The sequence below is a fragment of the Peromyscus leucopus genome, chromosome 4 (assembly GCF_004664715.2).
Source record: "Peromyscus leucopus breed LL Stock chromosome 4, UCI_PerLeu_2.1, whole genome shotgun sequence".
In the NCBI taxonomy this organism is placed as follows: domain Eukaryota; kingdom Metazoa; phylum Chordata; class Mammalia; order Rodentia; family Cricetidae; genus Peromyscus; species Peromyscus leucopus.
The window spans coordinates 12,360,225-12,485,655 of record NC_051066.1 but is presented as its reverse complement, the minus strand read 5'-3'; the positions used below and the strand labels follow the sequence as shown (position 1 = coordinate 12,485,655).

The 125,431-nt window shown below is 52.8% G+C and overlaps 4 protein-coding genes and 1 long non-coding RNA gene across 9 annotated transcripts in view; 2 read left to right on the top strand and 3 right to left on the bottom strand.

The window, feature by feature from the left end:
* Window positions 1–11,119: 11,119 nt before the first annotated feature.
* On the bottom strand, window positions 11,120–22,553 carry Mymk (myomaker, myoblast fusion factor). The gene is made up of 5 exons (XM_028858707.2): window positions 22,232–22,553; window positions 17,603–17,717; window positions 16,033–16,181; window positions 13,235–13,351; window positions 11,120–12,828 (listed from the first exon to the last, which is right to left on the bottom strand). Exons 1-5 carry the CDS (start codon window positions 22,364–22,366, stop codon window positions 12,679–12,681), a joined length of 666 nt encoding a protein of 221 aa, XP_028714540.1. The 5' UTR covers window positions 22,367–22,553; the 3' UTR covers window positions 11,120–12,678.
* A 7,328-nt stretch (window positions 22,554–29,881) lies between these two features.
* Adamtsl2 (ADAMTS like 2) lies at window positions 29,882–62,724 on the top strand. 3 transcript variants are annotated; one of them, XM_037204651.1, is made up of 19 exons: window positions 29,882–30,084; window positions 31,920–32,010; window positions 32,639–32,781; window positions 33,455–33,530; window positions 34,641–34,743; window positions 35,433–35,578; window positions 35,702–35,825; window positions 38,440–38,520; window positions 40,823–40,998; window positions 44,951–45,308; window positions 47,082–47,454; window positions 51,837–51,934; window positions 55,108–55,234; window positions 56,355–56,466; window positions 56,550–56,705; window positions 57,294–57,464; window positions 58,170–58,346; window positions 61,136–61,280; window positions 62,046–62,724. In XM_037204651.1, exons 2-19 carry the CDS (start codon window positions 31,921–31,923, stop codon window positions 62,162–62,164), a joined length of 2,775 nt encoding a protein of 924 aa, XP_037060546.1. In that variant the 5' UTR covers window positions 29,882–30,084; window position 31,920; the 3' UTR covers window positions 62,165–62,724. The 3 variants fall into 3 exon arrangements, with proteins under 3 accessions (XP_037060546.1, XP_037060547.1, XP_028714547.1); XM_028858714.2 differs by having other exon boundaries at window positions 29,883–30,084; window positions 56,253–56,466; XM_037204652.1 differs by lacking the exon at window positions 61,136–61,280 and having other exon boundaries at window positions 56,253–56,466.
* LOC119087833 lies at window positions 56,705–57,309 on the bottom strand. The gene is made up of 3 exons (XR_005091314.1): window positions 57,219–57,309; window positions 57,019–57,132; window positions 56,705–56,791 (listed from the first exon to the last, which is right to left on the bottom strand). It is a non-coding gene; the product is annotated as an uncharacterized LOC119087833 (long non-coding RNA).
* A 1,475-nt stretch (window positions 62,725–64,199) lies between the features above and the next one.
* Fam163b (family with sequence similarity 163 member B) lies at window positions 64,200–98,532 on the bottom strand. Of its 3 annotated transcripts, none has more exons than XM_028858715.2 (3): window positions 98,215–98,532; window positions 67,077–67,192; window positions 64,200–66,417 (listed from the first exon to the last, which is right to left on the bottom strand). In XM_028858715.2, the coding sequence occupies exons 2-3, from the start codon at window positions 67,167–67,169 to the stop codon at window positions 66,007–66,009; spliced, it is 504 nt and encodes a 167-aa protein (XP_028714548.1). In that variant the 5' UTR covers window positions 67,170–67,192; window positions 98,215–98,532; the 3' UTR covers window positions 64,200–66,006. The 3 variants fall into 3 exon arrangements, with proteins under 3 accessions (XP_028714548.1, XP_037060545.1, XP_028714549.1); XM_037204650.1 differs by lacking the exon at window positions 98,215–98,532 and adding an exon at window positions 88,442–88,648; XM_028858716.2 differs by lacking the exon at window positions 98,215–98,532 and adding an exon at window positions 70,417–71,220.
* Window positions 98,533–121,495: 22,963 nt separating this feature from the next.
* The window catches only part of Dbh (dopamine beta-hydroxylase), a 17,835-nt gene continuing 13,899 nt past the window's right edge, over window positions 121,496–125,431 (top strand). Inside the window, exons 1-2 of the mRNA XM_028858728.2 lie at window positions 121,496–122,028; window positions 124,278–124,424. Coding sequence (XP_028714561.1) covers window positions 121,678–122,028; window positions 124,278–124,424 — 498 coding nt within the window. The 5' untranslated portion in view covers window positions 121,496–121,677. The remainder of the gene's footprint in view (window positions 122,029–124,277; window positions 124,425–125,431) is intronic.

The following is a 125,431-nucleotide window of genomic DNA, read 5'->3' as shown; positions in this document are numbered from 1 at the left end:
CTAGCCCTGATTGATTGATTGATTGATTGATTGATTGAAATATTAATTATACACACACATGCCATAACACACATGTGGAGGTCAGAAGACAGCTTGTGGGAAGTGGTTACTGCCTTTCATCATGAGATCCTGAGGTTTGAACTCAGGTCTTCAGGTTGGCATCAAGCACCTTTATCCACTGAGTCCTCTCTCTCTCCTGCTCTACTGCAGACTCTGATGAGCGGCAGTTATGAAAATGGAAACAGTACTTCCAACTAAGAGCATGGGAGAGAGAAAACTCAACCATTGAGTGGAAAGGGAAGAAAAAGAAACAAGGCAGAATACAAAGACAAGGCAGAAGCTGGAGAGATGGCCCCAAGGGTAAGAGCATACACTGCTCTTGCAGAGGACCTGATTCACTTCCCAGCTGCCATGTTGGGCAGCTTGTGACCACCTGTAACTCCAGCTCTGGGTGATGGCCTCATTGGGCACTTGTACACACACACACACACACACACACACACACACGCACGCACGCACGCACGCACACATGTGAATGCAGTCATTTTTTAAATTGACATAATCCAAGAAGAAATTCTAAGTTCATTGTGAGAGTAGGAGATTCATTTACAAGGCAGGTTTATGGAAATACACACTACAAGCTCATCACTTTAAGATCTGTATGTTTTTATGACAATGGCTGCAATCCAGTCTCCAGACACCTCTGTCACCTCCAGGAGTCCTCTTGCATCCACGTGTAGCCCTGACACCCATTTCTCTGCTTTGGTCTCTGGAGTTCTCCTTTCATGAGAACATGGTCTTTCTGATTTTAGCTCTGCTGGGTGTGAAGCTGCATCTCTGTGCCATCCTCCAAGACTAAGGGAGCTAGAACTGAGATGTAGCTCAGGGGCAACGTGTTTACCTGGTACGTGAGAGGCTCTGGGTTCCATTCCAGTACCATAAGAACAAAATAAAAGCTCCCCACTATGTATGTACAACATCGGGCCACTTGCTAGCCTTTGGCAAAATGTCTGTTCAAACCTTTTGTCCACTTTAAAATTGAGTTTTGTATCTTTCATCATTGATTTTGAGAACTCACTTACATGTTCTGCATAGAACTCCTTTGTCCAATATGTTGTTTTTCTCTGGTGCTTATCTTTTCAAAAAGTCTTAAGTAAAAGACAGTAAGATGACTGGCTTGTGGGTAAAAGCATCTAAGGTCAATTCTGTCGACTGGAAATCTATCCCTGGGACTTTCATGGTGGAAGAAGAGAACCAGCGCTTGGAGGCTGACCTCTGACCTCCACACACCTCCTGAGGCATGTGCAAACCCAGTGCTCTCCAGCAGCTAGTTTCATGTGAACTTGACACAAGCTGGAGTCTCAGTTGAGAAAATGTTCTCACTAGATTAGTGTGAAGATGAGCCAGCCTGTGGACCATTTTCTTGATTAATGACTGATGTGGGAGAGCTCAGCCCATTGTGGATGGTGCCACCTCTGGGCAGGTAGTCCTGGGGTATGTAAGAAAACAGACTAAGCAAGTCATGAGGAGCAAGCCAGTTAACAGCATTCCTCCATGGCTTTTGCTTTAGTTCCTGTCTCCAGGTTCCTGCCTTGAGTTCCTGCCCTGACTTCCCTTCATGATGGACTACAAGTTGTAAGCTGAAATAAACTCTTTCCTTTCCATGCTTGTGGTCATGATGTTTTATCACATCATAGAAACTCTAACTAAGACACATCCCCATACCTATGCACACAAAATAAAATTTTTAAATGTTTAATAGGTTTAAAAAAATCTTGTTACAATGTATTTTGAAGGACAAACATTTTAAATCATGATACCTCAGTTTAACAGTTTTTTTTCTAGTTCACACTTGGTATCCTATCTAGGATGCTTAGCGTAACCTAAGGTCACAAAGCTCTTCGCTATGTTTTCATGTAGCGATTCTAGTTTTTAAAGTTAATTTTAGAGTTTGGTGTGAAGTAAAAGGTGAGGATTCTTTGCTTCTTTAAAATGTTTTTTAGTGTATGTGCAAAGGTGTGTATATGTGTGAGGGTGTGCACAGGTGTGTGGGTGGCTGTGGGTGTGCACAGGTGCGTGTGTGTGAGTGTTCCTGCCACAGTGCACGTGTGGGGGCCAAAAAACAAATCTGTGGATCAATTCTTTCCCTTCCACCTTTATGTCGTCTCTGGGGACTGAACTCAGGTCGTCAGGCTCGCACGGCAAGAGCCTTTCTGCACTGAGCCTCCTCACAGTCCTCTCCACCTTTCTTTCTTGTTTGTTTGTTCATTTTTTGAGACAGGGTCTCACTGTGTAGCTCTGGCTGTCTTGGAACTCACTACATAGACCAGGATGGCCTCAAACTCACTGAGATCTTCTTGACTCTGATTTCCAAGGGCTGTGTTTAAAGACACCCCTTCTTTTTGCAAAAGGACACCCACTGGTTTTGGCATCCTTTGTTTTATTTTGTTTTGTTTTGTTATTTTATTTTATTTTATTTTATTTTGAGATAGGGTCTCTCTTTGTCTAAGCTGTCCTGGAACTCTCTGTGTAGACCAGGCTGGCCTCAAACTCACAGAGATCCACCCACCTCTGCCTCCCAAGTGCTGGGATTAAAGGTGTGTGCCACCCCACCCAGCATGATATATCTTTTGTTTTAAAGCTTTTCCAGATCGGGGAGTCTTACACCCTCACCCAGTCACTGACAGAATGCTGTGGATATCACTCCGTATAAATAAAATGCTGATTGGCCAGTAGCCAGGCAGGAAGTATAGGCAAGATAAGCAGAGAAAAGAATTCTGGGAACAGGAAGGCTGAGTCAGGAGACACTGCCAGCCACCGCCATGAGTACCAACATGTAAGATACTGGTAAGCACAAGCCACGTGGCAACTTATAGACTAATAGATATGGGTTAATTTAAGATAGAAGAACTAGATCACAAGAAGCCTGCCACAGCCATACAGTTTGTAAGCAATATAAGTCTCTGTGTGTTTACTCAGTTGGGTCTGAGCAGCTGTGGGACTGGCGGATGAGAGAGATTTGTCCTGACCATGGGCCAGGCAGGACTGGAGAAAACTTCAACAACAACAGAAAGCAAGCATTTCCATGGAGGGGATACAGAAGATCTATTCTACACAAGCAAAAAGCTCAATAGGAGAGTCTCATGCAGAGTGTGGAGAACTAGAGAGAAGGTTTAGCAGCTAAAGTAGGGTGGGAAGGATGGCTCAGTGGTCAAGGGCATGTACTGCTTTTGCAGGGGACCTGAATTTAGTTCCCAGCACCCATGTTAGTCAGCCCACAGCTGATGTAACTATAGCTCTATGGGAATTGACACCCTTTTCTGGTTCTGTAGGGAACATAAATCTTCAGAGGGACTGGAGAGATGGCTCAGGGTTAAGAGCTATCACTACTTCTCCAAAGGACCTGAGTTCAATCCCCAGCATCCATATATGGGACTCATAACTGCTTGTAATTCCAACTTCAGGGGATGGATCCAACACTCACAAGGTATGCACATGCATGCATTCACACACACACACACACACACACACACACACACACACACACACCACGAAATCATCAGGGTGAAGAACAAGCCCTTCTTTTGGAATCACATTGGCAGTTAAGAGTGATGAGCTGTAGTGATGTAGCAAGGTGGCCTGTTTTGAAGGACTAGCTTCTAGGAGATGCTTCCCAGACCTCAGTCCTGGTTAGAAGTGAGTAATAACTGACATTGGTAAAATAGTTCAGGAACTGCCTTTTCTGGAAGTGAAGCAAGAAGACATTGCAGTGATATTTAAACAAGGGCCACCAGTCCCTCGAGGAGCTGGGTGACATGAGAGGCACCATTCACACAGCTCACACACCCTCAAAGGCCTGGTGAGAGCCCATGCTGGCTCGAGTTGGAGGCGCCTGTGGTCACTTCTGCTCTGCTGCTCACTGTCTAGTTTGCGCACTTTGGTTTCTGCAGAGCATTGCCCGACGTGAACAAGGCCAGAGCGGGCTATTGCAGTTCCTGTCCAGTGAGGAGAAGCTACTGCCCAGACGACGCATAGACCTCACAGCACTTCTCTGAGTGCTCACCATCCAGTAAGCAATGCTCACAGCTTAGATGATCACAACAATGCCTTCCATCTGTTACCAGAACAGGATACCAGAGGCTGGGGACAGGACCAGGACTAGAAATGTCCTCCAACTAGGGCCAATGTGGCTCTGTCAGGTTACAGTCTCAGGTACACCAAAATGGGGCAACCAAGATGGCTGAGACACCCAATGAGGTTACAAGTGTGAGTCACCTCAGGGATGTAGTCCACTGTGGACTGACCATGATGATGGGCAGGATGTGGTTCCTGGGGGCCCACTGTAGTAGAGCAGGTGTCTGTAGGAGTGATGAGCTGTAGTCGGATGATTTCTCCAGTCTTGCCTGGCCCCAAGGTCCCACAGCTGCTTACAAAATAATCATTCAGAGGCTTAATATTAATTACCAATTGCACGACCTATGGCAGGGCTCTTGTTAGCTAGCTCTTATAACTTGACCCATTTCTGTTAATTTATAAGTTGTCATGTAGCCGTGGCTTCCCCGTAGTTTTACAACTTGCTTCTCCTGGCGGTACTGGTGTCTCTCCCCCTCTGCCTTTCTTCTTCCTGTCTCTCCCTCCAGTTAGAATGCACTGCCTAACCTTATTCTGCCTCACCGTTGGCCAAACAGCTTTATTTACCCACCAATGAGAGCAACACATATTCACAGCATACAGAAAGACATCCCACAGCCATGAGCCAGACCTCCAGGGCCTCCGAGTTACCCTGGGGTGTGGGTGTCTTCTGTTCCTTCTAGCCTGTGATTTCTGGAGTCGGTTGGCTGCTTGGAGGCAGGGTGATGCTCCACAGCCTGCTTCCCTCCTCTTTTCCTCTCAATGGCTCCAGTAGCTTGGTCTGAGGCCACTGCTTTCTGGGAGTCTGGAGCTGGCGGCTGTGCTTATCAGCTGCTATTCTGTGGCTGACTGCTGCTGTGGTGTGTGTGTGTGTGTGTGACTGCTGGAACATCTTCCAGATGTAGCCACAGCCACCCGATAGCCTGGCTCCAGCTGTGGCCTGGGGTCATCAGACTCCGGTTGGCCAAGCTGTTAGGAAAACAAAACCCAGTGAAGGTGAGGGAGACTCAGCTTCTGGAAGGGAAGGGAAGAGAAAGAAAGGCCCAACCAGGCCAGCCAGCGCCGTGCTCTTTTCTCTTTCCCTAGCCACTTCCTGCCTCTGCCAGGCTGCATACTCGACTCCGAATGTGGGGTGCTCAGCTGTCTTCCAGCCGCTCCTACCAAAGGGTCTATTTTGTGGGCAGACCTGAGCTCCCATCCTTTCTATGGCCCACAATGCATGCTGACTGGGGAGGTGGAGTTCACACAAAACACAGCTGGACAGTTTGGTGCCAGCAAGATGATGTTCCACGTGTCCCTGGCCCAGAGTTGGGATGAACTCTCTGGGTGTACCGGGGTTGGGAGGGCAGGTGGCCCCTCTATCTCCACTGTCTCTTTGGGAGGCTCTGGCAAAAATAACAGGTGCTACTGATGGGGTGCTGGGGGTTGTGGAGTGGCCCCTTCAGAGCTGGGAGGAGCACACGGGTCAAGACGGGCCAAAGGCAAGGCCTCTGCGGCCAGTGACTCTTTTGCTGAGAGTGGACTCAGCACACAGGCAGAAGCCCACCCTGAGCAAGGCAGAGCGAGACGCTCTCTCTCCATCACCCTATCGTCTATGTCTGACATGTCACTCCAGAGCCTGGGACCATACTGCAAGAGGTGACGTCCTCACAGCAGCCAAGCTTCCAGATATCCCCAGGTCTCAAATGTCCTCTGGCCTGGTGGTGGGCTGAGTGCGTCATTCATGCTCTGTGTTGGACTGTCCCTTCCCTCTCCCTCCCATTCCATAATGGTGCGGGGAAGCAAGATGCTAAAGAGACAGAGCAGCCACTGTGCTTTGTAAAACAAGTCGGCCTCAAAATTGTGCCTCAAAAACTCGGGGCACAATTGGCTTCAACAATACTCTCAGTAGCGGACAGCCCTGGAAGGTTGGGGCCAAGGCTGGGAGACACGGTGTGGATGCATCCCTTAGTGGGTCACCCCCAACAAGGACCGACTGGGCTTTGCAGCACACGCAGGTCAGAGGGCAACCAGGAAGCCTTCTTATCCCTCCTCCTCTCTGCCCTCGTGGGCTTCCTTTTGCTTGGAGGCTTCCGACCACACCCTTTTCTGGCCACCCTTTGCCCATATCTCCACTCAGGCCAGAGCCCTCCTGAAACTTCAGACTCTGGGACCGAGTTCATTCACTATCTCCGGCTGCCATTTTGTTTTTCCAGCTTTAGTCTCAAATCTGCCCCTTCCTAGCAGGCTTCCAGAGTTGTTCAGTCTACAATTCTTAATTTAGAGCATGTTGAGTCTGTGGGAACGGGGCATTTCGTATCTCCACTGGGGTGATATCTCCCAGTGGGAAGAATCCTCTATTTTAAATTCTAAAAAAACCTCCAAAACCCCTGTTTTGTCTTTGACGATTTTACCAGTTATTTTTCTGTCGGTGTGATAACAACACCCTGACCACAGGCAACCTGAAGAAGAGGGAGTTTATTTTGGCTTATGGTTCCAGAGGGGCGAGAGTCCACCATGGTGAGGCAGAGACACAGCAGCACATGGGAAGGCATGGTGTCAGGAGTAGGGAGCTGAGAGGTCGTGTCCTTAGCAGGGAACACAAAGTAGAGGGAGTGAACTGAAAACAGGGTGACATTACTCTCAATCCCTGCCTCCAGTGATGTGCTTCCTCCAGCGAGGCCACACCCCCTAAACCTCTCCAAACAGTGCCACCAACTGGAGGCCAAGCATTCAAATGCCTGAACCTACAGGGGATGGATTTCTCATTCAAACCACCACCACGATGGTGAAAAGGGCAATGGTCACCACTGAAAAGTGTCCTCAAAGGACTACGGAAATGATGTAGTGGGCGAAATGTCGGCCGCATCTGAATTCAGATCCCTGGAACTCACTGTAAAGCTGGACGTGGTGGTGCCTGTGAGACTCTGTGAAGTGGGGATTGAGAAACCCTGCAAGTTCATAGGCCAGAGAGCCTGGTAGAAGGAGCAACCAACAAAGACGCCCTGTCTCAAGCGAGGCGGAAGCTGAGGGTTGACGCCTGAGGTCGTCCTCTGACCTCCAAATGGCCTCCAGTGATATACTTCCTTCGGCAAGGACACGGACACACACACACACACACACACACACACACACACACACACAGAGAGAGAGAGAGAGAGAGAGAGAGAGAGAGAGAGAGAGACTTAAAACAATTTGCAAAGTGTCATTAAAAACATTGTGCTGGGACCGCATGGATCAGTGGGTAAAGTGTTCGTCCTGCAAGTCCTAATGGCCTAAGATTAATCCCTGAAATCCCTGGAACACACGTCCTCTGACCTCTGTACCTGTGCCATGACATGTGTGCTCCTACACTTTCACCTCTCTCTCTCTCTCTCTCTCTCTCTCTCTCTCTCTCACACACACACACACACACACACACACACACACACACAAAATTAAAAAAAAAAATCTAAAAAATGGAAAAAAATACTGCACCTGAGCCCACTGAACTATTTTCCAGCCTTGAGATCTTGAGAAGATTTGAAAGGTGTCAGGTTCTGTTAAAATGGGGAAACTGAGGCTAAGAGGACCTATGAAGTTTGCCTGAGGTTGTAGAGAGAGGGCTGGAGCCTGACCTGCCTGGATCAGTCCACATCCTATGCCCATCTGCCTAGCCTTCTCCGCTCTGATTCTTTTTAATTTCCTAACACTTTTCCAAGTGGGCTTGTTTCTCACTTAACTCTCTCCAAGGGACGGCAGGCCGAGGCTGCTGATCCTGTTTTTATAGGTAGACAAACGGTTTGCGGAGGTAGCCAAGGGGGCTGAGGTCAGCTAAGGTGTTAGGGTATGTGGTCCTGGGTCCCCATGCTTGTGCCTGACCAGCTCACCAGCCAGCAGGATAGACACATGGAGGAGCAGTTAGCCCGGTCCAGCTATCCTGAGCCACTCTAGCTCCCCAGCCCCCCCCCCCTTTCCTTCTGGTCCTCCGCAGCCAAGACCCTGTGGTTGGCCTGCCCACAGAGACCCAGTGCCCAGCATGCTGCCCCTAACTACAATCCCAGCTCTTCGAGCAGGACAAGTCTGGGAAGCGGGTGGGGAGCTGTAAAGCCCTTTTAAAGGAGCAATAAAAGTTTTGGGTTTCAGATCTCTTCCTGAAGAAGAGAATAACAGAGACAGGAAATTTCAGTAGCAGACTGACAGAGGCAGGCGGCTGTATGCAGACGCCTCAGACAAAAACACCTCTGCGCGCAGGTCCTGGCGGCTGCCCAGGCGCTCTCCTGCTCCCCAACAGCCTCTCCCCTGCTGGGGGAAGCCAGGCTGCTGCCACAATGGACTGTTGTGTCTACCTTGCTGTAAATGTTTATACTATCCCTCTCCGTTTGCCTTGCTGTCCAAGGTAGGGCACTCTCTCCCCCTGAGTGGGGCCCCAAGGGGGTGTGCCAGGAGGGTATGTGTGCGCATTGACGGTGGGACCAAGGCCAAGGTGCATTTGCGCTGGACACTTAAGATGAATGTGGCCATGCCCAGGCCCAGGATGGCTGTCATGGGTCTGCGCCTACTCATCTTCCCAGATTTGGATGTGATAGATTGGGAGGAGGGACCCACCCTCCCAACCATATCCTGTCAGGGAAGCCCCAGCCAGATCTGGGGCTCCCAGCCTCTTTGCTTCTGCCTCTTGTCTTAACTTGGGATTTCCCAAACCTGAACATCCAGAGAACTTAGAAACAGGACTGGGGGGTGGGGGGAAGAGGACACTAGATTCAAGCTGAGTTTCCAAAGCACAGTGTTTGATTTTGAATTTAAGCGTGTCTTCTGTAAGTGTGCTGGAGACAGGGACATGCACAGGGACCAAGGGCAAGTGCAGGGCTGAGGCATTAACTCAGGGAAGGCTACCCAGTGAGGGCACAGGGTGTTCACGCTACACTGTCCTTAGCAGCCACAGCAGCCCTTTCTTATTACATGCCAAGTGTTCACTGTGGAGCCAGTGCTTCTGCTGCCCAGTTAAGCTGGATGCCCTTCCTCATGCCATGCCCAGGATCCACCCCTTGTCCACATTAGCCCACCCTCGCACATAAATAAGAATCTTTGTCAGGGGCCGGCTTGATGTCTCTCAGAGCTGGCTGCCCAACTCCTCCATCTGAATGTCCCCCTTAGAACTTGGCCTGTTCAGTCTGTGCTTTCGCCTCCATTATCACTGAGACAGAGGGTCCCATATCATGTCCTTGACCCTCTCTCTCTCTCTCCGTGTGTGCGTGTGCGTGCGTGCGTGCGTGTGTGTGTGTGTGTGTGTGTGTGTGTGTGTGTGTGGTCTAATTCTCTACCATCTCTACCATGTACCTGGAGTTCAGATGCACCCTGGGGTCTACAGTGCTACTCATGGCTAATTCAACTTGAAATTGCTACTCACAGTTCTGACTCAGCTTACCAACAACCACCGTGCCCACGATCAGCTGCCCCAAGAGGGGACCCTACATCCATACAGCAGGTTCCCTCAGGCAGTGTGGCTCTTCAACTCCTAGGAGCACCTAATGGAGCTTTCCTAAGCACTCTACAGATGGGGGTATCAGGTTGAATGCTTTTGGGTCTCCCCATCATGCAAGATAGGAGAAGAAGTTCTGTCTAGCATCTTAAGTGGCTGGATGACCTTGGAAGCCCTCTTTGGCTCCACATGCCATGATTCCCAAATTCCAGGGACACAAGACCCTGGGCTGGACAGCAGCAGGGTTCAGAGTCATTGACATCTAAGGTCTGGTCCTTTCTTGCTAGTTTTTTTTTTTTTTTTTTTTTTTTTTTTTTTTTTGGTTTTTCGAGACAGGGTTTCTCTGTGTAGCTTTGCGCCTTTCCTGGAACTCGCTTTGGAGACCAGGCTGGCCTTGAACTCACAGAGATCCGCCTGCCTCTGCCTCCCGAGTGCTGGGATTAAAGGCGTGCGCCACCACCGCCTGGCTTTTCTTGCTAGTTTTGAAGTGCCAGTGGCCACTGGGGAGCACGGTGGCTCATCTCTTCCTGTCTTCCCCTCCTGGCCACAGGGGGAGTGACTGAGGAAAGCCCTAAGTGTCAATGCCAGGTCTTTAGTCACTGTCCTGTGTTACTAGTATCCATGGTCCTCAGTGTTCTCATCTGCAAACTGGGCTCAGGATTGTGCCCAGGGCCCCTACAAGCAGCCGTGGGAGCTGAGATGCTTGGAGAGTAAGGCTACATCGGGAGTCCTATAGGCCAGGCACGGGCTGCAGAGGCCGGGCTGAGGGCTTGAGTGCGCCTCCTAATCTTCCGTGACTTACAGACTTGGCCTGGTGCCCAGAAGACTCTCATAAATCAGCAGCGCCACCAGGGAGAGCCTGTCGGTATGGCCCTTTGGCTAGGCTGTCTGTGGTCCTCCCTGCTCAAGGACATCTTGTTGCCTCCAGTTTTCCAAAAGTGGCTGCCGAGCTGGAGGCAGGCAGGGTTGCTTGCTCGGGGTTGGGGTAAGACAGAGACATGATGCGCTGGGGACACCCTGCAGACACCTGCTTGCAGAGGGGCCCTGGCACCTTTCACCTCCGCCCCTCACTTGGGGTGAGCAGCTCTGACTCAGCAGTTATTGCTATGGAAATAAGAGGGGACCCAAAGGAAGACTGGGCTCCAGGACACCCTGTGTCTCCCTGGTGTGTGAGCTCATGTGATATGTGCTTAAGGTACATATGTGTATGTCACGTGCAGGCGTGTGTTTACAGCGGCCTGTGTGGTGTGTGACTGTACGTGACTGGAGGCCAGAGGAGGGCACAACAGCGAGGCGAGTGAGGCCTCCATACCTCAGGGCCCTTGTCCTACTCTGTTCCTGTTCTTCCCCTTCTGAGTTTTTTCCTTGATTTGTTATCTAGATTTATTTATTTTTACATTTTGTGCTTGGGTGTTTCCTTCCAAGTACGTGTGTGCACCACATGTGTGCCTTGTCCCTTCGAGGCCAGAAGAGGGATCTTATGGTGATCATATCCTCTAGAACTGGAGTTACAGACGGCCGTGATCTGCTGGGTGGGTTCTGGGAATTGAACCTGGGTCCTCTGGAAGAGCAGCTAGTGCTCTCAGCCACTGAGCCATCTCTCCAGCCCTCTGCTCCTTTTCTAAGGAGCCTCAGAGCCCAGACTATGTGTCTTGGCTTCCTTACCTGATAAATGAGGCCTAGTCCCTAGGTGCCAGATTTGAACATTCTGAGGTGCCCTGTGGCATCCTGGGCTGCTCTATCATTAAGAATCTCTGGGGCCAGAGATGGGACAAGACCCATGGGTAACCTTTGTCTACGACCAGGACCTGGGGATATGAGGGCAGGCAAGGGGCAGGTAGAGATGGCCGAGATACAGAGTTGTGGGTGTTCACGGGGGTAGGCACCCAGAAGGCTAGGCTGAGGGGGTAAGCTGGGAAGAGAGGGACATTCAAGCCAAGCGGTGGAGCTGGCTTCCTTAGGAGGTACAGGAGATGACTTAGGAGAGATTGCCAGCTGCCTAGTGGGTGGGGACCGGATGTGGGTAGCTGCTGCCTTGAAGTGGCACCATCTGGAGACATTAATAAGTCCCAGACAGGTGTAGGTAACTTCCTGCTGACAGCTGGGCCTTGGGTCACTAGGAAAGGGGATGGCTTGGGGTGCTGGGGAGATGCAGGCTTGTGAGGTGATGTCTGAAGGCTGCTGTGATGGCTGCCATGCCCTGCCACGCCCTGACCCCCAGTCTGTTACAGACAGGACTGCTCACAGTATGGCGCAATCCCAGCAAGGCCTGGCCCAGGGGTGTCTCCTGCACTTGCCTTTTCTTCAGGGCCCCAGAGTGAGCTTCAGGCCAGTGTAGAGTAAACTGAAGATCAACAGTCTACCCCGCCTCCAGCCCAGGTACCCAGGCTAGCAGCAGATTTAGCTCTGTGTCTACCAGCACCTGGACTTAGGCTGAAGTCCTAAGGCTGATCCTTAGGCCAGTTGCCGATCCTGAACTCAGGCACTCCCTCAAGACCAGAACTGTAACACTCAGCGCAGAGACTTTTTCTAGGAACCGGATGTATATAAGGTGTTCTTGGAGGCTAATGACTAGTGGCCGATCAGGAGTTTACTCTGCATGGCTTGATCTAAGACCTGGCTAAAGGGATGGGGCCCAGACAGGGGCATGCAAGCTTGGGTCCAGGCCAAAGCTGGTTTCACTGGCTCCAGCTTCCTAAGTGGGGGAGGGGGACTTTCAGAGCCTGGGCAGGGGGCAGAAGTGGCAATACCAGTTTTCTAGAGAAAGCAGACAATCCAGGCAGGCAGGACTTAGGAACCCTGTTGTGCACACTGCCGGGCTGGGACTTGTGGCCAGTATCTTCTGGTCTAGAGCTCTGCCAGGCACACCTATGGTTATGAAGTCTTAGAGGAGAAAATTCTTTTTTTTTTCCCTTCTGCAACTGGTGAACGTGAAGCTAGTGGGTCCCTAAGCATCGTTTAGCAGAGTGTAGCAGGTCTGCTGGTCTCTTGGGGTGCAGAAGAGACCATTTCTCATTGACACACCACTTGGGAAGCAGAGAAGGTATCTTGGGAGAGATGGTGGGACTGCCAGACAGGAGGGCAGGGGCCTAGGACAGGGGCTGTGGTCAGACGCAAGCGCAGCAGAGGGTGGAGAAGGTCAGCTTGGCGGGGGGCCCTGTGTTCCCAGCCTTCTTGTTGACCTTGGGCAGCAGCAGGACGAAGGACATGGCCAGGGCACAGTGGTAGAAGCTGTGGACATAGGTGTAATCCCATTCCTGTGGAGGAGAGCGAGTCAGTCCCGAGCCTCAGCCCCTTCCCTGGACTAAGTCCTTCTAGCCATCTGGTGCCTCTGCAGGCCATCCCACTCTGAGAATATGGCAGAAAGGCTTTCTGCCTTCCTCTGTCCCCTGTCCTCTGGGTTCTGTCCATCAGCCCCTGGCCTCTTCCAGGACATGCATCAAGCTTCCTGAAGTCAGCCTGGTTGACTCCCTGTGACCCTCAGGTCCACGCAGGCTGTGGTGCGGGCACACTGGGGATGGAGAGTACCGACTTCAAGTCCCACCACAACAGAATGCATGACTTGGAGCCTCCCTGTGAAAACAGCCTGCTACCCTGTCTGTTAAGTCAAGCCATTTCCAGAGGGCTCTGGAGGGCTCAATCCCCTCCCCACAGGCCTGATACCTCAAAGAAGAAGCGAAGCATCAGGGCCAGTGCCCCAAAGCAGAGGCCGGGGCCTATCTGCTGAGTGTAGATGCTCTTGTCAGGGTACAGGCCCTTCTTCTCCTTCATCTTCTTGAGCTGCGGGGGCAAGGTGGGAACATTAAGGATTTTGGGATGCAGTACAGGGAAGGGCCCTTTCCTGAGTTGTCTGGGCATGATCCCACTGCCATCCCCTACCCCCCTACCATCTTCAGGTAGGAGAAGCGCCCCACCCCCATTCCTCTGCATGCCCGAGCACCTCTGTCAGTTCTGCAAGCACTGCCCCCCCCCCCAAGCAAAACTGGCAGAGATCTTTGCCTGAGTGGTAGGGTTGAGAATCTCTGGGTCAGTTTTCCCTGGGTCCCCACTGCCCTTGTTGCCTCTCTGGGAAGGAGCAAGGCCACGGATGCACTCCTATCCCCCAACTAGAGAGAGGGCATGCCCCCGGAGATCGTGAACAGTGAAAGGAGGCCAGCTTATCTGGGACCTATGAGCCCTGCACTCCCTCCCTCTCCAGGCGGTTTGTGTGGTGGTCTGTGGGACTTCAGTGGCACACAGACTAATATGATCAGCTTTACCAGCCAAGTCTTGGTCCTTTTCCATTAACCTTGATTTCTCAGGCCCTGATGGGTTACAAGCTTGGTAAGATGAGGTATGACATAGAAGAGATGAGATACCTGTGGTTCCTCAGTGGAATGCAGACCCTTGGGTCCCAGAGGTATTTTAGACTCAGGGTGGTTCAGGCTTCAGTGGGGTAGACCATTACACACACCACTGTCAGATGCACACTGTGGGCATGGGACAGCAGCCCTGACCGCGCACATCACTGAATACATTGGAAACACAAAGGCCATCAACAGCTGGTCAGAGCTGGCTTTACCACCAAATGAGTGGTGATAAGGTGCTGTTTCCAGTCTTCTGGAACTTCTAAAACTTGCCATTATTAGCAGGAGTTGAGGACCTGGTGAATGGTGTCAGTGCTGTGGGTGCAGGTTCTGGCGGCCTGGGAAGCCCTCGTGTGGTCAATTTCACAATTGTAACACTGGGGTCCCAGAGAGGGGAAGAATATCCAAGGTCACCCAGGGGTCTTCTTTGTCCTAGGAACCCTATTTTCCATTTAACTCAGTTTCTGCTCCCCAAGTGTTGTTTCCATACGTCTTCCCCCAAAGGGTGAGACATGGGAAAGAACGCTATGCCCATTCTAAGAAGCAAGTCCAAACCACCTGCTTATTTAGTGGTCCAGGAGATGGGATCTGTGCCCCAGACGTGGACGGCTGCAGCCTTTCTCACTCCCATTTCCTCCAGAGACCTGGGAAGCCTGGCATTTACTGAGGGATACTAATACATGTATGCTGTCCTGGTTAATTAAAATCCTGTCAGTATGGGAGTGCTGGACTTTAATCCCAGCATGCAGGAGGCAGAGGCAGGAGGAGCTCTGTGAGTTGGAGGTCAGCCAAGGATATAAAGTGAGGCCCTGTCTTAAAAAAAAAAAAAGATTCAGTCAGATCCAGATCCAGCCAAAGGCAGCAAGGGGGCCATGATGGACAGGATGAGGAAGCAACATCAGAAGGAGCCTTCATGTTTATGCATTCCAGCTTGCTAATTAACCGTGCAGAACCCTAGCGCCTCTGCCACAAAAGAGGCTCTGGTCTTCAGGGTCAGCCAGGGCCAGCTTCACCCCAGTTAGAGTGAGACAGAATCTCGTTCTTGCCCCCTGAACAGCCAAGTCCAGCAGCTACTGCCTACTGAGGCTGTAGGTTTGCCTGCTGACCCCTGGGCACCCCAGCTTCACCCTTAATTAAAAAGCAGAATAAGTTTGGGTTCCTTGGAGCCCACAGGAGTAGCAGGTGCTTGGAAGCTTCCTGCCTGCTTTTACCTGTCCTCCCTGCCCGGTGGATGGATCAGAGCCTCCATCACCTCCGCCCCCGCTCCCTCCCCCACAAAGCACTGCCTGGCCTGCTCTGCACTGCTGAGGTTCTACTCAGGGGAACCCCAAGATCCAAAGTGGTGCTGCATGCAAAATGCAGAGGAGCGGTGTGAACTTGGGGCCTGGGCTGCCACCTGCTTGGCATGAAGCCTGCTGGCCTTCCAGGTCTGTGTTTGGGCCTGACTGCTCGGAGAGGGGTCCAGGAGACACCCCTGGGTCTAGTCTGCTATTGGCACCCTTGTTCATGTTGGCTAGCTTAGGTGGGCTCTAGACCTTGCAGCCAGGAGGGCCTTGGGACTGTAGAGGACAGAGTAAGTGTCAGGTACCAGGCCCTCCTCTGCTTCAGCCACACCTCAAACCTTCCTTCCTCACGAGAACTATATCCAAAGCTTGCTTCCTTCAGGCAGGCTCTCCAGATTAACCTAGCTGCTCTCCAACTGGTGCTGTAAGCAGCCATTGTCTCTCAGAATGGTAAAGATGGGGATAATGACGTTGATGGAAATAATGACAGTGATGGTCATGATGATGAGTGGCCTCCTCATCTCTGGGTACATTAAAAGCCATGTATGTGCCCGTGCTTAGAAGCCTTCTTTATGAGTATTTGGACACATAGCAGGGGAAAAAAGGAGTTTTGGCTTTACACAGGACCAGTAATTACTGATGAGCCAGCAGCGAATAGGGTTCAAGCATGAGTCACCATTTCTAAGGATTCTAGGAGTTTGGGCTCAATTCTTAGGTTAGTTTGCCTGCATATAAGGGTAGGAGGTATAGGACCCCCATATAGGAGAACCAAGGTCAGGGGAGAGCTGCAGAGTCCCTGGGCCCTGCCAGCTGAGATACCCACAGTACTCACCCACTTCATAGCAATGATGAGGATGGCTGTGCCTATGGGGCCCGAGTACACCCCATAGCCCCAGCGGTCATGGAAAGTCCGAACCGCGATGGTAAGCACACCGAGCATCGTGAAGGTTGACCTCTGGGGTTCATCAAAATCGGCCAGTGCTGGAGAGAGGCGCGGCAATGGTGAGTTGCTTCCCTCCCCTTGGCTGTCCCCCACCCTCGGGAACCCTTTGGGATGTCCTCCCAGTCTGTAGGATCCAAAGGCCCAACTTGGTCCCCACAGGGTCTGAATTTCGGTTATTTGGAAGAAACAGGGGATGCTGCTTCCCGGGATCAGTGTGGCTGTAATTAAATGGTAGACTGAGTGATCAGTATTTCCTGGGAATCCTCGGATGAAAGTATTAAGACTAGAGATATGTGAGCGGGTGAGTGGTGCATAGGGCGGGGTCTCAGGAGGGACCCTCAGGTAACATGGCCCACCTGTGACAACATCCCTGAGAAACAAGGTTAAGTTGATTTGGCTTCTCCCTTTCCTTTATTTTCTTTCCCCCTCCCTCCCTCCCTCCCTCCCTCCCTCCCTCCCTCCCTCCCTCCCTCCCTTCCTTCCTTCTTTCCTTCCTTCCTTTTCTTCTTTCCTTCATCCTTCCTGCTTTCTTACTATCTCCATCCCTTCTGTGGTGCTTTGAAAGAAAATGTTCCCCACAGTCTCACAGGGAGTGGCACTATTAGGAGGTGTGGCCTTGTTGGTGTGGGTGTGGTCTTGTTGGAGGAAGTGTGTCACTCTGGGTGGGCTTTGAGGTCTCAGATGCTCAAGCCAGGCCTAGTGTGTCTCATTCTCTTCCTGCTGCCTGTGGATCCAGATGTAGGACTCTTAGCTCCTTCTGCAGCACCATGTCTGCCTGCATGCCGACATGCTTCCCACCATGACAATAATGAAACCTCTGAAGCTGTAAGCCACCCCAATTAAATGTTTTCCTTTATAAGAGTTGCTGTGATCACAGTGTCTCTTCAATAGCCATAGAAACTCTAACTAAGACACCTTCCTTCCTTCTTTCTTTCTCTTTCAAATTTTCACAGTGCTGGAGATGGAACCAATGGATGGAACCTATTGCTCACCAGGCCAGTGATGGACTACTGAGCTGTACTCCAGGCCCAAAGCGAGGATTTTTGAATGGCCTACCTTCTTAAAACCCAGAGCTGAAGATGACCCATAAGAGCAAATATTCCCTTGAGCCTGGAGTATGTTCTGGGAGGCTAAGTCCTTGACCTGAGGGCAATGGCGGTGTCTGTAGGGCTGAGTACGGGAACACTTTTGTCCTCTCCTTTGTGTGCCTTTTTTTGCTCTTTAAATGTCACAAGTGCTTATTACAGGAATCACTTAAGGATGTGAAAAGTCAGAGTGCAGGCATCTAAGAAATGTGTGTGTTTCTTTTAGTAGATTAAGCCGCTGGCTCTGCAAAGCAGAGAGGGAGAGGATCTCAGAGATGGGCTGGGTGCTGGCTGGTGTTGGGGAATGGCTCCCCGCCCCTCCCCTCCCCCCGCGCCCCCTCGCCCCCCCCCGACTGGCAGAGATAGCCACTCACCCATTAGTGAGACCCACATGCTCAGGGCCGTCCCATAGATGCTGAAGTACTCCAGGATGTCACGGCGCATGAAACACAGCATGGACAAGCCAGGCCCATCGCAGGCATGGGAGAACTGGGGGAAAACACAAGAGGTCAGCGGGCCGTGGGCATCGGCGATGGGTGAGAACTGGTCCCAAGCCACAGGCCCCTCACTAGCGTGAGGCCTTGATGGCTTCCTGCAGCAGTTTCCCCATGTTATCAGGGCACACAATTGGACACTCCCTCTGACGAGGTCTTGTGGAGATTAAACAGGTGAGTCCATCAGGACTGGAAGTAAATATCACTTTCAGACCCTCTTACCACTGGCCCAAGGCTGGTCGTCACTCAGATGAAGCCTGTTGAGAAGGGGACCCTAAAATACCACTCATACACACCCTTTGCCCTGGGCTGATTGCAAGGGCACACATGTTCTCACGTCAATCTTTGGATGTGAGTCTTTTATCCTGGACCCCCTGCTCTTCACAAAGGAGGAAGACTTCAGACTCCTCCATGCAGGGGCTCATCCTGCCACCCTCTTTTCTACACCTCTCCCCCATACTCCAGCAGGCGTGTTCTTGACGTGTAGCTGAACAGATTTACGTTTAAGCAAAAAGCCCTATATGAAATATTTCCAAGCAGTCAACTTATTTCTTACGGAAAACAACTCTCTCTCCTTTTGCTCCACATTTCATCATTTTAAGTAATATTTAATTACATGACATAATTATTTTGACAAGTAAGACTGGCACAAACAAGCCCGGGAGCCAGCACAATCGGCTCTTGGTAAACCCAGCTCAGCAGGAGGGAGCAGGCAAGCTGGAAAACAGCCCTGTCTGGAGGCAGCAGGGGCACCATAGGGGGCCAGGACCCTGCCTGATGGATGTGTCAGTCAAGCACGTGGGGCCTGACTTAGAAGCTTAGAGACCTCCTGCTGATCACAGTTGCATGTGGACTGTCAGTCAACTGAGAGCATCCAGGGGAAGGGAGGGGGTGGTCCAGCTTCTGTGTTGGACCTGCCCCACCCAGAGCTTTGATGCTGCCCTGAGCTTTGGGTACTGCCCCTTTTAAAGGGACATTGGCGAGGAGGAGGTTCCCCAGCTAGGTGTGAGCTCTAACTGTTTAGCTTCGGGGAGGACAAGCTTCAGGTGGGGCCAGATCAAGGCTCTCAAGCCGAGAAGGAAAGAGACTCAGCTCTGGGAGGGGCCCCTGCTCTTCCAGTCCTTATAATAAAGCCACATCATTCAACCCCACCTGGGCCCACTGTCTGTAACATCTGTGCTCCCTTTGTTGTATAGGCCCGAATGGATGAGTAAAACTCACCCACTGTGAGATTCTGAAACATCAGTACCTTCCCCAAGAGGAGCGGAAGAGCCTCGTTAGGCTGGATCCCAGCATAGAATACTTGCCTGTGTGTGAGGGCCAGAGGAGGAGGCTTTACAGCGGGAGAGGGGACTGTCCCCAGGCCCTGAGGTTCTTTTGGGATCTGTGTGACTGTGAACTTCCCTGGGGCACCTCCCTACCCAAGGAGGCAAGGGCAAGGCAGTGATGAGTACACTTCCTCCCCAGAGGCAGGTGGATTTGGCCCAACTGGGGCTGGGCTAGGACATAGCTGGGTGTGGCAGGAGCTCCAACCCTGCTGTTAGCCCAGCAGATCTGGCAGAGGGGTCCAAGAAAGAGGCCGGTCTCTCAGGGCCTCCTCTGTCCACTGGAGTGAGAGCACCTCTTCTATGTGGCTTGCAAGGGGACCCTTCATGATAACTCCATAGCATGGTGCTCCACACGGTGGGAATGATTTTTCTGGGAAATGCTGTTTAAAGTTTGCCTTTACAAATGAAACTTTCACCCAATCTGAAACCAAGTTAATATTGTCCTTTGAGATCATCTAGAACGCTGTACTCACCCTGGTCATAATTAACTCAACCTCTGAGAAAAACAGTGCAATCAGTCTTTGAATTTCTAGTGTAACCGAGTCCTACAGGCTCAGATGCATGCATAAACTTTTGATTGTTATGTAGTCTCTATTTCTCCTTTGTGACTTTTTTATGCCCCTGACTCAGAACAGTATATGTTTGTGTGAGATGTGGTGACCAGGGCTAAGACCATGTGTTAAAATCAGCAAGGCACTGAAAACATGTGCCCCCCACCACCTGCCCCCCCCAAAAAAAACACATGTTGAAAGCAACATGTGGGTATAGGCTGAGAATATCTGCATGTGGCTTTGTATGCTGTTGAGTCAACAGGGCCAGAGAAACAACTGTCTTGTGAGACTCCTGCAGAAGATTAAGACTCATATTACCCACTCTTTTTAGCCTGTTTGCTGTGCTGTTCAGCATGTGGAGAGGATGAGGTTGTCCAAGATTCTTAGATTAAAATCTGCTGTTAGATTACATGGCTATAAGATTAGCTAGACCAAGGGAGAGCAGAACTCTTTGGGATAAATCAGGCCCACTCTTGGGTAACTGACACCAAGAGTCATTCTTGTATTCGGCATCAGCACACCATACAACGGGTGGTTGCCATGGAGGGTCCTAGAGGAGCCACATGGAAGGCAGAAGAGGCACAGACTGTGGCTTTGAGGCCAGGGGACATTTGTCATAGGAGACAGCTGGCCCTGCCACTCTGGGTGGGGTGGGGCAGGGTGGGTCTCTGAGGCTGGTGCAGAGGCAGCTGTAGGCCAGCCCAGGCCCAGGGCAGGCAGGGGTGACCTAACTGGGGCCTGTGAGTTGCTGGGCTATGTCTAACACGGGCCTTGGGCACAAGAACCTGGCTTTTGTCCCTGACCTTGGGGTCTCATCCTGGCTCTGACCTTGGCTAGGTTTCACGAGGAATGAATGACAGTGTGGGAAAGCACTGTAGGTAGACCAGGATCTCAGAGTGCTGTGCATGGTGACATCGGTGGCCCAGCTTCTCTGAGACTCCCGTTCCTCTTCTATCAAATGCAAATCACTACCCTAGGCTCATGGGTGATGCTGAGCCCCTCCCGACCCTGGTTGCTGCCTGTGGCTGTCAGTGGTCTAATGTCCTCCTCTCCTAACGTCAACTCAGAGCCCTAAAGCTTCCAGTTCCTTGGAGAAACTCACTGTTACCCACGGGACCTCCACAACCAGGAGGGAGACATGTGCCAACCCCTCCCCGACTGTTGTCAGCCCACGAGCGCTGGTGGCTTCTCCCACCGCTAGAAATCACTCTGGCTTGAGCACACACACACACACACACACACACACACACACACACACACACACGCATGCTCGTGGCCTCACTCACTCAGAGCAGCTGAGAACCCTCGCATACTCCATGCTCTTGTCCACTGCTGCTGGGAGAGGCGGGCCTAGGGACAGGATACTGTTTTCCAAAGGTTTGGCTCTGCCTTAAGAAGGAGACTAAGAGGCTGCTTGCCAACCCCGAGCATGCATCCTGCCAGTGTGTGGGTCACACACCATACAAACTGTTGAGGGACAGGTGTGATGAGAGAGAATAGAAGGTTATAGAGCGAGCAATGAGGGAGATGGTGTGACCCCTGGTTAGAGGACAGCAGTGAGGACCAGTGTGAGGGGGACTCAGGAGGACTCAGGGGCACAGTGATCCCCCTTAAGACAGAAGGAAGAGAAATGAGCAGGTGCATGGACAGGGTGAGATGGTTGGCTAGACAGATGATAGATAGATGATGAATAGATACACTAGAACAAGACAAGTGGTAAGTGAATAGATGGTAGATAAACATATAATTAGATAGACGATAGATTAGATAGACAGACAGACAGAAGCAAGTTGGATGGACAGGTAGACAAAACCAGAGAGACACAGAGGGTCAGGAGAAGAAACGAGAGACAGACAGAGCAGGGAGAAGAGGAGGGCGAACTCCGTGGGGGTGTAATTCTAGAAATCAAAAGAGCTGGATACAGACAGAAAGAAAGGAGGGACAGGCAGAGAAGAAACTAGATGCAGGACTAGTGAGAGAAGGGGAGGGAGGGACACACAGAGCGGGTGAGGAGGAGCAGAGGCCCTGACAGAGGCTTCAGCAAAGCCAGCCGTGCCAGACAGGCCCTGAAAGACAGAAGACTCACTCCAGGACACTACCTGGGAACAGAGCGGCAGAGGGAACTCAGAGGCAGCCAGCCTGCCAGACACACAATGGAAGAGAAAGAAAGCTCAGAGAGAGGCTGGTCCTTCTCAATGAGGGTAGTTCTGAATTCTGGAGCCAGATCCACCTAGGCCCTCTTCCTTCCCTGAACCTAGTAGGTCCATTAGGCTTGCTCACTCACCCCCTGTCCTCCCCGGCTCGGCAACTCCCAGGACAAAGTTGGTAGAGAGGAGGGTGTGGGGAGCACAAGAAGAAGCAACCTGCAAAGGCTGTCCTTAGCTAACTGACATGGGGCCGTCCCAGGCTTGGCTTTAGTCACATGCGTCAGCCACTGCCCCCTCCCAAATCCTGGCACAGATGGAGAAACTGAGGTCCATAGAGGAAGACAGACTCCAAACCCTCTCTTTCCAGTCACCAGGACACCCTCACACACACCTTTCTCTTCCAAATCATGTCTCTCCGTCACCTGGCACAGGACAGGGGTGGTGGCCCTCCCCAGGAGGTCTTCCTCCTAGGTCCCCACTTACCGCCACAAAGAACATGGTGAAGAGGTAGACCATGGCCTCCATGTAAAACTGCCTCTTGGCAGCGATGCTCACTGTGGGCAGGAAGGCCAGGCTGCTGAGGGTAGGCAGGAGCAATTTGGCCACAACTGCCCCCATGGACCAGGAGGAAGGCACTGCCTGGGGAGAAGGTAGTGAAGGCCTTCTTGGTCTCCAGGGCAGGAAGAAGAAGAGCCCCCTTCTTTACTTCATCGGCAGCCCTGACAGCAGCTGCGGCAGCGCCCACAAGGAGGCCTTAAGTGCTTCAAGCCAGCTGCATGTGTCCAGTGACACATGGGGAAGGTCCGACAGCTGATGCGCCATGCCATGTGGTATGCACTTGCCTGCCTCTCCCTCCCTCTCTCTCTCTCTCTCTCTCTCTCTCTCTCTCTCTCTCTCTCTCTCTCTCTCTGTGTGTGTGTGTGTGTGTGTATGTCTTTCTGTCTCTGTCTCTCTGAGGAATTCTTTCAATGAAGTCGTATTTCTTCCCTTGGAGGTAATGCTTTGGAGGGGGAACAAGTTCCTATAAATGAGATCCTCCACCTTCTTGTTATTTTCCATCCAGGTCTTTGTCCCACAATGAACATGTCAAGGGTGCTGCTATTTGGGTCACAAGGGGTGCAGGAGGTGAGAAAACTTAAAATTTAGCCAACTGTCTTCAAAGGACCAGCAGACAAGTTTCACGGTTCACGGCCTACTGGCCCTTGTTACTCACAGGTTTACGCCGCCTTCTCTGCTTAGTTACATTGTTTCTTTCCTTAAGTTAGCAGACAGAACCCTCTCCACTCTCAAGCTGTTGTCTGGCCTTTAAGCTCTCATTCCCTCTTTTACCAACAGCTCCTTGGCCTGACTTCAGGAAATCACCTTCTCCTGTTGCAAAATGTCTTAGGGGAACTGTCTGGCAGGGACCCCTCAGCCCCCAGCCAAGGAACAACGGGTGTGTGGTCTGAGCTTCTCAGGCCAGCTCTTTCTCGGTTTATTTGCGATCAGCTTCTACTGCCAGTTGTCACTGAGCACGGGGTTTAATCCCATAGGCTAAAGGGTTCTGGCAGGTGCACACACCTGTGTGACCCTCAGTGTTCACTCCCAGGGCTCCGGGAGAGGACAATCCTTTATGCCCTTTCTGGTAAGCTGCTCCCTGCTCCCTGCTCGTCAGGGGCAGCCACTGTTACTGATTTCTGCCTGGGCCTGACTTCATTAGAACTTAATAGTGGATCGCACAGTGTGTGTTCTTCAGGGTTTGGTTCCTTTTGTTTCACCTGCACAATGACCCTGAGCTCTGTCCATGCTGTTCCACTCCAGTTCCTTAGGTGGCTAAATGGGCCAGAAAGTTATCCCCTGCTTCCCTTTCCCCTGGTACCTAGACCTTGGGGTATAGCAGGCTCAAGGACCCATACACTCACGGGGCAGTGGTGGTGCACGCCTTTAATCCCAGCACTTGGGAGGCAGAGCCAGGTGGATCTCTGTGAGTTCGAGGCCAGCCTGGTCTCTAGTACGAGTTCCAGGACAGGCACCAAAGCTGCATAGAGAAACCCCGTCTCAGAAAAACCAAACCAAACCAAACCAACCAAACAAACAAACAAAAAGATCAATGCACCCTCAGTGGCCTTCTCTAGGAGAGGTTGTGGGCTTCCCGTCTCTGTGAGGCCCGGCTGCTCCACCCCTACTCAACTGCCAGCTCCCACATCCCTTTCTGGAAGCCCCTTGTCTGATGTCTGAGGTCCATTTCTCCTGCTCACAATGAAATAGCTAACTTGAGGCACCTGGTTCTGTTATTCTCCTGCTTAAGACTTTTCCAAGGTTCTCTCAGTCCCTGGAGGAAGCTTAACTACTCAAAGAGATCCCAAGCTGTCCATATCCATACCTAGATGCACACCCCAGCCCTTGCACATGCTCGACTCGCCTGTCTCAGATACACTTCTCCCCCAGCTTCCGCTGCAGGACAGCACTTCCTGTCCCCTGTTCCAGCTAAGGCCAGGTTTACTCCCAGCCTGGACAGTGCGTCTGAGATGAAGGCTTCTGTGATTGACAGACAGTGAGACAAGAGGCTCCTTCACTCTTCCTCTGCCCCTCCCCCAACCCCACATCCTTCCTATCCTGGCACTCACCACTCTGATAGAGATGCCGGTGTTGAACTGCTTGGGTCTCGAGCATGGGATCTGTCTGCCTGGCTCTCTGCCATAACCCCTTCAGGCCCAACCTAGTATTTTGTGGGTCTTCAACAAATACCAGAGGAATGAATGGCTGTTAAAAGAATGAATGAAAATCCAGGGAGGCGGGGCTGGTTTCAGTCTGGCTTTCTAGGGGCCAGTTCCCTTTCCAAATGGGAAAACCAGTCCCTGCTATAGGAACGTTGGCGATGGGGGCTGGGGAGGGTCCTGGTTGCCCCTGAGCAACTCAGGTGGGGTCTTTCACGACTCTCTCTTCTCCCCTCACTGGTCCACCGTTCCAACTCAGCCTCGGCTCCCCACAAGAGTTCCAAGGGAGGGAAGGAATAGACTAGATGTCAGGTACTTGGGGAGGTGGCAAGGAGCGCATGCCCCAGAGCCATAAACCCCAGAAGCAGGAAAACATTCCACAGCTGTGTGTGTGCGCGCGCGCATGTGTGGGTATGTGCATGAGTGTGTGTGTGTTGCAGCTATGAACTCCAAGCCAGGCTGTAAGCTTCAGGAAGAGAGAGAGAGAGAGAGAGGGGTGGGGGTGGGGCGAAGGGAGTGGAGCCGTACATATGTTATAGCCATTAAAGAGGAAGGGGCTGAGGAGAAGATGTCCCAAAGCAGGGAGACAGGTGGCTGGGCCTGGGCAGCAGGAGAGCCCCCACATAAAGGCTGGACTGCAAGCTGCCCTCCGAGGGGGTGGACGTGTGTGGCTCCCGTCCCAGCCTGGCTGCCTGGCCGCAGACCAGCTGACTCTGGAGAAGGCATCCAGTCTTGAACAGGACTGAAATGACCCTTGGGTCTCTCTGTAGCAAGGGAAGTTATTTGCCTGGGGGCTGGGGTTGAGGTAAGTAGAGTGGAACAGACAGGACGCTGCTCTGGGAGTAGGTGCTCCCCTGGAGACACAGGGAAAGGGTCAAGGGTCCTCCGCCTGGGCAGGTTCAAGGCCAACAGATAGAGGAGCTAGTTACCCTGGTCCTTCTCACCTTTGAAGCCCCCACCTGCCAGCCCCTTACCTGCTCTGTGCTTCCGCCCAGCAGACCCCAACAGCTGTGCCTCCAAACCATGAGTGTCCTTCAAGACACAGCCTGGTTCAGAGTGTGGCTGTTTCCCCATGGCACTGCATGTGCACATAGGTCTTGAAAAATCACACATACATGCAGGGTTTGTCCAGAGCTAGCCATATGCAGACAGGTCTTCATGCTGTGCCTCATGGGTCTTCTGGCACCTAGCAAGTGCAAACCTCTGCTTTCTCCATTTTTACAAGGAGAAGACTGAGGCCCAGGAAAGAACAAGGTCTGACTCAATGTTACCCAGCCATACCAGGCTGCCTGGTCTTGCCACTTCTTTTCCTTTGTCCTGTCAGGACTGAGGGGCCAGGGCTGTTGCCTTCATGTCTTGGTTCATGAGTGGGCTCAGTGGACTCTTGGCATGCCCTGGCTTCAGTGCCCAAGGGTCCCAGGTGGCATCCCCTCTCTGCCCAGCAGGTGGCATGGTCCCAGTGGGACCATGTAAGGGTCAGCCTCTAGGCCATAAAGGCTGGAGTGAGGGCTGACCAGTTGGTCCCCCCTTCCCTAGCCCCTCAGCTGAGGGAGTGGCTGGGTTTTATAGAGGTGCTGACATGCATGGAATGCTGAGCTCTCAGCCTTCAGGACAGCTGTCTGTCTGCCCAGCCCAGGAGTGCTGTGCCAGCTGCTATACTGGGCCTCCTCCAAACTTTGAACACCCAGCCCACAAGAGTGGGTCACCCCAGAGCACAGAGGCCTTGTTCCTGTCTGGGGTCTACTGTAGTTACCTGGAGGAAAGGAACAAGCTTCAAGTCTCTCTAATTCTGTCTTTGAGCTCTGTGCCTAGGCAGCCATTTGGGGCTCGGTCTGTGGGCAGCGCAGGGATTGTGATTGGCAGCTGTCACCAGTACAAGTACCTCAGGACATTGTGGCCCCTTAACGTGCCAGAAGGTCATGCAAAGGTCTGGCATGGAAACCTCAGCTGCTTTATGTCCCCATGAACTTCTGCTGGCAACTGCGTAAGACCGAGGGGCTCAGGGCAGGCCAGCCCCCTAGTAAGAATTGTGTGGTCTGCTCCATACATTGGTGGGTTCTCACCCTGGGAAGACCCTGGCTACCTTCTGGAGCTGGGTGCTAGAGCAGAGCTGGGGTTCAACTCTGGATTCCCTGCTGTTACCTAACCCCCAGACTATCTGGCAAATGGCATTCACTGTATGTGGCCAGAGGAGACAGCCACATGCCAGGTTTTTCTGTGGACCCAGGAACTTGCCCATAGCTCTGTAAATCTTCCCTACCCCCCAAAAAAAATCTAACTCTAGGTCTTAATATAGCACTCCAGCTTCTAGATGTAATCTGGCTTGAAAAAGCTATTCCCAAAACACTTTCAACCATTCAGGTTTCAACCTCAAAGCCCTAACTACCCAAGAAGGCCTAATCAAACTTTTTATCATTCTTTAGTATGCTTCTCTTAATCCCTGGATAAGAAGATACAGGCCAGTGGTAGAGAAGTTGGTTGGGATGCCCATGGGTCCCTTGGGCAGGAGACCTTCTCCTGGATTTGCTGGTCCCCTGGGATGTCCCTGGCTTTTGCTGCTGTGTACAGACCAACCGCGGGCAAGCTGTGATGTCCCAGGAGCAGTGAAGGTGCAGTACCAGCATTCCCTGGCTAGCATTGGCCTGGGTGTCCAGCTCCTCAGCAGCAGCTCACTTCCAGCCACCTTAGGACTTCTAACCCTGTCCTTGCTTAGATCTGGAGAGAAAGGAACCCCTCTTCTTGTGGAATCTCAGACCACAAGGAAGGACCTTGGAGTCTTCCCTAGCCACAGGCCTGGGTTCCTCAACTTGAACTTCCTGTGTAGACTTAGCAGAAAAGCCAGTATTCCTGGGTGAGATAGGCGGGGAACCCAGAAGTCGTGTGGTGGTCCAGCCCAGGACATTCTCACCTTCTTGTCACCCCGGAGTCTGCAGCCCCCTTCTTGGGCAGCCTGCAGTGGGTGGAGGGGCAGTGACTCAAGACTGTCCTTCCTTCAGCTTCGAGCTAGCTGTACCTCAGAGGGAGTCCCAGCCTCCAGTCAGAGAAGCCATTCCAGCCAAATAAAGTTGTGGGTTCTTGGGGGGAGCTCCCCAGAACAAGAAGCCTTAGAGGAGCACGTTGAGGGTCTCAGCATGTGGGGAAGAGTGATGAGGCAGGGTCTTGAGGTAGTCGGACAGGAGCCAGACCAGTGGTCTGGAGCTGCTGGCTCCTTTGGCGACCCTGGGCTACCTCGGGCCCCAGAAACTTGGTAAGTGGAATCGAGAACATGGATACAGTGGCTCCCTGGACTACATGGACAGATTATTTATGGGACTCAGAGCAAAATGTCCTCATTCAGAAAGCTGGACAAGACTTTCTCCTCCTCAGTGCACCTCTCCTGGAACATCATGACATTTTTATCACTTGTTTAACGCTGTACTTCTTTGGCTCAGGGCATTTGACAGTTAAGTAGCTACCCTCACAGGTGTGAGGGAACCCACTGAGGATAGAGAGTAGCAGCCATCTTTGTGTGGAGGAAGAACTTGGGGGCGGGGGTGGCACTTTGAATCTGTTTCTGTCTCTGAAATCCTCAGCCCAATGTGGACCAGGTAGTTATGTTATGGCTGCCACAGAGTCTTGAATCTAGAAGCTCCAAAGAGTCAGGTGCAGGGAAATGAAAGCACAGCTAATGCAGGGAGCCAGGGTCTGGAGGGTCACACCCTGGTGGAGGTCACAATGCCAGCCGGATACTGGCCCCATGGGTCTGTCTTCCAGGTGGCCAAGCTATGGCCTGTGCATTGATTACCAGGCCAAGGGAAGATGCTGGATGGTTGTGTCAGTTGGCTGTGGGGTCCCTCCCAAGGGAAACTGTTAGTCACCCTGGCACTGGGGCATGTGGAGCCAGAAGTGCCAGAAGAGCTTGGTTCTGTTCCAGGCTGTGCAGGGCCTGATAGTCAGCCAGAATGGAGGAGAATAGTGGTAGAGGCTTCCAGAATAAGAGAGATCTGATCTGTGTCTGTGAGATCCTGTGCACACGTGCATTCACATGTATGTGCTTTATGACAGGTAATAGAATGCCTGTGCTTCAACTCGCTGGCCCCAGGGGGCAGTGTGGGCCTGGGTAAGGGTCAGGGGAGGTCAGGTAACCAAAGAGCAGAAACTGAATACCCTTAGGTCAGCTGCCACAGAACATGCAGAGAGTAAGACCCGATTGCTTGGCCCCCATTAGGGTCTAAGTTGGAAGAGCCAGCCAGCAACTTTGAAGAACCAGGCAGAAAGAGAGGGTGTGTGACAGAGAAGAACAGCAACCTATACTTGTCCCAACTTTGATGTGTGGCCTCAGGCAGGTCACTCCACTTCTCAGCCTCAGTTTCTCATCTGTAAAGTACAGATAACGAAGATGCTTGTTACCTAACACAAGCCTTACAAGGCTGGGTGTTTGTTGTTACCATTGATTGCTTTGTTTCTGGACTCTGTCTGGTGGTCAAACACAGTATGTCCACAGGGTACAATGCTTAGCAGCCCAAAGAGGCAGCTGAAGAAGTTCACCATCCAGCACAGAGGGAGGGAGAGAGAAGGGACAGGGGGAGGAAGAGGACGTCCGGTCCCTACATTGTAGAGGCAGGAGCATGGATGAAATGGCTCAGGCATCTTATGAGATATTTTAGTATCATTTGCCCTTTGAAGGTGCCTGTTTTCCAGGATGGAGTGCTCTGGAGGGCCAGATATGTCAGAGCAGACATGTCATCATTCGAAGTCTGCTAGAATCCACAGGTAGGACGGAAGCTGTACACCCTTCAGCTCCAGCTCAGCAGGACCAGAACCCTGGAGTCCAGCTTGCTTGCCAGTAGCTGACCAGCTGGTGTGGGATCCAGCCAGACTGATACCAAGCATCTGCAGAATACCCCATGCCCACCCTCAACCTGATCCTCCTCGGCATCTGGTCAGCAGGCTGTAGCTGCCTCTTCTTCTCCCTGGAGCCATTGGTTGGTTTATCTCTGATGCCCCCCAACTCTTCAGTTGTTCAGATCTCTTTTCCAAGGATGGGGGGGGTGGCCTGGTCACACACAACCTCCAGACCTCTGAGCCTCCGGGGGAACAGGAGCTGGCAGCCTGGACAGCACACGGTTCCCAGCCTCCTATGGACGCTGAAGTTAGATGGGGGGGCCGGGGACTCTGCTCCACTCCTGCCAGTGTCCCTCCCCGTGACCTCAGGCTAGTTTCTCCACGAGGGTCAGTCACTCCGGACCCAGGGAAGCCAGTCTCAGGCTCACTCCCTGCTTCTGGACTGTGGCGGCAGCAGCCAGCAGGCAGCTGGACAGCCTGGCCGTGCTCCAGAGGCGCAGAGCGGGTTAAAGTGTGCGCCCGGCCAGCCGCCAGCAGGCTGGGCGGGGGAGCAGCGGTGGGAAGTGTGAGTTCCTCCCCGTCTGCCTGACAGCTATAAAGGCAGCTGCGGCCACAGAGCAGCCACTGGGCTGAGCGCCCCTCCTGGGAACCCCCTCCCTTGAATGCTCTTTGAAGTGGGAGAGGGAGGCAGCTGGGGAAGCAGGACGAGAGACAGGCAGAGCCCGCACATCTCTGCCCTCATCTGCCTGCACGGTGCACCTGGCAGCTAACTCTCACCCCTTTCTCTGGGAGGACAACCTGCTGACCCTGGGTGAGGTAGGCCACCACATACTTGTCCCAGCTCATGCTGTGCTCTCTGGGAGGTGTGAGATGCAGCCCACTCCAGGCCAGACAGCTATTCAGAATGGGGCTGGGGGAGATCCTAGCCCCTGGGGAGGGTATTCAACCCTAGGGGAAGGGGGAGCAACCTGCACCACACTGTGGCTGGGTGGCCCCCAAGGCTGGCTACAGCCTTGGTACTAGCAGTTGCTGTCTGTGATGCAAACCCCTGCTGCGGGCCTATTGAAGGTTTTGGACCCTAGGGAGAGATGGATTCTGTTTGAGCTGGACTTGGCTGGAATCCAGCAGTGTCTAGGATCCTTAATGAAAACCAAGTGTGAGGCTGACTGGGCACCTGTCTTTGGCGGGCAGGCGGCAGGGACTGGGGAACCATGGAGGCCAGTGGGACTATGTGGGATGGGGGCTCTGAGCTGGAGTAAAAATGGTGATGTAGATAGAGACCTGCAGGGGAGGAGCAGGCAGATGGGAGAGGGGAGGTGGTGGACCGCTGGTGGGATGCAGGGGTCTCAAGGATGAAGCTCCACATTTCAGGATTTTCAGTACCATTGCATAGTCTGTCTGGGTGTAAGGGTGTTGCTGGCTTAGCTCCCACACACCTGCAGGTGCTTTGGGAGGGAGGGATGAGGAGAAAGGGAGGAAAGAGGGAGAGAGAAAAGGAGAAAAGGAGGGAGGGAGGAAGGGAGAGGGAGAGAGAGAGAGAGAGAGAGAGAGAGAGAGAGAGAGAGAGAGAGAGAGAGAGAAGTTGGTGTCAGTGTTTCTAGGGTGCAGACAATCTCTAGACTTTCTTCCCCTGGAATTATCGGGTGCTGGACTGGGCCCCTAAGTTTGCTGTGAGGTGTGGGGACAGTAAGCTGCCTTGCTGTGTGGCTTTGGGCAAGTTGACTTTTCTCTCTGGGCTTGGTATTTCCTGAAGCCCATTGTCTAACTCCCGGGCCAGCCGATGACACCCACCTGAGACAAACTCTAGCTAGAGGCCATTAGCTCCCTTTCTAAGACAAGGTTTATGCTGAGACTCAGGGGAGCGGTTCTGGGAGTTGAAGCAGCAGAACTGGAAGCTCTCTCTCATTTACTTCACCTTAACCCTTGGTGGGTGTTTGGGCTTCAGGTGCCCCGGGCCGGCCGTTTACACACAGGCACAAGCTGTACCTCCTACTGCACCTCCTGCAATTCCATGTTCTCTCTGGAGAGCAGGGCCCAGACTCCCGATTTGTGCCCCCACCTGAGGACCAGATTGCTGAATACTCAGCTATGAGGATGTTCCTCTGATAAGGGGAGGCTGCCATTTCCTGAGGACCACTGGGCGGGGCAACAAGTGAAGGCAGGGAGCAAAGGGAGGACACTCCTTCTACAGCTCGCTCATGAACTCTACGGGGTGGCCATTCGCTCAAGCTGGCCTGCCAGTGTTAAGCAGGTAAAACTCCCAAGGTGCTCTGGACAAGACAGTGGGCTGAGCCCGGTTGCTATCCCTCTTCATAATGAGCTCTCTACCAGGCTGGGCCTCCAACCTCCTAGGCCATCCGTCTCTGTTCTTCACAGCCGTTCTCCAGGGGCAAAGCTTGGCAGAAGATCTCAGATGAAGGGTGGCTCAGACTTGGCGCTCATACCATCCCTTTGTGCCTAAGCCGGGCAGACATCTGTAATCACTTACCAAGCCTCTTGCTGAGCCCAGATGGATGGCTCAGTCTCTCTCAGATGGCAGCCACTAACATAGGATCCCAGATAACCTTACCACCTGGGGCACTGGGAGGACCCTGAGAGTTTTTCTCCACAGCAGGGCCTGATCTGGTAGTGACGGTGGTCTTGCTTCATAGGATGGACGGCAGATGGCAAAATTCACACTGGGCTTGGTCTTTGCTGGCCATGGCAGTTGTGGCTGGGGGTACGGCATCTACTGAGGCCTCGGTGAGTAGCACTGTCCGGTGGCCCCCCCCCCAAACCCCAGCTTCTCAGCCAGGTGTTGGGCTCACTCTCAAGTAGGCTGAGTTTGGAGGATTGTGTAGTAAGAGTGGGCATATGCCATGCATGCCCAGGGGTCTCGGTGTTCCCTTAGGCTCCAGAAACTTGCTCAGAGAGCCATTTAGACTAGTCCCCGATCTGGGAATCTGACCATCCTGTAGTCCCTGACCAGCTAGCCAGAGAGTGAGGTATGTCTGGTATTTCTCTTTCCAGCAAGGGGCTAGAGTCAAACATATAGATGGGAGTTATGTGTGGGGTGAGCCTGCAGATGCTGGGGTAGTGTGAGGTGTGAGGGAGAAAGCACAGTAGGGTAAGACACGTTTCAGGCCCTCGCCAAATCTCAAGATGCTCAGCCCTTAAGACGTGGGGCACATGTGGTCACCAATGGAATTCTCTTCAGGCCATCTGAGAGACTTGAACACAGGTTTCTGAGAGACCCAGCCAGCAGCCCTTTAGGAGGATGCATCATCCTTTTCCCCCTCAGCTGCCAGTGATGCCCGGTGGTGTTTGGGGTGCAGGTTCGCCTGTGTTGTGATTGAGCCTTCTGCTCACTGTTGGGGGGCTTTTCACCCAGGACAACAGCCCCACATCCAACAGCCTGGAGGGGGGTGCTGATGCCACTGCCTACTGGTGGGGGGAGTGGACCAAGTGGACGGCCTGCTCCCGAAGCTGCGGGGGCGGGGTGACATCCCAGGAGCGCCACTGCCTGCAACAGAGGTGAGTTTGTTGAAACCTCCAAGGGTGGGTGGGCAGGGGCAGCCTGGTCCATGGCTTGGCGGCTTTTCTTCCGGGCTTGCATTTGATATATGCAGTCTCCTCTTCCCATTGACTTCCACTGGGCATGGGGCTTCTGAGAGATCCTTGGCAACAGTGTTCTGGGGTGCCAGAGAGGGAATGTCAGAAAGCAAAGTCTGTTGTTTTAGGGCTCTGTCACTGAGATCCCCCCTGTCTTCTGAAGCATGAGCTACAGAAGCAGGGAAGAGCACAGGCAAGTTATTAAGAGCCTTTGCTCTCAGAGGTACCTGGGTTTGAGTCTTATCTCTGCTACTTCTAAGCTTTGTGACCTTGGACAGGGCACTTAATCTCTGAGCATCAATTTCCTCATCTGTGGCATCATTGGGGTAAACATGATAAAGCCAGCTCATGTTTCTGGGCATACATGATACCACATGTGTTTGCATGTTTGCACAGGCCTCAGCAAACTTGGTTGTTACTCAGCACAGTTCTGTACAGTACAGCTCTGTTGCTGGTGCTGGGAATATAGAGGAGAATCAGATGTTGTCCTAGGAGTCTGGGAAGCTACTGGAAGCTAATACATGCATGACAGAACAGGTGTCAGGACCCATAGCTATCACTCCAATCCTGGCTTGGTACCACGTTTTCCCACCAGGAGGAAGTCTGTTCCAGGAGCAGGGAACAGGACCTGTGTGGGCACATCCAAACGGTACCAGCTCTGCAGAGTGCAGGTGAGGACAGATGCCCAAAGCTCCGAGGTCTTGGTCTTGCCCCTAGACCACGGACATCCTGTTGCTGACACTATCCTCTCAGGGAGAGTCCCACGTAGGCTGGTTGATGCCCAGGCTCACACCGAGCCCTTCCTGCCTCAGATGCTGCATGTTCTGTTCCCTGCATGTTGGATGTGGTAGGATGGCTTGGGTTCCCACCTGATCCTGGAAATCTAAGTGCAGCTCCAGAAGCTGGGGTTTCCCACCACAGTCCAATCTGCCTTGCACATTTGCACACCAGGAAAGCCACAACAGCCATCCCATCTTCCCACCTATGAAGCAGTCTTGCCGGGCAGCCACCCCGGGCTTCTCACCTCAGCTCTTAGGTGCGCCTGTGTGCACTGTTTCGTTAGCCTTGGCTGGACACCAAGGTGGCAGAGGCTTGGGAGGAGGCATTGATTCTGCTCCGGGGCTCTGAGGAGCACTCTCTGTGGGACCAGGGTGTGGTGGTGGAGGTGCCAGCTCTGCCAGTCTTACTTGGCTTGTTCATCTGAGCTGTTGGAAGTCTGTCTTTGTGAGTGCCCATGTGGGGTGTGAGAGCTGAAGGAAAGTTAGCAGCCACAGCCAGTCATGGAGTCAGGATTTGGTGGACATTCGGGAGCTCCTGAAGGAGGCAGACACTAACCTAGCTTGGACTCCAGCTCCACCATGGGCAATTGCCTCCTGTACCCCCAAGGTTCTTCTTATAGAGTCCCCTCCTTCTGATTCAGTCCCTATGCGTAGCTATCAAGTGCACTGGATTAGTTGCAGGCACTTTGTGCACATGTGTGTACACGTGTGCAGATATACACATGCTGCCAGAGTCTGCCAGAGGATGGGGGTGTGGGCAGAGCCGCCAGTGTCCCATCTATTCCACAGTATGGCTGAAAAGTTCAGGGTGATATCCAGAGTATTAGGAAGGCTGATACCCAGCGGTATTGGAAGGATCGTCACTGGCCCTTCTGAGTAGTTGGAAGTGAAGGGAATGGAGGCTGGAGCAGGGGCGACATGGACTATGGCCCCCAAGGGTCATCTGCCTGTAGCCCCTTCCTGCTCAGCTCCTCCTGGAGCTTCTGTGCCTTCTTCTTCCAGGAGTGTCCACCGGATGGGAGGAGCTTCCGTGAAGAGCAGTGTGTCTCCTTCAACTCCCGTGTGTATGATGGCCGGGCATACCAATGGAAGCCTCTCTACCCGGGTGGGTACCTGAGCCTCAGGAATAAGCTCTATGGGTGGGCATATGGGGAAACTAAGGCCTAGAGCCAGGTCTTGCTGAAGGCTGTGGTGGTCATCTACAGAGCTTGGAGCAGATCCCACTTCTCGAGAAGGGGGCCTGGAGGTCTGTTCCCTCCCTCCCCCATGACATCACCGGTAACAGATTATAGAGCTCAGTTTCCTGCAGGGCTGCCCTCTGAGATCAGGACTCTCCCACTGTCCCCAGGGCTTAGACAGGAACCAGCCCAGACAACCCCAAATGGGGACCGGCCAAGGTCTCATGGGACTGTGGACATGCCTGCTGTTCCGTGCCCACTGTTCTCACCCCCTCTCCCCATGGGAGAAGAAACAGATTGTTTGGGCACGGTGTAAATGAGCTATATTCTTCTTCCTCCCCCCTGTGGAAGTGCTGAGGTGTCCAGTCCCCCTGCCCCGGGAAACCCTTCTGTGGATCTCAGGTGTGACACCCTCTCACAAGGAGGCAGAATTTGGAGCTCAGAGCTTGGACTGGGCTCACTTCATTTCTGCTACCCACACTTTGTCAGGTCCCTTCTTTTCAAGCCTCAGTTTCCCCATTTTTTGTAATGGGAAGGGTGCTATGTCAGTAGGAGGAGGGTGTGTGTGTGTGAATCCAGCACCCTCTCCCCTGAGACTCTCTGCCTCATCCCCCAGATGACTACGTCCACATCTCCAGTAAGCCCTGCGATCTGCACTGCACCACTGTGGATGGCCAGAGGCAGCTCATGGTGCCCGCCCGCGATGGCACTTCCTGCAAGCTCACTGACCTGAGAGGGGTTTGCGTGTCTGGAAAATGTGAGGTTGTTAAACATTGTACCAAAAGTATGGCCGTCCTCACTGTGCTGGCCACCTGCCTGCCAGAGGCGGTGGCGCCCCAGTGCCAGCCACAGCGCCTCAGCAGCCTCTCTCCTTGCTTCTTGCAGCCCATTGGCTGTGACGGAGTGCTCTTCTCCACCCACACACTGGACAAGTGCGGCGTCTGCCAGGGGGACGGGAGCAGCTGCACCCACGTGACAGGAAACTACCGAAAGGGCAACAATCATCTTGGTAAGGGCGGGTGTGGCTGGGTGGGCGTGTCCATCTGTCTCACCTGCCAGGTAGGTGTCCAGGATCAGCTGCTTCCTATCATAGGCCCTCTCCTTCTCCACCCAGGCCCAGGCAGAGGTGTAAGACTCCTTCCGACAGGCAATAAAAAGGGGCCCTTCACATCATCTGAACACCAGAGGACACAGCATGGGGATCACATTTGGCCTGTGAGGCAGTCTTCAGGGAGGGCTGAATGGGGAAACTGAGACATTAGTCTTAGAGTGTGTGAGACTTGACTCTGGACACGCTGGATTCTGGGCTCATCCTGAGACTCCCCTCTCTCGTGCTGTGTTTAATGACCTTGTGTTTGCGTCTGGCACTGGCCTGACCCGACTCGTGTTTGGGATCCGTGCATGAGACAGACCTTCATCCATCACTTGTGACAGCCAATGCTCAACCAAATGCATTGCTGTGTCCCAAGAACTGTGTGTGGAGTCAAACTAAGTTATTATAGAGGGAGGAGGGCGACTTGAAATCCACTTAGCAGATGGGGAAACCGAGGCCCAGTGTGGGATTTGAAGGCTCCAGTTCTCCTAGGGAGGCAAGGGAGTCGTAGTGAGACCACCGGAGGGCCCAGAAAGCCAAGAAATCTTGCTTGCCCTCACAGGAGAGGCGATCACAGAATCAGTGTGGGCTCCAAGAGTCCCCATAGGAAGTCACCGAGAATGAAGCACTGCTGTGTCTTTCTCGTGTGGTGGGCAGAGGCTCTTTCTTTGGAGGCCTGCCAAAGGTGGGGTGAGGCAAAGCTGGTCTGTTTGCTTGTCCCTCCCTTCTTCCACGCACCTGCCTGCACAACTTTCCGCTGGATTCAAGGTGGAGCTAGAGTCAGGGGTCAGAGGTCAGAGGTCAGGCAGTGCCTCTCCTTTAGAGCACTCAGCTTCGTGTCAGATACCACACGCTATAGCAAGGCCCACCAGACAGGGCCTGAGCTCTTGGTGATGCCCCCTCTGGGCAGGCTGGGGCTGAAGTGAGACGATCCCTCTGATTCCGCCGAGTGTTTCCCAACCAGGCACAGAGCCAGGTCTGGCCAGCACTAACTCATCCACATCTGGGGACGTTGCTGTTACGGCAGTGGCTGCTACTGTTGCTGAAGGCTGCAGTGAGAGCAGAGGGTTAAGGTGACCTGAGCTTCTAAGGCCTTGGGTCTCACCCTGGGCAGCAGGCCCTGGGTCCTAGCTGCAGAGCGACATATCTGCCCGGAAAGATCTGTGCTCCCTAACCATGCTCAAGACCAGACCATGTCCTGAAGCTCATGGGAGTCGAGCTCAAGGAGTTTTGTGAACCACTTGCTAGTTTGAAAATTAAAGCCAGCTGTGGTGATGCACGCCTTTAATCCCAGCGCTTGGGAGGCAGAGGCAGGAGGATCTCTGTGAGTTTGAAGCCACCTTGGTCTACATAGCAAATTCTAGACCAGCCAGGGTTTCACACAGAGAGAGCATGTCTTAGCAAAGGGACCATTTCCTGGTCTTGAAGCCTCAATCAGTATTTCGTCTTATGGCCATGCTATCAGAATCTCTTCCCTGCTTTCTGCCCAGAGACACCAACCACATGGACAGTTTGCCCTCCGTCAGATGCAATGGGGCAGTGGGCACCACACAAATAGCTCAGCGCTACAGATCAGAGCCTCTCACCCCTGCTTCTCAAGGAGCTCAATGCGAGACACAGTCAGGGCAGGCTCTTCAGGGACCTGTAAGGTGAGGGTGGGGTCAGGGACGAGGCAGGAACATCTGGCCATCGATGGCTTGAGTGTGGACCCTGCTGCCTTCTACAGAGAATTCAGGACAGAAACACCAACTCTACCAAACCCTCCCCCGAGACCCCTCTCTTTTCCTAGGAGATGACTCTGTTATTATTAACTCTTCCTGCCAGAGCCCTCTCCACTAGCAGCTAGTGGCTCTTTTTTTTCCCTGCCCCAGTTCCTGCTCCCTGTTGTGTTTGGAATTGTCTGTGGCTATCTCCTCACTATACCAAGGCCTGGGTGGTGGGGTCTGAAATGACAGGCAGTACCTCTCACAGTCCAGGCATGTAGACAGTAGCCCTTGTAGGGTGGTCAGTTTCGATTTGAAGAGTCGACATCCACTCTCTTTGTGTGGAGGCGTCAAGCCTTGGCCATCAGCAAGATGTTCTGATAAGATGGAAATTGAGAATACCATGTGTCAACATAGTGCTGGTGTTGATGTTTCTGGACTAGATGAGAAAACTGAGACCAGGGTCTCTCAAGTGATAAAGCAGGGCATGACCTGAATCTGTGGGCTTCAGCATGTTTAAAGTCCCTGAAGTCCACTGTGTCCCTTGTGGGGGGCTGGGGCAGGCCAATGTTCTTGATGGGAAAGGGTGTGTGTACTTGGGCAAGGGCCCTGGAAGAGGGTCAGCTTCCTGGACAACATGAACCGTTCAACAGGACTAGGTGAAATCACACACGGACATCTGGGACAACCTCTAGGCAGGTGCCCCTTTCCTATCTGGAGCTCAGAGATGGCATTGACACCCAGGAGTGGCTTTTCAGGGGACAAATGGCAGTCCCTTCTGTGTCCTGCCTTCCCTGGCTTTTCTCACAGATGCTCCTATTCTCCAGGTTACTCTTTGGTGACCCATATCCCAGCTGGTGCCCGAGACATCCAGATTGTGGAGAGGAAGAAGTCAGCAGACGTGCTGGGTACGTGTGGAACTGGGGTGTGTGTGTGTATGGATGGAGAAGGGCACCTGAACTTGGATCTATATTTTGAGAAGTGGGATAAGCCAGGTAACAGGGCACAGTTGTGGAAGCCAGAGATGTACCTAACTGTTGGGGAGGAGGATGCTGACTTCACCCCCTGTCCTTAGAGGTGCTGAACAAGAGACAGGTAGTGAGCTCCCCATCACTAGAGAACCTGGCCCAGGTAGAATCCAGGGAGCCAGAAGTAGGGTCTATTCAAGGATGAGTCACAGAGCTGAGAGGTAGGTGGCAAGTCCAAGGTCATGAGCTGCTGAGGAAGGATTTGGTCACAGGTCTATCTGTGATGCCATGCTGACCATGTCCAGTTTCCTGCAGGAGGTGGCCCTCTAGAGTAGAAATGGCTACCTTGGACATCCTGGAGATATTACCCAGTGATGAGGCCCCATCTTGACGACAGTCTTTGGATGGGTAGAAGCTGGAGAGCTGACAAGGTGGAAGCTCCATATGGGCAGGTACCAATGCCTATGAGTCATTCTGCCCTTGGCTCTGTGCTGTGTGGGACAGACCCAGGGCCTAGGCTAGATTAAGGAGCAGCTCTCCAAAATGAACTCAGTCTTGACACCATGTCCCATCACCCACCTGACTTCCCATCCCACACCTCAGGTTGTTGAGCGTGGCAGAGCTCTACTCTAGGGATGTAGAAAAGAGGAGGGTGTGTACTGAAGATTGTCAGTTTGAGCCCAGCACCAGACTCTCCTGTCCCCTGCCAGGCTCCCAGAGCATTTGAAGGCCCAACCCCAGCAAGTTTGCACATGGCTGGCCCCAGGCCTACACTGCTGGGGACATCTGTGGATTGAGCATGGAGAGCCGGGCCTCCAGCCAGGCCGGTGGCTCTGCTGTCTGCTAGCTTACTAGGGCTGCAGGGAGGCCCGGAGACGTTGTGTTCTCCGAGCTGGCTGCAAAGCTCTCATTCTTGAAGCAGACACTGGAAATACCAAGGGCTGGGAAAGCCGCAGGAAGGAAGGTCCTCGCTGTCAGGAAACAGGTTTTGGATGTGGGCCTTGAGCTGAGCCCTGGGCGCAGAGCTGGAAGCTGAGCCGGGACAACCAGGCCCCAGCCGGACTTGGACTTGACGCTATGTTCTGACGTTATTACGTTAAGGGTATTTTTCAGACACGTCCTGCTTGTTGCGTCTGTCTGATAATAAATTAATTGCCCCGGCTCCTCTGCTTGGATTGCATCAGGGCCTTTGGAAACGGCACTCGCTCCTCTGGCGGGCCAGTTCCTGGAACCGGCTTTAAGGACACCCTCTGGAAGACAAAATGTCCCCCAGTGCTGAGACTGCCTCCTCCCTTTCTTCCCCAGCCCTGGAGGCTCAGAGGACCTTTGCTTAGTCCCCATAGCTTCCGGAAAGGCCAGCTTCCAGGCTGGTGTTTGGCCCTTGGCAGCTGGGAGATGGGCTGTTGGGGTGCCATGGGCATATTCCTTTCTGATCCTGGCTTTCAATTGCCTCCAGCCAAGTCCTCAAAGTATCCAGTCATACCTGCCCAAAGGAAATGGTGATAGCTGTGTCCAAACTCTGCTCTTGCCTGATTGGGTCCCCAGTAGGTGTTAAGCCCAGCAGGATGGACAGATTAATTGGGTAACAGTGAAGTCAGACGACTCTTTGCCATTGTTTCTAATAAGAAGGGCAGAGCTGGTCATCTTAGGGTGGTCCCAGGAAAACCCTTCTGGACAGCACTCCACACCAGCCAGGCCAGGCTACAGTGTCACTCACTGTGGGCCCTGGATGAGGCACTGAGGCCCCTTCCTCAGCTGGGGGAGCTGGAGCTGGTACCACAACCAGGGTCACGTCAGGTTGTTCTGTCTAGTCTAGTATCTGGCTGGTACCTGTTGTTCACGGCTACAGACCCTCCTGGTCCAGACTGGCTGCTTGGCTATGGTGCTAGCTCATTACCTTGCAATCCCTTTGGCCCATGTGAGGCAGCCAGAAGGGCAGGGCCAGCCTTCCCTGTTGGCTCTTCCAACCACCCAGACTGGCCTGTGGTTGTTTGTTTTAGACTGATAGGAAAGTGTGTTTGTGTCTCTTAGGCCCTCACTGGCCAGGGCCACATGCTGGCCCCAGGCACAGTGTCTGTCTGATTCCCTGTGACATTGAATTTCCTGTCTTTGGGTCATTTTGGAGAGGGAAGGCAAGGCTGGCCACCATTCTTGGAACCTGTACGCTGGCTCCGCCCTGTGTCTCTCTCCTTTCTGCTCAGCCGGTCTGGCCCATGTGACTCAGTGATTTTTACTCTTTCAGCTCTCGCAGATGAAGCTGGCTTCTACTTCTTCAATGGCAACTACAAGGTGGACAGCCCCAAGAACTTCAACATTGCTGGTACAGTGGTCAAGTACCGCCGGCCCATGGATGTCTATGAGACTGGCATTGAGTACATTGTGGCACAGGGACCCACCAACCAGGGCCTGAATGTCATGGTGCGTGTGCCACAGGCTTTGGGGACAGTAAGGGTTGTGGGCACTGGCTCTCCAGAATCCAGCTATAGGTTGGGGCTTGAGTGCCCTGAACACACACAGCAGTATTGTTGCAATCTAGGGTGGTGGTAGTGTGCCTCGGGGGTGGGGAGGGCTTGTTCATTCATCTATTCACTGGTCACTTTCTCATTTATTTATTCACTCAGGTTTTAGTTCATTAACTTCATTTCCCATTGATTCATTAATTCATCTATCCATTCACTTGCTTCCTCTCTCTCATTCATCTTTTCATTCATTCATTCAATCAGTACCACCTGTTCTGTGTCAGCCCATTCTGTGACCATTGGGAACCTCATGGGAAGCTAAGGAGAGGTGGCGGACCCACTGCCCATGTTTCAGATGGGTCTTTATGTCCCTCAGGTCCATACTGCCTCCAATGGTACTGCAATGTTTTCGTAGCTTGTGGCCCCTGCCTCCCCTGGATTCTCAGTGCTGTGAGCAGCTGGCAGGGCAGGCTTGGGACCTGTTCTGTGGCTAGTGTTTTTTTTCACAGCTAGCATCAGGAAATGAAAGCTACTGTAGCTTCTCACCCCAGATCCATGGATACACAGAATGATTGTCCCTGAAATCAGGGCCATCACCATGAGCAGTTCTGGCATTCTCTGAGACCTGCCAGTTGTCTTCTGGCCTTCTAGATCCCACCACAGTGAGCTCTATAGCCTCACATTGTAGGCGCAGAACCTGGAGGGGGTTGTGTAGTTACTCACCTGTAAGTTGCAGGATATTGAAGGCAGGTCTGCCTGGGCAGGGTCCATTTGTCTGCCTCCTTGTTGTCCTGGAGACAGCTCTGGAACATGCAGAAATTCCACGACTTCTTTCACAGCCCACCCACACAGGCATCCCCGCTGCTGCTACTGCCCAGGGGCAGGCTGTTTGTACCCCAGCTGGGTCTGCCCAGAACCTTCTCTGCTGTGTTCCACAAAGCATAGGCAACATTTTAAGTTGCCTGCTGTGTAGACGAGACTGATGTTACTGGATATGGAATGAGTCATTCCAAGACTTCCTGCTCATGGTAGAGGCCTCAAGCTGTAGTACCAGCACAGCGTCCTGCTGTTTTATTCCTCGGTGACCGGATCACAGCTGTGTACATTTGCTATGATTCACCCAGGTAGATGGAACCTGCTCTTGGAGGAATAGAAGGAGACTATTTACCACATCTGGGCCAAATATGCTCAACCTAAGGCCATGTTAATTTGCTCTAGAAAAGTCACCACACCTGTCACAAGGCTCAGTAAGGGTAACTGCCTGGTTGAGCTTACAGCACTCAGTTCTACTCTGATGGCAGATCACTGAAGTCATTTTAGTACTGTCAGGGCACCATGAGCGATGGGGCTGAATGTGGGCGATGTTTCCTACTCCTTTGTCCTTGAGGTCATGATGCATGGCACTGACATTTGTGGTACCCAGGAAGCAATGGTATCTCAGATTTGCTCGCTTGGATATGTCAGGTGTGTGCACTTAGCACCGTCAATAGAGGGCTGTGACCATCACTTACACACTTGAGGATGAGGGGCCCAATAGACACACTACTAGCCAGACCTAGGCCACCCCTCTGGTCATTACTCATCCAAATGTTTGCAATGAGGACATCAATCAATGGTGGTCAGGGTCCACAGCCAACAGTGATAACTCAGACCTGCCTCCAGAATGTCCAGCCTTCTCTCCAGGCAACAGTTGAGTGAGTAGACAGCGGTCGGCTTTTTAGAGGAGAACTGTGGGTCCCTCCCTTGTTCAGTGGATTCTGAGTCTAGAAACTGGTTCAAGAAATGGAGGCAAGGGTCATCACCTTGCCCGGACAGCTACTTCTGCCTCCTCCTCTAGCTTGGCCGGTGCCAATTCAGAAGGGTCTTTTTGGCCCATTTGTCCATTCCCAAGGTGTGAGTTCGGTGTTCTGTCTTCTGTTAGCGATGTCTCTGAGTCTTGTCACTCTTACTGCCTGCCACTGAGATGGTGACTCTGCCTTGTGATTGGTGTGTGTGTGTGTGTGTGTGTGTGTGTGAGAGAGAGAGAGAGAGAGAGAGAGACAGAGACAGAGACAGAGACAGAGAGACAGAGACAGAGAGACAGAGACAGAGAGACAGAGAGACAGAGAAGGGGGCATGAATGCACTGGAAGGTCACAGGAAGACTTCAGGTGGCCTCTTCATCCGTCGCATTCTCTTGAGACAGGTTCTCACTGAACCTGAAGCTCATTCCTTCCACTAGGCTGGGTGGTGAGCGAGCTCCAGGGGTCTGCCTCTCTCCGTTCTTCAGCGGTGGTACGGAAGTGCTCGGCTCTCACATGGGTGTTGAGGGTTTTAACTCATGTCCTCATGTCCACAGCGAGTACACTTACCTACCGAGCCATCCTGCCAGCCTCTGCCACTCTTTTTTGCTGCTCACCTTTATTAATTCAGGGCCTTCTCATATCTACAGCTGCTGGGGGAGTCCAGAGCCTGCCACCACATCTTGCCACCAGCCCTGTCATGTGAGAGTGTCCCACACTGTCCCTCTAAATGACATTGGCGTCACTTGGCCACCCCTGAGTGAGCAGAATGTTCTGGGCTTTCCAGGAGAAGTGGTCACCCAGGGAATTGCCTGCCCTCAAATCTCTCCTCTTGCATCTGCACTGTGTGGGCCTCACCCACTCTACCCTCCCTGTTAGCAGGCCAGCATGTTATTCCAGAGAGTAAGAATACTCCTAGAGGGCTGTGCTGGTCCCGAAGGCCCAGGAGGAACAGTCTATTCTCTAGGACTTCCCTAGTGGGTGAAGGAGATGACTTTACCAGACCCTTTGGTCTGGTGCCCGGGAGAGACCAGGCAAGGCCCAGAGGAAAGACAAGGTTAGGAAGGGAAGCTTTTCACACCATCTCTCCTAAGACAGCATTAACTGCTGAGGGAAGAACAGTCCCTTCCCAGTCCCAGAGCATTCAGGACAATTGAGATTTCACCATTTAAAGCATCTTGATCCAGATCTCTCTTTGTGGTGGGGTCCTACTGACCCAGCCTGACTCGTCGGGTGCAGCAGACCCAGCAGGGTGATAAGTTGACCTGGATTCCCCCTCTTCACCCTTTCTGCCCGAAGCTTTACGCATCAGAGTTTCTTGACCACACCTGCAGCCATCTGGTTAGCCTGAAACGATGCTGGCTCTCTCTGTCGTCTTGCTCCAATGGCGTGCCTTCCACAGTCCCTGCTCCTGTCCCCAGGCACCCTTGAGATGTCATCCCAGTGGTGGCCATTCTCCCCATGGCGTCCTGCAATGGCTTATCTTGGCACTGCTTAGCTTTCCGTGCTTTGCTCGGTGCCACCCTCCCAGGGCCCTGGTGTGCAGTGTGCTTTAGCCAGGCAGCGCTTGAGCTCCAGCGCTCACTAGTGATTCGGAGCTGTGGCCCCGGGAGCAGCCAGTCCCACTGCCAAATCCACTCCTGCCGGCCTCCAGATCCAAGGCTTTGAAGTCTGCCTCGGGGAGAGGTCCCACTGGCTTGTGGTCTCTGCAAAGGCCTTGACTATCCCCCCAAAAGCTCCACGACCAGCTGATCCTTCAATGTTGTCCTGAATGGACGCATGGTCTGGATTTTAGTACCTCATCAGCTACCCTAGGAGTCCTGAGTAGATGCAGGGACACCAGTGCTTTTCGGATTTCTGGTTTGTGATGGCAGTAACATGCGGTATGTCCCAGCATGTCCCTTATTCCCTGTTCTCGAGGGGACCTGCCCTCTGCCCCTTTTGGTGTGCCTCATTCACAATCTCTGGGCACAGCTGCCCTAGGACATTTGAATGAGGCCGCATTCTTGGATCAAATGTGATTCCCTGGGAAAGACTCGGCTGTAACCAGGGCTGCTTTTGTCTCAAGAGGCTTTTGGTGCTAGGCAGGGGCTAGGAAAGGAGCCAGGTCTCACTTCTTCTCCTTCCCCAGGTGTGGAACCAGAACGGCAAAAGCCCTTCCATCACCTTTGAGTACACGTTGCTCCAGCCACCACACATGCACCACCTGCAGCCTGTCTATTACAGCTTCTCCGAGCCCGCCTCCGAGAGCACAGAGAGCACTGAGGGCCAGGAGCTAGACGGTGCCAGGCTGCTGGGCTTCATGCAGCATAATGGCTCCCTCTACCACCAAGCCTCCTCAGAGAGGCTGGGCCTGAACAACCAGCTCTTCCAGCCTCCAGCCCCTGAAGTCGAGCGGGGTCCCAGCAGAGGCCAGGAGACCAACGAGGTGTGCGAGAGAGCCAGCGGTGGGGTCTGTGAGGGACCTCCTAGGGGCAAGGGCTTCCAAGGTGAGAAAGAGGAATAGTGGGTACGGGAAAGGCCAGGGTTCCCCAGGCACAGAGGCCTCAAGTGAGGAGTGTTGGTCCCCTTTGAAGTCTACAGAAGAGGCTAAAGAGAATTGCCAGATGCTTGCACATTCTCTCTGGGCAGGCACAGTGTGAAGTCTGACGTATACAGTCATAGCTCAGGATCTGCAGATTGATGATAGACTCCTTCCGGACGCTGAAATTCTCAGCTTCTCAAATCCTTGCATACAGTGGTGTGTTTGCATAGAACCCAAGCTCTTCTCCATGTACCAGTGATCACCGCAGCTGACCCACAGTACTAGATGCAGTGTGCGTGTGTGCTGTGGGTAGTGATGACACTAAGTCATGGCAAGGTGACACATGACAGGACCTATCCATCAGTGGATTAGTCATTTGTCTTGTGGCTGTGACAAAATGGCTGATGAAAGCAACTTCAGGAAGGAAGGTTTTATTCCAGCCCACAATTCCAGGAGATACAGTCCATCATGGCGACAGGAGCATGAGACAGCTGCTCACATTGCATCCGCAGTCAGGAAGCAGAGAGAGAGATGGAAGCTGGTGTTCACTGTCTCCTTTTACATGGGATGGTGCTGCCCACAGTTCTGGTGGGTCTCCCTTCCTCAGTCAGCCTAATCTAGATAATTCCTCATAGACAAGTACAGAAGCCTATCTCCTCGGTGTCTCTAGATCCGTCAATTGACAACAACATTAACTGTCAAAATTGGCTTAACATAGATGTAATTCTTTTTCCTCTTCCTCCCTGCTCCTCCCCTTCCTTCTCCTTGAGACAGGATCTCGATGGAATGTGCTATGTAGACCAGGTTGGTCTCAATTCACAGAGATCTGCCTGCCTCTGCCTCCCCAGTGCTGGGATTAAAGGTGTTCGCCACCAGATCCAGCCAGTATGCAATTCTTTTTTTCAAAATATTTTGATCCTTCATGGTCTGATTCTTAGGATGTAGACCCAACATCTGCAGAGGGCAAATCACATATAGTTGTCTGAGTCTGACAGAAGAGATGGACTTAGAGAGGAGATAACTTGTCAACTCTTCCATCCAGTGGAACTGGAAGTCAAGGGCAGCTCGTCTGCCCCATGGCTCACTTGGATAGCCCTGGGCCCCAGACATGGATGTTGCTGGTGGCCTCAGGTGTGCAGGCTCATAGATGCCTCTCTCCTGTGCTGGGCTTCTTGAGGTTTATGTGTCTGTGTTCTCTCTTCCTAGGCAGACACTAGTCATACATTTAGGGCTCACACTAAATTCAGGTTATATTATTTCATGAACCTATAAATATCCTGTTTCCAAACTAGATCTTAGGCTGAACTTCCAGCTGAGCCTGGGCCCTGGGGACACTGCCCAGCTGTCTGCCGTGGCCACTGGGTTTCCTATCGCTTGACGATGCTGGCCTGCTGTGTCTGATGGAGTAGAACCTGGGAGTACCTATTCTTTCCCTGCCCCCAAAAGTCATCCCCAAGCCGGGCGGTGGTGGCGCACGCCTTTAATCCCAGCACTCGGGAGGCAGAGCCAGGTGGATCTCTGTGAGTTTGAGGCCAGCCTGGGCTACCAAGTGAGTTCCAGGAAAGGCGAAAAGCTACACAGAGAAACCCTGTCTCGAAAAACCAAAAAAAAAAAAAAAAAAAAAAAAAAGTCATCCCCATTATGTAACTCACCTGTCACACACAGGAATAGAGGAGGAGGGGCAACAAAGATCAACACAGTAGCAGCCATGGATGTTGAAACACCTGTCTCTCTGCAGACCGCAATGCCACTGGGATAGCTCTCTCAGGGGACAAGGATGACCGGGAGGTCGATGCGCGTTTCACCTCCCAGGAGCTTCTGTCAGCCAACGCCATCTCCGATCAGCTCTTGGGCACGGGCTCAGACTCCGAAGAGTTCTCTCTCAACGAGACCATGAACAGCATCTTTGCCCAGGGTGCCTCAAGAAGCTCCCCAGCTGAGAGCCTCTATGTTGATTATGAGGAGAACGAGGGGCCTGCTGCCTACTTGGTCAACGGGTCTTTCCTGGAGCTGAGCAGTGACAGGATCAACACCACCTCCTCTGAAGCCCCATTCCCCAACACCAGCGCCAGCCTCCCCACCTTGGCTGGGAACAGGACTCACAAGGCTAGGTAAGCGACACTTCTCCTTGCCCTGTCTTAGTTCCCTATGGAGTAGGGGTCATTACAGGGGTCTGCCAGAAGGTCCAGGGACCTGGAGGTAAGTGGGAGAGAGCCATACTTTTCAACCACCCTGTGAATCTGGCATGAGTTTTTGGGCCTGGACTGTAACATGTCTTTTTGAAAGGTAGTTTCATGGGTCTAAGTGTCCCAGCTATGACTGCTTCAACTCGTGGTGCTGACCATGAGTTGAAGAATGCTGGAGGTATGCTGCTAACAACCCCCCTATGCTAGGATGGACTCACTCTTTGATATGCATAGATCAGGGAGTGACCACAACTACCTTTAGTGTTAGGGAAGCCAAGCTGAGTGCACAGAGCCTAAGGATTTGGGGTCCTGGGTTCTATGTCTGGACAGCCATTGAAACATGGCTAGTAAGCACAAGATGGGCTCTGTCTGTAGCCCCTCAGGTGAATGTGGAGCCTCAACAGCAGGCTTCACCCCGACCAAACAGAAGATGACAGCAGAACCTGGGTGTTCACGGGCCCCCCCCCCGCGCCTCCCCCCCCAGACAAGGAGACCCTGAATCAAAGTTAGGAATAGGCTGCTAGCATAGTGGGCCTATGCAGGAAGCCAGCACCACAGGCAACAGCAGCTATGGCTAGGGAGGCCTATAGAATCAGGACTGGGGACACCTGCTTGGAGAGTGAAGCTAGAGATCCACAAAGAGGCGAGCCTAGGGATGCCTGGACAGCCAGAGCTGGGGTAGAGGGCCCTGAGGTCTCATCCTCCTGGGCTAGTGCTGTTTGGGAGCAAGTGACCCTTTCATGCCAGTGCTAGAGAACCTCTCTAGCTACTGTTTCTCAGGTGCCTGGGCATGCAGCAAGGCTCGTGTAAGCAGTTGGGATTAGAACTGTTAGCCACTGGTGGGGGATGAAGACTGAAGATGGGAATCAGCCCACTGGCTTTTGTTTTGTTTTCTGGGAACCCACTCAAAATCTTGAGATGAACTCTATCCGGATCAAGGGAGGCTGAGGTTGGGGTTTGGTGGGAGATTTGACAGTCACTCTTAAGGTGATAGGGTTTGGGTCACCTCCTCCACTCTTCTAGGGTTGGAGAGTGGTAAAGCTGGAAGCTATGGTGGTGCCTCTTCTCTCACACTGCCTTCTGAAGCCTTATTTCCAAAGGCTGGTGCACACCAGAGACCCTGCTGATGAGCTCTGGGCCGGCCACTTACCCTGACCTTGGCACCATCAAAGCTTCTAGGGCCCTCTGCTTAGTTTTGGGGAGCCAGTGGCTGGCAATGAATGACAGGCTTTACCCTGGGGGCACAGGATCAGAGCCTGAGAGAAGTCACGGGCAGTGGTGATGGGCAGGGCGGTTCTGATTCAGAAAGCACCTGCTTTGTGACCCAGCCAGTCTCTCTGGGCCAGCTCTTCCTTTGGGACAACAGGGATTTATATATATGATTCATATATGATGCACAACAAAGGCCCTAGGTATGGATGCTCCTAGTTAGTCACTGAGCCTCCAAGGCTTGGAGAGAGACCACCCAGGAAACCCACAGCCCAAGTGGTGACAGCAAACCAGTGCTCTATGTAGGTTTATCAGGTAGCTCGAAGTCCCTGTGCTTTATTCGGCTGTGGTATGGGCTGTGTGGGTGGTGGTTGTGTGGAATAGTGAAAGAGCAGGTTACTCCATGGGAGCTGGATACATCTCCATTCTTTTCCAGGCCTCAGCTTCTCTGTCAGAGACCTGGAGGCTCAGCAATGCAATGCCTCACAGGCCAAAGTCACACACAAGCTGTTGAGGGCAGGGTTGGGCCCAATCAGGAGTCTCAATGTTGTCTGGGTCAAGCCTTAGGGACTGTTTTCCCCCCTGAGAGGTTTGGATTATTCTGAGTAGGTGCTCTAAGCGGGGCCCACTGGAGTGCCCACGGTCCAGAATCCCTAAGCCACATTTGAAAGTGCCTGTCTCTTCTTATTCTGTCCCCTTAGCCCCGTGGGACATGCTGGATTCCCAGAGCCAGTCATTAAAACAGGTTGTCAGCACTCGGAAAAGCGCAGCTCAGTGAGATGCCCAACCAGCTGCCATCAAAGGATGCTGCTGGTGGGGACCAAAGATGGTCTGGGGAGATAATGGGCTGAGAGAGGCCGTGGGGGAAACTACCAAGCCGAAATAGCCACGTCTCGGCGTGTTGTCCAAACACAGGAAGTCGAGTCTGCTCTGGGAGCGGGTGAAATCAAAGGGGCAGCCCAGAAAGGAAGGGCTATTTTCATCTTCTAGAAAGGCTTCAAACAATCCCGGGAGGGGCTGTCACCAGACTCTTTGGGAACAGGCGTCTGGGATGCAGAGGCACACACCCCTCTCCGAAGCCTGGAGCGGGGTAGGAAGAGAATTTCTGGTTCACTTATAAACAAACAGTCATTTCAGAGCTTCTGCTCTCCGGGGATTTCAGGAGCCTGTGTCCCGCCAGGCACTGGGCAAAAACCCAAAAGCGGTGGCCACCGGTATCTTGGAAACCATCACTGCCGAGGGCAGGGCCCTTCCAGATTGGGGTGGTGGTGGTTTCCAGGGTGTGGTGCTTCTTGGTGCACAGTCCAGGTGCTGCACTGCGATTCAGGCGGCACCCAGCAGCACCCCACACGTGCTAGAGAGTGGGTGTAGACAGTCCCTCCAGAAATACCTTTAGGGCTTAAAATCCAAAGGGTTATTTTGAACCTGGCGGCTAGCTCTTGACTCAGGGATGAGTCATGCGGGCTGCGGCTGGGAAGTGTGTAATTATATAAAGATGGAGGGGCTTCTACACCAAGTGCATCTTCTCCTCTCTTTTTGTTCTTGGAAGGAATTTAAGGCTGCTGAAAGCAGTGTGGGGGGCCCAGACAGCTCCGGTGTTGTCTGGGTCAAGCCTTAGGGACTGTTTCTTCTCCCTAGTTCTTCCTCGCTGAGAGGTTTGACCCACCCTCGGTTGGTGCTTTAATTGGGTCCCACTGGGAACTCAGGTCCAGGATCTCTTGCTTTGAGATGAAGGGTCTTGGATGCCCTCCCTCCATGTTAAAGGTTTTTTTTTTTTTTTTGTAACCAGAGAGGAGGACAGAGCTTCCCCTGCATAGAGCCTGACTCAAGGGTTGGTCTGAGCCCCAGAAGAGGTGGCCCAGGCCCCTGCCCCCCTCCTTTCTGCAGGCACTCTCTCCTTCTGAGAATTCACAGAATCACAACAGTGAGGCTCCCGTTGGCAGATCATTTCCTGGGTTCTCAGAGCATGACGTGCTATCAGGGCAGCGCTCATCCCCAAAACACCCTCTTGGGAAACATGAGCCAATCGGAGCAAGACAGGCGCAATTCTCACCCACTTGACTAGCAGTCCCGACAGATGTCTCCAACACAGAATGGCTTTTAGAATGTAATGGCCTATAACACCCACAATCCTCCAGTGACTATAGTCCCCAGGAAAGAGACTGGTCCATTTCAGTCCCGTGGAAGGCGTCAGTGCACAGCCCTTAGCTAGCTCCTCTTAGTTCCAAGGAAGGTGGAGTTGGACTATGTGGCCCGAGGGAGCTGCTGTCGATGGGTCTGGTCCTTCAACTGCTCTTCTTGCTTTGGGGGTCATGAGACTCAGGGGCTGTGTTCTTACGTGAGTGGCTAGGTCTTGGAGCAGACACCCTGGGTGGAGGTAATGCTGCAGCAGCCGCTTCCTCCCCCCGCAGAGTCCCACATAGCCTGCACAGGGGGTGTTGAGGCTAGTTCAAAGAAGCTAACAGTCCTAACAATACTTGGCTGTGGCCACCAGAGTTCTGGCCAAGAATCATAGCTGTTGGCTGGCCGGCCCCCAGCGTGCCTCTTCCCGTCAGCTGGCTTGTGCCGCCATCGCCGACCTGAGCTGCAGTGAGGGCCTAGGCCACTCTGCCTCCTGCAGCTAGCCTTTGTGAGTTTGAAAATTGGAAGCTGAATGGCTGGTGTCCCCATTCATCAGAACCCCAGCTGAGGGAGGCAGCTGGGGAAAATTCTGGAACATCTCAGTCCCTACGGGGTGGGAAGAAGGACTCTGCTGACCGATGAGAGATGTAGTGAGAAGCCTGTGAGTGCTGAAGGAACAGTTGCAATGTTGGTGAGTCCCTCCTTGTTCAGTGAACCTCTGAAGGAACCGAATGCCTCCACACAGTCTGTCCAGCTCCTGAGAAGGGACATGCCCATGTCTGCTCAGTGCCAACATGTGCGTCTCATTTTTTTTTCATTCCAGAGGGTGGGAGCCCCGGTCTTCATAGAGGGTACTGGCTGATGCCCAGGAAGGTGTGTTTTTAAGGAGAGTGTAGCCTCAGAGGGAGATTCATCTGTTTGAGAATGAAGCCTTTAAGCATCTAGCTCTCTCACCACACACTCTGACCTTGTTTCAGGACCAGACCCAAGGCGCGGAAGCAAGGTGTGAGCCCAGCTGACATGTACAGGTGGAAGCTCTCCTCCCATGAGCCCTGCAGTGCCACGTGCACCACAGGTAATCAGCCTGGGACCGCTGGGCCACCTTCTCTGAGCCTGCCTCTGCAGTGACTGGGCCTTAGCTGGAGACTCACCCATACACTTGCTGCCCTGAGCCACCCCCAGGGAACTTGCCTGGCTTCTTCACCTGGGAGGTGGAGCGGGATGGCAGGATTTAGAGGGTCCCAAAAGCATCCTTGTTCCCATGGCATGCAGGATGACAGTCAGGTACAGGTCCATCTGTCAGCCCTAATTATTCTCCAGTATCTCAGGAGAGGGGCTCTTCAGAGGAAAGATGGGGACCTTCGGCTTTGAGGGTCTGCTCATGCTTGCCCTGCCCCCAAACACACAATGCTGCCCTGTACCTAACAATCTGGAAGCTAAGAACAACTTGGGGTGGAGTTGCATTTAAACCATACTGCCTACTGTATCACACCCCAGGCTCACAGCAAAGTACTACTGATTTTTACCTGTAAAATGGGATGTACTGTGGCCAAGGTGTTTGTGGGATAAATGATAAGAAACCACTTGCCTGGTCTAAATTCAGCCAGTGCGCACCATTGCCACTCTATGGTTCTAAGGCAAGGCTAAAGCTAGCCCTAACCCGGGAGCAGCCGGTCCACTGGCTCCAGCAGATCAGTGAGTCCTGTGACCTGCCTTTCATAGGATGGACTGTCAGAACCAAGCTTTATGGCAGGTGCTGTGGCCTCAGCTTCTCAGAGCCTGTTGAAGCTGGGTGTGGGCATACCATGGATCCTTCTAGCCATCCTGGCTGTGGGACTTCCCATGTGTTGTGACAGTGGAAACTTTCTGGAGGCTGGGGAGGTGACATCACTTGAGATGTTTCCAGGTTGAGGCAGCCTTGGTGGCAAGGGGCCTGATGAATGAGCCTGCTAGATGATGTCTCCAGGGAGAGCATGACACTATTGTCTTTCGACACTTAGACAGTGGCCAGGCCAGGGAGCTGGGCTGTTCTGCGCTGCCCACAGTGCAGAGCAGGACACAGGAAGAGAGAAAACAGGGATACTAGGGAAGGGATGACCTCTGCCTTAGACAAAGACGTCAGAAGTAGAGAGGCTCCTGTCACCTCTGGAGGCACTGACCCAATTGAGTGGCACCAGCCAAAAGGACAGAGAAGGGCCCATACTATGGACAATTCACTGCCTCAGCCCCTTCTGGCAGAACCTCATTAGTTGTTTGGAAAGCCCTACTGTTGCCAGGGCTTAAATTTGATGTGCACAATTGCAACCATGCTGAAGAAGGCAGGCCACAGTGTGTGGGTTTTGCCAGCTGTGGATGCACACAATGTCTGCAGATGTTCTGTAGAGAATCGTGGGTACAACCACTTCTCTCCCTCTTCCTTCATGCTGAGATCTGTTCTTGAGGCTATGCTAGGTTATGGGGCCCGCCTTCTCTGTACCCTGAACCCCCAACCGTGGTAAGGACCTTAAGTTTGTTCTTTTGGAACAACAATACTGTCAAGTGGTCTTGAGACTTGGGGTATGGTTTCTAGACTGTCTCTCAGTCTCCCAGAGCATAGCAAAACATCCCAGGATCAAGGTAGTTGGTAGGACCGTTACTGAGGATGGACATCTGGTCTTGTCTGTTTCATAAATCAGAGTGCAAAGCTCACTTCAGCTCAAGGCAAGGGCTCTGAGGTTAAGAAGTTTTGAGAAGCTCCCTACTCAAGATAGGTGTAAAGAAAAGGTACCCAGAAAAGTGACATTTTGATCTTGTAGCCTTTCTGGAAAATTCCCATTCTGGAGATGAGCAATCTGGGGCTGTGACGAGTCTGCTGGCCCTGCTAGATGAGACTTGGATTCTCTTCTGTGTGTTTCCGTTCCATGATAACAAGCCAATGCATAACCAGGTACTTAGGGCAACTGCACAAGTCCCCAGCCCTGTTTGTATATCCCTGGGTCCCAGAGCTAGTGTCTCTGAGGCCTGAAATCTTTCAAGTAGACCTGGCCAGGCAGCTGTCTCCTCCTCCAGCAGGCTGAAGGTTACACAGCCCAGTGCTGGCAGGGGAGGAACCAGTAATTGCCGCCTGGCTTGGCTCTCATGGACACACACACACACACACACACACACACACACACACACACACACACACAGAGTTTCTTCCCAGACTCCATGGTTCTGTCCAGGGTTTTGGAGCAGCAAAGGCTGCTGGGTCTCAGGCACTCCAGGGAAGGTAGATACACTGAAAACCTCAGGAGGCTCTTCCACATACAGCTCCACACTCCACACTGGCTTTCCCCAGCTGAGCCCAATCCTGGCACACCTTGCTCTGGGGCAGGGGATGCTCACCCTTTAGAAAGTCCACATGCAGGCTTGCTCTTTTAGATCCAGGGAAAAAGGAGAGGTGGTGTAGCCTGGGGATCCATATGGTTAGGAGAAGGCTGGTCTTTTATGTATGTAACCCTCCCTATCCACAAGTGATTTTAGAATTCAGGAATTCCAGAAAAAGCCACACAGCTCGTTAAAGATGTAGAGGTGCTGGATAGGAGACCTTCAGTAAAAGCTGGAGCACCTGATCTGGTATCTGGGGACAGGGCTGTCAGGGCTGCAATGGTCTGTCTTTCCTTTTCTTTTTCTCTTTCTTTCTTTTTCTCTTTCTTTCCTTTCTTTCTTTCCTTCCTTCCTTCCTTCCTTCCTTCCTTCCTTCCTTCCTTCCTTCTTTCTTTCTTTCTTCCTTTCTTTTTTTTCAAGACAGAGTTTCTCTGTGTAACCCTCCCTGGCTGTCCTGGAACTCTCTCTGTAAATCAGGCTGACCTCGAACTCAAAGACCCACGTGCCTCTGCGTCCCAAGTGCTGGGATTAAAGGCGTGAGCCACCACTGCCCGGCTGGTTTGTTTTTTCTGCCTGCCTGCCCACCTGCTCATCTCCTACAGTGGGCTTTGTAAGACAAATGCACACCAGGGTCCCTGGCTGTACTCATTCTGCCTCTGTAAGGCTCATCGAGGTTTGTGGCAGGTGAGCTAGATGCCTAGGCTAGGCAGAGAAAGAGGTCATAGTTCAGATCCCGAGTCTCTGGCCCACAGAGCTTTCCCACCTCCAGCTCTAGGCTTTTGCCATCCCCAGTCCAAGAAACAGATCTCTGAGTTGTCATGTGACCCATCCAAGCTCACAGGCTCACCCATCTGCTGCTAACCAAAAAGTTTACAGACCCTTGCGTTGCCCCAAACCTAGGAGTCATGTCCACATATGCCATGTGTGTTCGCTATGATGGTGTTGAGGTGGATGACAGCTACTGTGATGCACTGACCCGTCCTGAGCCTGTCCACGAATTCTGCGCTGGGAGGGAGTGCCAGCCCAGGTACCTGTCCTTGAGCACCCAGCTGGGTGTCAGAATGAGTGTGAGTGCGCGTGCGCGCGCGTGTGTGTGCGTGCATGTGTGTATGTGTGTACACACACCCATGCTCACACTAGGGCTCTGCTTTGCCTCTGCTGTGAGCTGAGGGGGTGTGTGGGGAGCAGAGCAGAGCAAGTGGGATTGTCACGAGACACTTTCCACCACAGGGCGTTTCCCATAGTGCTCTACACTAGAGGGCTATCTTGGTGTCTGGGCTGACCTGCAAAGCTAGGATTTCTATAAGCTAGGGAAGATTACTCCCTGGGAGGTGAAGGGAGCCCCATCTTTCTAGCCCCCATGTCTCTTGTCTTGTCTTCAAGGCAGAAGCAGAGCCTTGGTGTCGCTTCCAAGGAGCCATGTATTTCTGGCTCCCCAACATGTCACATTCCTTCTTTTCTTCCGGCTGCTACATCTGAGCATTTGTTCTTTTCTGGAGGAAAAGGTCACAGAGCTGGCCTGCACTTGACTTAGATTCCTCTCCAAGTATGTCTTCTCAGAGGGCCTGCATGGAGGAACCGGTCTTTTATAACCCCACACAGCACAGGGTGGAGATGGGTGGTCATCCTGCACACTGGCGATGGCCTTCTCTGGGTATACAGCTGGACTCACACCTTTGGTTCACTTTCACTGTTGCCCCTGAAGAATCAGAGTCCAGAAGGGGCCACAGTCCCCTGTGTGACCCAACAGGGAAAGTGAGGCCTGGGGCTCTGGGACACTGGAGTATGGAGGGTGGCAGGTGCAGAAGGAATGGGAACAGACAGAAAGGACAAAGGAAGAAGGCCTGGAGGTGAGGGTAGGTGAAGGTGGCCAGGTCCCTGAAGGCCGTGGGCCCTTGCAGAACACTCACCCAACATTCTGCTTAGGGCTACCTAACACAGGGTTACCATGGGCACAGTCCCCACTGGTTGGTCTCACCTCCTTCCAGTCTGGTTTGGCCTGTGTGATTTGGGGCCACTGAGGGCTGTCCTCGCTCCCGAGGCAGGTGGGAGACCAGCAGCTGGAGCGAGTGCTCACGCACCTGTGGTGAGGGCCATCAGTTCCGCATCGTGCGCTGCTGGAAGATGCTGTCCCCTGGCTTTGACAGCTCCGTGTACAGTGACCTGTGTGAGGCCACAGAGGCCGTACGGCCCGAGGAACGCAAGATATGCCGCAACCCGGCCTGTGGACCACAGTGGGAGATGTCTGAGTGGTCGGAGGTGAGAGTCGGCAGGTGCCGGGGTGGTGGCCTGTGCTTGAGAACAGATGTATCATGGTGCTTCTCACCCCGGCTTCCTCACAGTGCACAGCCAAGTGTGGGGAGCGCAGTGTGGTGACCAGAGACATCCGTTGTTCTGAGGACGAGAAGCTGTGTGACCCCAGCACCAGGCCTGTGGGAGAGAAGAACTGCACAGGACCTCCCTGTGACCGCCAGTGGACCGTCTCAGACTGGGGACCGGTGAGGGCAGAATTGGGCCATGGGGCTGGTGACAGGACCCTGACCCTGAGGACGCTGCTTTGCTGTGCATTGGCTTTCTCATCTATCTGTAATAAAGACATGAGGAGAAAAGTATAAAGACCTCCCTTCCACTCTTTTATGGACTCAAACCCCTGTTCAGAAACAAAAGTGGACATAACCATCCCATTAACTTCCTGTTTCCACCTCTCCTGACGACATCTCTCCTTGTCTCTTTCTGTCTGCACGCCTTTCTCTGTCTCTGTCTTTCCGCCTGTTCTCTCTCCCGGTCTCTGTCTCCATCTGTCTCTCTCACCTGGAACAGAGCTGCTCATATGCTTGGTAAGGTCCTCTCTGGTGGTGGGGGCTCTCAGGTGACCTTTTGAGCTGTGCTTTTCTCGGTGCGTGTTTTGCGCTGAGCATGTTATGTCTGTAATTAGAACAGAAATGTTATTTAAAAAGTGGTTACCGTGGAAACTGCTTCCCTTCCACTGCCCTGGGAGCTGTTTCTCTTACTTGGGGATGATGCCGGTCGGGGGCTTGTGGAATGGCCCGTGTTATTTTACCAGCCATTGTTGTCCCCTCTCACAGTGCAGCGGAAGCTGTGGGCAGGGCCGGACGATCAGGCATGTGTACTGTAAGACCAGCGATGGACGGGTAGTCCCAGAGTCTCAGTGCCAGATGGAGACGAAGCCTCTGGCCATTCACCCCTGTGGGGACAAGAACTGCCCAGCCCACTGGCTGGCTCAAGACTGGGAGCGGGTGAGTACCCAGGAGCCTGTATAGAGCCTCTCTCTGGACCGCATGGGGGATAGGGGAGGGTTGGCCTGAGTGCCAATGGCTGGTCACAACGAGGAATTCAGGACAAGCTATGAAGAACAATTGACTAACGATTAATTTGGGACAAAGCTAAAAGGGTAGTAAACCACTTCCCATCTCCTCCCACAGGGGTGTCTGTGGGTCCCCAGTATCTTCTCACAGGGCCCTGTTCTGGTGGACACAAAGCCAAAGAGAGGGGTGTGTTGACTGTATACACTTTCAGGCCACAGGGCCGTGATGACTTTTGCTATCACAACCCATTTGTCTTCTGTCCCCACCTGCCCTTGTCACCAACTTGCCATTTCAGACAATTGTTCTCAGTCAATGGTTTCAGGCGGGCCACTGCTAACTAAATAATCTTGGGCCAAATTGCTTTCTGCAGAATTGATTTTGGCCTGATCATCCTTGGCCAAATTACATTAGCCAATTTGTTTCAAAACAGATGGTTTGAGGCCTAATTGCTTTTGATCAAATCTGGATGGGGCCAAACGGTTCCCGAACAAAGAGTTGTCAGCCAATCTCCCAGTTGAAACTGTTTACACTTTTACCCAAATATCATTGACCAAACCTTGGCCACCAGGGGTGCTGAGGTCAGGGTTCTGGTTCTCTGGGCTGCTGGCCACTGACCCGTTCTGTCTGGTCCCTCAGTGTAACACTACCTGTGGACGTGGTGTGAAAAAGCGGTTGGTTCTCTGCATGGAGCTGGCCAATGGGAAGCCTCAGATGCGCAGTGGCCCTGAGTGTGGGTTATCCAGGAAGCCCCCTGAGGAGAGCACGTGCTTCGAGAGACCTTGCTTCAAGTGGTACACCAGCCCCTGGTCAGAGGTGAGCACCCAGCAAGCGCTCCCCCCCCCCACTCCCTGAGACCACTTTAAACCAGGCCTGGGCTCTGATCCTGCCACAGAACATCCATCTTGGCCTATGTCCATCAAGCCTTTCTCCAAGCCTCAGTCAGCCAGGGTGCTTGTCCCCGGATGCTTCTAGGTCAACTAGTAGAGAGTCACCACTACCCAGAAGCCTTTGCTGATCTTACCCTGGTGTCCTGCAACTCTTTTTGTGGGCCTGTCTAGGCTTGGTCATTTCTGGCTTAAAGATGAGGCTTTTAAGTGTTGTGTTTGGTAACAAGTGTACCTGATACTCTCCAAGGGTAGTCCAAACCTGATGGATGCAGAGGGTAAGATTGGCTGAGGCACGGCTAAGACAGAGGCATGAGACTTGGGCATACAAGGGTCAGAAGTGAGCCCTAGGTCAGTGGGCAGAGCAGCAAGTTGTCCTGACCCAAGCCTGACCCCCTGTTCAGGTCTACGGGATCCTTCCCAAGGTAGGCAGGATAGAGCTGAGCAAGAATGGAGCCATCACCTGCTGTCACCATAGAGGTCACTGGGGGCAGCTGTGGTCCAGCACTTGTCCCCAGATCTCTTTTCCGATTGTCACTTACCAAGAGGAAGAAACTGAAGTTGAGAGAGCTTTCCAACCTGGGGCCAGAGTTTAAGGTGTGCTAGACATGGGGCCGAGGACTCTGCAAAGGGAAGGAAGTGCAAACCAGTCCATCCCAGGAGTCCGGGTCAAGGAGCCTAAGGTGTGAGTAACCTCAACTCACAGGCAAGTGATGGGCAGGCAGAGAAGCAGTAAGTAGAAGGATGGGAGGGTCCCCTACTCACGGGGTGGGAGGGACTTCCTGTCTAGTCTCTGATTGGCACAGCAGGGTAACTGCACCTCAGCTGCTCTTCACCCTGCCTGAGATGTCATACCACGCCTTGAGGCTTGTCAGCGTCCTGAGCCTTCCTAATACCACAGAGGCAACCACACCTAGGTGTCAGCTTTTATGAACTCACATCAACATCCATATGCCATTTATATGCCATCCCATAGCAACAGCATCCCATAGCAACAGCATCTGTCCTGTGCAAGGACAAGGGGAGTCTGGAGCCATCTTTAAACATCCCTGGGCAGGCTGAGGACATGACTTCCATGGCCAAGCTGAGTAACACAGGGTTTCAAGCTGTCCATGGTTTTGTTCCCACATAGGTCAACTCTGAATGTTTAGGAATAGTAGTGGAGTGACAGATGGGGCCTGGAGTCCAGAGTCTTCATTATGACGTTCTCTAGTGTCCAAAACCCCAACACATAGGCTCTTCCTGGGCTCAGCTGCTGGGATGGGTGGGTTACAAATTCAAGACTTGAAAGTCCAAGGGCTCTGTCGGGTGAGGCCCCAGCTGCTGCCCTTCTCAGACATGGGCTTAGGAACTCCGGAGTTCTTCTGTATAACACACACACACACACACACACACACACACACACACACACACATATACACACACACCACACCACACCACACACACATATACACACACACACACACACCACACACACAAACACACACACACACACACACACACACACACACACACACACACACACTGTGATGCCCACCAATACCCATCACCCTAAAGGTAAGAAGGAAGAAGTAGGGCTGTGATTGCCTAGAGGGTACATGGCAGAGCTTGAGGACCAGCAAATATCATTAGGGGAAGCAGGTAGAGAGACACACAAGGGTCTCTGGAGTGAAGATCCCCTCTGAACTGATTGAGCCTAGCTGGAACACTGGTCTTAGGGTAGCTGTGTGGCCAGAGCCTAGTAAGTCAAGGACCATGCTGGGCAATAAGAAAGGAGGAGTTTGATTAAGGAGGATCCCCAAAGCAGCCATGGGGGAGGGGTGCTTCCCATATTGCCCTGATGAGATGGCAGGAGCAGAGGGACCACAGGAGTGGTGGACATGTGGGAGTCTGCCCTTTCTGCTCCTGGCTGGGGCAGTGCCCTTCTTTATGGCTGCCCCATTAAGATGCATCAGTTCAGTGTTTGTTCATCCAATTGTTCTGTCCCATTCACCTGCAGGGACAGAGGAGCAGGTGCCAGGACCTGTTGGGAGCCTACTTATCTTCAGGGGCATCTGCAAAGGCAGAGTATCCTCTGGTCGCCTGCGCCAAGCAAGCCTCCCCTCTCCTCGGGGCGGGTGAATGGGCAGGTGGCCTTATGCCAGCCTTCATCAGCTCCTCTGTGTCTGGTAATCAGACTAGGGTGAGCCTGGGGCGGGGGCCTCCCCATACCTCAGGTCCAAGGCATGCCTGGGTGATGTGGGGTCACCACATCAGGGAACCACTGCCTGCAGGATCTTGGCAGGGGAATAGCAGGGTAATTGGGGTCAGCAGATGTCCCTGGTATTCTGGGTAGCTCAGCAGGCTTTCTGAGGGGAACATCTGGACTCAGTGTGATGGCTCTGGAAGTTACATTGATTGGCCCATGGCAAACTCTCTGTGTCACTAATCTGGGACAGATGGAACCTGAGCACCCAGCAGGTCATAGTTGGCACAGGAGGGGCCACCCTCTCATGTGAAGCTGGGAAAACTGAGGTAGAGAAACCAGACAGAGCCTTTCCTCCAGTTACTTCTGCTCAGTCCCAGCTCAGGCTCTAGATTCTAAGGAGAGGGTGCGTCCTCGGCCAGCCTGTGGATGGTTATGGTGCAGAAGGGAGAGTGTTGAGTGATGGAAGTCCCAGTCTCTATCACTATGGAGAGCCTTGTTATGTACCTGTCTGTCTGTCTGTCCCACACCAGTGCACCAAGACATGTGGGGTAGGTGTGAGGATGCGAGATGTGAAGTGTTACCAGGGAACTGACATAGTCCGAGGATGTGACCCACTGGTGAAGCCTGTCGGCAGACAGGCCTGTGACCTGCAGCCATGTCCCACAGAGCCCCCAGGTGAGAAGAAAGAGGCTGGGCACAGGGCGGAGACTGGTGGGAGTTGTGGGCATTAGTTAAGGGTAGCAGCTGGAGAGACACACAGGCGTGTCTTCAGGAGAGGTCTTCTCTAAGGGGGAGGGCCTAGCTGGGGCTCAGGGAATCCATGCAGGGACCTATGTCTTGGAAAAAGCACTGGCCTAAAATGTGGTTGGGGGAAGCTGTGGGACCAGGTACCAAGATGACCTGGCCTGAGCAGCAGGTGCTGACCCTCAGGAGGCAGGGAGGTAGAAGCTAGGCATGGTCTCTGGCCTGGGCAGATAGACAAGGTCCAGTCTCCAAAGTGGATGCCAAATGTAGGGGAAGGTGAATTCTATTGGGAATTGGGAATACTGAGGCAAGGAGAGAGGGACCCACGGGCCCTGGAAGGGTTTAGACTTTTCAGAGGAGATTAGGGACCTCTTCCAAATCCTAGGATTTTACACACACACACCCCAAGTGATCAGATCAAACTACCTAGTGGGATCCATATTTTCCTGGAGAGGGACTTGCATTAGAAAAGGGCTAGCTGGGACATAGAACTGGAGATCTGTAGTAGGTGGGGTGCTCTGGACCTAGGCTGGGGGGGGGGCTCATCTGTTGACCTGTTCATAGTGTGACTCTGGGAGCCCTTTGTGAGCTCCTGCCTTTGGGAAGATACTATGGCGAGAGTTGGGGACCCTGGAGCTGTTCCCCTTGGGTCTCCTGGTATTTCATCCTTCCTTTTGTATTGTGTCCCATCCCCAGATGACAGCTGCCAGGACCAGCCGGGCACCAACTGCGCACTGGCCATCAAAGTGAACCTCTGTGGCCACTGGTACTACAGCAAAGCCTGCTGTCGCTCCTGCAGGCCTCCCCATTCCTAGCCGGTGCCGTAGCCCCGGGACCTGAGCACCAACCACATCCTGGGGCTCTCATTGGACACCCACCCTGCAGGAGACCCTGGGCTCTGAAGATGTGACACAGAGCACAACTGACAAGAAGGGATTTTTGACCCTGTGGCACTGTCTCTGGCTCGGGGGAGAGCCTCCAGTACCCACAGGCCCCTTCTCAGATGGAGCCACCCTGCTGCGGAAAGCTGTCCATGCTCTCCCAGGATCCTGTGTCTGCGCCCACCCTAGAGGGCCCAGAGTCCAGAACCCAAAGTGGGCAGTACCTGCCCATGTCCAGGCCCTTCTCTGAGGTGGCAGAACCCTCTCAAGGTGACTTGCAGATGACCCAGGAAGGAGGGGTCTTGGGTCAGCTGAGGAGCCCAGGCTGCCCTGCCTCTGGAAGTATTGAAGGTACCCCATCCTAAGGCATTAGTGCCACACTGCCTCCCCTCCTGGAGTTCCTGTGCTGGGTGGAAGGGACAGACTTTGTCCATGGTGCCCCTGCCACCCTCCTCACTACTCACTGGTGCATGTTAATAAAGTGGCTGTATTTATGGCGGCGTGCTGGGGTTTCACTCACTATGGGCAGAAATGGTGGTCAGCCTTGGGAGCTTTAGTGAGGCTGTGCGGGGTCCTTTGCTGGACAGAGGGTGCGGAGATGGGTGGGAACAGGGCAGTCTGATACAGAAAGCAGACAAAAGGCAACCGGAAGAGCAGGTGGTGTACAAGAACGGGCACTGTGGGCAGCAGGACAGAGTTGAGGTAGAAGCTAGCGTGAATCTCCAGCCATCTTTAGCTGCCTTTGGTCTGGGGCCTATGGCCAGGATGGAACACAGGGCTATAGGAACGCTGGAGGAGCGGTGGGAACAGGAAGGCTAGACGATACAGGATATGGCCACCATGAGCACGTGTAGCTGTGGGCTCAGGTTTCGTGTAAGGCCATCTACCATTCTCTGAGGATCATCCTCAGGGCCGTATGCACAGCTTCCCACATCAGGGTGGCTGCTTGTGGGTGCAGAGACACAAGGTAGCTATTGGGTGCTGCTTCTGTCTGGCTTTTCATGAGTGGAGGAGAGTGGAAAAGACAACAGTGTACATATGCACACACACACACACACACACACACACACACACACACACATACACACAGCCCCCAGTGAGGCAGGGAGGACAGGGCTGTCTGTGTCTGAGATGGTCATGGCTAGTCAGACCCAAGACCCTGGAGGAGTCCGCTGGGCCCAGGTAGTAGGGAGGCTGGCGGCTGTCTTCTGTGCTTTGGGGTCAGTCTGCCCCGACAGGCCTGCCATCTAGCTCGGTTCCTGAAGGGCTTAGAGTTTTGGGGTGTGGGGGAACTGAGGCAGCAACACAGCCCAGTGCATTCCTGCTTCTCTGTGTGCCTGTACCACAGGGACTGAGTCAAGGGAGCCGCTCCTAGAGATTTTATTTCCGTCCCCCGAATGCAGACGTCAGTGGTCTGGAAGATGGTCGTGAGTCAGGTCACCGACTGGGCTCAGACAGAGCAGTTTCCTTGTGTCTCAGGAGCTGGGACCTCTGCCACACCTGAGTCCCATCATTACCTCTCCTCCAGGCTCCTCCCCCTCCTGACTTCCTCCCTCTCTGCCTCAGCCCACACTCCTTTCTGTTGGCCTTTATTGTGCAGCTGACTATGCCAGGCTGTGTCTCGTACGCCACCATCACTGGCTGGTTTCATCTCTTTTTGAGGTGGGTAGCGTGAGTGCCCACTATGCTGATGCCAGCCCAGGGACAGCCAGCCCCTTGTCCTCAAGAAACACAGCCCATCATGTTCAATCTGCTCTTAGATTGGTTAACAGCGATCTTGAAAGCCACTGGGGGCACTGGTGAACAAAGGTGGCTGGTGATGATGCCCCCTTTGCCTGAGAGCTGTTCTCAGCCCCCCTGGGTAGAGCTGGAACTCACCAGCTAGGCTGGGAAGGTGGACTCCGTCTGGTTCCAGAGAAGGTCTGTGCCTGAAGGTGCCCAGCAGATGGACAGACAAGCAGCCTAGTGCCATGGTGTGGGAAACAAATTTATTGGCTTTTGCTTTTTCTCAGGGTGCTGGGTGGGTTCCTGGCAGGTCCCATGGTGGTGTTGAGTGAGCCGGTAGGGGTGGATGCTTAATTCACTTTGCAGATGTCTATGGGTCTATACAGAGATGGTGGAGGTTAAAAAAAAGGAGGGGAGGGATGGGACACAAAGACAGAAGAGCCCAGAGCACCCTCCCTACCTCACCCATACCCCAAGTAATGCAAGGGACAGAGGCCATGGGGTAGACCGGGACAAAGAAGCAGAGAGGAAAGGGGTAGTTTGAGGACTTCTGTGATTCTAAGGGTGGACTAGACCTTAGCGAGACCAAACCAAGGCAGGAAAAAGAAAAGGGGGAAAAGTTCAAATGCCAAAGACAGCAGATCCTCACTGGCATGGTTCAGCTGCCTGCAGTAAGGGTGGAGGGCCCTGCTGTGGTACCTGGCTCGGGAGTGGCCACTGTCCTCTAGGAAGGCACCTTCATGGGGGCGGCGGGGGGGGCACTTGCTCCCCTAGGGCTCCACTGCAGGGCCTGGGGATGCAATAGGGCCCCAAGGGAAAGGGACTCTTGAGACTATGCTGCCAAGAATGGTGCCTCTGTCAGAGGAGAGAACGGTGTGCCTGATGGCTGGGGTTCTGGGTCTGGGCTTGGGGCACCTTCGAGGGGTGGCCACCTGACACCAATTCCTCATCCAGTGGAGGGCTTGGAGCAGCATGACTAGAGATGAGGCTTCCACACACGGGCAGCCAGCTCTAGCTGGCTGGGCCTGCGACCTCATTCCAAGCAGAAAACAAGAAGTGGATGATCTGTTGCTCGGCTCCCCCCAGGGACCTCAGTTCCCACTGAGGACCAGAGTCCACAGGGCTTTCTGCAGCCAGCCCCCGCCCCTCCCCCCAGCCACTACATGTATGAGGATTCAAGCCCATGGGTGGGATGACTTGCCCAAGAGTCACACCTGAGACCCCTAGTGCATAGCTGGGCCATCTCCAGTGCATCAGCAGCCTCGCTGGGTGTGTCTGTCAGGTGACTGGGCTTAGGGATGAGTACGGGATGTGTAAATTTTGGTGTCAACCCTCCCAGAGTAATGCCCCCCCCCACCCCCCGGGCCTATGCCTCTTCTCTCAGAAAAGCAGATCGGGGTAGAACAAGTGTCCCAAGGACACTGCTGTCTCCTAAATTCTCCCTTCTACAAGAAGACTTGTCCATCTTCAGGGAGGCCAGAGCAATGGGTATTTCCAGCTTGGGGCAGATGCTTGGCACCTAGGTTCAGGAGTGTGAGACAAAGGCTGGAAGAAGAAATGGTGGGGAGAAGGATGGGAGAGGGGAGACAGGGTGGAGGGACAGAATATTTATTTGGTCCACGGTCTCTATGGAAGGTTCATGCTTGTAGGGCCAGGGCAACCAGTGAGACCTCTGCTCCCTTGAACAGGTCGGAAGCCCAAGGCCTGGCGAGGGAATGACAGACTAAGGCCATGAAGCCAGAGACTGACAAGTTGCTGGGGTGGACATTAGCCATCTTCTCATTTCCTGGGAACAGGACCTAGCTCCTGTGCCCCAACATAGCCTGACCTTACCCTCCTGACCCCCGCCTCCCCTCTTGTGCCAGCCACACCTGGTTCATTGGGCTTTATCCTTGTAGAGGGCCTGGGGGTTCCCCATGCCTAGAGGCCCTAGGACAGGGACACAGGGAAGACTTGGCTGAGCAGAGGTCTGGAGCCAGGACATGCCATGGGGATCCTGCCATGATCTCAAGACCTTCCGGGGCTGGATGCCTAGGCAATATGGAGGCCTGTCACACGTCGGTGCTGACGCTGCGGCTGCGGGAAAAGGCCTCACGCATGGCAGAGAGGCGGTTGGGGTTGAGCGCCTGCAGGCCCCCGAAGCTCGCTGGGGGCAGATCCACGTCCTCCTGGCTGATGGTTTTGTAGGCCACGCGGCCCCCGCCGTTGCGCACGCCCTCAAAGTCGTCGTCCTCTGGCTCCTGCAGGAAGAAGGTGGGCGGCTCGTACTGGGAGCAGCTGCGGCAGAGAGCACGGGCCTGTGGGGACTTCTGGCTGAAAGAGGTGGTGGCGGCTGGGTAGAGAGCAGGCCCGTTGGTCAACACAAGGTTCCGGTTGGAATGCAGGGGCGGCAGGTGGGAGTGCACAGCGAAGTCGGGCTCCTCCTCGTCCTCCTCGGATTCGTCCTTCTTGCAGCAGTAATACTGTGGGTAGAGGGTCAGGTGACCGCGGTGCGCTTCCCACCAGGGTTGACCGGAGGGTAGACCCCAAGATTATGGGGTGGCCCTGCTCAGTCACCTCCACCCAGCATCTACCCCAGCCCACTCCGAGCGGAGGTCCCCGCAATGTGTCACTTATCTATCTCACCCACACAGCTAGATGTAAGTCTAATTTCCAATTTGCAGGCAGGTAAACTGAGGCACAGTTAGGTAAGAAACCTGAAAGTGGCAGAGCTGGGTAAGCCACTTCAGATCCTAGAGTTGTCATAGGCCCTGGGTGTGCCTTGCACACAGGTGCTCCTTCTTCTCGGGAAGACATGGGGCCTCAGGGGCCTCTAAAGTTCAGGCAGGGAAGGGTACACAAGGCAGCACACTCTTCACTGCTGCTCTCCTGAAGGGTAGCTGTGCGCCCCTAGCCAAGTCCTTGACTCTCTCTGAGCCTCAGCCAAAGCCTTGGTGAGTTGGGCATCTGGCCACTGAACTGCACAGAAATACCCCCGCCCCCCGCCCGCTGAAATCTGACTGTACCCTCCTCCACTCCACCCTGGACCCTGAGCCTCTCTGTCTTCTTGGGGGCTCCCCGTGGAGAGCCACCCTTCAGGCTCCACCCCAGCCAGATCCCCTCCCCCCTCCCCTGGGAGTACCTGAAGCCGACAGTAGCAGAGAACGGCGATGATACAGAGCAGAATCACAGTTGCCAAGATGCCCCCAGTGATGACCACAGTCCCGGCTGTCATCCGCCCACTTCTCCATCAACAGCCTGCAAGAGAGACCACAGGCCACAGCACTGTTAGTGCCTCTGTGCCACAGCCACTTTCTACGCCACGAGACCAGCTGGAGGGGAAAAGAATGTGGACACCACAGACTGGAGATCAGCCTGGGATGGAGCAGGCAGGAGGAGATCCCAGCCTCCAAGCCCTGCTCCACCTCTTAGCCTCAGTTTCCCCATTTGCAAAAGGTGACTGCTAATAGCCTGACATTGGAGTTGATTTTAATTTTTATGCATATGGGGTTTTGCCTGCATGTATGTCTGTACACCATGTACACTGTGCTCATGGATGCCGAAAGAAGGCTTTAGATCCCCTGGGACTTGAGGTACAGACAGCTTTGAGCTGTCATGTGGGTGCTGGGAATTGAACTAGGGTCCTTTGGAAGAGCTGCTGGTGCTCTTTTTTGTTGTTGTTGTTGTTTTGGGATTTTGTTTGTTTGGGTTTTGTTTTCTTCTGTTTTTTCCCAAGACAGGGTTTCTCTGCTTAGCCCTGGCTGTCCTTAACACTCTCTGTAGACCAGGATGGCCTAGAAATCGCAGAGATTCTCATGCCTCTGCCTCCCAAGTGCTGGGATTAAAGGTGTGCACCTGGCCTAACTGCTGGTGCTCTTAACCATGGAGCTCTCTCTCCAGCCCCTGACCTAAAGTTCTCTCTCTCTCTCTCTCTCTCTCTCTCTCTCTCTCTCTCTCTCTGTGTGTGTGCATGTTCCTGGACATAGTGTCTGAGTACATGTGTGTACATGTGAGTGTGGATGGAGGCCACAGGTCAACATCACTATCAGGTGGTGTCTTCCTCCATCTACCTCCAACTTACTTTTGGAGACAGATCCCTCCCTAAGCCTGAAGCTCACAGATTGGCTAGGCCGGCCAGCCAATGAGCTCTTGTTTCTGATTCCCCAGGGCTGGTGTTACAGATGTGTGCCACCACACCAGGCTTTTCCAGGAGTGCTAGGGAGTGGAACTCGGGTCCTCACGATTGCAAGGCAGGCCCTTTGCTGACTGAGCCATCTCCCTGGTCCAAAGGCAGAGCCTCTTGAGCATGTCTTTTAACATTAGATATAATACTCTCCCTTCCAGTCTAGCGCGGCACTCCCACTTTAAAGAAATGTAGCCAAAGCAGGGCACAGTGGCACACACCTGTGATCACAGCAGGGAGATGGAGGCAGGAGGATCAGGAGTTCAAAGTCATCTCCAGCACCATAGCAAGTGTGTGGTCAGCCTGGAATACCTGAGACCCTGTCTCAAAAATATAAACAAACAAACAAACAAACAAACAAATAAAAAGTGCCAGACCCAGTTCAGGCATATGCTAGCTTTAGAATTTGTCTATCTGGCTCTTTGTCTATTTTCCCACGTTCACACATTTTCTTGTGTAGTGTAATTTCTGACATATCGCACTACTTAACACAGCCAACCCCTTTTACATATTTAGTGGTGGTAAGAGGCACAACACATAAATTTTCCGTCTTTACTGTTCCTGTGTAGCTGTGCACAGCTCTGGGACAGTTTGGATGCATGTGTGTGCCATGTGTGTAGAAGCCAGAGGTCCATCTCCAACAGCTTTTCTTAAGAGCTGTTTTATTTTACTTAAAAAATTTTATAACATCTATTTATTTGTGTGCATGTATCATGTAGAGATTAGAGACAAACCTGTGGGAGTCAGCTCTCTCCTACCATGTGCATCCCAGAGATGGAACTCAGGTTGTCAAGCTTGGCCATAAGTGCCTCCATTTGCTGAGCCTCCTAGACAGTCTCTGGCTTATGTGGGGATGGGGGGGGGAGTTGTTTGGTTTTATTTTGTTTTGACAGGTTCTGTCATTGGCTTAGTATTTGCCAAGTAGTTGAAATGGCTAGCCAGCATGCCCCAGGGGTCCACTTCTCTCCACCTCCCTAGTGCTAGGCCTACAGATGTGCATACCACATCTGGCCGTGTCTGTGTGTGTGTGTGTGTGTGTGTGTGTGTGTGTCTGTACAGGTGTGCATACCACATCTGGCTGTGTGTGTGTGTGTGTGTGTGTGTGTATCTGTATAGGTGTGCATACCACATCTGGCCTTGTGTGTGTGTGTGTGTATGTGTGTGTGTGTACAGGTGTGCACACCACATATGGCCGTGTGTGTGTGTGTGTGTGTGTGTGTGTGTGTGTGTACAGGTGTGCATACCACATCTGGCTGTGTGTGTGTGTGCGTGTCTGTACAGGTGTGCATACCACATCTGGCCGTGTGTGTGTGTGTGTGTGTGTGTGTGTGTGTGTGTACAGGGGCTAACACTCAGGTTCTTGTGTTGGAGCAGCAAACGCCTGGCTGACTGAGCCGCCTCTCCAGTCCTGTCTTCATCACTGGTAAGTGTTCAGTTCAATATCGACTAAACAGATTTTCTTTCTAGAACTTTTTCATCTCTGAAAAAAACAAACAATTTCTTTTTATTTAGGAAATTTATATTTAGAAAAACATATTCCCAGTGACATTATAGGGAAGCAGTGGGGAGCTCCCCCATGGTGCAGAACCAAACTCAATGACTTTTTCAGAATAAATCCTTAGAAGACAGACTTCTGCAGCCATGATGGCAGGAGCCCTTCATTGCAAGGAGCTCACAGCCTGCATTCAGTGTGGGCCTGTGCTGATTAACAGCCTGCCCCAGGACACAGACTCTCCTTTGCGGTCTCCCCTTCATATTTTGCAAGGTGTCCATTCCAGTCATGGCCAGCACCAGTTGAAGCAAGACTTAACAGCTTTCCCACAGCCCTTTTGTCTTCCGGGGCCCTTCCCTGACCAGCCTCAGCACCTGGGCAAGCCCATCCCTGACTCCACTCCTAAGACTTTCTGGTACTGTGGGGCATGGGGGAGATGACATGGAGGGAGTGACTGGACCATTTTAAAGGGAAGCCAGCGTGTCTCTACCCATAAACACTTCTGTACAGATGACAGAGGGGCACTCAGAAAAGCCTCCTCTCTGCTTGCCCCCCCCAATCCTCTGAGATGTCATCCATACAGTGGGTCTGCACACATTAGGACCACTTGGGTTAGACCCTTCATTCCAGAATGCCTCAGTTCTCATCTGTCCTTCTCTTGCCTCCCCACCACGTGGCTAGAAAAGAAATGGTGTCATTCATCTCACAGAATTTTCTATGTATTGGAGTTGGCATGTTTCCTTATGTGGCAGTTAACAGGCCGTTCATGGCCACTTGGAACCCTAAGCTGGCCTCCTGACACATCACCTTCAAGGTCTAGAGTTGATTTCCCTTCTTGTGACGTTGTGTTGACAGTGGTTCAGTCCAGCTCTTCCATCATGGTCTCTCCCTCCTGACTGCCACCGACTGTTCTAGCAATATCACAGCAAACGCAAAAGAGTGATTTTTTTTCCAAAGTTTCATTTCTCTCCCATTATTTACTCAGGTTCTCCCAGATAAAGTTACAAAGAGCTTGCTGAGCTGGTGATGGCAAAGCCGCATCTGAAGAGGGAAGTCATCCATGCCCAGTTCTTACCCCGTCACCTTCTAGAGGAGGCCTAGCCTCCCCGAGGCTCGAGGCTGCGTCCGAGGCTCACTGCAGCGCTGCTCACTGTTGGGCGTGTTTCCATCTGCTGAAGTCATGGTCCGCAGTCAGTGTTCACACTGTCCCAGTGGGCTGTGGGGCTGGAGCCTCTCCATGGCTACTGCTGTGCCATCCTGGTGACCTCATGAGCCCTTGGTGGAGTCTTACAGGAGGATACTCACCGTCTCGATGTTCACAGCAACCAGAGCATGGCGATCTTTTATTGTGAACTAACTCATTAATTAATTTGTGTGCATGTCTCATTCCCTTGAGACAGGGTTGCTCACTGAACCTGGAGCTCACTATTGGCTAGGCTGAGGACCAGGACATAGTGATCCTCCTGTCTCCAACCCCCTCTCCCCAGGGCTACAGGTACAGGGCTATGCCTCCAGCATTTTACATGGATGCTGGGTTCCAGACTCAGATCCTCAAGGGTGCACAGCTCTTACCCACTGAACCATCTCTCCAGCCCAACACTTTTAATCTTATTTTTTGAGACACAGTCTCATGTAGACCAAGCTAGACTCAAACCTCCAGTCCTCCTGACTCTGCTTTCCAAGTACTGAGACTGCCGGCAGGCACCACCTGCCAACATGCTTTATATTTTCGGAAGTGGAAGCTCCTATTGATATTTGCACTTGAACTTTGGGATTCTGTTTTTTGGTTTTGGAATTTTATTCATTAAAATTGATTAAAAATTAAAATTCATTAAAATTATTTTCATTAAAATTACTTCTCTTTTAATATCCTAAATTTTCTTGCTTTTCTCCTTGTATTTGTAGCAAGTTTGAAATGACAATGTCAGTATCCCCACTGAAGCCTTCTGAAAGCTCATTGTCTCTCTGTGCTCGCTCCCATGAGGATGGAGATGAATCAAAAGACTTTCAGAGTCACCACAGTAATTCTTAACAGTGGCTCTCCACCAACTCCACATCCAGAGTCACTTTTTCCTCATTTGTTTTAAATATAAAATTAATTAAATTTTTCTTTTCAATTATACAAAGTGCTTGGTTCTACAGACCACAGCATAAATCCAGGAGCATTTGGAGGTCTGCCCACCCTCCCTCCCTCCCTCCCTCCCTCCCTCTCTCCCTTCTTTGCTATGCTCTGCCCTGGAAGCAGCAATCTGTCTAAGCACTGCGTTGCTCCTTCGTGGTCTCGTCCTCAGCACATGCACAAGAACACTTTCCCTTTCTCAAAGAAAGAAGGTGCTGTTACATCATTCTGCACCTTCCTTTGCTTCATGAGGAGTCTGGCCCTGAGCTACAAGGATGGTCTCAGGGAGCCCTCTGGATCCACTGTGGAGCTCGCCTGGCCTCCTCACACCAAGGTCATGCTCTTTAGGTAGAAGAACCCCAGATCACCCAGCTGGACCCTACAGACACCGTTGTCCACTTTTTGCTGTTACAGAAACATGCACACGTTTCTAAATTTCTGCTAAACTTAGCCAAAGACTTGCTGGGATTTGGGTTGATTAATCCTCTTCCAGGAGTGCTTGAGAGGAACTGAAAGACTGGTGTTTTGTTGACTCTCCAGGTCTAGGTGGGGAGGGTGTGTATGGTGTTCTCACATACTTTGCAACTGGACTTGGGAGGGTCAGATGGCCTAGTGAGGTCGAGCAGGGGCCAGGGTACAGATGGAAGAGACGTGGACATGTACTGCCAGGGAGAATCTTGCTCAGGCCACGCTGTGAGCCAGAGGCAAGGCAGGAACTGGAATTCAGACCCCAGATGACAGATGGACAGACAGATGACAGACAGGTCTAGACAGATACAGAGCAACAAGGCAAGAGACACAGACAGACTTAGGGACAACTCCAACCAAATACAGGCAAGGCCAGACAGCCCCTAAGTGTGAGACCATGGGGTGCAGAATGCTGGAGACACAGACAACGAAGGAGCCCTAGGGACCCTACACATTCCTGGGCACGCTGCCTGGTAGCTCTAGCCTCTTCGGGGCCAGCTGGCTAGCTGGCCTTGCCAGGGCTGTAGGCCTGTAGAGCAGGAGATGGGAGCCAGTGTGCAGTAGAGGTGTCTGGAGGGCTGTCCAGGTGCATGGCATGCTTCTCACAGGAGGGAGACTCTGAACTGTGGTCACTGCAGCCACTAGACTCAACTGCCTGCTCTCATTCCTCTGTTGGGGAGCAAGGAACATTGATTTTTCTGGGGCCACTGAAGAGATCCCAGAAAAGCCCTTCTTGGTGGTCAGAGGAGCTGGGAAGGGTGGGGCAGGTACTGGAATCCTGATGCTGTAGGAAGAGGACTGAGGAGGGTCCACCTGGGAAGTGTACCAAACCAAACAATATCTTAAATAAGGTGACACTGGTCTGCATGTGTCAGCCTAGCATGCACTGGTATCCTAAGGTTGAAAGCCCTGACAGCTGGGACAGGGTCCTTTTGCATATAAGAGGAAAGAGTCATAGAGGCCAGTGTCTCCAAGGCTCAGAGACTGCCTTCGTCCCTATCATCCCACCTGCTTGTCAGCAGACCCTTCTCTGAAACGGCATGGGCCTCCATGGCTGCCTACTTGAGATGATGTACTAACCACAGCCTGGAGAAAGGGAAGTGGCCTGTTCTATACCAGTCCCAGCAAGGCAAGTGCTCAGGGTCAGGTTAGAGCCAGACCTACGGATGTGCTCAGGAATGTGTAGGGTCTCTGGGGATCCCTCCATCTACCTCAGGGCAGGAATGTGTTCTCTGCTCTACGCCCCACCCCACCCCCACCCCCACGACTGCTAAGCCTTAAACCTCATCTGCACGAATGTCCTGAATCCTATGGCATCCACATGGCACACACACTGCAGCATACAGTTTGGGACAGAGCCCAGCCGTACCCTTGCTCTCCTTTCCGGGCTCTGCCTCCGAGCCAAGAGGCTGGCGGCTGCATTTATACCCTTCTTGGTTGTCCTTGGATTAAGCAGGGATATAAATGGGCATGAGGTGAATGCATGCCCTAGCCTGGGATGGACAGCTTCTCTCCTGGGAGACGGAATAGGAGATCCACTGGCCCCTGCTGGTCAATGGCCTGTGGGAAGACACATGTGGCAATGGCTGTCATTTTCAGCCAAATGTGTGCAGAAGGAGCTGCAGAGGCGGGAGAAACAGACACAGACGTGGAGATGTTCTGACTACTCAGCGCAGGACCCTCTGAGCTCGTAAAGATGTCACACCCAAGACAGATGACCATAGATAGAGCCCCATGGGCCACCATACTGGTGGGAACTTGCTGCACTCAGAGAAGCCAAGTGGGAGGCAAGTGGCCAGCAAGCTGGACTTTAGTGCCCTGGAGGTCAAGATTCAATGTCCTGCCATGACCCACCCCATCACGGGGCTCACATGCAGGCTCACATGCAGCCACAGGAACTGCGGCTGGGTTCTAGTGGCAGCATATGCCCCAGTCAAGGGTGCCCCCATGGATGCAAGGCTGGAGCTGAGGGGAGGAGAGAGCTCACAGGAGGCATGACAGGGCCGAGGGGCCTCCTCGGGACAGAGAAAGCAGTGCGCCACATAATGTACTCAAAGGCAACCTGAGTACCAGCCGAGCTCTTCCCCAGTCAGTCACTGGACAGACCCTAGATGCCTGCTTTTCTCATGCCTCAGTTTACTCCCTTGGAAGGTTAGGGAAACACTGAGGATTCTGGGAGGGGCAGGGTGATGTCATACTGTAGGCATGAGTCTTTCCTCCGTTCAGTTCTCTGAGGGATCTGGCCACACTCACCATAGAGCCAGGTCTGAGAGACACACATCCCTTGCTTGGTCCGCAGGGCCCAGGCTGCTTTTTGCTGCTCCTTGGGGCCTGGGTCCTCTCCAGCAGCAGGCAGCCTGGCGGCATGATGGGAAGGGTGCCAGCTTAGGCCAGGTGCCCAGGGCTGTCAGCAGCCGCTGCTCCAACACCCAGGCCAGCCAGCTGGAGTGTCTCAGCATCGCTTTGCTGATACACACACAGCGACAATGGGCGCCAGGTCCCAGGGCCGGCCCAGCATAGACACACAGGCCACTGGCAGGCTCTGCTCACATCTAGCCTGACATCATCTATAGTTAACCACCAACAGTCTCGGGGTGACCAAGCCTCCCTTGGCTCTATCCACCTGCTTTCCCTCTGGGATACCCTTTCCCCACACGTCCACTGCCATTAAAGCCTAACATGTTTGTTTAATCCAGAAAGCCTTCCTGAATTTCTGCAGCATGTACCATATACTTGAAAAATACTACTGCTAGAAAGGAACCATGTTGCATGCTTCTAGTCAATGGAAGGAGAGTATGGACCAGAGGCCACTTCCTTCCACCTCACCCCACTGCTCTTGAGTTCTTCCCTACACATCTCTTCAAGGGCTGGGACTTCCCACAGCGGCACCCTCTGCCCTTACCTCAGGAGAGAGGCCCGCTCCTGGGCCTCTGAAATGCTGATTCAGTATAGTTTATCCAAAGGCTTCCATCTACTCCACATTGTTTGGTTTTTAACCAGCCTGCAAGGGGTCTTGGTGATTTAGATATGTAACCAAATGTTGAGGGTCATGAATGTAAGACGTGTCCAGCACTGAACCAAGGTGTCAGGGAAAGGATTTCTGATTCATTTGTCCTTGCCTGAGGGAGGCTTCCCAACAGGTTCTGAGAAAAACAAACCTGAGTACCTAAGAGAACAGGAAGGCTTTGGGCCTCAGAGAGGGAGTTGGGCTGTATTCATTGGGAGAAGGAACCCAGGGAGCTTCCTGGAGGAGGAGGAAGCTTCTATGCTGGTCCTTGAGGGATGGAGAGGAGGGAAAGAGCCAGAAGGGCCCAGGACAGCCCAGTCAAAGACTGAAGCAGGTCCAGTGACACCTGGCAGAGACCACCCTACAGTCTGTCCTCAACCCCAAGGTGATTCTGCAGTCTTCTCATGCCAGCCAATGAAATTTGGCAAGGCTCTTGCTGAACTGTTAATTGCCCCCCTGGGACCATAAACAGGTTTATGGCCTTATAAACACGTGCTCCCCATCTCTATCCCTGATTTCTTCAAGGACGGAGTATGAGTTGGAGCCGCTCCGTGGACCCTCCACCCGTTCTTGGAATCTGTATGTGTGTGTGTGTGGCGGGGGAGGGGTGGTGGTTCTGGTGAGTGACAGTGTGTTTCTCATAACCCATGTCTCGGCAGCCAGCCTGGAGAATAGCCATGTTACAAGCTCCCGTTGTCTCCTGTGTAGAGGCCCAAGCGTCGGGGGCGGGGACAAGGCAGGAAACACCTGGCAGCAGAACCAGACGCCTCCACCTGCCTCCTCCCGTGAGCTTCCCTCCTCTGGCAGGACCCCCCCACGTAGCTGCCATCTGGACTGTGCATCCTGGGTTTAACCCACTCCTTTCTCTGCTCTGTTCACTGTGCCCACTCTGTCTTCTCAGCCTTAGAAGACTCTGGCACCCCACATTGGCCCCTGCCAGTGTCCCACAGGGTACAGGGCACATAGGAAGGCTTTGTGAAGGCCAGTGCTCTGGAGCCAGGGGAAAATCCAGCTGCCTCACTGGACCTAGGGACTTTCAACACCACAGGGCACCAGAATTGAGGGCCTGGCAAACACAGCTGCCCCAGGCCACAGTGGGGCATCATGGGATCCCAAAATTTGGTGGTTTAATGAAGGTCTCTTCCATCCCAGTGAAGGTATTACAGCTTACTTCCAGATGGAGAAACTGAGGCCGGGACAGAGAAGGTTGGCTCTGTCTGGGAATCCAGGCTGGCTGCCTCACAGCCTCTTTTCCTTGCCAGAGTCTGGGTAAGGGCTTATAGGGACTCAGAACCCTTTCCCTCCCCCAAACACATCTGTCTGGTTACAAGAATTTCTGCTACCTGGAAGCCCGAGGGCCCTGCGGTCCTGAGCGAGCAGAGAGCGGCCTGCAGGGTTCCTGTCTAGACCTCCTCTGCATTTGTTCCCAATTTCACGCTCTGCAGGCTCCCAGATTCCTGTGTTCGTTCAATAATAAATAGATGGGAAAGTGTTCAGCAGCTCTGTGTGGCTGGGTTGGTCTCAGAGACACTAACCAGAGCCCACCACAAGGGAAGGGCTGACAGGAGGCGGCTGGCTGGAGAGCATGCCAGCAGTGTTGGAATGTGTCCCCTGGCACTGCTGAGCCTGAACAGTGCCCCCGAGGACCCAGGAAGATTCCCAGGGGCTCATAATTTGTAGAGGACCCCAGAAAATGTCCACAACAAGGGGATTAATAAACCTAGGCCCAGGGTTGGTTAAGAAGCTGTTGGCACAGGGAACACAGGGATGTCCAGAGCTTGCCTGATTGGTGGTCTGCACTCCTTAAGGGTCCCTAGAAGGAGCATAGGGACCCATGCATTCTACCAGCCATCTCCAGGGTATCATAGGTGGAAGACTTTCTCAGATCCCAGCTGAATAGCTCAAAGTAAGCCCAGACCTCTGAGCCTGGCCATGACTGGCGGGCTGAGCCCATTTCACCTTCGGGCTCCCCCTAGGTGGGTGGTCTTCCCTGGTGGCAGAGTGAATCAATCAGCAGATGCACCCTAGGCCTCCACACATCTCTGCAGAGACGACCCGACTCGCATTCTGTAGGAATACACAGGCCAGGAGGGTGAGACCACCAACCAGGCAAGCAGAGCTGCCTGCACAAAATGGACTCTGAGACTATGTACCTGGAGGAACCTTCCTGGAGCTCAAAGCCTTGTGGAGTCCACTCTGGAAGGCCACATGCTGACCAGCTCCAGCTGGCCCAAAGCCAAAGAACCACACAGACAGAGGATTCCCAAGGCAGAAGTCCTGTCCCTGCCCACATGGGTGTGGCTTGGAGCGGGGCAGGAGAGCCCAGAGGGAGGTAAAGACAGGAGCAGAGAAGAAACTATGCATCTCCAGGGTGTGCTCTCTCTCACCCTGGAGAGGAAGCCCAGGCTGGGAGGGAAGCAGGAAACAGGAGAGAGCTGAGCTTGCTTCCCACTTCTAAAGATCCATTCACAGCTAGGGTTGCCTCAAATCTCATGAAAAAAGTCTCCATTCTGCCTGAACCCCAGAGAACCCACTCCCCACCCCAGGGCCACAGTAAAGGAGCCAAGTTTGGGTACAGAGAGAGAGCAGGTTAGGTAGGGTACAGAGGAAGTGTTGCTACCAGCTGAGGGCTGCAGCTGACTTCGTGGGTGGGCAGGTACTGGCCCCATGGGCACGGCTGTAGCTTGCTGGGCGCAGTTTTGGTGGGTTTGATCCAGGAGCCTCAGCCTCTGCCTGATCCAGGACTCAGTTTCCTAGACTGGGCCTTTGTGTAAGGGTCTCTTGGGTCTCTCTGAGGTAGAGGGAGATGGAGAGAACGAGATGGAGGAGGCAGGGTGAGAGCAAGAGGGAAGGGGAGGGCTGGGAAGATGACTGAGCGGGCAAAGTGCTTGCTGGGAGGGCACGGGGACCGGTGTCTGGCCCCCAGCACGCATGTCGGAGCCTTGTGCGGTGGCTCAGTCTATAATCTCAGTGCTGGGGAGAGCTGGCCGGGTCGTCTAGTGGTATCGGCAAACTGGAGACTCAGTGAAATAAGGTGGAAAACTGTAGAGGAAGACACTTGATGTGAACATCTGGCCTACACAGGCACACACAGGCACACACACACACACACACACACACACACACACACACACACACGCACTCGAGTGGTAAAAACAAAGGAAAGTGAGAGACGTGACTTTGAAGGGAACCTTGAGCCTATCCCATCTGATCCCCCACTGCACACAATCAGGGAGAAAAGTGAGAAGTCCCCGCCTGGGGCTGAAGAACCTGATTTGAAAGTGACCACTGTTGGCGGTCAGGCTGGAGCTGTGGCCTGAGGCTGAGGCTGACACTGTGTGGGCGGTGCCCACAAGCGGGGCACCAGGGGCAGTACTAAGTGACATAGGAGGGTAAAGCTCACTCCCTCCGGCAGAGGGGTGGCTCTGCCCCACGGAAAAAGAAGCTTTGCTTCAGTGAGGGGCGAACTGCTTCCAGGTTTGGAGTAGGAGGAAATGCAGGTGTGAACACGGCAAAGGACAATGTTTTAGTTAGGGTTTCTACTGGTATGAAGAGACACCATGAGCATGGGAACTCTTATAAAGGAAAACATTCAATTGGGGTGGCTTACAGCTTCAGAGGTTTAGTTTCATTATTGTCATGGTGGGAAGCATGTCGGCATGTAGGCAGACATGGTGCTGCAGAAGGAGCTGAGAGTCCTACATCTGGATCCCCAGGCAGCAGGAAGAGAATGAGACACACTAGGCCTGGCTTGAGCTTCTGAGACCTCAAAGCCCACCCAGAGTGACACACTTCCTCCAATAAGGCCACACCTACTCCAACAAGGCCACATCTTCCAATAGTGCCACTCCCTGAGAGCCTATGGAGCCATATTCATTCACACCACCACAGAGAGGCTTCTGGAAGCTGAGCTCAGCTGCTGCTAGAGAAGTGCCCAGAGGTCCCCCCGCCCACCTCCCGGTGCTCTGCAATGGTCACAGCCCTGTCCTGGAGCACCCATACAGTTGGCTTCCATCTCTGTAGCCAGCCGTTCAACTGCCAGCCTTGCTGATTCTAACCACTCCTCAATGGGAGGATGCTCAGAAACATCCCAGGCATGGGCAATCGCCCAGCCTGGTGCTGTAGCATCACTATCGCGTGGCTCCACTGCGCTTCCCAACCCCTCACAGCCCTACAGGTCATCGCCTCACTCCGGCTGTGTCCCCAGCGACTCTTCCTAACAGTAAGCACACATCCCATAGTTAGTTTCTACACCAGGGGATATGTGATACCCTCCACCGCCTCCTTCAGTCCCTAGGACACCCAGGCAGGGCTGCTAGCAGCCCATTCTACACACAGGAAACAGCATGGCTCAGCATTTGGAAAGGAAAGCAAACACAGTCAGAGATCACAGTAGAGATACAAGTGAGAGAGGGGAGCATGCTGCTCAGAGCGGATGTCTTCACTGGTCCCCAGGTCCAGCGCCTGCAAGTGTGAGGACATGGGTTTACTGTCCCTTCATCTGCGGAACCAAGACAAACAAAACTGGCTTCTCACCTGTTGGCAGTCCTCCGGCCACAAGGGGGCAGTACTGTAGCATATAGTGGGGGCTGTATCAGTATGCAATTGTGTGGGCTGGGTTAGTGGGGGAAAACACCACAGGGTTCTGAGTGTGGCAGTGGCATCGTGTGTGTGTGTGTGTGTGTGTGTGTGTGTGTGTGTGTGTGTGTGTGTGTGTGTGTGTGTGTGTGTGTGTGTGTGGTGGTGGTGGTGGTGGGGGTCTAACCTCTGTGGCCCCTGCCCTCACCTGCCTGTTCCCAGTGTCTCCTGAGGGCACAAATCAAAAGAGCTGCCGTCAGTTCAGGGCCTTTCTGGGGATGCAGTTTCTTTCCCTTCAAAATAACAAGGTCCAGAGGTCTTGTTTCAAACCTTTTATGCTGCTGCTGTTGGTTTTCTGGTGGTGTTTCTTGTTTGTTTGTTTTTATTTTTAAATTGCAACTTCCTCTCCCAAGAGCTCCGTGAGACTCTCGGTTCAGAGCCCGGACAGAGGGCCGGAGGGCGCCAGGCCCGAATGTCTGGAACCGTTAGCACCCCACTTCTTACCCTCACAGCATGTTATGTACGGCTGGAACGTCTTCACAAAGGGAAAAGCAAAGGTGGGCGCAAGCCTGGCCAGGGCCCATGTCCAGGTGTCTCAAGTTCAAGTCCTATTTCAGCAAGCCCTCACCGGCCTGAAGAGAGGCCCCGAGACCCCCATGGGTGTACCCCAAGGGCTCAATGATGTGAGGCCTGCAGGGCTGGAAAGGCCTGGCTCCTGGCCCCCGTAACGTGATGGCTGTGGAAAGGGAGGCTATCAGCTCAGTGGTAAGGGGAAGTCGGAGCTGAGTGAGTGCCATCCTGTTAGTCTCCGCCTGCCCTAGCCTGAGACGAATCGGTGGGTGATGGAACAGGTCCACAGTCCCCTCTCAGCTTGCCTGACCTCTGGTTCAGACCCATTTGGGCATTTGGACCAGACACACCCACTCACACTACATTTACTAGACCTCTGCCTGACCTGCTACCTCTGCCTGACAGTCCTGGGGATGCAGGAAAACCTCCAAACTCCAGCCGGCAGCGTGGTTCAGAACTCTGACTCCAGCCAGGAATTCTGGGCTGTGCTGGGGACCCCTCTGTGAGTGGCCCTGATGCGGAGTGGCTGCAGAGCATGCGTGGAGCAGGGATGAGAGGGTCACTGGACACTGCCCCCCCCCACACACACCGTGCCTTTGGGAAAATGAATGTGCCGGGACCCTGAGAGGGGGCTGTCTCTGGGACTCATCACTCTGCTTCAGCATGTGGACTCCCCCAGCATCCCCGCAAAGCCCTGAAAAGAGGGTTAGGCCAAGCCTGGGGCATTCTGGGCTGTTAACGAAGGCCTAGCACCCCCTCTTGGCTTCCCCCGCCACCTTCGCCGACTTCAGGCTACCCTGAGGCACTGCATTAGCTGCTGCCATACCTGCCAAGGGGTGGCACTGCAGGCCATCGGTCTAAGAAGAGGTTTAACCACACCTTGGCTTTGGCCCCTGCCCTGCTGCCTTCAATCTACCACCATGGCAGGCTTGACAGTCACTTAGAACTGAGGCTCACTGCACGCCAGGCACTTTTGGTCGGGGAACACATCCCACTTAACCTTTCCAGGAGGCTCAGGTCCTGGGAAACTGGAGAACAGAAATTGAACAAGACACATCCAGTGCTCCCTTTATCCTGTCCCCTCCCTAGCTTGTTACTTGCTGGGGACACAGTCAGTCCCCAGCCACGGTCTATCTACCTTCCCCCAGGGTCCTGTATCAGGGTGGTTGGCTCTATCTTCAGGGCTTCTGAGTGGGGACCAGGCACACTTCACCCTCTCTGAGGATGCTGACACAACCAGTTCAGAGGACACACTCTAAGAACCCTGTGCTAAACAAAGAGACCCAAGGCAGGTCCAGGCCGACCTGCCCCCAGAATACAGGCCTTACTCCTTGGGTCTGGGCTCTGTCCCTCTCAGGCCTGGCCGGCTGCCTCTGCTTCAGGTCAGCGCTGGACATGCAGGTGGCTAGCTCCCTCTGATCCGGAAAGCTCTCCCATGTCTCTCCTCGTAGCTCTGCTTTATGTCTGGCCGCCAGCTTTTCCAGGCTCGATTCCCTAATGCCACAGGCTCCACAAGGGCTGCATCATGGCCTCACCCTGAGACACAGGCCCTGGCAGACAGCAGGTACTTTATAAACGTCTGTGTGTGGTGAAGCAGAGCCACCGGAAGCCGAGTATGTGGTTGGGGTGGCAGTGTGCCATCATCTCCTGGGGATGTGTTTGTTTGTTTGTTTCCCAGGCTGGCCAGAGATGACCTTGAACTTCTGCTCCTCTTGCCTTCACTTCTTGAGCACTGGGATTACAGACATGAACTACCATACCCGGTTTATGCATCGCTGATGACTGAACCCAGGGCTTCCTGCATGTAGGGAAAGTGTTCTAGCAAGCTCCTGTCTCTTAGACTTCCTCTTGCATAAGGGAACAGGGACAGCTCTGAATGTGGGAGCCTCAGGGCAGAGCCCTCCCCTGGGTTGCCTGAGGAGAGGCCTCACTATGGGGTACCCAGTGGATGAATTCATGGCTCTGGAGAGGGTCACATACCAGAAGGGGAGGGAAGAAGGAGGTCTGAGCAGAGCTGCTTCTGGTCCTTGCCAGCTGTGTGCCGTTGGGAAACCCTGCACCATGGCCTCACCCTGAGACACAGGCCCTGGCAGACAGCAGGTACTTTATAAACGTCTGTGTGTAGTGTCTGCCCAAGATATCTCAGTTTCTTTGCCTTTAACACCGGTGTGGTGACTATTTAAGCCTTCACAGTGCAAAGGAGAGTGCCTCACCACCGTCCCCGGAACGAGAGTCAGTGACCTCCTCTTACAGGACAAGGAACCAGTTCCTGAAGCAACGTCACTTGCCAAGGGTGCACAGCCAGGAAAAAGCAGTATGGCTGAGCTGGGTCCGGGTGTTGGGCTCCAGCTGGGATTGGGGCTAGAGTGAGGCTGGGTCTGAGACTGGGGCTGGGAGTGGTGCTGGATCTGGGCTGTGGCTGTGACTACAACTGTCCGAATTTTTACTTGGGGCTGGGGCTGCAGCAGGACTATGCCTCGGCCTCTGGCTTCCCCCAGGGCTTCTCGTTTCTCCAGACAAGGGGCCAATCAATCATTGAGTGCAAGCATAGGTCTCTGGTTGGATACTGGGTCCAACCCTGGCTGTGGGTAGGGGGCAGTGGAAAGGCTGGGTGGGAGCAGACATAAATGGAATGAGAGCCGAGTCCATTCAAGTAACAGTCAGTAGGTGAAGAGGGCTTTGGAAAAGGAGCTGCTCCAGCCAGGCCAGGGGATGGATAGGCATTAGAGCTCACAGGTCGGAGTGAATATTGTCACAGCAGGCAGCCCACCTGGGAAACAACCCTGTCTCTTCAACCTTGCACAAAACCACACCTATGTGGTGGGCACCAGGCCTGGGCATTGGCTATGCCCACCACCTCAAGGGGCCTTGTGCTACAGGCAGCCCATGCTCAAGCCTGTGAATGCCATCTTTCCCCGCACAGCTCTGGACAGCTTGACATCATGTCTGCTTGGGTATCAGAAAGACCCGAACAGAAATTTGGACATTCCTCCTGTCATAGTATTCGTGTGTCCTGGTACCTCATCTTATTTTATCTACTGTGGCAGGATCTAACTATGCAGCCCAGGCTGGCCTGGAGCTTTCTGTGTAGCCCAAGTTGGCCTCAAACTCAGGATCCTCTTGTTTCATCCTCCCGAGTACTGGGATGACAGGGATATGCCACCACCCCTGGCTCTGTCCCTCGTTTTAGGACAGAATGATTATGCTGCTCTTTAGATGGCCCCTCTCCATATCTCATACTGACTGTGTGATGAGCACTGGGCTGTGTTGGGTGTCTGGTGATGGGGGGGACGCAGTACTCCTGCCTGTGGAGCCCCAGGGAGCAGAGCTATTGGGCAGACTGGACACATCCCTAGCTCAGGCCTCATGTGCAGCCATGGTCTGGCCTTGGTGGTACCCACTGACTTCCCCTCTCTATTTCCTTTGCAAAGTCTGAGTTCCGGGCAGGCCTGTCTTGGTCACAGTCACTTCCCCAGACCTAGCACAGGAGTTAAGTCGAGAGGACAGGAGCTGCTGTGGGAGAGGTGTTCAGCCCCCGGGGGTCTGCAGGGTGATAGGTGGGGATGCTCTGTTCTCTGTGCATAAGAACAGCCTCGACAGGCTGCAGCTTAGTTTCCAGAACAGCTCCCTTGGTTTTCTCTGCAGCATGCCTTCTCCTAGTGTGTCCCCACCGGTCTCTGAGCACAGAACTGCAGGTTCTAGGCCCAGATATCTGTGTTCTAGGCTCTCTATGGTTGCCCTCCTTTCCCATCCCCACCCTGTTCTGTTTGGAGCCTCAGTATCCTCCAGGACCCTTGCATTCTTCTAGGTAGGCGCTTATTCCCCAGCCTGCCAACCACAACCCTAGTAATTTGTTTTTCTTGTCTTGGGGACTTTGCTGGTCATCCCTGAATTCCCTGTCATAGTATTCATTCCAGCTCAGCTTCTCATTCAAAGCCATCATTTAGCCAGTTCCTCGAGCTTGCCTTCCCGAATCCCACCCTTGCTCCCTCCTCCAGAACCCAGCAGCCCTCACTGTCCACATCATACACTTGGCATTTAAAATCTACCCACAATTCAGATGAGATCAGGCACTTCCAGGGTGTTAAGGCCATAGACATCTACCTACAATTTGACAGTAGAACCTACTCACTCAGTTCTAGCACATCCATGTCTCTATCCTGTGCTGGATAGTTTTATGTCAACTTGACACAAGCTAGAGTTATCTGAAAGGAGGGATCCTCAATTGAGAAAATGCCTCCATAAGATCCAGCTATAGGGCATTTGCTTGATTAGTGATTGATGGGGGGAGGGCCCAGTCCATTGTGGGTGGTGTTATCCCTGGGCTGGTGGTCCTGGGTTCTATAAGAAAGCAGGTTGAGCAAGTCAGGTGAGTAGGCCGGTAAGCAGCACCCCTCCATGGCCTCTGCACCAGCTCCTGCCCTGTTCGAGTTCCTGCCCTGGCTTGATGGACTACCATGTGGAAATGGAAGCCAAACAAACCCTTTCCTCCCCAACTAGCTTTTTGGTCACAGCGTTTCATCACAGCAATAGTAACCCTAAGACACCCCCCCTTTTGCTGGTTTAGTCTCATGGCAATGTGAACATATATTAATACTAGAAGTGGAATGAGAGAGAATGGAAGGTGCTAACAGGGAGAAGGGATCGAGGAGGGGGCAAGCAGGATGCCAAGCCCTGAAGGTGAACCGGGGAGGGGATGATGAGGGAGAGAGCATCCCACAAAGAGCATGTCAGGCACAAAGGCCCAGAGCAGGCAGAGCTCAGTGGATCCAATCGTCAGAAAAGCTCACTCTGGGGCTGGGAGACAGAGCTCAGCTGGGTAACGAGCTTATTGTGTGAGCATGAGAACTGAATTTGATCCCTAGCACGTAGGTGAAATCTGCGCATGGTGGCGTCTGCCTTTAATTCCAGTGCTGGGGAAGTGGAGACAATGATCCCTGGGGCTTCCAGGTCAGTCAGTGAGTTCCAGGCTCAGCGGGAGAACTCAGTGGTGAGTTCCAGGCTCCGTGGGAGAACTCAGTGGTGAGTTCCAGGCTCCGTGGGAGAACTCAGTAGTGAGTTCCAGGTTCAGTGAGAGAACTCAGTAATGAGTTCCAGGCTCAGTGGGAGAACTCAGTAGTGAGTTCCAGGTTCAGTGGGAGAACTCAGTAGTGAGTTCCAGGCTCAGTGGGAGAACTCAGTAGTGAGTTCCAGGCTCAGTGGGAGAACTCAGTAGTGAGTTCCAGGCTCAGTGGGAGAACTCAGTGGTGAGTTCCAGGCTCAGCGGGAGAACTCAGTAGTGAGTTCCAGGTTCAGTGGGAGACCTCAGTAGTGAGTTCCAGGCTCAGCGGGAGAACTCAGTGGTGAGTTCCAGGCTCCGTGGGAGAACTCAGTGGTGAGTTCCAGGCTCCGTGGGAGAACTCAGTAGTGAGTTCCAGGTTCAGTGGGAGAACTCAGTGGTGAGTTCCAGGCTCAGTGGGAGAACTCAGTAGTGAGTTCCGGGTTCAGTGGGAGAACTCAGTAGTGAGTTCCGGGTTCAGTGGGAGAACTCAGTAGTGAGTTCCGGGTTCAGTGGGAGAACTCAGTAGTGAATTCCGGGTTCAGTGGGAGAACTCAGTGGTGAGTTCCAGGTTCAGTGGGAGAACTCAGTGGTGAGTTCCAGGCTCAGAGGGAGAACTCAGTGGTGAGTTCCGGGTTCAGTGGGAGAACTCAGTAGTGAGTTCCAGGCTCAGTGGGAGAACTCAGTAATGAGTTCCAGGCTCAGTGGGAGAACTCAGTAGTGAGTTCCAGGTTCAGTGGGAGAACTCAGTAGTGAGTTCCAGGTTCAGTGGGAGAACTCAGTAGTGAGTTCCAGGTTCAGTGGAACTGAACACACACACACACACACACACACACACACACACACACACACACACACGTGACAAAGTATGCATATGAGGGTCCAAGGACAACTTACAGAGTCAGTTCTCTGCTTCCGTCATGTGGGTCCCAGGGATTGAACTCAGGCCATCAGGCTTGCCAGCGAGCACATTTACCCACTGAACCGTCCTGCTGGCATAAGAACGTATTGAAATACACAAATACCTAAGCTCCCAGCAAGGTAAAAATCCACAACATGTGGCACCCAGGAAACAATTATCTCGTGTCAGAAAAGCAAACAACCCACAGTGAAGAGAAAGTCCAGTCAGGGACACTAACCAGAGGCAGGTCAGGCGACAGACTAGGGAGATGTGAGTGCTAACAGTTACTGTGTCCTATAGTTCAAAACACCAGGGAAAACCCAGGGACAATCAGAGGTAAAAGAAACAGAACAAAGTCCTGCAGGTAAAGAAGTAACAATGTCAAAAAAGACAAATATACAACCACCGCGATTAACGTCAGGTTAGACACACAAGGAAAGGCCGGGGAACCACTGATGGCAATGGAAACGATGCAAAATGAAACATGGAGATAGAACACAAGTAAATAAAGAACAGACAGAGCCCCCTAAGATGTGGAAACTGCAGGTGGCACGCTATCTGGGAGATGAATCCCCAGGAAGATGATCAGAAGACAGGCTGGATATTTTCCAAACTGGGGGGCCAGCGGCATGACTCAGGGAGTAAAGACACTCGCTGCACGAGCCTGGTGGCTTGAGATCAATTTCCAGAACCCATGCAAAGGTGGAAGAAGAGTACTAATCCCAAAAGTTGTTCTCTGACCTGCATGTGTGCACAGGCACATGCACCAGCGTGCACACACCCCCACCCACAGACACACACACACTAGAAATTTTTAAAAAGGAAGTTTTCAATCAGGATAACAATAATAAGCCTTTAGATTCCCCAAAGCTCAACAAACTGCCAACAGGAGGGGCTTAAAGGAAACAACAGCCAAGAACATGCCTGCAATATCCAGAGACAGCCTAAAAACACACAGCACGAAGACTCAGGGCACTCAGGAATGGAGGCAAGAATGACAGCAGACTTTGGGCTGGAGGCAGCGGCAGGTCAGAGACAGGGGAATGGCGGTGCCAATCAGTTAAACACAAAAACAATCCAGCAACCTGGAACTTTCTATACAGGAAAAAAACCAAAATTCTTTCCAAAATGAATGGTAAGTCTGCGATGACTTCAGAACTGACCGCCCCTGTGACACCCAAAAGACAAGGTCCTGGAGTACAGGGCGGCAGTGAAGCCAGCCCCTTGCAGGGTGCATGAGTTTGGAGCTGACACTGGCAGATTTTTTACTTTCAGTCTAGTGGCCCAACCTGGGCAAGGGGCAATATCCAGGCAGACTAGCCAAGGGTTTCCTGTGAGAACTTTAACCCTCACAAAACCCAGCCTCCCAGGGTCTGAGTGGCATATCTACTCTGCTCACATGGGAGCTGGTGGTATGTGTATTTTGGAAGAGGCCCAGGCTGAGAGCAGTGTCTCTGAATACCTTCCCCAAGGCATAGGGGCGGGGAGTGAGGTGTGCTGGGCACAGTGATCTGAACACACACGCCTTTGTTCTTAAGCCTCACCTGTCACTGAGGCATAAGCATGCAGAAGAAAACCTGTCAATATTTTAAAAAAGTAAACCAGGAAAAATACATTTTAGTTGTTCCTAAGGCCACTTGTAGTTTCCATGGCTACAGAGGTGCCCCAGGTGTTGAGACAGGAGGGCGGGGCTCCCCTCAGTCCTGCACTCGGCCCTGTCACTTCTACGCTGGAGTAAAGTCTGTTGTTTTTGATGCTCCGAAGGTTTAGGCTGGGTTCTCGGGTCAGAGAGTCCCAGTTTGGCTTATTTCACGGGTGGGAAACTGGGAAGAGGTACCCACGTCACTGCAAACAGCAGAGGGGTGACATGAACCTCTGGTCCTTTCAGGGCCACACCTCAGGCTGGTCAGCTCAGACAGAGGTGCCCTGACAGCAGAACCCTGTCTGGTGAACGGCAGGGCTGATGTCCCCTGTGACAGGCCCTTCCCTCACTTTCACTTGTATTCCCCTTGTCTGCCCAGGTCATGTCTCCCTGGCTGGACTCATACTCTCCTCCATTCCGGTCCCTCAGGGCCTCACCTGCACCGAGTCCTCACTGTCTCCTTGCTTCCACCTGCCACCCCATCTCCCCAGAACCACCTCAGGCCTCACCACTGCGTCAGCTCCTTCCTCCGGTCTCAGCCCAGACTGGCCTTTGGGGAGCTCTCTTGACCAATGCCGATCCATCCCCCGGGCACCTTCCCAGTACAGGGCCTATGCACCATGTGCAGTGGCTTGAGATGCTGTTATCTCCCTACCCTGTGTCCTCTGCAGCCATGGGACAGGAAGTGTCTTCTTCCTCTTGCTTCTTACACACTCAGGCTCTGCTGGGAGAGACATGACTCCCCTTCCCCCCTCCCCGCCCCACCTCCCTCCTACTTCCTTCCTCCCTGTGACCCCAGACTTCCTCTCTGTCCTCATGTGGACACACCAGCAGGACTCGAGTTGCCTTGAGCCAGCAGGGTGAGGGGCTCCTCACTCCTCTGCCCAGTCTCTCTCTCCCCAGTATCTGTTCAGGGCCAAGTATCTTCCAAGCCTGGGAAAGCGATGCTAGCATTACCTGCATGAGCATTTATCAAGTGGCCACTTCATGCCAGCCGGTTCCTTTCCCCGGCCATCAGTTTTACCAGCACGGCCACCCCACTCACTCTCTGCTCAGACTGGAGGGAAGGTGAGGGAAAGGGGCCTCTTCCCTGTTCCTCGCCCATCACTTCTCCAGATTAGCGGAACTGGGGCAGACCAGACAGCAGGTGCCAGCTCGGAGCTTTCATCTCTGTGAGACCTGCTCATGATATCACATCAGGGGGGTTTGGGCCTAGCCACTCCTGGGCACTCCGTAAAAACACAGACCCAGTACGCTTCCTCCCTCCCCTACAATGGACCTTACACTACCATAAGAGTGGCAGAGTCTTACCTTGGTGACCTTGGCCTTGGTCATATGATTTAACCAATGAAGCAGGGATAAAAGGGACCACATCCCAGTTCTAGGCAAAGTCTTGAAGAAGTATACATTCCTGAGATCCAGATAATGTATCCAGAAAGCACACACTCAGAGTCTGGAGCTGTGGAAGAGCCCTGAGGGTGTAGACTGGACACCCAGAGTGAGTGGAACAGCCCCAGCTACCTATAGGCCTGTAAGCAAGAAGAACTTTGCTTGCTGTTCTCTTGGCAAATGTCAGGACAGCTTGTTACACACTCACTATGCCAATAACTGACTAATACACATGTGAGCTATCAGCCTTGCTACTCAGGCTGAGATACAAGTGCTAAGCACAATAAAGCAAGGGTGACTGAGAGAATCCCAGGGGCCCTTTGCTACCCAAAAGGCAGAGCCTGATGAAGCTTCCCTAGGAGCTGTCAGTCAGAGAACATGAGGGCGCCATGTTGCTGAAACAGCCAAGTGAAAGAAGTCCTCCAGGAGGCATAGAATCTTCCAGAAGCCTGGGTCATGTGCCTGCAGAATGGGAGCGAGACAGTGTCTCCAAAGCATGGTGTTTCTTCCTGTCCCAAGGTTGCAGAGGGCTCAGGGTGAGCTGCGTGTGTCTCTAGGTGTATGTCTGTCCGCACATGTGTATCTCTCTCTCTCTCTCGTGTGTGTGTGTGTGTGTGTGTGTGTGTGTGTGTGTGTGTGTGTTTCTGGAGATAGAACTCAGGGCCTCTTGCATGTTAAAAAAAGTTCGCTACTACTGAGCTACATTTGCTCTGTGCATATGTGTTGTATGTATGTGTATGCCTCAGTGTGTCTATTACATGCATGTGCTTGTTGTGTGTGTTTATGTGTATTTTCTGTTTCCCTATGTGTGTTTCCATGTGCATGTCTCAGTGTGGGTGTCTTCTCTGTGTAGGCATGTGTGTTTTTGTATGTGTGTCTGTGTTGGTCCTCATGTGCATATCTGTGTATCTGCTAGGTGCATGCCATGTGTATACATAGGTATATTTGTGCATATCTCTGTGTGTGTTCATGTATGTGTCCATGTGTGTGTCTATATATACATGTGTGTCTCTGTATATCAGCTATGTGCATGTCGGTCATGTATGCATGTATATGTTTAAGAGTGTCCCCTTATGAATGGCTCTGTGTCTGTGTGTATATGTGTGTTTCTGCTTGTGTCCCATGTGTATGTCTCTCTGTGTGCCAGCTGTGTTTTTCGTTGTTTCTTCGTGTGTCTACTGTGTGCATGTCATGTGTGTGCATGTGTCCCCATATGCATGTCTGTGTATACCTGTGTATTTGTGTGTGTATCTGCATTTGCCCCTGTTGTTCATGTCTGTGTGTGCATGACTGCCTCCGCACCTGTCACCATGTGCATGTCTCAGCCTGTGCCTGCTGTATGCATGAGTACCTGCATTTGTCCCTGTGTGTGGGTGTGTGTGTCTGCATGTCTGTCTGTGCTGTATTCTGACACACAGGAAGAAGACAGGAACAGAGTGGGGTCCGGGGTCCCAGCCATCCCACAGATGTCAGCCGACCTGCTCAGCGGTGAGGGAAGGGCAGCAAGACCTCTAACACCAAGCTGAGGCCCTGCCTCTTTCTCCTCCCTGGCAGCACTCCAAGTTCTCCTAGAAGAGGACGTACGAGGTCCTCGCCTGCAAACACCCCTGTAGGGCCAAGTCCCAGATTCCTGTGCTGTCTGCCCACCACGCATCCTCGGCCCCACTGTCTCCTTCATCTCCTCACTTAGCTGACTGGCATGGCTCGTCCACCCGGAGCAGCCCTGAACAGCAAGGCTCCGCACAGACCTGCCTGGAGCATTTTCATTTTATGGAATGGGGCTCAGCCGGCTGTGGTGACACACATCTATAATATCACTACTCAGGAGCCAGAAGTTAGAGGACGGTGTTGAATTTGAGGACAGCCTGGGCTACCTAGTGAGATCTTGTCTCAAAACAAAACAAAATAAACAACAACAACAACAACAACAAAACAAGGCAAACAAACCAACAGACAAACCAGGCTTTGGGGATTTTCAAGTGAGCGGAAACATGCTGAATAGGCCCATCTTGCAGATTAAATAATTTTACAACTCTTCATGGTCCTGAAGTGGCAGTGTTGACCCCAGGGTCTGATAGGGTGAGGCTCCCCCACCTTGAGTCATCCTCTGTCACTGGCAGCTCTGTGGCAGGAGAGTTGAAATGAGGCAATAGGCCCTGGAGGCTATAGGCAGGCTGCTGCATTCTGTGATGGTCCTTTGTCCTGAGGACACTGGACATGGGTTCGGGAGGCAAGTTTTCCCAAGGCAGATGCCACTTCTGGCTCTAACAATGGTTGTCCTGACCTGGAGGCCATTCAGGGCCACACACTAGCCACTGCACCTTTTGGAAAATGGGATTGACCCTCATTCCACATGGAACTACCCATAATAGGGCCCACTGTGTCCCAGGCGCTCTACTGGCTGCTGGGGTGGGGGTGGGGGGGTATAACGAGTGGCACCTGGCCTCAAGACCTCCCAGCCTCGATGCAGACCAGACCAGAGGGGAACAGACCTGACACTGACAGGCAGAGGGGAGCAGGGGGAAGACCTCAGGGGAAGGCTCTCAGAGAGTTCCAGAAATGCACAGAAGCAAGCATGTGGGGCACAGCAGGGCACAGCAGAGGTTGAGAGGGTGGATCCATTCCATGAAGGGCTCCATGGGCTGCGGCAGGTGTCTGAGTTTCTCAGCCCACATGGCACGGGAGCTGGTCAGCAGCCCCTCTCCCTGATCCAAGTCCAGAGACTCCAGAATCTACAGCCATTTCCACCATGCTCCTGCAGGGGCCTGGGATTATCCCTGATGTCAGAAGGGAAACCACTCCTGTCTTTATATGCCAGGAAACTGCAACAAAAAGAGGGTTAGTGACCAGGCTACTCCCACCAGCAGGTCCGAGGTAACTGCTAAGAGTATGGTTGATGGCAGACCCTATCTCTTCCCAGGCTTCTCCACTCCTCTCTCTTATTCTCTCCCCCGTCCTATCTCCTCTTCAGTGAAGCGTGGCTCTCCAGGAGAAAGGAAGACACAGACTGGTGGGAATATGAACAACTACAAGAGTGATTTCCCAAGACACTGTGCCATGAAACAGCCTTCTGCAATGGAGTTTTGTTTTGTAATTAGAGGGCATCTCATGTGGGAAGCCTCAGGAAGGTAAAAATCACAGACGGTTGTACTCTTTAATTCTGCGAGTTGGTTTATAAGGAGCTTCCCACGTAATGAGTGTTTTAACCAAACAAACGCCAGACACAGGTAAACACCCCACAGTCCTTATGTTAACCACGTGGGCAAAGACTAGCGAATTCTAGAGAAAGCGACACAGACTGCCCCACACAGCCCCACCCCACCTCCTTTCAAAGGAGATGTGATCAAGGCCTCTCACACATAGAGGGCATGGTGCCAGTCCTGGGGTAAGCAGCCTGGACTGTGGGGCTCTGGAATGGGCTCAGAAAAAAGAACCCCAAGTGGGTGTCTGCCTATAAACTGGAAAAGTGAACATCTTTATTTTGCCTTAGGGAAGTTCCTGAATGTTCCCAGTGAGACTGTGTATGCCAACCCTGAGTGGAGGGATTTGGAAAACACAATATAAATATTACATTTCAAACACTGTAAGGTGAACCCCAGACACATGCTAATGGTACTCCCGACATCCTTCCCATTGCCTCCCAGAGCTCTGCAGCCTTGCTCTCCTAGCCTCCTGATGCTCCTGGCACACGGACAGCAAACAAGACTAAGGGGTGTGCTGCCAGGCGTGGTGGGTGGTCCAGCAGCAAGTGAACTGACTGGGCAGGGATACAGGGGAGCCTGCCATAGAGGGTCCTTTGGCCAGGGCCAGGAACGGGAGGTTGGCTAAGCCTGCCTTAGGAACCAAAGCATAGGAGTGGAGATCTCAAATACACTCATATAGACACAGTCAGAAGCCAACGAGGCACCTGGGATTAGCCCCGTCTGGTGCTTTCTTTTCCTCAAAGAAAAATCAGGGGCATTTCTGGAGCCCACTGATGGTCAGCTAGCATCTCCAGATGGCCTCCCTTGCCTGCAGCAACGGCAGTAGTGTCCGGCCTCTGTGCAATACCTGCTTCCTTGACTATATGCCTACCCACTGGGGGCTCAGCTCTGACTGCATCCAGGATGCCTTCCCTGACTGCTCCAGCCTGAGGTGATTTCCGTAGCATCTGGAGTACCTGCCTCCATGCTACCATCCACACAGAACCTTTTCACACTGCAGTTTAATCCTGTTCACATGCCTGCTCCCCCTCCCCCTCCTCCTCGGCCAGCCACTAGAGCCTTCGACTCAATGCATATAGCCCAGGCAACTCTAAAACAGAGGGAACCAGTGGATGGCACACAGGCCTGTTGCCAAACCAATCGGTAGATCTGTGAGTCAACAGCCATGCCCTGCAAACGTCTGGACCAGAAAGCCAGTCTGGAGCTAGGGCTTTGTGAAAGCGGATGAAGCCCCGAAGCCCATCCCCAACATGGGGGCGGGAGTTAGGCCAAAGGACAAAAGAGGACCACCGATGAACAGGGACACTGAGGTCCAGTGTGGCGGCAGAGGAGCATGTAGACCACAGCCAAGGAGTCAAGGGTTTTTAGTTTGCACACAGTAAGCCAAGAAAAGCTGGACTGATTTTCCTTTTGCAGCAAACACGCATTTCTTTTAATACAAATATTTGAATATATTATAAAAATGAATATATATTTGGTAAGCACACACAAAGCAGAACATAAAAGAGACAAAACCACACATCATTGCTTTGTGCAAGCAGAGACTGTTCCTGTCATAATGGCTGGTATGGGAGTTTGCTAATCCATGGTTAGGGAGCCAGGGCACCCACTTCCAGAGAGGTTGGCTGCTGGTCCTGAGGCCATAGACCAAATGCCATAAGCAAGTAACAGGAAAAGACAGAGGCTATTAACAGCCTGGCCACAAACCCAGCCATTGGGCAGCGCAACCTGGGAATACCTAAGGATCAACTTTGCCACTGGGTAGCCTGCAGGAAGCCTGGAGCTGGTTGTAAGAGCTGAGCCACAGGTGGTGACAGCTTTGTCCATTGCCGCCTTTGTCTGTTTGACAAGGGCATCCCTTGCCTGCTCTGAGGCCATCTTCTGGTTTGGCCAGGAACAGAGCACCATGGGAGTTTCCCAGCAGTGTGCGGACTCTTCTAAGACGCTGGACCCTCGTACAAGGTGAACGAAGAACCCGGGGAACAAGGGGTTTTAGTAACCTCACTAGGGACACATACTTTAGACATAAACACTGTCCCGGTCAGTTCCTAAGCTGTGCCACCCCGCCACCCACAGCAGGCGTGCGAAGTGGTGAATGTGGCTGTAACCCTAGGAGCACGGCTTGTTCTGGAAGCACTGCTCAGGTCGCTAGCTAATCCTCTCCTGATTCCCAGATAGCTGTGCAGCCCTCCTCCCAACCACATCACTACGGGAGAAGTGGTTTTAGAATCACGAGCACACATATGTGTGTGTGTGTGTGTGTGCGCGCGCGCGCGCGCGCGCGCGCGCGTATGCCAGAGGACAACATGTTTTTGAGACAGGGTCTTTTGCTGGCAAGGAACTTTTCCAAATAGACTAGGGTGCCTGGCCAGCAAACCCCTGGGATCTGCCTGTCTCCACCTCCCCCATTCTGGGATTACAAGCATGCACCCCCATGCCTGGCTTTCCCGGCTCCCTCTCATGGGTCCTAGAGATCAAACTCGGGTCCTCCTGCTTACAAGGCAAGCACTTTACCAACCGAGCCTTGCCTCAGCCCTTCTACTAGAGAGGTAGACAAAAGCACAGGGCACTGGCTCAGTCTGGCGAGAGCTTTTCCCGCAGATGCCCCTCTGGATGGGCTGGGAGAACCCTGAAGACAGGTAGTAGCATCCTACTGGGGTGGGATGTACCATCAGGTGCTACCTTGGTGCTGAAGAAAAAGCGCTACTCTAGGCCCACAAGGACTGCCTCCCCATCACTCTCCAGCTCACCCCAGACTCTAGTGTAGGCCAGTCTGGGTGATGTTTGCTCAGTCCTGGGCCATATTCCCCACTACTCCAAACCACCCCAGCACCCCACATGGCTGGCATCTGCTCAATGACCACCGTCCTGGTCGAGATGGACATGGTGACCTCTTCTGAGTCCTCTTGCCTCCCCTCTCCAGTCAGGCTCTATATTGCAGGCCACAGTGTTAAGGCCAGGCCTGACCGTTGTCCACCAAGGTTTAGACTTTTGCATAAGGCCCCCTTCTAGCTTACATATAGCTTACGGAGCACAGCTTACAGCCTGGATCTGACTCCCAGCACATCTCCAGTCTCCTCTCTCACAAGACCCCTGAAAATTAGAGACAGAGTCTCTGTGCCATTTCTTAGGAGTGTAAATCAGGAACCCACATGCCAGGCTCTGCACTCCAGCTTCCCAAGGGTTAAGGGTTCTGGCCACAGACTCCCCGTGCCTTGGGATAGCAGGAACAATCCCTTCTCAGGCCTTTCACGGCAGCTCCCAGCAAGGGAGTCAAGGCGGAGGACTTGGACAGGAGTGGCTTCAACAACTTAAGCCTCTTCCATGAACCTGAATCCTGACGGAATAAAAGCTTTGGGAGGAGAGAGGGAGAGGAGCTGGCAGGCACTACGGCTCCAGCCTGGATGAATCCCCTCTGGAGTGGATCCAGAGGGGCTGACACTGCAGGGAAGTCAAAGCAAGGGCAGCAGTGAGGTAGGCAGGAAGCCCCTTCCTGTTCCACCACATCCTCGCCACGCTTCTGGTCATGCCCGAAGCCAGGTGCCACCAAATACCCACGGGAAGGCGGAAGCACCCTTACTTTTGAAGATGAGGATGCTGCATGATTTACCCAAGACCTGGGCCTTGAATCCACATTCCCACCATACAAAGGGCTTGAAGGGGATCAGGGCAGTGGTGGCAGTGTGGGAGCAGAGTGGATGGTCTGGGCAGTGTGCCACTCTGCCTCTCCCCCCAACCCCTGAGAATTTAGAGTCCAATATAATTGACTGTGAGGTGACAGATTTCTGCTTTGCGCACTATCATCATTACTCCTTGGATTGCTAGGTCTGCAGGAACGGGTCTCCAGGCAGTGAAGCCTTGCTAGGATCTGGCACCAAGCTTAGGCACTCAGACCCAGCCCGAAAGTGCAAAACCTGGGTGACGACTTAGGTAGAAGATGGGATGGGCAGGAATGGGGAGGACTGAGAAGAACCCCAGGGGCTATGGAACCATCCAACCCATCTGAGGTCTATAAAGGGACAGGGACTGGCCCAAGGTCACCCAGGAAGATGGGCAGAACTGGCCAAAGTCTTGACCCCTCCATCTGTGCCCATGTTCTCTCTAAGTTCTTTGTTCATGCTAGCTGTCTGTGCTGGCACAGCAGAGGTCTAGGGCTTGGGGAACCTCTCTCACTTGCAGGAGAGGTGAGGGTGGAGAAGTCACGGCACATCCTGGCCTCCCACATCTCATGGCATTGGCTTGTCCCAGAGAGCCAGCAATGTTCTCCAGCTCCCCACCCCCAGCAGATATTCCAGGCACTCAGTTTGGGAGCCGTGCCTCCTCCCAGGCCTGACACCCTCCCGGCTGGTTTTACAAGTGAGTCAACACCAACCAGCCCTACAGGAACTCAGGTGATGGGTACCAAGACCAAAGCACAAGACCACTCTGTCTCTTCTATGGCATGAGGCAAATGTACCACAAATGACTACCAAAGAAAGGTGGAAGGGAAGGGGGAAGTAAGCCCCTGGCCTCAGGAATGGAAAGAACTCAAAGACATACAAAGTTGCACGTATTCAGCAAGCCTGTAGCCCATGTGTCCGGGGGAGGGGGGTTCAACCATATCCTCCTAGCCAGAGGTGCCAAGTTTGGAGAGTCTTGGAGAGCCTTGGCATGAAGACTTTACTCCCAATTCTATCTCAAGAAGGGGAAGACGGGAAGATGGGCCGATGTGCTTTTCTGCAGTCATAAACTTCTAGGAGGTGGAAGCTGTCCCTGGAAGCCTGCCAGGAGTTTGTTGACCAGCATAGGAAGGAAGGATCACCGGGGAGCAGCCTGGTGCTCTCCTGCAGACCTCTGAACTCTAGCTTCCCCCAGAAGGGCCAAGGGAACATGCTGGAACCTGTAGAAAGGTCTGGGGACGTGCCACCCGGGTGTCTTGCTCCTGGGTCCCATCAGCAAAAGCAAAGCCAGGTGACCCCGGCCTAGGGAGGACAGGACATTAAGCAGGGTGAGAGAGTGGAGCCAGAAGGATGGATGTGAACCTGCTTTGGGGGTTTTGGTATTTGGGACGTGTCATTTCCTGCTTGAAAGACACACCTGCCAACCTGCTGCCCCCCCTCCTGTCCTCACTATTTAATGTGGGAAAGAGGTGACAGGGGCTCCACCACCTGTTAACTCTGACCTTGGACAAGAAGCCAAACTTCTCTAAGCCTCAATTTACTCGTCTGTCAAATGGGCCCCCAACCCTTTCATACAGGGGCTGGACAGAATGGATGTCAGCAGTAGCCCAAGTCAAGCATGCAACACCAACCTGGTGGGAAGCAAGTCTCACCACAGGTAACCAAGCATCTCAGTTCCAGGCAGGAAAGGATGAATGGAGCCAGGTATTCCATCTCTTCGGACAAACTTTCTCTCCCCATGTCCCTTCCCCCAGGCAGGCCACCCTTGGAGGGAAACAGAGTCCCTCTTCTGTCAGAGGGTTCCTCTGTCTCTTGGCCAGGACCCCACTGCACATCTCGGGGCACGTGGAAGGTGGGGCGCAGTGGGATGGGTCATGCTGTACAGGCACCTGTGTAGGTCAGGGCACCTGATGCAAGGTGGCCAGGGCAGGCTGCAGTGGGGACTCCAGATGAAGTGGGTGCCGAGCCAGAGCTTCCCAGCCTGCATCGCCTGCTCTCACACCGTGACCTGCGCACCCGCTCGGCCCTTACCTTGAACCATGGGAACCACGTTGCCCCGGCTGGCGGAGGACTTGGACGCACGTGACAGGGCAGGCGTCCCTCTGTCCCGGGCACAGCGAGTAGCGGCAAATGCAGCCCAGGCCACGGCCGGTGGTGCCTGCTGGGGCCAGACTGGCAAGAAAAGAGCGGAGAGGCTGGCTCCTGGAGGCCCCAGAGGAGGCAAGTGCGTGGCCAGGCGAGAGCCCCTGCCAGCTGCGCGCTGCGGCCACGGCTCTGGACGCCAAGCTACCTCCCCGAGAGCTGCACGCGCGACTCCAGCCCAGTCCCGGGCGCGGGGCGCGCTCTGGAGGGGAGGGTGCGCGCGCTAGCCTGCTGGGGAGTGCGCGCTGCGGGCCCTGCGCGCGCCGTCGGCGGCGGCTGCGGGGGAGCAGCCGAGGAGCTGTCCCTGGTGCTGACGCTCATCTGCGGTCCCCCCGCGGCTGCACCCATATGCAAGGTCTGGGGACCCATATCTCCGTGTGCGCCCTGCGGGGTTCCCTCCCATCTCCACCAGTTTGTTTCTGTTTCCCTGATGTTTGGTCTCGGTGGTGCTGTGGTTGCTTGGCTGTGGACAGTGCAACCTTGGGGCAGGTCCCTGGTCCTTCTTGTTTCTGGGGTGACTGACAGCAGGGCCTTTAAAGCTGATCTGAAAATGAAAGGCAAAGATGTCCATAGACATAGCACACCCCAAATGCTTGATAAATGCTCTCACTTGTTCCCATTCTCTGGGTCAGTCTCGTGTATCACTGGAGGGCAGTGCATATTCTCTGTACTGGACTGGTTGGTGACCGAGGCCTGCGACTGACTCAGGTTTCCAGCCGTTGGGAAGGAAGCAAATCTGTACTTTATCCCCAACTGCAGCATTTGGCCAATGGTTGGAAGATAAATCAAGGCAGATTTGAGCTGGACATGAAGAGCTTTCTGACCTTTCCTCTTGAGAAATATGGTCCCAAGACAAACCCTGAAGACGTTCAGGAGTGGACTATGGCTGCAGACCCAACCTCAGGAGAATTGAATGAGGCTTTGAGTTAGAATGCACAACACTCTGAGAAACCTTCCTGGATCTCTAGGAGTGCTCCATGGATGCTTGACTGTGCTAGGATTGACCTGTCCTGGTGGGAAGGGCATATGTCAGCCCATTTTGAGGGGCCAGGGAGCTGGTGTAGTCTCCTTCACCTTTGCCCACTAGCTGGACATAGAAGGACCAGCAACTCATTCCAAGACGTGTCACAGGGCCAGGGAGGCAGGTGCTTCAGCCAGACACCTGCACAATACCCCCCTCCCTGCCAACTTCACTGCTGGGTCCTTCCTAGGGATCCTCACTGAGCTCCCTAGTGATACTCAGATCCTTGGTGCTTGCAAGTTTCCCTGTAACGAACTGGGAACATCCTTCATCCCACTTAACTACCAGGAAGAGCTGGTCCCTGCCTTTAAGTATCTCTGCCCCTTGCAAAATGGGTAATTAATTGTCACCTGCCTCATTTCTCCAGGGACCGGTGGCTGTGTTTGATTCATTAATTAACTGTACTCAGAGCAGACACTTATCTCACAGTAAACATCACTTGTTATGTGCTCAGTGCATTCCAGATGCAATGCTGAACACATGCACACATTGTCTCATTTAGCCGGCTCGGCGACGGCCAGGGAGATCCAGCCGGAACCATTTTGCAGGTGAAAAGGGATGACAGGGTCCTTGGCAGCGGACCAGAGCTGGGGCTCCTCAGCCTGTTTGTGGATCTCCCACACTTGACAACATTCCCACTCAGAGACAGGACAATGGACTCCATAGAGATGATTCTATATAAGGGGAGGGCGGAGAGCCCTGGAGAGTGCCAAGGCGAAAGCACAGACCAGCCAGCCAATCAACTCCCGCAACCATTTTTTCACTGCCTCAATCAGGACTTCTTGGCTTTTCGTGATTGTCTCAGATCCTTAGATGCCGTCAAATGTGTGCCAAGAATTTCAAAATGAGCCTCACCATCAATCCTGCCTTTGCCCACCAGTACACCCACACTTCCACTTCTTCACATGTCCACCCCAGACAGTGAATGTGGTAGCCATGGTCTGAGCAGCCAAGTACCCAGAAAGTAGCTTGACCTTTAACTCTGGGCTCCAAGTTACTGGTCCTTTCTATGTGGAGCAAAGAGGTGCATTCCCAGTACTTGTGATAGTGCAACTTTATTTAAGTGATCCATCTCATTTAAACTTGGCTTCAATGACTCACAGCATGTACAGTAGACATGTGTACTAGTATGACCTTGCACGTAGAGGTCAGAGGTCAGCAATGGCTGTCTTCCTCTATCACTCTCCTTATTTTTGAGACACTCATTGAACCTGGAGTTTACCATTTCATCTAGACTGACTGGTCAGAGAGTATGCAGGATCCTCCCATCTCTGCTTTCCCCCAAAGCTGGAGTTACAGACACAGCTTTCAGTGGGTGCTGGGAAGCATCACTCATGTCCAGATAATGCACAAGTGCCATTATCTGCAGAGCTGTCCGCTGCAGCCTTTGTTACCTTCAAAACGTTAACAGAGGGATGAAGTGATTTTCCCAAAGTCACACAGCCAGCATGCACAGAGCAGATTTCATTCAGATTATGGCATAACGGTCACCACTCAACTTGTTTTTTGTGTATGAAAGCATGCCTTGATTTTATTTTTTTAAATTCATTTCTAAAATTAGAAAAGGGAGGAGTCTGGAGGGGCCTCTGAGCTGACTTCATAGAAGCAACATACCATCGAGTTTCCTAAAAACAGCAAGTTTTGGTACAAAGAAAGAAGTCCAGCCCCACTCCGTTCTTCAGACTGGACAGCAGCAAGCACGGCATGGGAGGGTGGGAGTCATTCCACTATGACAGGCTTTCCAGTTGCGTGGCAACTTCTGTCCTATCCCGGGCATCTTTCCACAACATACAGTTTAGTGGATGTAACCCAAACCCAGCAGATGGTGGAGGTGCTGAAAACTGTCCAACACACAGCAACATGTGGGGCAGTGTGCAAGGCTTGCTTTCCAGTCTGGGTAAACGTGGCTTTAGTAAGAGCAGTCTCTTATGCTATGGAAATGGGGCCTTTGAGTGTGTTGGTAGATGAGCAACTTCAGGGCTGAGGGCTGATAACCTCTTCATCAGAGGCAGGGATACCAAACATTTCTCTCCAGTGCTCTGCAAATATCCACGCTCAGGGTGCACTCTCTGGTGGGGTATGGGAGAAAAATTACTAGTGATTATGAGAGGCTATGAGCACTTGGCCATACCTAAACACCTTCAGTCATATTAATGTCTTCAATATGACAGGGTCTAGAGTCACCAAAGAGCCAAACTTCTATGTGTGTCTGTGAAAGAGTTTATAGATTGGGTTAACTGTGATTAGAAAACACAATCTGGGTGTGAGAACACCATCTTGTGAGTTGGGATCCTGGGTTGAATAAAAGGGAGAAATGAACTGGGTACCAGCGTTCATCCTTGTCTACTTCCTGGACATAGATACAATGTGACCAGCCGGCTTGTGGTTCATGCCTTCACCATGACAGGATGTACAAACCGTCAAACAATGAACCCACACAAGCACCTCCATCTGTATGTGGCTTTTGTCGGGTGTCTCGTGAAAGAAAGTAGCTAACACAGTCACCTGCATGCTGTGCACCGGCTCTGGGTCCTCTGGCTGGAAGGGTGTGCACCGGCTTCTGCTCGTGATGGGGAGTGTCAGTCTGCAAAGCGGAAGGCACAGAAGTAATCCTGGAGGAGGGAGGCTTCTGCCAGGACCTGCAGAGCCAGGGCCAGAAACAATTTCCAAGTCTCTTTCGGGGAACCCTTGGAAGGAGGGAGCTTGAGACTCCAGAAATAACACAGTGAAGGCTGGTGGGGACCCTTTCTGTCCTGGACACCCGAGAGATTTGGGGAAGGGTGGCGCTGGCTGGTTGGCAAGGATTAAATATTTCTGTTGTTGAACACTGCCTTGCTCTCTCAGGCTGCGGCCATGAGGGGCTCAGAAGTTGATTGAACATGTCAGGTGGCAGAACCATGTGTCTACACAGTTCCGAGTGATCTGCTCAGGTCAAGTCCATCCAGACAATGAATGAATTAAAAGTAATCAGAGGCGCAGACACTATCGGGCAACCGTGATTGTTTTGTGTTGTGAGGCAGAGTTACCCTCACACCTCAGATCAAGGCCTGTTAAATTGGGCAACTTTGAGGCATGGCCAGGGAAATTAAAGTGTTCGAGAGAGCAAGAGGGTTAGACAAGGATACAAGAGAATGGAGACTGTGAGTGGGTGGGGGTGCACCAAGAGGTGTGAAGCCCACAGGGATGGGCATGCGTCTCCCGCTGTAGTTCCCCACAGAAACCTCGTCTTTTTGGAAAGCACTTGTGGTGGCTTTTAATTACTGTCACATCCTAAAACATTGTGACAGTGAGCCCGATGTTCTCATTCTTGAGAGCTCATGGAGGATGATAGATGAGGAGGTAGTACGCAGGGATCAGTCCTGGGTCTCTTGGGGTTCCTTGTATGAGTCACAGGCTGGAAAATCTTGATGGCAGGGGGAACCAGAGTCAGGGGATTTATTGTTCTGGGACCTTCATTAGTTCTCAGGATGTGTCACTCCAGAGAAGTCTTAACCAGAAGGGTCCTAGTCAGTCCACAGCCAGGCAAGTGGCTCCAGCAACCCAGATGGAGCATTCAGACTTCATTCATTCGTTCACCACACACTCTGTGTGTGGGGAGACCAAAGTAAGAACCTGTGTATTCTGGAAGCTCAGAGCTGAGTGAAGCCTCAAAGTGAGGTCCTTTAAGTAGAGAAGTATTCAGCTGGGCATCTCTCCTGTGCTGTTATATCTCTAAAACATGTTGACGGTGGTGAGCGGAGAACTAGTCTCTCCTTTGACAACCTCACAGCAAAGGAACCTGTGACAATAGCCAGGTCCACCGATCTCTGAAGTCCTTGCTGGTGATATCTTGAGCCCAGAGTGGTGCCCTCAGTCTATTATGATTTTTTAAAAAAAGCCAAGGAAATAATTCAGAGACTGACTCTTTGAATTATGTGAGCCCCAAGTTAAAGTGGCCCCCCTGTACTTTCCTGCTTCTGCTAGCACTGCTTTGTGAGGAGGTGCACACTGGAGTTTAATAAAAGCGTGACACAGAATCTCTTCTGTGATTGACACATGCAAATACGGTGACAATAGAATGACAAGACAGACTGAAGCCCTTTTCCTCCAGGGTCTTTCTCTTGGGATGCCATCTCCAGGGAGAGCACCCACAGGTAGCTCTGCCCATCTTGGACCTGCCTCTCACCCCGCCCAGACCTAGGACACCTCTTGGGCACAGAGAACGAAAACTTGGACTTATTCCTCTTTCTCCTGTCAGAATTGATCACTACTACCAGCCTGACACCTGCTGACAGTCTGGATTGGGGTGACAGGAGGCAGCGTGTGGGAGGAGGAGGAGGAGGCGGAGGAGGGGAATAGGGGGATGGAGCAAAAAGAAGCATGGCAGATGAAGCATGAGAGATGGAGGCAGGAGGGAACCCCGAACCCCACAACTGTCTGGGGTTATGGCATGAACGGGCGCAGGTGAATTGCTAAGTCCTGGCTTTAGGGGCTGTCCTAGTCCCCCATCCAGGTGACCTGGAACAGCAGGAAGGAAATCTCTATGTCCTAAGCAGAGGTACAGACATGACCCCTTGTGACCCACCATAAAGCCTGATGTGCCAGCATCCTTCTTGCATCTCTCTGCCTCAGTGTCTGTGAGTCTTATCACAGCCCAGTGCTTCCTGGATGTCTTTCTCAGCCTCTGCCCCGGACGGCCAAGCAGTGAGGGTAGAACTCTGCCTCTTGCCTTCCGCTGGCTGCACCACCTCTGTGGCCATTGGCTGAATGAATGATAAACATTCCCAGGAGAAAGCACTGGCCTGAGGCTCCCCGGCGTCATGAACACTGTCTCCAACAAGCGCTGTTGGTTCTAAGTTTTAGACACCCAGACAAGCAGTGGTGAGCAGCAGATGCCCCCCTGGCCATTGAGAGGCCACCAGCCATGGAGATGCTTCCTGTGGGATTGGCAAGGGACAGGTGACTGACTGGGCAGAGAGGTAGCCGGCAGCCTGGCAGTGCCAGCTGACAGATGTACCTGGCCCCACTTGTTCTGGACTGGGATTACAAATGTGCACCTGGCTCTTGTGTGGCGGCTGGAGTTCAAACTCAGATCCTCGGGTTTGTCCATCACTCACTTTACCCACCGAGGCATCTCCCCAGCCCCCACGCTGCACTTTCTAAAGTTGTCTTTTTCTGCAATTGTTGGCTTAACGCTACTTGGGCTGGATGTCTGAAGCCCAGGGGCCAGCTCAGACTGGCTCCCCCGTTCGTGGAATACCTACTATGTGTGTGTACACTGTTGGGTGCTGGGAAGCAGACTAAGCTCTCTCGGGATCCCTTGCCTTCTAGGCCTGCAGTCAGGGTGAGTCTGCAAGGAGCTGCAGGACAAAGCCCCTTCTGCCCTGAGCCAGGTACTGGGTGACTCACACTTGCAGAGGGAAAAAAGGGGACTCCAGCCCACCCCTTTCTCACTAGGGCCTCTTCAACTGGGTCCGTTTTAGACCTCAGTTTCCTCACAAGCAGCATGGAACTACAAACATCTTTTTTCTGGGTTGGGGTTGGGGTGACCCTCGGGCTTGCCAGCTTGACTGGGCTTGTCCAGCACAGGTGCTCTGCTGACTAAGCTAAGGGGAAAAAACATAGTAAGGGTTCACAGGCATCCCTGCTTTCCTTTCTTAGATCTGCTTACTGTTACCAGCGATGGTTCTGGAGCCTCAATCCTGTGGCCTCACGCTGAAGAGTTCTGTGATGTGGTGGGGGTGGAGCAAGAGAGGACCCCAGGCAGACAGCCCCGGTGGCTCTCTTAGAAGTGGGAGGGTGGAAGACCCAAAACTGCTCAGGCTGACCTTCTCTGCCCGGGCTTCATCACTGCCATCTTGTGCGCTCCAAACCCCTAGGGGCTGTCCCTCCTCCGCAGGGCTGAAGAAGGCTTTGCATTCTTGGCAACGCTTGGCAACGCTCTGGTTCCCGGGAGGCTGGGGGTGGGGAGCTGCAAACAGCAAAGCCTTGGAACACCTGCATGCAGAGCCCTGGAGCACCAGCATGCAGAGCCCTGGAGCACCAGCATGCAGATCTTAGGAGCACCAGCGTACAGAACACTGGCCCAGATGAGGTTTTGTTGCTTCCTCTTTCCCACCCCAGGAAAATCTATAAGAAATGCCCAGCCCTACCCTGGCCCTTCCTCCACCCTGACATAGTGTCAGCACCTTCCAGAGGGGTGGGTCTGGTCCATGAGTGAAATTCTGTCGGTACTTCATACCCTAATTCTCCGGGCCAGGGAGGGAGCTCTGACCCTGTCCTCCCACCCAGGACAACATCTTTCCTCACACCTACCCAGTCTCTCTGGCATTTCTTTTTGTCTTGTTGTGGTGAGAAGGTTGGGGTAGCCGTGACACTGAAATCAGCTGCACAGTGGCTTGCATGTCACACTGCTCCTGAGCAGACTGTCTGCTGGCCTCAGGCCTCTACTTTTAGCTAGGACCCATCTTGGAATGAATGGTCTTGGGTATTGGTGGAAGTATTAAGGCAACTCCACGTAGTTAAAAGGGAGGTTTATTTTTGGAGGTAACTTACAAGCAAAGGGCTAGGTTGCAGGGTCTGGGAGAGGTGAAGTGCAGTCCAGTGGTGTTCTCTGGAGAACTCTGCTTGGTCTACATCCAGCGTCTAGGGTCCAGCAACCAAGAGAGCCGGCACATCCGGATCTCGGGCCTTAAAGGACTCCCGTCTTGGCCCCGCCTCATAGGCATGACAGTTACCGGAAGCCTCAATGGGAGTAATACTTTCAGGTAAAGCTGGAACAGTTACCCACTACACTTGGGAGCTTGGGACAAGACGACTTACTTGGGCCGAGTTTCCATTTCCCCTCAAAACCATTCACTGAGGACTCCACTCAGCTTCCTTACAGAGCTTGGCTTGTGGATCCTTCGGAGCGGATCTTCTGGAAAGGTGTCTGTGGGTCACCCAGATAATAAAGTGAAAAGGTCACCTTTGCCCAGGTGCACTAGGGGCTTCATTGAGGCCGCTGTGACTTCCAAGCTCCCTGTAGGTATGACGTATGAGGGAAGAAAAGAGGGACGGGCAGTCCTTACAACGTCCTAGTGGGACCCCACCTGTTGGGTCCATCTCTCTCTTCCAATGTGAAGCATGGTTAGAGGAACACAGGTAAGCAGAGAAAGCTAAGTCAGGCAGGCATCCTGATGGCGACTCTCCCCACCCCCAAGAAGACTCTGTGAGAAAAAATAGCAGGAAGGCCCAGGGGTGAGTAACTAGACAGGACCAAGAGGGGGAAAGGTAGGACCCAGGGGTCTTACAAAACACCCAAGCCAGTGCCCAGCCCCAGGTCTCTCACATCCTGAGTCAATAAGTTGTTACTTTTCTTTTCTCTGCTGCTTGGCGGTCTGTCTTTCCTGGTGTCTGTTCGATGGTTCGTTTGTGCCGGGGAGAGAAATCAGCAGTCCCCTAAAGCGCTGCCGTCACCTCCATTACAGGTGTCTCTGGTGAGGCCCTACTCCCTTCCTGCCCCCAGAAGGGGCAGATGACGCCGTGGCTCACCTGTGCCACTCGTGGCCCGGCCCCCCTCTCACGCACAGCCCCTTTCATTAAGGTCTCCTGACACCCCTAGGCTGAGCGACTGGCCTTCCCCTCCACAGAGACGCATCCCCTCCTGGCCTCAGGTGGGACCATCCCTCTGCACCTTGTTTGGGGCCGACCTGATGCACAGCTCCTCAGCTCCATCACCTGACAGCTAGTGAAGCTGGGGATCTTCATCAGCACACCTTTCCTGGCCAGGGTTCCCGCTCTGTGTCTTAGCTCCATGCTGGTCCCAGACACTGTTCAAACGTTCTGAACTTGAAGCCTTCCTGTCAGGAATAGAATGGTTCTTCACAGCCTCTTCCTCCTCATCGGCCCAGGACAGCTATGGCTACATGTCTCACAGCCTTTGTAGAATGTTTATATTATCTTTCTTTTAAATCACATTTATTTATTTTATCTTGTGTATATATAAGGCTCATGTGTGGAGGTCAGGGGACAGCTCATAGAAGTTGGTTCTTTCCTTCCATCGTGGGGGTTCCAGGATGGAACTCAGGTCAGCAGGCTTGGCAGGCCTTTGCTGCTGGGGCGTCTTGCTGGCCTGATGGTTTTCAACTCATCCGAGATCTTGAGAGCCAAATGCAGAGTAGCAATATAACCTTTCTCTTTTGCCTTGCATGCATAGGAGCTGGCTGCATTCTTTACTATAGAAGCAAGCGTCTGTTCTTGGACCCTCTGCCGTCTACTTCATGGATGTACGATAGATGCTGTTATCTCAGCCCTACAGGGTGGTGTCACATAGAAGGCTGAGGTTCCCACACCAAAGACCTTTTATTTTTCTGTCATTTTCCCTTAGTTATCAGCTGAATGACTTCTTATAAACCAGCCTGTGATCTTTGGGCCTTTGCAGACTTAATTAAGATGGGGTTCAATTCTAGATTAGGTGGAAGAAATTGGCAAGAGGGAACCCAAATGGTAAAGGCTCAAAGGAGCCTGCCTGGGTTCTTTGTCCCTCCCTCACTGTGTGATCCTGTACAAGTTAATTGACTTGTCTATACCACAGCTCCTTCATCTATAAAATGGGCTAATAATATACAGAGCCTTCTTGTAGGCCTGGCACAGAAAAGCCAATAGGCTAATGCTATATGGTGCATATTGAATCAATGTCTATTTTAAGATAAGTCATTACTGTATTTACTAGTAGAAAAGAAAGAAAATGGAGAGCTCTGATGCACACTTGATTGCAAAGTGCATCCATTTCAGGGATGTTCATGTGTTCAAGACTTTTCTTGGGGTGACTCCAGTGGCTGTTAACTTTGCAACATGCCAATGCCAGCCCTGCACAGAGAGCAGCCGTATGATTCATTTATGTGCCTTTCTTCATCTGTGAGTTAGACTTTACAGTAGTCTTTGCACTTATTCTGAGGGTCTTTGGTGACTTCTTAGGAAGGTGAAGGGGTTTGAACTCAAGCTGCTTGAGAACCGGAGCCAGGAACTGGAGTCCTTCATCCAGTCTTCAAGGATGCTGAGGAAGCAGTTAGTCAAGGTTGACACTTTCTGATGATGCAAACCGGCCAGCTGTGAAAGGATACCCCGCCGGAAGTAAACATGGAAACAAGCTGAGCTGTTCGTCCTCACCCCACAGCCTCCCCGTGACAGAGGAGGGCAAGGAACCTGAAAAGACGGAGGCAGAAATGAAAAGACACAAATATCGACCCAGAAGGAACCTAGCTCTGACCACTCCTGACACGTGGAAAATTCCACTTGATAAATTCGAATGGATGTACTGAAGATTTATTGGGACAAATTATAAGTTTATCAAGCTGACAAGACACAAGATAAACACTTTTTAAAGATTAATGTTTTGGGCTGTTGAGATGGTTCAGCAGTTAAAGGCACTTGCCGCCAGGCCTGGTGTCCCGAGTTTGATACCCAGGACCCACATACTGGAAGGATGAAATTAAGTCTTACAAATTGCCCTCCTCACTCTACACATAAGCTATGACAATCATCACCCTCAAATAAACAACACAAAAACAAATATATACATAAAATTTCAAATGCAATTAGTGTTTTATTTCCAATTTCCATAGCCCAGCAATATGGAACTTTGAAAATTGATTGCATATAGAAGTCTAAATGAGGCTTGCTCGACTCTGTGATGCAGATACATCACAGTGGACATATGCACCATCTGGATGGTGGCGAACAAAAGAACATTTGTGACATGGTTCATTGTATTTTTCTTACATTTAAAGACTTTCATAAAACAAAGAAAGCAACAAGGTTCCATCTCCGGCAGTTACAAGAGTCCTAAGGCATGGCACTATAGCCCCTGGGTTTTTACTCTCCCCTCATTCTCTCTGTCCTTGGCTTCATCTTTCTTGTGTTAGAGTTTTCATCTCATAGGAACACGCCCTGCAGTAACTCTTTCAGAAAGGAGGGTATTATGAATTAACTGAGTCTGGTTTCTATTTCATTCCCAAACTAAAAGCTGGGTTTAGGAGTTGCCAGGAAGAAGCTGGCATGGGTTTCTCCCCTACAGGGGTATCTCCTCTGTGTCCAAACTCCAGTTATTTATTTATTGTGTGTGTATGTACACATCTGGAGGAATGAGGAGGAGGAGAAGGGTGCAAAAGTCAGAGGCCAATGTTAGAGGTCTTCTTCACTCACTCTCCACCTTGGCTTTCCTTAAAGGTTTATTTTCTCATTATGTTTAGTTATGTGTAGGTGTGTGTGTCAGCGTGTAGGTATGTGCATGTGAGTGCAGGGGCCTGTGGCCCTGTGGAGGCCAGAGGTGTCCAACCCTCTGGAGCTGGAATTACAGCTGGTTCTGTGCTATGGGATGGTCTGTATGTCAAATTGCTCTGATTGGTCAATAAATAAAACACTGATTGGCCCGTGGCCAGGCAGGAAGTAGGTGGGACAAGGAGAGAGGAGAATTCTGGGAAGCGGAAGGCTGAGGAGAGACACTGCTAGCCACTGCCATGACCAGCAAGCAGCATGTGAAGACGCTGGTAAGCCACCAGCCAAGTGGCAAGGTATAGATTTATGGAAATGGATTAATTTAAGCTATAAGAACAGTTAGCAAGAAGCCTGCCACAGCCATACAGTTTGTATGCAATATAAGTCTCTGTGTTTATTTGGTTGGGTCTGAGCGGCTGTGGGACTGGCGGGTGACAAAGATTTGTCCTGACTGTGGGCAAGGCAGGAAAACTCTAGCTACAGTTCTGAGCCAAATGACATGGACGCTGTGAACCCAACTTGGGTCCCGTGTAAGCAGCAAGTGTTCTTAACTGTTGAGCCATCTCTCCAGCTCCAAACTTCGCCTTGTTCATTGAGACAGGGCCTGTCACTGAGCCTGGAGTTCATCAATTTGATGAGGCTGGCTGGCCGTGGAGACCCAGGGGTCCTACCGTCTATGCCTCCTAGTGCTGACTGTAGTCACCATAGTGCTCTGCTGGTTTTTATGTGGGTGCTGGGGATAGGACTCAGGTCCTCATGCTTGCTCGGCAAACGCTTTGCCAATTTTGCCATCCCCCAGCCCACCCCTCCTGACGGTTACTCCCATTTGGTCTCTCTTGAGCTTTCTCTCTCTGGATACCAGACTCCTTTTCCTGTTACGGGCCTGTTTCAGGACCTGTTTTCTATGTTCTGCCGTCGGCTTTGAAGACAGTGTTGCCCTGTGGTTGGAGAACAGCTGGCCATCTCCACACTTTCCTCGCCACCCTGCCTTTGGGAATGTCTACCACCCGCACTGGGGCCCTCTGGAGCTGGTCCAAGCCCCCCACCTTTCCCCTTCTGCCCTTTGCACTGAATTCCTCGGGCGGCACCTGCCTGATCCTCCAGCTCACTAATTTGCTCCTCAGATGTCTCTCTCTGCTTTTCAGACCGTCTATTTTAAATCTCCATGATCTCTAATTAGTTCTTTTATATAAAAGCCCATTCTTGCTTCATGAATACAATAACCGCATATCTCTTTAAGGATAGTAATTATACTTATTTTAGAGTCTCCTTCTGTTGATTTGATCAACGCTGCTTCCTCAGGCATCGGCATTTCTGCCTCTTTCCTTGTGGTTTCAGCTCACACGTTTGGGCGGCGGGCAGTGCGCCCAGCTCTGCTGTTGAGATTCACCATTTATCTGTCTGCCACTGGGGTATCTGTTTCTGCGCTTCTAATGCAAGTCAGAGAAGTATAGTCCCTTACCTGAGGTTTCATTGTATGGTTGTTTTTTTTTTTTCAAGCTACCCAGAGGTCAACCTGGTCAAAAGAAATATTCAAGGGAAGATTCCAGAAATAAACATACATAAGCTGCAATGCCTTTAATTAAGAATATGGTTTGAGTCGCTCTGAGTTGCAATCAGTCTCTTCCTGTATTTGGCTTATAAATTAAAATTGATCCTAGGCATATGTAGCCACACAGGGCTCCCCCAGCATGTGCACAGGGGCTGCTGTGCATGTGCCCCGGTGGGATGGTGAAGAGTTGCTCTCCTTCCACTGAAGTTGTTATCTTTCCACAGTACCCCCATAGCTACTTTCTACTTTTCCTACTCACACCATGACCACTGCCCATCTCACGCCATGACCACTGTCCACTCCACCCCCACAGTCCACTCCACCCCCACTGTCTCCTCCACCCAATAACTGCAGTCTACTACACCTGATGGCCACTGTCTACTCCAACCAGTGAATACTCCATCCACTGTCCATGGCCACTGTCTATTACATTCCATGGCCACTGTCCACTCTACCCCATGACCACTGTCTACTCCACTCCATTGTCACTGTTCACCTCACCTAATGGGCACTATCCACTACTCTCCATGGCCACTCTCTTTCCCACCCCCTGGCTACTGTTCATTCCATGGTTGCCATGACACTGCATCAATTCCCATATCTTCCAGGTTACTCTCTCCTCTGCATCAATTTCCATATCTTCCAGGATTCTCTCTCCTCTGGCGTCTGCCTCCCTCTTACTGTATGAATCTGTTCTGCTAAACAGTCTGATCTGCTGAAGTCTTTTTTGTGTGCTCCTGGCTGCCGAGCCCAGCACCTCCCACAGTCAAGTGCTCCCCACAAAGGGGACACTCAAAGGTAGCCCCTCTCCAGAGTGGCACAGCACGGGTGGGTTCTCTGGATCCTGCATCTGTTGTTTGGGTGACACCTGGGCATTGACAAAAAAAAATTGAATCTCTTCAACCATCAGAGACCACCCAAGACCACCAGAAATAAGACACAAGGCTCACACCCTAAGCAAGGTCCATGATCAGCCAAGTGTACAGCCACCTGCTCATCAACTGAGGTCTGTCTTGCCCTGTGTCTTAATTAGGGTTTCTATTGCTGCAAAGAGACAACATGACCATGGCAACTCTTATAAATGAAAGCATTGAATTGGGGCTTGCTTACCAAACAGAGGTTTAGTCCATTGCCATCATGGTGGGAAGTATGGCAGCACGCAGGCCGATATGGTGCTGGAGAAGCGGAGAGTTCTGCATCTGGATCCACAGGCAGCAGACACAGAGAGACACTGAGCCTGGCTTGAACATCTGAAACCTTAAAGCACACGCTGGTGACACACTTCCTCCAACGGGGTCACACCTACTCTAGCAAGGCCACACCTCCTAATAGTGCCACTCCCTGTGAGCCTATGGGGGCCATTTTCATTCAAAATACCACATTCTGTTTTCCCATTGCCCTTAAAGACACGCCTCTGTCCAGTTTCGGGGAGAAGAGCTGGTACACCTTTCCATTCCAAGGAGTTCTGGAGAGCAAAAGATGTTCCCAGTCAGGGGACAACTGCACAGATTAAGATATGGATGCTGGGGATTCTGTGAGGTGCACCCTCTCAATCCCTGCAACAGACTAGGACATCCTTAGCAGTGAGCACATGGTGGCCTCAGCCATCCCCAGTGCTGAAAGCTGTGATTCAAAGATTCCTGTTCCAATAAGTGGGCCTTTGGCATTGACATCCAACAGGGCCTGCCTTTCTAAAATATCCCATCCCTCCAGACATCGACAAGTCATTACCCAGAAACGTGTCCTCATCAGCACCCAGGTTGACACGCCTCCTCTCCACCGGGTGCAGCTCCTCCACCCTGGTCATTTTAATCTGCCCTTTCCTCGCTGCCTTAGGCTGAGTCTTTCCTAACTTGATCAGCAGCAGGGAAATTGGATCAGGGCGTGCAGATCAAGGCCACTCCTGCTGTATGAATGTCAGAGGCCCCTGGGCTCAGAGACCTGTTCTTTTCTAGAGCTCCATCTCTGACAGGCAGATGGCGAACCTTGGAGGGCCTTATTGAATTTGTCTTTATGGAAATGATGCGTCCGATTATCGCCGGAGGGAAGCAGCCTAAGCCAGAAGCGAATGTGGCCTATCTATGAGGCTTAAATCTACTTATCTTTAGGAAGGCCATGTGCTCCATGGGGACAGCTGGGTCTTCTGGCTGGTGCCAGAAGAGTCAGAGACTAAATGTTCTCCTTGCCTTGTGACCCTGGGGGCTGTCTTTGGGTGGGAACTGAGATGCAGCTTTCATGTGCTGATGCTCTATCCATATCCAAAGTGGACATAGAAAAGTCAGCAACAAGACAGTAAGGCATAGTGATGGTCCCAGGAGTCTGTCCTGTGGTGATCTGAATGAGCAACACATAGTATTTTAACACTTGGTCCCCAGTTGGTGGTGCTGTTTGGGGAGGCCTAGGAGGTGTGGACTTGCTAGAGGAGGTATATCACTGGGGGTGAGCTTGAGAGTTTAAATCCTCACACTAGTTCTACCTGGCTCTCTCTACTTGTGGCCTATGGCTCAAGATGTGAGCTCTCAGCTTCCTGCTCTTCTGCTGTCTTAGCTACTGTTCAATTGCCATGACCAAGACAACTTGTAAGAGAAAGCATTTAATCGGGGACTGACTTACAGTTTCAGATGGTGAGTTCATTATCATCATGGCAGGAAGCATGGTGACAGGTAGGTAGGCGTGGTGCTGGAGAAGTGACTGAGAGCTCACATCTGACCTGAAAGTTACAGAGAAAGAGAAAGAAAGAGGAGAGAGAGACTGGGCCTGGCATGGGATGTTGAAACCTCAAATCCCACCCTCAGTGGCATACTTCCTCCAGTAAGGCCACACCTCTTAATCCTTCCTAAACAGTTCCACTAATTGGGACCGAGCACACAAACATATGAGCCCATAGGGGCCATTCTCATTCAAGTTACCATACCTGCTGCTTTCTGCCATCCCTCCCATCATGATGGACTCTCATTCCTCTAAAACTGTAAGTCAAAATAAACTCTTCCTTTTATAAGTTTCTCATGGTATTGTATCACAGTAACAGAAGAGTAACTAATATACCCCCCCAATTAAAAAAAAAGATCACGTACATGATCCAGCAATATCACTTCTCACTATGAGCCCAAGAGTCAAAAAGAGGCAACAGGCAGGGGATGGATCATTAGGAAAGGCTTGTCACTTGTAATGATTAGTTTTGTCAACTTGATGCAACCTGGAGTCATCTGGGAAGAGAGTCCAGATGAGAGACTGTCTAGATCAGGTTGGCCTGTGGCATGCCTGTGGGGGTTGTCTTGATTTCCTTAATTGACATGGGGAAACTGTCACAGTTGCTTTCTGTTGATGGGAAGACACCATGACAAAGGCAGCTTACAGAAGAAAGTTCATTTGGGGCTGTCAGTTCCAGAGGGTGAGTCCATGGTCATGATGGTGGGAAGCACAGCAGCAGGCAGGCATGGCATTAGAGCAGTAGCTGAGAGCTCACACCTTGAGACACAACCATGAGGTAGAGAGAGGCAGTGGGGAGGAAGGAGAGAATGGCTAATTGGGAATGGCATAGGATGCTGGCCCCTGGTGAGCATCTCCTCCAATGAGGCCTCACCTACTAATCCTTCCCAAACAGTTCCACCAATTACTCAAATATATGAGCCTATGGGACCATTTTTATTTAAACCACTACAAAGATCAACCCTGAAAGCGGGCAACACCATTCCCTGGGTTTGGGTCCTGCATTGTATAAGAGTGGAAAAATCAAGCTGAGCATAGGCGTGCTCACATTCTTTCTGTCTCTGCTCTTGAGTGTGGTGAGGTGTGACCAGCTGCCGCAAGCTCCTGCTGCCTTGAGTAACCCCACAGTGATGGGGCTGGAGTTGAGAGCTAAAATAAACACTTTCTCCCCTAAGTTTCTTTTTGTCAGGACATTTTATCACAGCCACAGAAATGAAACTGGAACACCATGCAAGCAGGAGGATGTGAGTTCAATCCCCAGCACCCACATAAAAGCCAAGTGTGTTGGCACACTAGTAATCTCAACACTGAGGAGGTGGAGACAGGAGGATCCCCAGGGCTCATTGGCCAGAAAGTCTAGCCTCCTTTTGAGTTGTAGGTTTAGTGATAAAACTTGTCGCAAACAATGAGGTGGAGAAATGATTGAGTGAAGCCATTGGACATCAACTTCTGGCGTCCACATTGACAAGTGCCTGGGCACACACATACTCACGCACACAAATGCCCATCCATAGATGATGGATAAGTAGCTGTCCACCCACAAAGTAGAACATCATTTAGGGAGGGCCTTCTGACACCTGTTGCAACGTAGACAAATCCTGAGAACACTGTGCTGTGTGAAATAGCTCAACACAGAACATACACATGCTGTGTTCGTCTACTTGTGTGAAGTCTCTACAGTGCAGAGGTCATATGGACAGATAGTAGACTCATGGATACCAGGCCTCGGGGAGGAACAAAAGGTGCTGTTTAAGGAAGAGTGTCAGTGTGGAGGAAAGATCTCTGGACAAAGATGATGAAGGCCATCCTGCAAGATGAATGTGTCCCGAAGTGTGCATTTAATGGCAGTCCAGAGCTTTGTTTTGTGATTTCGGGAGTGTTTGTAGCTTTGTAACAGCAGAGATTGTTAACTTGCTGGGGTCTTTAGCACAGGCACATCCAGCCTCTGCCTAAGACAACTCAGAGAGCCACTGTCCCTCAGTGCACCACACACACACACACACACACACACACACACACACACACACACACACACCATGCACCTGTCACATCAGCTCCATTGTGCCCTGAAAGAGGAGACCTAAACAGGGAGGCCACAGCACGAGGCCCTGCCTCCTTCTGCCTGTCACAGCAACACTTATTTCATTGTCAAGCATCAGGGGTCATCTTTGCTTTTAGGTGGCCAAGTGCTGAGCGTGGAGCTGGAGGCTGTGTCCTGCAGCAGACCTCAGCTGCCCGCCGTCCCTGGGCTTAGAGGCTGGGATCTCCTGGGACTGAGATCTTCCCCCTTCTGGTTTGAGGAGATCAGTTTTCTTAGCCGGATATGCCCTAGAGCTAGTGGGGGTGGAGGTTAGGGTTGGTGACTTCTGAGACCTTGGGACCTGAATCTGCTTGCCTCAGCTTAAGCGGTTGGGTGAGTTGGGAGTCCTGGGGTGGGGTGGCACCAGGTTGTGTCACTGGTGAGAGGCAGCAGCTATCATTGGTGTCATATGGGATGTGGCAGCCCCGATACTTGCAGCAGAGGTGATATGGCTGCAGAGATCTAGGCTGGGGTCTAAGGGACAATTACAGGCCTGCAGCTCAGGCCATAGCCACCATTCACTTCTCTGGAGCCCTAGTGAAGTCACCTTCGAGGTGCAGCTGAGACCACCAAGGTCCCCCTTTCTCCTTTTCCTCCTCCTCTTTTCCCTCCTCTTCCTCCCATGAATGCAGACACCCACCCTGCCCAGTAGGCAGCCCGCACTGTCATGGACAGTACTTCACTACCTTCATATGGCCTTGACCAGAAAGAGAGCAAGGGTCAACACACAAGGACATCCAGCACACACTTTGTCATCTGAGGAAGACACAATGCTGCAGATGGACCTGAACAGAGAGCATGGGGGACTTGGAGTGATTGCTGTGACAGCATTCCTGTGTAGACTCCTTCTGTTTGCCACGCAAGTGCCCAGGGCATCCTCACTCACTTCTCTCCCATGGATCTGCTCCAGTGTGGGTCATCCCTGGTACCCATAGTTCCCTGTGATCTCTGCCCAACCCCACTCCCCAAACTAGCGTGGCCCACCTCTGAGCATCAACACCTGGTAGCTTCTTGCACTGGTGTCAGGCAGGGAATAAGACCGGCTTTGTTGATAGTATGGGGTGCACTCCAGTCTCGTCAAGTTGCCCTTGGGAAACTGCTCGCCAACATACTGCTTACTCATCTGCTGCTTCTCTTTGCACAGCCTGGGGTTGTCTTTCATACAACCATCTTAGGTAGCAGTCTTACCTTAGTGTCCGTGCCTAGCCTGACCTGAAGGTGCTCAGTGCTGAAGCAGCCGCGTGAGTTGGAAGAGGAACAAAGGCTGGGAAAGTGAGGCCAGGCTGCAGTACACATGGACCCTCTGGCCGCTGCAGTGAGCTGTCAGGCACGCAGTTCTGAGGTCAGCAACCAGGCTCCTCCTGGGCCTGAAGAGAGTCCACTCTTGCCTCTTCCTCATCCGGATGCTGCCACATCCCCTGGCTTGGGTATTCCTTCAGCATCAAGCCTGCGACGTCTCGTCCTTGGACCTCACTTCTGTCGTCATACCCACTCTGATTCTGCGACTCCTGCCACCTTGTTCTAGGGCCACCCTGGCTCTCCTGGGTTCCCTGGGAGAACCTAGGACCATCTCTCACTTCAAGATTCTCAATTGAGTCTGGGGGATGGTATGGTTGGTAAAGTCTTTTCTGCATATGCCCAAGGACATGGGTTCAATCCCCAGGACCCACTGTCATATGGCATGGTGACTTGTACCCCTAGTGTTGGGGTTCAAGCAGAAGCAGGTGGGATCCCTAGGGCTCAGTGGCCAGACAGCCTAGCCTAATCGGTGACAACAACCCAGTGAAAGACTCTCTCTCTCTCTCTCTCTCTCTCTCTCTCTCTCTCTCTCTCTCTCTCTCTCTCACACACACACACACACACACACACACACACACACACACAAATGGTGGCTGGCACCTGAAGAAGGATCTCTGAGGTTGTTCCCTGGCTTTCTCATATCCATGCATATGAACCCAAACTCATGCACACACAAACATACATATCCATGTATGCCCAAAGATCCTGTATTAAATAACACTCACAGGATCTCTCTACCCTACGACCTCACCTATCCCCAAGATTGGACACAGACATTGGGGCCTGATTGTGTCAATCCTATCACACCCTGGGAACCAAGGAGCACCCTGCAGGAAGGAGTGTCAATCATAAGTCTCTCTGGTACTCTCCCGGGCTGGGAACCTAGCCATCCAGGTCCTGTGGTGTGAGGCAGGAGAGCTGCAAGGATAGGGAAATCCATGGTGGACAGGCTTCACCCCTTTAGATCGGCAGATTTGGGTCAGCAGTGGGTGAAAGATTCCTGGAGAGCTAGTGATCTCTGAGACAACTAAGCTGTTGGCCTCCGTGTGCTATGTGGTCTCACAAAGAGGCAGAGCAGGTTGTTAGAGGTGCTTGTGTGAATGTGAGTGAGTGAGTGAGTGTGTGTGTGTGTGTGTGTGTGTGTGTGTGTGTGGAGGGCTGCCTCCCCCTTCACCCTCTCTTTACCCAGTACACTCAGAAGAGATGGAGTGTGAGGCGGGGGGACATCAAGGGTCCAGGTCACTCCCTCCTGAAGGCTTGCTTGTGTAGGCTGCTCAGGTTTACATGGGATTTTTGGGTACCCCCCACAGGGCCTTGCTCACAGATATCTACTTCTGGCCCTGCAGGGAGCTGGGTGCTCCTGGATCCTGCCACGGGTTCCACACTGCTGGGATGGAGCCCCTATGGTAGCCATCCTGCTGATCCTTTTGTGGCCACTGTTCTGGCTGCCGGACATCTCAAGGCACAGATGTCCCATGGACTCATCCTGGGACAGCTGCCCCTTCAACCTTCAATCACAGTCACTGTGCTTGGTTGAGGAGACAGCAGGCAGCTCCCCAAGGGAGACATGCTGTCTGTCACAGCCTTGAGTGTTGATCTGCCACAAGGAAGTCCCTAGGGGCTCAGCTTCAGGCTGGCGGGGTGCGGTCCTATGGCCCCCGAAGCTGCTGTGGAGCTGCCTGCCCTGACTAGTCTGGATCATTCTCCAGGCCAGCTTCCATGCCCAGCTCCAGTAGCTGTGCTGCTGGTTATCACCGCCCACGGTCAGGACGTAGCCGCAGCTGGCCTCACGTGGCAGAGCCAGTGGGGGATTACAGCTCCTGAAGGCCTCCAGCATCAGAGAAATTCGGGAAGGCAAGGGGCTTATTAAAACGCTGAAATTGGTTCTAAATGAGGTCAGCCATCGTCGATGAGCCTTGGCGCGAAGCCAGGCACTGAGCAGAACACAGAGCCTATTTCCTGACACGATGACAGTGACGTCCTGGGTGCCACCCCCGGCCCACCCCCACCCTGGGAGGGCAGCTGACACAGTCAAACCCTAGCAGAGTCAGCAGGGTGGGGGTGCAGGAAAGAGCAGGAGAGAAGGCCCCCCCAGCACTGGACCCCCCAAACACCATGAGGAAGTATGTCCAGCCAGCTCAGTGGCTATAGGTGCTCAGAGCACCTGGGATACAGGCAGGATGGCCGGACACTGTTCCCTCTCCAGCGTCAGATCACCCTTTCTCAAGATTAATAAGAGAAGGACAAATAATGATAAAGATAATAAAAAAATGAAAAACAACCAACCTTGAAATTAAAGGGCTGGGGAGATGACCCAGTCAGTAAAATGATTGTGGCACAGGCATGAGGACCTGAGTTCGAATCCCCAGCACCTATCTGAAAAAGTCAGGCCTGGGTGTGGTGGCGCATGCTTTTAATTTCAGCACACGGGAGGCAGAGGCAAAGCAGACAGATCTCTGTGAGTTCAAGGCCAGCCTGGTCTACATAGTGAGCACCTGTCTCAAAGATAGATAGATAGATAGATAGATAGATAGATAGATAGATAGATAGAGATAGAGAGATGAGGAGGAGGGTTGGCTATAGATACCTGTGGGCCCTGCTGGCTCTACCTCAACCTCTGGTTTTTCTCTCAGGTCGCAGTTCTGGTCAGCACATCCTCATGACTCATTGACTGTCAGGGTGCACCCCTACCCCTTATTCTGCTAAGAGAACCCATTTTGGGATCCCTTAGTGCTGTGCTCTCCTGCTCTGCCCTGCTCTGTGCTGCCCATGATGTCTGTGTGACCCTGGGTACCCATCTAACCCTCTCTGTGGCTTTCTCCCCTGGTGTGTCAGATGGGGACAACCACAGGCCGGCTTCTCAAAGGCAGCAAAGCGGACAGGCCGGCTTCCCTCTCCTGCTAACTACCAGGACTGGGTAATTGTTGCTTCTGAAGTTGGCTGAATCACTTCTGCCAGCGTTCCAGCCTTGTTCCAGGCTGCAGAACGGGAGCGCTTTCTGAATCTGTTAAAAATAAATGTGTGTGTGGCACTCTGCTATTTACTAAGAACCGTGCCTCTCCTCCTCTAAGACCCGAGCACAACTGTTGCTCTCAGCCTGGATCCAGGAAAGGGACTCAACTTGCTGCAGTCAGGCTCCTGCCTTCCTTGTGAGCACTGGGAGGGCCTGGAGCCTCACCGCCCCCGGTGACCCCAGGCTGTGGCTGAGCTAAGCGCACCCCCACCTCAGAGCCTGTGACTCTTGTCCTGGCTTGTGCAGAACAGTGTGCCTACTAGCCCTGGACCTTCTGCCTGTCAGCTTCCCAGGGCAAGGCTGGGACTATCTGGAAATCTCACCTGTGTGCAGGACTGAGGCCCCCTTTCCTCTGTGGGACAGAGCTCAGCGCAGGGTAGGCCTTGCTGCCAGAGGCTCAGGCTGAGCTACTGTGTTCCTGAGAAAGCGGGAGGAAAAAGAGGGAGAGAAGGAGGGAGGGAAGGACTCACAACTCATGTGGAGGGACCTGCAATCTCAGTCAGATGCAGAGGCGGGTGGCTTTGGAAGCAAGCAGGAGGCAAGGTAGGATTTCCTGGGGTGGGAGGGGGAGGCAGCCGTGCATGTCTGGCCAACTGCTTCTCATCATGAAAGGGACAGGACTGAGCAATGGGAAGGTGGACCCTTCAGACTGGTGGTCAAACATTGCAGAGGCCCTGTGGTAAGAATGGGAGAAACAAGACTTGGGCTAGATGGCCTGAGAGGCAGGGGAAGTCCTGGCTTTGAGAGCTTTGGAGCGAGAGGAACAGGACTGTCCCCACAGCCACGCCCCTCACTGAGTGCCCCCCGTCCACTCACCTCCCTTTCTGCCTGCCCTCTGCCGTCTTCCCCAGTGACACCCCACACCAATCTGTACCCCCTCTCCGCACCCACTCCTTCTGTAGCAGCCGTGGCGCCAGCTGGAGCCCGTGGGGAAACAGGAGAAAAAGTGGGAACAGCAGGCCGTGGAGAGAGTGTCTAAACATGGACTATTTGGGGACTGTCTTTTATTTTTAGTTTGAAATTTGTCCACCCTCCAGTATTGTAAAAACAGGAGCCGGGAGCCCACCACTCACTGTCACCCCCAGACCTCAGTTGGATCACGTGTAGAGGGCATGGTACCTGGCTGCCTGTGAGGCAGTCATTGGGGCCTGGCTGCAGGCGTCCTTAGGACCTGTGGCTGCAGAGTCCCTGCTTCCAACAGGCGTCAGAGAGTTGTTGGAGGACATCAGCCATTCTGCTTTGATTCTCCTGATGATGTCCTGTGTCATTAGGGCCAATTAGGGGAGGATGGGAGCAAAGTGTGTGCCCCAGGGCACTGGCTGGTGGGAGGGCCGCCAGGACAATTGAATTCCCCACCAGACAAATGTGATTAGGATAAGCCTGGCCCAACCCCACTGGACAGGCATAAATGCCCCGGTGGGGCCGGTGTATTCACCCCAGCCATGCCGGCTCACCTCACCCACCAGCACTGCTGGAGCAGCCTCCCCAGCCCCAGTGTTCGTGAAGCGGCTTCAATGTATAGCACTGCTGTGGCCATCTTCCTGGTCATCCTGGTGGCTGCCCTGCAGAGCTCAGAGCCTCCAGAGAGCTCCTTTCCCTACCACATCCCCCTGGACCCCGAGGGGATCCTGGAGCTCTCGTGGAACATAAGCTATGTCCAGGACATCATCCACTTCCAGCTCCAGGTGCAAGGGCCGAGGGCTGGGGTTCTATTTGGAATGTCAGATCGAGGTGAGATGGAGAACGCTGATTTGATCGTGCTCTGGACTGATGGGAACAGATCCTACTTCGCGGTGAGTCCTCTCCCACCTTGCTAGCCTGCCTGCATGCCCATCCCCCCTAGCTGACAGCATTCACACAGCCACGCTCCACAATCAACGGAGGAAGCTTGCCTACTGCTGCTGTGTTTGAGGTCAGTGGTCTGAATTAAGCCTGTGCACCCCTGTCAGCATCCTAGGCACACTCGTTAGACGATGAAATGGTAAGCAGATTCTTCCTGCAGTCCTTGACTGCACCTCCAAATAACGGATGCAGCAATCCCAAGAAGGGTAAGCACAGATGGAGGACCCACATGCCAGGCGACACCCCCTGCCACGTGAGTGCAGACCCTCCAATATCCACCAGTTTTACAAACAACAGTTCCGTGCCACATTGCCAGTACATGCACGCGTGTGGTGGGCCAGGTGGTGGCATGCGGCTTAGTAGAGCAGGCAGAATGCACACCTGCCTGGGACACAACACACACGGGCCTTCTGTGCTACACTCGACAGTGGCAGACGTAGACGCAGGTACACCGCAACTCAGGTGTGGGACAACTCCACCCTCACCACACAAGCTGAACCTAGGCCAAGAGGATACAACTGGTCCTTCTGTTCAAAATCTCCCTGAATGCCTGCCTGCAAGGGTGGCTAAGGAGGTCTCCTGTATACTGGGGCAGCCTTCATGGACCCCAAGAAGCTACAGGAGTCGGCAGAGTGGGGAGAGCCCCTACAGACATCTGGGGCCCTGCAGAGGGGACTGACCATGAAGGCCTCTTTGTGTGTGTGTGTGGGGGGGGGGTGGAATCTAACTCTCTACACCCACAGGGAAAGGATGGTCATAGATTTTCCTCATCAAGGCAGGACATACCTTCTTCATACCAGGCTGACCTCGACTTTGTGTTAATCCTCCTGCCTCAGCTTCCTCAGTGTTGGGATTGCAGGTGTGAACCACTACACCTGACTAGGAGATGCCTTCTTGACCTGAGCAGGGCGGCCACGCTACCTGCTTCATAGCGAGGCCAGTCATTTGCTCAGAATTGTCAGGCAGGGTGACAGAGCAGGCTTGGCTGTACAGTGTCTCTGGAGTCACAACCCCGTCTGAGACGTGTGGAGGACAGAAGAGCCTCGCTGGGTCCCGGAGGGACCCTCCTTCCCCTCTGCCAGGCAGCTTCTCCACCTGCAGCCCCCACAGCCACCTCTCTCCGATGCCAGGCTCATTTGCACAACCAGTTCCTGTGAACACGAAGGTCAGAAGTGGGGCCCCTTGGGCAGCAGGCTGCCTGTCGGATCCTGCTGCAAGTCAGCAGGGTCCCCAGCAGGAGCTTCCCCACATTCTGCTGTCCTCAGCTGAGATTTCTGCAAACTCCTTGCCTTCGCTTTCCTTAAGATCCGATGATAGCCCTGGAGGTAGGATTAAAAAGAAACAGCCCAGACAGTCCTTACAGTAGAGGCACATGGTATTCATGAACCCAGAAGGAGCCCACACACACACACTGGGTGTCACCCTACAGCCTGCCTCCCTGCCCTGGCCTGGACCCCTGCAGGGGAAGGCAGAGAAACTGGACCGGTGATCAAGGCACTAGGAAATATCCTGGGGAAATACTCACTCCAGCTTCCAGTGTGGCTAGGGCAGCCTCCCCAGCCCAGGTCTCAGTTTACCCTCTCCAGGCAAGGCTGGTGTTAAAGTGAAGTAAGAGATTCCTAGGGTACAGTATTTAAGGCAGCTTTTGCTGTCAGTGTTAAGCAAGTGTGGGGTTGGCACCTGGGAGCGAGTGCCACCTTAAATGCTAGCTTGCCTCTTTCCACTCTGGCTTCATCGTCATCAGCCTAGTCTCAAATTTCTAACCCTGGTGTGCACTCCTGTCAGACACCTTGGCCACCTTGTACAGTTGGCCACTGTAACAGTGCAGTACAGTTCTTCACGTCTCACGAGAATCAGCATGTCTGACTGTCCCTGGGATTCCCAAGCACCTGGCTCATGTGTGACAGGTTGGAAGGATGCTGGATTGGGCTGCAACTTCAGGCAGGATGGGCGACAGAATGTGATATGGGTGCTAGGAAACTTGGGTCAAGGGTGGACTGATCACCTTGCATACATACACCAACACTGAAAAAGAATGGGACAGATAAGATCCAACAGGAGTGAGATTCACCCACTGGGTGTTCCTGTGGAGCTGGTGACTCACTAGGGGTAGTGGATGTGATCTCTGCTGAAGAAGAGCAGCTATACTCTGCCATGCATGTGCTCCCTTCCTGCTTGGACCCTGAACCTGTCTCTGCAGGATGCCTGGAGTGACCAGAAGGGGCAGATCCATCTGGATGCCCAGCAGGATTACCAGCTGCTCCAGGTGCAGAGGACTTCAGAAGGCCTCTCCCTGCTCTTCAAGAGGCCCTTTGTCACCTGTGACCCCAAGGATTACCTCATTGAGGTAGGCTGTCCGGTCCAGGAGCACAGTTTGCCTGATCTGTCCCTGCATCCTACAGTGTCCGGCCAAGGGCCCTCCCTCCCTGGGAAGCCTGAGGTGGGGCCCCACACACAGGGAGAGAAAGTCCACTCAGCATGTGGAAGCTGTCTGGAGAGGCAGGGGCTCTGCCAGCAGCATGAAGTCTCCAAAGAAGCAGCTCCCTGTGGACATGTAGTCAATGTTCTTCACGAATGTGAGCGCTGTCGGAACCCTCTTGCTCTGGGGTGCGTTTCTATCTTGCTCCCATCACTGTGTCAGGTAGAACTCTGTACAGAGCCCAGCACTCCTGGCTTTCTACCCCAAGTGCAAGGCCGGTCCCTTTCCCCTTTAAACCTCAGTCTGCTGTCTCTAAAATAAGGCTGGGAGCTACTGGATTCCCAACGTGGAAGGCCTGATTGTGTACTTCATGGCTGCAACATAGCCCCAAAACACCTGGGCTTCTTAGCTGCTCCGCAGTTAGGAAAAGCCAGTGCATCTTGACCCTGGCATTCTTGTTATCTTAGTTAATCTTCCCTGTCCATCCTGGCAGGGGTCAGCAGTTCCTATCTCCACTGTAATTTGTGGTTGTGGCTGAGAGACAGAGTGGAGACGCTGGTGGCATGTAGTAAGAGACTTACTACTCACAGTCCCAGGGAGGGGCCATCACAGCATGTGGGAAGTACCAGGGCCAGTCACTAGGCAGAAGCAAGGGCAGAACCCTGACAATGTGCTTGACTGGGCAAAGGCTGGGAGGGGCCTAGGAAGCACCAGTCTGGATAATTCTGACTCTTCTGAGCGGCAGGGTGATCTCTGCTTGCCATTCCTGGCCCTGAAGCAATTCAGGGCAGGAGAGATGCTAGCTTGGGGTAGAGGGTTGAGCAAAGCATGGTGATTTGGGCTAACCTGGGCTACAGAATTTAGAAGGCAGTTTACACCCATTCTAAGGCTGGATCTCAGGGATAAGGTAAGTAATTTTGGCCATTTGACCTATG

Coding starts and splice junctions, on each gene's coding strand:
- Mymk (XM_028858707.2), bottom strand. CDS start 22,366: ATGGGGGCAGTTGTGGCCAAATTGCTCCTGCCTACCCTCAGCAGCCTG. Junction 16,182..17,602: donor CATGTGGGTCTCACTAATGG/GTGAGTGGCTAT, acceptor GCCTCTCTCCAG/CACTGGCCGATTTTGATGAA. Junction 13,352..16,032: donor TCATCATTGCTATGAAGTGG/GTGAGTACTGTG, acceptor TTGCCCCCGCAG/CTCAAGAAGATGAAGGAGAA.
- Adamtsl2 (XM_028858714.2), top strand. CDS start 31,921: ATGGACGGCAGATGGCAAAATTCACACTGGGCTTGGTCTTTGCTGGCC. Junction 56,706..57,293: donor CCGTCTCAGACTGGGGACCG/GTGAGGGCAGAA, acceptor CCCCTCTCACAG/TGCAGCGGAAGCTGTGGGCA. Junction 57,465..58,169: donor TGGCTCAAGACTGGGAGCGG/GTGAGTACCCAG, acceptor CTGGTCCCTCAG/TGTAACACTACCTGTGGACG.
- Fam163b (XM_028858715.2), bottom strand. CDS start 67,169: ATGACAGCCGGGACTGTGGTCATCACTGGGGGCATCTTGGCAACTGTG. Junction 66,418..67,076: donor TCTGCTACTGTCGGCTTCAG/GTACTCCCAGGG, acceptor CTCTACCCACAG/TATTACTGCTGCAAGAAGGA.